This window comes from Rhinolophus ferrumequinum, chromosome 7, assembly GCF_004115265.2.
Source record: "Rhinolophus ferrumequinum isolate MPI-CBG mRhiFer1 chromosome 7, mRhiFer1_v1.p, whole genome shotgun sequence".
Classification (NCBI taxonomy): Eukaryota; Metazoa; Chordata; class Mammalia; order Chiroptera; family Rhinolophidae; genus Rhinolophus; species Rhinolophus ferrumequinum.
Window position 1 is genome coordinate 69,001,214 of NC_046290.1, and position 144,179 is coordinate 69,145,392.

The following is a 144,179-nucleotide window of genomic DNA, read 5'->3' on the forward strand; positions in this document are numbered from 1 at the left end:
AAATGATTATTTACTGAATATATATGTATCTTAATGTTTAGCGTATTAAAACACCAGTATTAACACTGATCTGTGTTTTCTCTACCAGGTATTCTTTAGAAGCAAATAGGCAAAGAAAATAATGAGAAAGAGAATCCAATGCATAGTTCCTATTCCATAATCAGGGCAAGAAAAAGGACATGGAAACACCTGGGGCAGAGGTTTGAAGGTGAGAAAAAAAACACCTAAGGGACAAATGGTATAGGAGAAGACAAAGTAGAGAGTATAAGCAAAGAGAGTAATGTGGAACAGCCAAAAGTATATACAGAGAGTGCCAAGAAATGTATACATATTTTGAGAAAGGAAAAAACTATATTAAAATTGTAATACAATGAATGATGCTAGCATTCATTTGATTAGTGCCATCTTTTGAGCAAATGTCATACAAACATTGCTACTGTAGTTCAGTTCAACTTCGAAAAGTAACACATAGATGACATCTCTTAAAATGTATATACAGTTTTTTGGTACCCCCGGTATGTATCAGAGCAAGTCAATTATGTTAAAAGTCAATCAAGCCAGTTGGTCAGTACATTTTAAAACAAGTAATGTGAAACCTGTGAATTTAAAAATTTTACTTTGTGCCAAATAAGTGTCATAAAAATCCATAAGGCTACAGTATAGAGAAAATGAATCTGTAACATTCAGGTTGACCTGAAGCATGTGTGTCAGAAATTTAAAATATTCTTCTGTGTGTCTGTGTTTTCTGTTAAATGAGTGTCTAGCGAAGAGAGTGTGGGAACATGACCCACCTACAGAGGCTTTGATCTGTGAACATAGATGTCAGCATTTACAGGGACAGATACTCCTTTCTGGTTAAAAGTCAGCTTTTGTCTGGAAAGTTTCCCTCTAGCGATATATAGACCAAAGCAAAAATATTAATAAGATTGGTGTGGGCATGAAGGCATGGCCTCTGTAACTGATTATTGGTCTAACTGTCCTAGGGTTTTACAAATGCAGGTATAATGTATAAATGAAGCCACATAAGGGGAACGTCAGGGTGGCAGGGAATGCATACATGTTGGATCACTTTCTCTTTGGATTTGCGTTTCTGTGCTTTTCCTCTCTCTGCCAGGACTGTTCCCATCAAATCTCAGTGCTTCAAATGAAAGTAGACAGGTTCACATTTGTAAATTATCCTGGAGGCCTCTCCTTATCCACTTTCCTCTTCCTTTAACTGGCCATTTACTTTCAGTAATTTATGTTGGATAGAGAAATGGGCGAGTTTGGATGAGAAAAGACATACTAAAGAAAGGGAAGGAGCTAACAGGTTCTAGTGAGAAAATTACCCTTGGTGCCTCAGTGCTTCCTGCTGAATACATCAGCTGTAAATGGGGTTTGCACTGCTGACCTTGAGTCCTTTCTTTGCTGTAAAAGTTGAGCAGATATTCTGCTGAATAGAGCAGAACTAGAGCTCCTCGTGGCCAGTAGTAACGGAGCTGAATAAATCATGCCTGCAGAACCTGACCTGATTTTTTTTTTTTCCAGTCAAATTTTGTGATCCCCTAATGGAAAGGTTTTGGAATAGAAGGGTATATATGATTTCCTGAAAACAATTAGAGGCCCTGTAATACAGGCACATCTAATAATAAATATGAATTCTTTGGCAAAATCAAATGCAAGATTTTATTGATAAGCTGATGGTTGCACGGGAACTCTAGACCATACTGACTTTAATAAAACATTAAGTGATTTAATTAAATCATTAATTCAACTCTTAGTTCCATTTTTCAAAAGGCAGTCAATGTAAAAATAAAATGGTTTCTTTTTTTAGCTATTTCTCTTTGCTCTATAATTCATTAAGATGGGTCTATAGATTGACTTATTTCTATGCTGCCGTAAAGCACTTGCTGCCATTTCAAGAACATAGCACTTTAAGCAGGATACAAGGAGGTATTGATCTTAAGGTGACATCTTCCTTCACTTTCCATAAAAGGTTTCTTTTTATTATTATTATTTTTAGAAAAATCTATAAAATATGTATGAATGCAGAGGTTTAAGTCACAACATTATTATAATACTACAAAAATAATTGTTAGCTGTTTCTCTGATCTATGGGGAAAACTTATGAAGGTATGTGAGCAATTTTAAATGCATGTAATGGTAGTCATCGTCTATTTTCTTTTTAAATTAATTTTTATTTTATGAAAGTAATACATGGAAATAATTTTTAAAATCAGTACTTTCAGAAGACTTATAAAGGAAATTAATAATCTTCTGTCTAACTCTCCCTATACTGTAGGCCCACTCCCCAAGGCAGCCACTTCTTTGAGTATATTTATATATATATATAAATATATAAATATTATTCTGTTTTAGCCTGGATCCTCTAAAAAGACATTAACTTGAAGATTAATGTTTTGATACTTTATTTGGGCAGTATAAACCCAGGTAGGTGAAGGTAAGGAAAAAGGGAAGTGAGGCAAAGAAAGCTACAAAGCAGGGCCATATTACACGGCACATCACATCTGCACAGAGAAGCAGATGTGCGGCCTGTGGAGTGGGAACCTTGGCCGGGTGAGGAGAGCATCCGTGTAGGGTGTGGCCCGGCCTGAGGTCTCTCTGAGTCTGAGCAGGATGAGAAGGTCATTCTCCAGGGGTGCTTTCCCCCAAAGCATGTTGGAGTCTAACAGGGTGAAGAGGGTTTCAGGGTCTGAGCTGGGTGAAGAAGGTTTCTACATGGGCTAGATATTGGATTAATTTCCTGTTGCTGCTGTAACAAATTACCAAACACTTGGTGGCTTAAAACAATAAAAATTAATTTTCTCACCATTCTGGAGGAACTGTGTATGTGCATGTGTGTGTCAGGCCTCAGGAAGGAATACAAGAAAGGCATTGGAATAGATGTAGAGAAAGCTAATCCTCACTGTGCCACAACAAGAAGCTCACTGCTGGCATTGGTTTATGTGGATGTGTGCCTTATGTCTGATAATTAAGATGATCATTTTAACATGTCGCAAATATAAGGAATTATAACTGAAATAGCTTACATTTTTTGGTACTAAGTCTCCTAAATCTAGACACTCACATCAGTAGCCGCATTTCAAGTGGTCGATAGCCCCATGTGGCTCAGAGGCTACCTGTTGGACTGTGACGCTATAATTAGAGAGAGAACCGCTTACTTTGGTTTGGAATGTGATGGTCTTGAATCGTTAGGTACTCATTTTTTTGTATCACTGTATCTCAGAGACCCATGGAAGGGGCATTAATCTGCTAACATCACTTCTTTCAGTGACGTGGACATGTTGCAAGAAGCTGGTTGGCACCACCATGCCTTCTGCTCTGCCCTAAGTATTTTCGGCCACTTTAACCAGGTATAGGCTGAAACATTCTAGCTAAGGTTAACTTTGGGATTGATATGGTGTAAACCAGACTCCTTAGTACCAACCACTTGAGGACCTTATTTCTTTCATAGACATCATTAGTTAGATTGGATTTTGACATGGGAACCATAACAAGGAAAGTACTTTTTCCCTATTCCTCTTTTAGTAGTGAAATAGTGAACTTTTAGATCCTTGATGCAGTGGGCCTGGAGTGGATCTTTCTTCCTAGCCAAAGCAGTAATTTGTGATCTTTTGCTCCTCCTTTATGGAGCCAAAGGGCAATGTTTTCTAGAACTCAACATTTACTACTTATCACAATTTCTAGCTGTGCTCCCCGAACTTGTAATATCTCCTGTCACTCATGTCCCATGCAAGTACAACAAGTTTGTCACTGGGGCCAGTAGAATCAATTCTACCCAAAATTCAGAGTGTTTTCTCTCTCTCACTTTTTGATGTCATTATGGAAAGCTCTTAATGCAATGGTCTTTGCAATGGCCTTTGGATTTTGAGGAAAATTAACATTTGGATACCTCGTCACATGAAGTCATACAGCCATTTCTGTAGTAGAACTTCTGCTTCTGGTGACCAAGCCATTATGCCCTTGGGAATTCATCTTTTCCTTTAGACACTTATTTCAAGAACTCATGATCTCATGACTGAGCTCTCAGCTTGCCAAGGTTCAGCCTATGGTTCTATGTCAATGAACTGACTTCAGTACTTTAGGAGAGAATCAAAAGGAACTTAATGCATTTCTCTGGAGGTCACCATATTTTCTCTTCTTTCTACCTTTTCTTCATTTTACTGGAGTTTCTTGCTATGCCATTGGGTTCTCTAAGTAAATCTCTGCCTCTCAAACTACTACTTCTATGTTATATAGGAGCTGGTGTTTCTAATTCCATTACTCTCAGGTGACCTCCAGACAACTAGATTTTTCAGTTTCTGACAGACTTCAGTTTATCTTAAAATGAGCATTACAAAGAGGGTAAAGGGGGTCAAATACATGGTGATGGAAAGAGAACTGACTCTGGGTCATGAGCATACAATGTGATATGTCAGTGATGTATTATGGAAATGTACACTTGAAACCTATGTAATTTTACTAGCCATTGTCACCCCGATAAATTTAATTTAAAAAAAAAGAGCCCACTCTTTTTATTAAGGAGGATGGAAATTTCTAGTGAATTGGTTACCTTGAGCCTTTCTACTCCTATTCCAACATATTCAACTGTAAATTGCCAGGCAGTTCTTTCTGGATCATGTTAGTGATCATTTGATAAGGTTTACCTTTTGGATAACTGGAGTCTCCTTACTCTTTCCTGTCAGGGCTGGGTATTCATTTCTTTCTTTCTTTCTCTCTCTCTCTCTTTATCATAGTTTTTCTTTATGATCTCAGCAAGCCACCAGTTTATACCGTGTTTCCCCAAACATAAGACCTAGCCGGACCATCAGCTCTAGTGAATCTTTCGGATCAAAAATTAATATAAGACCCAGTCTTATACAATATCATATTTTACAAGACTGGACTTTATAATATAATATAATATGATATGATATGATATGATATAATATAATATAACATAATATAATATAATGTAATACCGGGTCTTGTATTAATTTTTGCTTCAAAAGACACATTAGAGCCGATGGTCCAGCTAGGTCTTATTTTTGGGGAAACATGGTAGTTGTGCTTCATTACAAAGAAAGTATTTTACCATATGACAAAAGAATGCACTGAATATCCTTTGCACATGGCACAATTGACCTATGATTTTAGGACTTGTGCTTTGAATTATTTTTATAATGTGGCAGCTAGTTTTAAGCAACAAGAAACATGGCCTTTCTTGTAAACTGTCAATTTTGGGAGTTCAGCTTGAGGCTTTGGAAGAGAACAAAGCTAACTCAATCATGAAGATATTTAAGCTATTAAAAGATCTATTAGCATTGTAAATAGCCACTGAGCCAAATATAGAGGGGGCCAAAAACCAAAAAAAAAAACCATGTATACACATTTTAAGAAAGGAAAAAACTATTAAAATTGTAATACTCAATATATACCAATAACAAAAGATGAATACAAGTCACGTTTGACTTCTGCAATTCCAAGAGATGCCATCATCAATCAAAGTGGTTACCATCAGTGTCCAAACACTTCTGACTATGGCGAACTACTGCTTGAGCAGCGTTGACCAAAGTCTCCGCTGATACACATTTTTTTGGTACCCCCGGTAGTTGCAAGGTAAAGAAAAAATGATTTAGCACACAAAACTTCGTTACCCTAAAACGATTTTATGACAGTTATTTATCAGTGGTAGAAGTTCCAGGAGTGGTAGGGAATCAGAAACCAGTTCTATTCTCACTGAAAATAATAATGAATTTATGTAACCAGGAATTTGAGCAGGGGTGCTCTGATAGGTAGTCAGTTGGTTTAGGATGCCACCCCACCCAGCAAAATGTTTGAGACTGCAATGCTACAACAGTGCTCACTTTTAACTAAGAGTTTATTATAAGTAATTCGATCATGTCTCCCTGTGCAGTTCACCTCAGTGATGGCATGAAGTTCAAGCCCCCCCAGGTATTCATTGGTATCTAGTCTCTCTAAGGGGTTCAGTAGTATTTGCCACTCTGCCCTCTTCCTTGGCCCTTTGTACCCCTAGAGTTCCTGTTCCATGATCAGCAAACTCCTTTGCGTCTGCAACCTCTTTTCTGATTGTTCATTTGTTTTCCTTGCTCTAACAGAAATCCAGCTATTCCCAAAGAGGCTTCTTCTCAAATTTGGGGTCTCAGTTTAGTGGAGAGACCTTTCCTGCCCATCCTAACATTATCAGTTTTATTCTCCCTCCGAATAATCTGGTTATTTTCTTCTTTGTGCTCATCACCTTTGGTACTTATCTAATTCATTGATTGATGGTGTTGCTGGTTTACTGCTAGACTCCTCCACTCGGAAGTCAGCTCCACAGCGAGGACAGAAGCCTTGTGTACCCGGCAGTTGTTCTCCAGGGACTGGACACATATTAAGAATGAATGAATGATCACAGAAGCTACAAGTTTAGATACATTTTAAAAATGAATTTTATCCTTTGACTAAATATGTGGATGCTATGGTCGTAATTTTTTTACCTGGCAAATGGAGCATTTATCAGTTGGGTGAAGGCCTATTGCTGCTTTTAGCAATGTTCATGATAAAAAAAAAAGAAATCCATGTAGGTCCATCAGATGGTCACATTTATTTTACTTGGTTTCTGAAGCATTTCGACTTTGCAGAAGGATAGGATGTCGCTGTGCTCTTATTCGACAGTAAAAATTTGAAAATTGAACCTCCCTAGAAATGAATACACTGGTTAGCACCTATTAACCTCTTTAGCTGAACTGATATATACACGCTTCTAAGCTGCTACTGCATTTGAAATGAGGTATTAGCAGTTCTTGAAGTAAACACACCACAGTTATGAACAGAACAAAGGAGAAAAGAGGAAACTCCAATTTTAATGATACTTCCTTTTTCAGGACTCTAGTGGAAGGGGAACCTCCTTTATTGCTATTGCATTTCAAGGAACATTTTGTTCAATTAAAACCCTGCCATGGAATAAAGAAATGTCGGTATACTTTAGGATTAGGAATTCCTAATAAAGATTTTTTTTTTTAAAGGATGGTAAATACACACACACACACACACACACACACACACACACTTTCCTCTCAAAAGGTCAGGATGATGTTCTTATGAGAAGAAGAAAAAAAAACTTGAAAATATCATTATCAGCATATTGTCGTGGAAATGTATAATTAACTAATTCACAGTAAACATAGTAATGCTGAGAAAACAAGGGCTATAGAAAATTCTATCGTTCCAATTAGTATTGGATTTCACGTGCAATTAACACTCCAGAGGAAGGTGAGAGAAGGTAGAACAAAAAGTCCATATAAATGTAGAGCAAAACTAGTGGATCGTATTACCTTATTTTGCTGCAAGGACTAGAGTAAAATTCCCCCAAACAAAATTCTAGTTTGTCTCCCAGCATAGAAAAATACAGCATGGATCATTTAAGAATAAAGTCATAATTAAAGTGACTAAAATTGAACAGATTCACTGAGCAAAACATTTTATTTATATCTACAGGTTGAGAAACTGATGAAGCATAAAGGACAAATATGTATAATCAGTTGAAAAGTTGTCTGAGAGGAAGATTTGGTATGGTTCAATGGCATTCACCCAAGAGAGTTCCTGTATGAAACTCACATTTACAACATAACACTTCATTGCTTTGCTGCTAAATCAACACAGCAGTGGAGCTCTATAAAAGGTCAAGTTCGAATCCAGTGTTATTTGAAAAATGTCCACGAACAGGGGTCTTTTGTTTTATATTTATAATTTTAATTACAGATTACTATACTTTCCTCAGAATCTCAAACTACATTGTAATTTATTGTATAACATAGAAATGTTTTTAAAATATGGGGTAGTTCATTCCACAATTGCCTTATATGCTCAAGGCATCATCTCTCAAAAACTGTTGCTTAAGTAAATTAGTTTTGAAATCTATTTTTGGGGTAGGTCTGCAGAGCACAAACCCTAAAGATGAGGAGACTAAATACCTGAAAAGCCAAATGACTTTTTTGGAGGCAATACAAGCTATTTGGTGTCATAGGCTACAAAACAGCGGTGGGCAGTTGGCTGCTTTGGCTGAGTACTGAAGTGCTCTGTCTCAGCCTAGGAATCTCATGCCTTCTGCAAGTACCCATGGAACTGAGGCAGGCTAACTCATTAAGTTGTATAGTCATTTTGTTGGGAATTCTTTGACTTCTATGTCTCCTTCACACCATTAAACTTATTTAAGTAGGATAAAATGCCAACCACTGGCTTCCCAAAGACTCCATTTTTCTGAATATCCAAACCTTCCTCCTTCTACTCCACTACAAAAAAAACAAAACAAAACACAAAACAAAACAAAACAAAAAACAACAGAGTTAGGGCTGCAATGCTCCCAGTGTCTATTTTCTTATAATGTAAACCCACCTTTTAGGTCACGAGTAATTTGTCTCTTTTGATTTGTTGGAATTGATATTGAAAGAGAGAAATTATTCCCTCACAGGGAACTGGACCTGAGAACATATGTACTTGAAGCTGTCAGCTAAAATCACGTTCCTCTGTGTGGATAAGGAAGGAGAGACTACCAATTTGAACATTATTCATAAGGTGACATGCCTCGCTTTGCCTGAGACATTGCCTGCTTATATCTCAGTGTAATTATTAATAGTGTCTTCTCTCAAAATGTCCTGATTTGGAAGTTAAATTATGTGGTCACCCTAACTACTCAATACTCTTTGATGGCAAATGATAGAAGATGGACATGACTAGCAACTGCCTGGATATCATTCTGGGTCCCGTCATCCAAGGTAAGAGACACAACTTCAAGAGACAGCATTTACCTCCTGTGGGAGCAAGTGCATTTGAACTAGGAAGGCTCCTCTATCTCATCTTTGGTAAGGAGGGAGATCCCTTTTTGAGTTACATTCTCCCATAAGTGTTGCTGTATAGGCCCTTGCTGTTATTGATAATGTGGAGAGTAGTTCACCCTAATGTGTTGACTCTAGACATGATTGCTACAAAGGCTATTCTCCCCCATCTGGCCATAGATGTTATGAGTAGGCAGGTTAGGCTGACATTGATTCTCTATATCAAATAAAGTCAACTTGCAGAGAGAAAGAAGAATGAAACAGATGGACAACAAGCAGTAGAGCAGAGAGACAGAAGATACCTTGGGTTTCTTCTCATACCCCAGTCCCCACTGAGGCTGCTCCTGAGGTGCATGCTTGCCTTTAGTTTCCATAAGATGCCACAATTTTTTCAAAATCATAATACCATTTTACTTATGTTCTCTTCAAAATCTTTCTGTAGTTTGCAGTTCTTAGAGTCGTAGTGCAACTCAGAATCTGAACTCAAAATTGGCAGATTTAATTTTCATCTGTGATCAGAGAAATAACTGGAATTCATTTATTGATGCTTTTGCTATAGGAATATCACATGCTTAACGTATGCTATCATTGTGCTAGCTTCAGGGAATACAGTAACTCAGACAGACATATTCCTACCTCCTTGAAATCATCAATCAATAATAACAGATGTGAGAGCCTTCCTATTCTGCTTCAAAAGATTGATCAAATAATCCACTAGTATATTCACAAACTTGTTTATGCATCCTGGGTATTCACAGCCTGTGAAGAGTCACTGAAATGAAAATTCTCCACTTAAGAATGGGTTACATTCTAAAAAGAAGAATTTGAAAAAATATGAAGGGATCTTTTTTAACCAAAAATATACATGTATAAATACACACACACACACACACACACACACACACACACACACGGTGCCAAAATATGTGTACACATTTTAAGAAAGGAAAAATCTGTTTTAAAATTGTAATACTCAATATATACTGATGACAAAAGATGAATACAAGTCACATTTGACTTCTGCAATTACAAAAGGTGCTCAAAGTGGTTACCATCAGTGTAATTTTAATATAGTTTTTTCCTTACTTAAAATGTGTATATTTTTTTGGCATCCCGTGTGTATGTGTGTGTGTGTGTGTGTGTGTGTGTGTGTGTGTGTGTGTATAATGTAAGGTATTGTTAGAAAGAGTGTTTACTTTTAAAAAATGCTTTGTATTTCATTAGCTTTTACATCCTGCTATGGACATGTCCTTGAAATGGGCTTTACACTTTTGTTGGGTGGACTAGAGTAGAAAACAGAATTCTACTGTGTTAGCTAAACCTCTATGGAGAAAGTATTTTTTCTCAATTTGAGGGTGAGGGAGATTGTTCGAAACCCAAGAAGAAGCTTGAGAGGTAATTTGGAAGCAAGGGATTATTGAGATCATTTTCTCCGGCTGAGTGTGTGAGGCAAATAAGGAAGTAGACAGATTGCTTCTAGTGTTCCCCTTTTATGGGAGCAAGTTACTGTGTTCTTTGATCTTTCCTAATTTAGCTTCGCTAAATGTAATTCCCAAGTACTGAACAATCCAGGAGTTTTCCCTGTAGTGTGCACATTAAATCAACAAATGCACAGAACAAGAATTGGAGTTAAACCAGCACTACTTAGTCCCTGCAGGGACCCTCGGAGAACAATTGGGGCTTAGTTTAGAGCTCTAGGAATGATGATGGAAAATATTCCAAGTATATCAAGAAGTTGGGCTAACAGACTATTTTCACAACTGTAGGCCAGTCTTTGGGGTTCTAAATAGGCAATATTATGCGGCAGATGACCCAGGAAGCCTGAAATTCTACTTGGCCTTCTCCACTAAGGCCACTTAAGATGGAAACCCTGATGGAACTCTCCTCCATCCTCTCCACCTGCAGGGAGTGAGGTGAAGGACATGAGATGTATTCCTTCTGAAGCTGTTCACAGAGATACGTGGTCCACATATAACCAGCTGACAGAACTTGTTAATGATATTGGTACCGTATTGAGAGTTCACTGGGGCTGATCACTGTTCCAGGGCTTTTCATATACTGTTCAATTAACTTTCATAAACACATGTGACAGATACCATAATAATCCCATTTATAGATGAGGAAACTAAAGCAGGGAGAGTTAAAGTAACCTGCCCTAGGTCATAGACAGGATGTGATAGAGCTAGAATTTGAACTCGGGCCCTCTGGCTGCAGACTGCATGCTTTGAACAATTTTTTCCTGCCTCTCCTTAATGGTGGTAGGCTGTGGCAGCCAGTTCTTGGCCCATAGTTGGTGCTCAGTAAACATTTACTGACTAACTGACCATTGAGCTTATGGATAGCTCTCCTCGTTTTGCCCAAAGGTGGGCAAACCCTAAAATGTGCAGGCAGATAGCGTAAATGTAGAAGACTAGCCTTGCACTTTGTCTCCCTGTTATACCTACTGGAGATAGAACCTTGTAGATCCAGGGAAATGTTCTTCCTCTTGGAAATAAAAAGTTTTTTTTTTGGCCACATATCCCTTGAAAACCATATAAAAGCTGAGAATCCTTTCCACATGAAAATGCTCACACAAAAGTTTTTGCATAATATCCAGGATTGTTTGGAACTCTAGAATGTTCCAGGACTAACAACACTTGTTTTTGAGGAGAGACTCTGAACTTTGAATGTTAATACCTTTCACTGGCAAGTGAGTTATAGGAGTGCTTAATTCCGGGAAAATTGTATTCACCTTTTGCCGAGGCGGTTGCGTTTGTTTTTCTCGTCCCGGGGAAAGCTCTGTGCCAGTGGTACCGTTGGCAGGGGTCACTTTCTGGCTGCACAGTCTGTGCATTCCATGGCGGGGCGTCAGAAAGGCGGAGTGCTCTGCTGGGGAGCGGAGGTAGGAGCTCCAGCTTTCTGACAGGGACAGTACTGCTGCTGCCCGGCTGAAAGGACTCATTATTATCATGGTAAATACTGGGAGAACAAAGGGACCCTTCTCAGCACAGAGGGCTATCTGTTATTGTTAATTGGATGTTTTTGATTATGGTATTAAGTTGGTCAAAGTAGTACAGCCTGTCGTTTGGGCATGAGTTCATTTGAGCAGCTTCTCTTAATCTGGGAACTAAGTGGCACATGCTCACAAGCCTCCTTTTTCTGAGTTGTTGTGAAGGACATGGGCAAACTGTAGCCATCTATTTGAAGAGTTCACCGTCTTTTGGGAGGGTGGAGGTGAAGAATATAGGAAAGATGACAGAAATTTTGATAGCTTTTTCACATTTAAGATTCTCTGGAAAAGGATATGATTTGAATTAACATGAAGCCCTTCCATTGTGGAATTATAAACATGGTTCCTTGTTGGAATTGATGTGTTTCAGTTCTCTGCCAAAGACTAGAAGTATTTGACAACTTTGGGGAATGGGCGGTTGCATTATCTCTGTGAAAAAAACACCACATTCTTGAGCACAGTGAGGAGCTAGGGTGAAAGGAAACAACAGTGGGTGGAGAAAAGAAGACATGGGTTCAGTTTTAGTTCTGCTATTAACAACCCATGTGATCATCACCAGGCACCTACCTCCCTGAGCCTCAGCTGTGAAGAAAAGGTGTTGAGCTGTAAGGTCCTTGTGTAATTTCTTTCAATTTTACTTTCAGGATCAAGAGCAGTAAATTCTTGATTTATTTTGTGTTTTCTCCTTGCAGTATTATAGATATTCAGGTAACAATTCAGGTAATAATAAAACCAATGCTTTTGAATTTTCTCCCCTAAATTTAGTCTAATTCTTTCCTGTTTTATTTTTATAACAATATTTGTTACTGTTTTCTTTCATCTGGGAAGTCCTGGGAGGCACTTGGGACAGTTGATTGCAGTATGACCTAACAGACAGGACCTGTTTAGCTGAATTATTTAGTCATCATTAAAGCCATTTCATTTCCATGATCTTAATTTTCCCAAATATCACCTTCCCACATCGTGGCCTGTAAGCATTTTAAGAAGCTTATAACTGAAGCACAGAGTGGAACATTTAGCAAAGAACATAAAAAAGAAAACAAAATAAATCAACTTTTATTACATTTATGCTTTCAAAAGATAGGGGTACGAGGCATACTATATTTTGATGCTAACATGTGCAGCCTAAGGGAGGAAAACTTGGGGGGAGTAGTAATGATGTTGATATAAGTTATATTATCTGAATGTCACGTTTGATTTTGGTGTTTTGGTTCAAAAACAAAATTATAATCTTATCACAAAGTTTCAATATATTAGAGAAATATTCATTTGAAAAGCTATGGGTATATAATGATAAATGCTTTTGTCTCTTCCTACAAGTAGCTGGTGATGATTTTGTGGATCCTTTCTCTTAAGATTAGGGTATCTTTTACATTCTGGTCTCCTCTAGAGGTCGATTCATGAAGTCTTGAATAGCCTGATGCAAAGGAAGCCATTTTTTGATAGACATTTTCAGAGCTGTAATCCAGCTGCAGAAATAACAATGCAGGACATGTCATTAAAAAATTGTTGGACTCTAGGGAGGAGAAGTGTTACAAAGTCTTTTTATTTTCTAATAATTTCTCTTGGTTATTTAGTTTGAAATTAATAAGTAAACAATGCTCCTTAGGTTTTGGATTGAACAAAAAGGTAAAACACCAAATGAGAGGTATGTAGTTATAGCTATGAAGTAAAACTATGTTAATGTAAATAATAGGATCAGAAGTGGGTGTTTGTAAACAGTATATAACGAAGCTATAGAGCTTTTAAAAATATTAATGATAAAAAATATTACTCTTTCTATTTAAATTTAAAGTTTTGTTGATCAAACATATAGTAATCAAATATTGCCATAGTGCAAAATATTTCTTTGTTAAATCCCAGAAACCATAGCAAACTCTCCAGTTAACTCTTTTTTCATCTCCTTTCCTTTCCTTTCATTTTCTTGGATGATTTTTTATAATATGTTTCCATATAAGATTTATTATAATGGTGGTTAATAGGTGTTATTTTTATGGGAGTTACAGAGAGTTAACCAGTATTCCCCTCAACCCCAGGATTTTTTCCATCAGGGTGTCTCAGAAACATTAGTAAGTTAATGTGTTTTGTGATACTCCGAGAGGGTAATATGATTTTTATCATTTCCTAAACTTACTTAACTATTTTTTGTGAGAGGAGTATCTTGTGAAACCAGAGTTCCCTGAACCACCTGTATGAAACTCTTGCTCTTTTGCTTTGAAATATTTCTGTAATGACTCAATATTGTTTCCTGTTATTAATATCCACTCATGAATTTGGCAGTGAGATTCAACTATCTAACCTCCTCTCTTAGAGAATCCAGCGGATTTTATCAGATAGGAGTTAACTCTATTTCATTGACCCGGACCCCCACCCGTTTTTAATATGCCAGTAGGAGCTTCACCTTCAAGGGAAGCATCTTAATCTGCTTCCCAGATTGTATAGCACAAGCCCAAGAAAGAAGATCTTGGCACAATATCTAACAATTCTATATTCATTATCCTCTCACTCTTGCTCATCCTTAGCCATGAGTGGAACATGCAAGGTTTGCATAGTGGGAGAAGGCCTAGATAGATCCCTTTATCCTTCCCCAAATGGTTACTTGCTGAAGATTCTGAAATTCTACTTTTGGAGTTTTATTTCTTTGGGTTAGAACAGTATATACAGTTCTTGCAACTGTCCCTGGAAATTTGCCATACCCTCTGTTTTAATAAATCACTGTGAATTTCTTTATTAGGTCCATTTTATCTAGAGAGTTGGTAGAAGGTGTCCGTATGAGGTGAGGGATGGTCGCCAAGCAGTGGGAGGGCACTGGCTGCCTTGAGGGCTGGAGTTAGAACACGGGAACTTGAGAGATGTAGGAGGAACTCTAGGTATCAGACAACACCTCCTCTGCCTCATGGTTTCGTCTTTGTAAACTTTACTGATATTTTTACCCCCAGAATCATTATGAAGCAAGTGCCCTTTTGTACATGCCGAGTTGGATCCTGTACCTATTGAATTAGATGGATAAGTCCTAAGTCTTTCAATGGCTTATGACAAACCCAACGACTGACCACATTTATGTGAAAGGAGATGAAACAGTAAATCTGTGAATTAATAAATTATAACATTATAGATTACAGTACTAGTAGATTTTTTTTATGTTGAAGCCTGAGTCAGCCTTGGGAAAAATTGTGAACTCCTTTTCCATTTGAAAAAGTACTCTAGAAGAGTCATCTTGTATGTATTGAAAGACAAAGATCTTGGGGAATATTAACTATGAAGACGATGCAAAGAAAGGGAGAAGTTTAATGGAAGCTGTGGAGTTAATGCTGGGAAAAAGAAATAATGGTTTGCCAAGGAGTCTCTTGTTAGGACTGATGAAGAAATATGCAGACCTTGACTTACCGTTGGTTTTCTGTTTTATTTTCTGCACAGAAATAGAAAGTCTTGAACTCTTCAGATGGAGGTTTGAGTTCAATTACTGACTGCTTGAAGCTAAGGGTCTGCTCATTCACCCTATATCCTTGCAGATATAGGCCACCTACAGAAGGTGAAAGAAAGGAAAAACAGGTGAGGAGAATAGAGAAAGAATTTAAGATGGAGAAAAGGAGTCTGAAAAGGTGTCAAGAAAAAACTTGCTTCTGAAGGAATCTCTAGTCCAGCTGTCCCATTTTACAGATGAAGAAACTGAAACTCCAAAAGAGTAAGGATTTTAAGGTCATCCATTAACGATTAATGGCAAGACTGGTACTAAGTTTGGATTTCCTAGTTTTTATTTTTGCCATCTTCTTACTACATGTTCATTATTTAGCGTTGGGTTACTGTGGGCCTAAACTAGCTTCTTTACCTGGGGAAAACATTTTGAAGTAAGTTTTTCGGTATCAAAGAGTGACACCTGCAATATCACATTAGAGGGAAATGTAATAATATTGGCTGGGAGAAGCATTCAGGCATCCTTCCTGAAGAATAGTGAAGAATGCCAGCCATTTCTACAAGCAACATAGATTCTCACCTTCCTGGTGTATATGCAAAGCACATTTAACATATGAACCCTCAGGGTGTTGTGAGGGAGCCAACTTGAATTAAAATGAGAATGAATGATTGGTTTTTTATTCCCACGTTCCTTTGAATCTATGTTAATGGTGATGTATTGCTTGGCCTGAAATTTGTTTCTATTATTTGAGGGTTGAGGGGAGGATGACAGTCTAGGATAAGGTGCTGAAAAATCAAAGCCCTTGTGTGTTTTTTATAGTGTCTTGATGTTCTGAAGTAACTGCATCTCATGCAGAGACTTCAGGTGACATCATTAATAATGATGATTAGATGTTTAAACCCCTCTCTCTTGCTAACTCCTGTTCTCAGGCCCCACCTCCACGTCAGAGCCACTTTAGTGCATTGTACTAACAACACAAAATACAACTCGGATTTTTGCTTCTCTGCACGATAACTGTTTCATGCCCATGTGTTAATAAGGAGCTGTGCAGGGAAAATTTGGTCCTTTTGAGTATGACTGACTTTTGTTTTCCTTTTGGTCACTCAGTACCAATGTTCACTCTCAGAAAGTCATGTATTTTTCTTTTTTAAACAGAATGAGTGGCTCTTGGACTTTAAAATTTTGAGTAAAAACTTGTTTATTTAGTTGCAATATTAAATTCTTTTAAATTTTTCTTTAAAAACAGTCAATTTTAGAACTAACTTCTAGGAAAGCATTAATTTTAAAATTGGTTAGATTTTTTTTCCTCCCTTAGGTAGACCCCAGTAAAATGGTGTTTACCAAATCAAAGTGTGACTTCATATATATATATATATATATATATATGAAGTCACACTGTACATATATATATACACACACACCCACACAAACTTTATTGAGTTATTATTTACACATTTAAAGTGAACAGTCAATTTAAAGTGAACAATCAATGATTTTTAGTTCATTAATGGAGTTGTATGGTTTGTTATACAACATGTGGCCTTTTGTGACTGGCTTCTTTCACTTAGCATGATGTTTTTAAGGTTTATCCATGTTGTATTGTGTGTCCATACTTTATTCCTTTTTATTGTCAAATGATATTCCATTGTATGGATATACCACATTTTATTTATCTATTTGTTAGTTGATGGACAATTGGGTTTTCTTCAATTTTTCTGTCTAGTATGAATAGTGCTGTTATGAAGATTTGTGTAGTCTTTGCATAGATATATGTTTTGGGGGTATATACTAGAAGTGGAATAAGTAATGTGCTAGGTGTTTCCTGACTGTAAGATACCTAAAGACTCATCAGAGGATTACTTTGCTGTCTTAATTTTCTGCTCCGAACTATAGTACACAGCATTTGTATGTTGCTGCACTGGTTTCTGACATCTTCTTGCTTGTGAGATTTCCTTTTCTCCTCTACACAAGCAGATATGAATACCCTCCCCTGCCTGTACTCTTTATGAGAATGGATAGAAGGTATTGTTCAAAATGTGTCTGCTACAAACAGGAAGGTTCCTGACCCCTTTTCTAATCAGTTATAGGAGAGAAATGATTGGCAGTAAAGACATCCAATTATAATCCCATTACCTCATTTGAGGAGACCTACTGGGCTGGTCTCTATCGGTTACTAGGTAGCAGCAGTAAATAGCCAGCTGGCACAATTTTGGACAGAGATTTCTCCCAAGAGCTATGCAAGCATTAGTGTTCCATTTGTTGCAATAATGTAAAATACATCTTTTTGAGAAGTGCTCACAGACCTTGATGTGATTTATTCAAGAATGATCGTTAAGAGTCACAATTTGTTACTCCCAGCTTTTGCTGGAGTGAGATAAAAGGAAAAAGAAAATCAAGTGTATTGTGAATGACAAGGGGGTTTTGGCCTATGAAGAGGCATTTGCCTAAAGGGCTTCTGGAATAGTCACACAGTACGTTTTTAATATGAGCAGGCATAGGCAAGCCAGTAATACATATTGTTAAAGTACTAGCACTTTCCTTGAGAGTAAGTGAGGAAAGGCTTCAGGGAATTGACTGGGGCTATTTCTCCAACTCCCACAATGCACAGAGAGGCTTATTTATCACGGTTGGAAATAAAATGTGGGATTAGTATCTAATGTGGTTTTTACAGGAGGTCGTCGCCATGTTGCTTCTCATGTCTTGTTCTTTCCTCTCGTTTCACTGTTACTTTTTCCCTGCCTTCTCTTTGTTGTCCTCAGGATTGTCTCAGCATCTCAGGTGACCGTTACAGGAAATAAATCATGCTCAAGAGTGAGGTTGCAAAGGAAATAGAATGTGACCATGTTTGGGTAGAGTGCAGGGGGCTTTAACACAAAGAGTAGAAGACAAAGCCAGGAGAAGGGTTTCAGAACAAAGTATAAGACCCTAGAGTGCTCTAAAGGCAACAAAAAACCATCAGAGATTTTGGAAAGATATGTGAAATGATAAGAGCTGAATACTAAACAAACCTTCCAGTTTCCCCTACTTGTCTGTTTTTTCTTTTTGTTGGTATAACTCAGCCACCTGGGTTCAAATTCTGTCTTCACCATTTACACGCCCAGAAAACTTGGGCAAATGATTTAACCTTGCTAAGCATCAGTTTCCAAATTTGTAGGTGGGATTTTAACCTATTTTATAGAATTGTTATAGTAATTAAATGAAATGGTAAGTAAAAACACTTAGAGTGACCAGCACAAAAGCTTTACTCACTAAATGATAACTCTGCTTTTGCTGATATTATTTTTAGGCCACTTCTTAGTAGCTGTTTTTGCGCCTCTCCAACTAGGACTTTGCTAAGTAGGGCCTCCTCTGAACTGTCAGGTTCAGGGAAGCTACCAAGTGACTGTTATCAACTATTTTAAGCTTTCGGTGTCAGCAGCAGTCTCTGGCCCCAGAGTTTTGGAAGCCCTTTGTTAATGTTTTGGTTGGGAGTCATCTGAGCATTTAATCCTAACCATTTCTTTTCTAGCTATGGAAACTGCCTCCAGAAAATGAGCTTCATTGATTTGGTAATTGAAATGGTTCAGACTTTTGTAATATTTTTTTAAATAAAAATCCCAGTCAATGACTGCTTTGGAGGTTTCTTTTATTTATACCTTCATTCGCATCCTGGTATCAGGTGCTTAAAGCTGTGGGCTTGGGGTTGAATAGGAACAGCCCGTCTTGTAAGTGCTTAGAGAGAGATCTGTCTCTCACTTAGTAGTTGAGTGACATTTTGAGGCATGTTGTAACACTCTCAAAAAGGAAGGGTGATTAAGTGGAAGATAATCTTTGTACTGTTGATCCCAGTGATGAGAAACAGACCGTAGTGTGACGCTTGCTTTGTACTGCCTTTGTACCCTTCCAAGAAGGTCAAAATTGTCACAAGATATCCACTTCCCGTTTGGCATGTCTGTCTAGCTTAATTAAACGTAAGCATTAATGCTAATAAAAAGAAATTAAATGGCTGAGATTGCAGAATGTTCACTATTGCTAATTATACAAGGATGTATTTATTTGGGAAAAAGTTCAAATATAAATAAAACACCAGTAATCTCTTTTGTCAAAAATTACAAGAAGGCTAAATAATCTTTCTTGTAGAAATCAGGCACAACTATTTTATTATTAAATTAAATTGTCTATGTTCTCATTTTGTATATATAGCTTTTACTATATACAAATTAATATGATATATATATGTGTGTATATATATATATACACACATATGTATATATATATATATATATATATATATATATATATATATATATATATATAGAGAGAGAGAGAGAGAGAGAGAGAGAGAGAGCTTTTTACATAGAGAGCTTTATGTAGAACTTAAGTCACTCTATGGGTGATTATCTCATTTGGTGTTCATAATAGTCCTGTGAAATAGACAGCTGTGTCCATTTTATAAACGAGGAAAGTAAGTTTTAAGAATTTAAGTAACTTGCCCAGGGAAAATTGACAGTTAATGTTCTGTTGTTACTCACTTATCTAAGATTAAGGATGCTATGAGGAAAGGATGGAGTCACTACACAAGAAAACTATTGGCATTGACTCTGAATGTCATCAATGACCACAAGAATAAAGGAGTTTATTTTTCACCTTTCCGGGCAGTAGAAGCATGGGATTCAGGGTACCAGCTCTGGAGTTTACTTGACTGTGTGCAGAGCTCAGCTTCATTCCTTACTACATGTGACCTTGTCAAGGTCCATAGACTTTGCAGACAGGTTTCTTATCTGTTACATGGGAATGATAATAATAGTACCTTTTCTCTGGAGGATAATTGAACTAATTTAGGTAAAGCTCAAAGCACAAGACTTGGTAAAGGCTCCATCAAGGTAAGATGTCATGACTGTTGTTACTGTAATTACTATTATTTCCTGGGACAATTGAGTCCATACCTGAGGCCTGGGTGGAGCGAATGCTGGTGTAGAAGTACAGGCAGCCATCCTTCAGAATGCAATAGCGCTGGACCCACACGTCGGCGCTTCCGTCCAGTTGGTGCAGAAGGCCCAGGCACTCTGGGTTCTTGATAGCCAGGGGCGGGAGGCTACTGTTGTGCAGAGTGACATGTTCCCAGACGTGGTTCTGCAGGTATGGTACAAAGGGAGCATCTGACTGGTCATCCTGAGCCAATGGTCATAGATTCCCGGAGCCGGTGACATCAGCCCCAAGGCTGTGTGACTTCAGAGAAGCCAGCACCCTAACTGGTTCTATTGCTAAGGCGATCTGAATACTTGAACAACTAACTAGCCAGAAAACCTGAATGTACCCATTGGCCATAGAGAACTTTTTCCTTTTCCTGCCTATAGACATCCTCTCTCTTTGGATTTTATTCTATTGTAAGGAAATCAAAAGAACGTCAGTGATATAGAGACAGGAAATGGAAATGGGTCCCTCAGCAAAGATGGTTCTTAATGGCGCAGTCTGTAAAGGCTGGTCCCGACTTGCTATGTCACTCATTATTGGGATTGTCCTCCCAGCCCTGTTCCTGGTAGGTGTGCTGTGACTAATAACAGCCCATGGTTCATACTTTATCTAGAGCTCCCATGTGTGCAATGGAACAAGTTAAATGCCCAGGCCAGATTGGGCCCAGGCTCAGGCTCACTGTTCTGGAAGGCCCTCGATAAATCAGGATCCTCTACCCTGAAGGACAGCCCTGGGTCCACAGGCCTGCAGGGGCAGGTTCTTCCTGGGAACTTGCCCTGAGGCAGGGGGCACAGTGCTTCATCTCTATCAGAATGCCCAGCTGGGTGCTGGCCAGTATCTCTTTATTTGGTTTCATTTTTGCTCTTTAGTTCTAACAAGACAGTGAAAAGGTGTTCAAAATGCAGAGCTGGCTGTATTCTTTACTGTGAAGTGGGGGGCCTGCTGGGAGTTTGGGTGTTCCCTTTTCACTCTGCTACAGATACTCTGAGTGCATTAGCAGAATAGATCCCTTTTAAAAATAGTGAGGCTCATTAGGATGATGCATTGAAGAGATGGATGAGTGTATTGAGCATTGTGTTCCAGGTAAAATGAAACACAAGTCCTGCTGTTTGTCATATGATGATGCCAGTGATTGTTCTGAAAGGACAGTTACAGGGCATGGGGCAGTCTATTCACGCTCAAACAATCCAAATTTTCCCAAATACACAAGAGCCAAAATATATACGGAAGAGAATTGATAGTAAATGGCTTTATCTTGTATGCCATTTAGTGAGGGAATGGACATATTTAAAGGAAATCTATAACCTCCTGAGAAATCATATTCATAGCATAAAAATCAAACAGTTGGGTATTAAAGCAATTCCCCGCCCCCACGTCATAGCAGTTGCTCAGAAAGAGGGGTATCCAATGCCTTAGGGGCTAACGTGATGAGTTAGCTGTTGATGTGAAGTTATCTATCAGAGCATAGGTCAAATCTCAGTTAAAAATTATATTGCTCAAGGCTAGGAATTGTGAAAAGGCAGGAACAGTGAAAGGTGGCCTAATAGGTCTCCGGAACAAGGGTATGGACATAAAGCCCTGCTTTCTGAGCATAAGGCACGCATTTTCTAATACACTGCTCGGCCAGCAGCACTATCCTAAGACTGTCCTGACATTTTGTACTCAGGGAATGAAAAGAAAACAGCAGCCGTGGTTTAACGTCATGGGAAACTACTGGACTGCTCCGTGTGAAACAGAAATTTCACCCCAGTTTGTGACTCCCCACGGAGCTCACTGAGAGAAATGTCAGACAAACCCCTGAAAAAAAAAAAATAGAACCACAGGAATGCAAGCTCCCCCATAGAATCGGAGTAGGAAACCTGTTGACTTAAAATCCTCTTTTCTAGCATTTAGAGCAGATCTGAGAAGTCCCAGAGTGGACTGCATGACATCTAATTTGATCCTTTCCCCGTCTGAGGAGAAAAGCAGAATGAAGGTGGAGGTAAATATCAGAAACACATTACCTGGTGGACAGGATGGGCTGCTTTGTCCATTGCTTCAAGCCACCTGAAAGAAAGTAAAATGAGAGGTTCTCTCCCTGGGGGGCTGGATAAGTGCCTTTCAGAGGGGCAGGCTGTTCTCCCTAAACCCATCTTTCAGACAGAACAGTCCTGAGGCTCAGCTATATTTCACGGCTCTAAGTTCATGGTTGAAGGGCAACACATTCTTACAAGATTGGTGTTACTAGGTGGCAAAATCCCGCTCCCACCAGGCATATTTAAAATAAATTATTATTCTCTTTTACTATAGGTTAATTAGTACCTAAGAGAAAACTCACACCTTCTATTTTACCAAGGTGTGTGAACTTATTAACCAGCAGGTTTGATAACAACTAGCGTCTTGACTGTAAGGCACTGGCTATTAAAATATGGAAAGACTGGTAAATAGCCACCAACTTGAGCCCCTCCCCAAGTGTACTTTGGACATAGGGCCATTTCTAGTGCACCATTAGGGCCTGTACTTGGTAAGTGAATTTTCTGAATCCTATCTCCTTAGCCATGCACCAGCCTGTCCACCCCACCCCATGTTGCCAATCCTTTTACATTTTCTCTTAAACCCTATAACTTCCAATCAACCATACTGCTTGCTCTTCTTCCAAAGCTTGACTTATCCCCTCTGCCCTGCTCGGTTCCATTTCTTCATTTGTACACTTATCCAACCCTGTACCACACCCTTCCTAAGCTCCTCTCTCATCCCCACATCCAGAGACCTGCTCTCCCTACCCTCAATTCCTATGCCACTGGGTCTAATCCTATAGCACTTCTTAATTTCTATTCTGCTTGAAAAATATCAGAATAAATGCCCTATCTTCTTGACTCAGAGCTTTTCTGAAGTCACGAATCGGCCCTTAATGATACTAATAGTCCATAGAGACCTCAAAACAGTGGCTTGGACATATTAGCTACCCAATAAATATTTTGTCCATGAATTAAAATACAATCAAGTTACGATCATCGTATTTCGCTGTTTGTCCTTTGAAGCAACATGCACTTGATACATAATATTCCACAAATAGAGATGGTGGATTGTTCGCCTACGAGGTTCCAGACCTAGGGCTCTCTTTAGGTAAAATTGGAGTGGAATCTGAATTCTCCTAAAGAGATAGTGCCATTGACGTTAAACACTGTTGACCCAGTACTGGTTTGTCAATCGTCTCCCTCACTTCTACTCAATGCCACCTCTTATCCTAAATTAGCAGTATTTACATGGCAGTTTTCAGTTGACTCACCGGATTGACCAGTGATCTCCATTCCCTCAGGGTGATACACAGAATAATGATACACTGAATGCTTAGAGTTTGTAGGTGACCTACTTAGAATGGCTGCACACGGCTATCCTCCAATTGGGTTGAATGCATACAAAATGTTAACTGGATTCACTCCCCACAAAGCTACATTATTATCATTTATGTTGCTCACCTTACTGTAGAGTGTTAAATTGTAACTGTACTACATTATTTTTGTACCTGGGACTATCCATCCAATTAGCTTAAAATATATATAAATTTGGTAACTTTGGGGGAAGCTAGATGTGAACCATGACCGTATTAAGCTTTTCCAGAAAATGTGGAGTTCTAAACTGAGTTCGGAGAAGATGCTTCTGTTCTTTAGAAACTCTGTTAGAAAAAACTGGGGGAATAATGAAGAACCAAACTTTTCATAACTAAGAAACAATTTATTGACTGCTGCTATGAATTTGCTGTTCCCTACCCTACTTCCAATCCCAATAATTTATAAGACTCCTGGTGAAAAAGCATTCCCCCACCCAAAGTGAAACTGGTAAGATCAAAGATTAATGAATTACCTTTTCATTTCTTGGGTTGAGGTTGCACAGAGGCAAAAAGTTCTATTTCCAGACGGAGGCACACAGTTAAACACAAATGGTTTTCCCAAAGTGCTATCAATGCCAACTTCTGCACCATCTAATTTTATTACCTCTAGAGGCGGGCATTTTCCTTCATCCTGTAATTGATAAGGAAGAGGTTCAGCCTGGGCACTGCAACTAAGCAGATAAGGGAGAAAATGAGAGAGGAGATGGGGACTAAAGCTATTTTCTTTTTAATTGATTGTTTATTCTGAAATAAAAGTAAAACCAAAATGAGTTTTTGTAGATTATGTTATCCATGATATACTCCATGAAACTCCAGATTTTCAGTTATGATATTTTCCCACATCCCATTTGAATAGCTTTTTTTAAATATGCATTTATTTTATGCCAACTTAGGGAATTATCATGAATTTTTAATGCCCGTTTTTCCTATCAGAAAAAAGAACATTAAAAGAAATTGATATTACAAAATATATGTGGTTGGTAGTGACATGTGCTCTAGTTAGTGTCGAGAATTAACAGGTAGTTCATGCTAATTGTGTGTCAAAACCTCTTCTAAATACTTTATATGTATTAACTGATTTATCGTCACAAATGCTCATGAGGTAGTTAATTTTATCACCATTTTACAGATGAGGAAACTGCAGCATAGAGAGACTAAAGAACACTTTTCGTAGTTTTAAATACCATGATATATATGCAAGATTAAATCATTTCACAGATATTTAATTTGTATACATTTTACAGTTATATCTCAAAATATCCTGCCCTTTATTCATGTCTTTTCTAGAAACAGTTATACTGAAGCATAATTTACATACCATAAAGTCACTCGTGTACATGTTCAATTTAGTGATTTTTAATACATTTACAGAGTTGTGAAACCATCGCTACAATGTAGTTTTAGAACTTTTCCATCAACCTCCAAATTTTCTTTGAGCCAATTTGCATTCAGTTGCTATCCTTGCCCCTCCAATCATAGGCAATCACATGTCTGTTTTCTATCCCTATAAATTTGACATTTTCTGGACGTTTTATATGAGTAGAATCATATATACTATGTGGTCTTTTGTGACTAGCTTCTTGTACTTAGCATAATGTCTTCAAGTTTCATTCACATTGTAGCTCTTATTAGTATTTCGTTCCTTTTTATTGCTGAGTTATAGTCTATTATGTGGCTAGGCCTCATTTAGTTCATCCATTCACAAGGTGATGGAAATTTTTCTTTCCACTTTTGATCTGTTTTGAATAATGCTGCTATGAACATTTGTGCACAGGTCTTTGTGCAGACATGTGTTCTCATTCTCTTTGGTAGATTACTAAGAGTGAAATTGCTGGACCATATGGTACCTTTATCTTTAATTTTATAAGAAACTGCCAAACTGTTTTCTGTAGTGACTATACCATTTTACATCCCCACCAGCAAGTGTATGAGTGTCCCAGATTTTCCATACCTTCAACAATACTCTGTATTGCTTGTCTTTTTGATAATAGCCAACCCACTGGGTGTGTAGTGGTATCTCCTAGTGGTTTTAATTTGCATATTTCCAATGACTGATGATGTGGAACCCCATCTAGTGCAGAGGTTCTTAACCGATTTTAGAAAATGACTTCCTTTGAGATGCTGATGAAAGCTATGGACCCTCAGCCCCAAAATACATAAATGTGTGTATGTGCATATATACACATATATGTGTATGTGTGCATATAAACACATATGCAAAAAATTTCTTGCAACTCATGGGTTAATGGATACAAAGATATTCATCTAAAGGTAGTACTATCTCATAGTTGTATGGCTTTTTAGTTTATGAAACATTTTCATGGACTCTGTCTTTTTTATTCTTCACAACTCTTCTACAAATTAGGAAGCTAATGCTATCCCCATTTATTAGAGGAAGAAACTGAGTTTCAATGAGAAGCCTCAAGGTTTCATAGAGATACGTAAGCCCTGGTCTTCTGGCTCTGTCTTCCACACTACTTCTCTCACATGTCTGCCTTCTTGGGCTACTGCAATTTGGGTGATTGCTGACTCTCAGAGTCAGCACTTGGAGGCTGTAGTATTCAACATTTTAGAAGACAGATTATTTCCTGAAGCCATCAGCTTTCCTGGAGTAGACAGAGATCTGAAATTTTGATCTGTTTTCGTAAATAGTAGAAAGGTAGCACTTCATCTAATAATTGTGTATGGCCAATACTATGACATCAGAAACCAGAAGAATGTATTTTCATTTGCTTTAATAGTAATGAAGACTTTTTATGCCTATAAATGGTGGCTAATTACTTATATCATTTTCCCAGGATCCTCTTAAACTACACAACAAAACATAATGGGGAAACGTAAATAAAGCCTGGAGATTTTATTCTCTTCTCATTTGCTGACAGCAAAGACTGGGTGTGCTTTGCGTTGGACTCATTATATAGATAAGATGATATAATACATTGGTCTGTGAGAATCAGACCTATTATGTCACTCTGGAATTACCATGTTCTCCCACGTCCTTTGCTGTTGATGAATAAAAGGAGTACACTCAGATGGCATAGCATATGAAACACAACCAAGAATAGTGCCTGAAGTCACGTATGAGGCCCTTTCCCCTCTGCTCAGCTTGCAGTTATGTGAGAAGAATGAATGGTTGGTGAATGGACTAGATGAAACAAAGAAGGCTACTGTCTCTTATATGGTCTCTCATGCCAGATTCCATTCTCACTAATCTCAGCTGCAGCCTTCGCCCATGATTCTGAATCTGCTGTGACCCTGAAAGCAGCTGCAATAAAAACCATGAACACAGAGCCTGTGCAGGATGTGTGGGTGTTCCTGCAGCTGTACTTACTCACCTTACTCTTTTCTCTCCTTTCTCCAGCCCAAGCACCTTTCAGCCCCACTTTTGTGGAGATACAGGGGATAGAAAAGCTTCTCCGTTCCTAAGGCTGCTTGGACTGTGGTTCCAAATTCCCCAATCAGATGTTTTCAAGAGATAAGGAACAACTGGAATCCTTTTTCTATCTTAGGGCCATGCCCTTGGGGTTTTCAACTCTTCCCTTCAGCAAAACTCAATCCTTCAGTTTGGCAATAATTCTTAAGTGAGTTCTGTTTGATCCCTTCCCTCTGGCTCTGCCAAGAGTCTCACTTATGTGGGTACTGGAAACAATGACGATTTAAGACTCTGGTTTCTCCACTACTTTATAGTCTCCTTTCCAAGGCATGAAAAGGATCTAGCTCCATTTCTGTATACCTGAGCCAAATCAGACATCCAGCTGCTTCCTATGTGCAGGATTGATTAAAATAGCAGGGATGCTGAAGGGATTTACCAAGGAATTGCTCAGTGTTGTCCAGAAGCTATCGACTGAAAATAAAGGCACTTGGGCTGTGTATGCCAGATGGCCTCCCATAATATTGACATTGCCTATCGTGGAAATAAGATTTCTCCAGGAGCAATCTCAAAGGTCAGATTGCTCAGCAAAAGGAAATCGTAAGCAATAATAATGACAAAAACCCAACCCAGAATGAATCTACTTCTAAATTAAATTATTTCTATAAAGAAAAATACAGACAAGGACATTTGTGTCAGTCTGCAACTTGGGCTCTCTGGTAAAAACAAATTACCTACAGATGTTTTTGAGTTACTTGCTTTGGTCAAATTTTTGGTTTGAACATGCTAGAACTTTTTTTTATTGTTGTTACGAGGCCTCTTTGTCTAAGAAAAGAGAAAAGTTTGGGACACTATATCAACATGTTTCATTTTATCTGAAGGCATAGTCATGAAAATCCACAAACTAAAAAGGCATCTTTAGCCATGAAAAATAGCTAATTCTCAGTGGGGAAACCAGAGCCAAGATAAATTTAGAGGGAAAGAAAGCATGTCCTAAAGCAACACACCACATGAAAGGGAGCATGAAATATACATCTAGAATGCTATATTTAAAGCTAGCAGGTTGAAGCACGATTGAAGGATGGGTGTCTCTTGGAGCCTTATTAACGATGCTGAGAGCCCTTTATCTCCAGGCAGCAGTTTGGAGGCACCCCTCCCTCACTGGTGATGGACAACCATCACTCCTTGATAGCTGTGAGACGGCCTCTTTCCATGCCCTGATAGGATCAGAAAAGCAGCGAAGCCTGCAAAGGCAAGAAGGAGGGAAAGATACAACAATGCCTTCTTACTGTAGTGACTTTGCTACCTTTGCCCTGTGATTAAATTAAATCTTGACTCTGGGAACTGCGAGCCCTTTACTCATGATTATTATATACATTATTTCCTTCACCAGGTTTGGAAAATTTTCATGCTTCCTCCAAACAGGTTCTCAATCTTTTGTTTTCTCTCTCCTTCTGTTACTGCTATGATGTGAATGTTGTTACACTTGATGCTGTCCCAGAGGTCTCTTAAACTATCTTCATTTTTTTAAATTTTTTATTCTTTTTTCTGTTTGGTGTTCTGATTGGGTATGTCCTCCTACCATGTCTTCCAAATCACTAATTCGATCCTCTGCTTCATCTAGTCTGCTGCTGATTCCTTCTGGTGTATTGTTCATTTCAGTTATTGTATTCTTCTCTTCTGATTGGTTCTTTCTTATGGCTTCTATGTCCGTTTTTATGCTTGCTATCTCCCTGTTGAAGTTCTCACTGAGTTCCTTAAGCATCCTTATGCCCATTGTTTTGAATTCTGTCCCTGGTAGGTTGCTTGACTCCATTTCGTTCAGTTTTTTTCTGGATGTTACATTTATTTTTTTTAACTTTCCCATGCATTGTTTATTGAAAATAAAAACAGAAGTTTATAAAAACCATATTTTCCTATTAATCATAATTTTAATTAACTTTTGCTTTTTAAATTATAGTTGACATTCAATATTATTTTAAATTAGCTTGAGGTGTTCAGCATAGTGGTTAGACATTTGTATCCCCCTGATTAATCTAGCACCCCTCCTGCGCTACTCATGGTTATTGTAATATTATTGACTATATTCCCTATGCTGTACTTTACAGATGGGATTAACATTTAAATCAGTTGACTTTCAGTAAATCAGATCACCCTCCATAATGTGGGTGGGCCTTGCTCAATACGTTGAAGGCCATAAGAGAAAAAGACTGAAATCTTCCAAAGGAAGAAGAATTCTGCCTCCAAACTGCCTTCAGCTTCAGCTTCGGCTCCAGCTTCAACATCAACTCTTCCCTGGGTCTCCAGCCTGATGAACTGTCCTGTAGAATTCAGACTTGCCAGTCCTCAAAATTGTGTGAGACAATTCTTACAATCTCTCTCTCTCTCTCTCTCTCTCTCTCTTCTTCCATTCATATTCTAGCCATCCTTCAAGGTCCAACTCAAATTCCTCTTCCTTCTTGAAGTCTTTTTTCCTCTTGTAGCCATCACCATTCTCTCTCTTCCTACAAAGCATGTCTGTGCTATATTAACTGAGTGCTGAATTATATAGTGCCTCATGTGGTTCTTTGTGTGTGTGTGTGTGCTAACATTTATTGAGATTGAGTTCTTATTATGCACCAGCCAGTGTGCTATGCACTTTTTATCATCTAATGTGAGAAACATTCCATCAAATACTCTATAGGCCTGTGTGCTCCCCTAAGAGTCACCATATAATTAATTGTTTTCTTATTTTTCTGAGGAACCAAATGAGATTAGCAAACTGGGACTATGGTCTATTGTTAAGTAAGATATCATAAGATCAGGGAAGCACTTTTTCAGAAGATAAATGACAGGTATATAAATGAGGGAGAGGACATGTAATATGTGCCAAATTCCTGTAAGAAATCTCTTTCTGCATCTGAAAATTAGAGATGCCTGATAATTTAATATTTCTAGTAAATAAGAAAGAGAAATATTTCCATTGAACCTGCTTCCAGTAAGATAACCCATCCTGTGATCCATAGTGAAACTTCAGAGCGGTAACAGAGATGGTCAGAAAAACCTTCCTCTCCTTCAGTAGTTGCTTGGTCTTGTACACAGAGTTTACTGAGAGTTTCTAGCAAACACCCTTCTGTCTAAACTCAAGAAATTTGAATGGCTCAGACTTTTGAAAAAAGGAAAAGGAATCTCATCAGCATACTGCTAAATATAGTGTAGGTGATTTCTGAATGCCGTTTAGCCTTGTTTTGAGTGAAGATTAAAACCGCAGCAGACACGTCCTGACTCTTCATGTCCCAAAAGGTTTGTCTTAATACTCCTTGTTGATTTGGGCAAGGTTATAAAATGATCTCACTGTGAGGATTACATTATCTGCATTTTACAAATGAGGAAATGAGGGCAAGTTAGGTTAAGTAATTTAACCGAGGAAATGCAGCTAATAGGTGGTAAGGCCAGGATGTGAACCAAGGCTTACTTAGCCACAACAGGAGACTGTCTCCATGAAATGAGAGTCATTTCATAAAGGCCAGAAATACTACATTTCATGCTTCCATTCACCTTGGGAGGTCAGGGCTGGCATTATCCGCAGCTTGCAGTTTAGGATTAAGGCTTAGAAAACCTCACTGAATTGCTCAGGTCTACCCAAGTAGCAAGTTAGCAGGGTTGAGGCCTGGATCCCCGTCTGTGAGATCTAAAGATGGTGCCGGCAATCTCTTGTGAGATGTACTATTTCATGTGGGTGTTATGGACCAAGTTAGATACACGCTCCGTCGGAGCAGACATTGTGTTTTTCCCCAGATAGTATCTAAGACAGTCCTGGATCCAGAGGAAGTGCTCAATTAATGAACAATGATCAAGGTAGACAACTGTGAAAGAGCCTGCAGTCCTCGTATTAAGCACCAGTTTCTCCTGGAATAAGGTTCTGGTGTTTTGCTGTGTTTCTTTACCGCCATAACAGAACCTCTCCAGAGACAAGTCTCCCTAGTTCTGTTTTCAGAAAAACTTCCCTCTCCTGGGAATTGTATGAGAGGGCCACTTCTCTGGTGGTTCTGGCCTTCTTTTGTTCCGTGAGGCCCCGCCAAAATGTAAGACTGGCTCTGGAGGACATGCTGATGAAGGTGACAATGGCCTGAGCTAACAGGAAGCCTGACTTAGACGGCAGTAAGACGGTGCTCGATGCTCTAAACTCTGGTGCGCTGGCCTTCCTCTGCTGCCTAGGGGGTCTCTCGCTCACTAGCTGTGACCTGGGAATGAAGAACACTATGGGCTCCTTACCTCGATTCAGAATATGACCATGCAGAGTGCTTCTACCACTGTATGCCTTTATTTCAGAGATCTCATTCATTACTAGTCCTTCCCCCATGGTGAGGGCAACGAAAAATAACATAACGGAAGAGCTATTCTAATCACTGGCTTGACCAAAGCATTGGGTGATGTGTGGGCTTAATTTGTTACTCTGTTCCATATTTACACAGAAGCTGAAGAGCGGACTGGGTATGCATTTTCCTTTCAGTGGAAAAACACTTAGAAACTCAATGCTAAATTGTATTTTCCCATATTTTAACACTATGAGCTCTACTTTTATTCTACTAATACAGATTTTTTTTAAAAAAAAAAAACACTCCAGCTTTGTATCCTAGAGATATTATTCTTTGGGATTGGAGAGCGTGATTTGCTGGAAGTATTATTGAACATAACAGCAATAAGAATGATTACCTTTAATTTTCTGCCTGTTTTATTCCAAGAATTGTGTTAGCTGCTTCATATATGTTAGTTTATTTAATTCCAACAACACCCCTTTAGGATCTGTACAGACCCTTTTATGAGAATTTGAATTAAGCAAATTTAGAATCGTATTATGTAAACATCAGGCACAAAATCAGAAATACTCCTAAATTAATTTAAATAACAAGAACTTCAAAACACACAGACCAAGAGAACTCTGTTCACTCTGTTGCTACAAGGTAGCACTCCTTTAGGTGGTAACTAGAAGTACCTGCCATTCTCTGTCAAGATGAGTCTTGAATTCCATCAGTTGTAGGTAAAGCATTCCTTGCGTAAACTGCAGATGTCTTGTGTTGTCATCCTAGAGGGTACAAGGCAATGCAGTGCATTCCTTGTCCATAGAGCGCGATCAGTAAATGATCGTTTAGTGGACCTGAACAGGCTGTATGGTCATAAGTAAGCATGTGAGGCCTCACCTTTGCAATGGGAGCCTCACCACTCTGCTTTCATCCCTTCCTCGCTCAGGGGCAAGGTTTGTATTTCCAGCTGAGGCTGCAAGGTCACTTGTGATGCCCAGCTGAGTATCACTAAGTGGCTTTAATTTCATCCTCTTAATCGTGCCCTTGGATTCCTTCCTTCCTTTCTTCCCTCTTTCCCTCCTTCTTTCCTTCAGCAAAATAGCACATGTGTGATGGCTTGTCATACATAACCTTTTATTTTCAAATAATTGTAGAATCATAGGAAGTTGAAAAAAAAATAATATAGACGGGTCCTATGTGTTCCTCACTCAGTTCCGCCTGTCGTGGCATCTTATAAAACTAGAGGAGCGCATGTGGTTTTGAAGGGCAGTACCTCTTGAGCTTAAGTTCCAAGGAAAAGAATCCATGTTGAGATGCAGTTACCTTCTCGTCAGGCCTCAAACTGGGGCAGGATTTATGGGTGTGCCACCAGTGCCATCGTAGAAAACCCCCACAAGCAGAAGGATGCAATTACCATCTTGAAATTCTTAATGACTTTATCTTTGAGGTACAGTTAGTCCGTGAAATAGGTGGAACAATGGTGCATGTGCCGGGGGCTTGGAGCCTTGGCTTATGTGTGGTTCCAGTCCTCTATCTCTGTGGGACAGGGTGTTGGCCTCCTGCTCCCCTGCCACCGCCCAGCAACCACTGCTTCTTTCTTCTGCTGCGGGGTGCTGGGTGTGAGTGCCAGAGGGTTCGGTGGGTGGGAAGGTACCTGGTGCCTGTGAGGGTCTACACTTGCTTCACAAGCAATCCTCGTGCCTGGGAGGGAGTTACTTGGTATTAAATAACAGACACAAAACACCATGATAAGTCCAGACAAAGATGGCTGAAGAAAGGAAAAAGCTTTTAAACTGCATTTTGAACAAAGGGCCCGACATTTTCATTTTGCACTGAGCCCTACAAATTACGCTGTCAGCACTACTTAAAACTATTTTATAGCCCAGCCTCTTACAAAGAAATCTAGGCATGAAGATGAATATTTATCAGGAAACAGGAAGCTTTGACAGAAGCACAAAGGACTATCTGTTTGTCAAAGGCAAAACTAGTTCCCACTAAGGCCGGAGAAATCTTTCTAAAGCACATTCTTATCAAGTCAGAGACTGCACTAAAGCCTGCAGTACACCCTGCTCATAGAATAGATCCAAAGCCACAGTGGGCCCTGGGCTCTCCAAAAATCACCTACCCTCATCTTGTCCCTGAATTTCAGGTTTTGCCAGACGTTGTTTCAGATCCATGCTTGCTACATGCAGTTCATGCTTTCCCAGTCCCGTGCCTTTACTTACACCATTGCATTTGTAGAATGCCGTTGTACCCATTCTTTGAGGCTGAACTATCACTTCTCTCCTAGAGCTCCCGGCCTGTGCTCACCTCCTAGCCTTTGTACTTGTTTCCTCCACCCGTATCATTCTTTCTCTAGGTCTTGGATAGCTAGACCCATCTCATCATTCAGAGAGAAGGTCTCCTGGAGAGGTCTACCTGAATACCTGCTCTAAGCAAACCTCCATCCCATCCCATTCCTCTACTATTAATTGTATTGAGCACGTTTTAAATTAACTTTGTACGTTTAAATATGTAGCCGTGTGGTGATCCCCTCTCCCCGTGCGAGTGGGGACCTCATTTGCCTTCTTCGCTTCTGTATCCTCAGGCCTTAACTGTGTCTATCATATATGTGTTGAATAAAGAAAGGGCCTTTTCTCTCCTCCAAACACTGGAACATATTAAATGTTGTATCTTGCTTACATGTTTTCTCTCTTCTTCTAAGCTATTAGTTTCTGGAGGGTGGGGAGTGATTCATCCTTACCTCTCGCAATGCCAAGGAGACACCTAGGCTTCCATAAGTCTTCATTGAATGCAGATATAAAAATAAATGGTGCAGAGGCAAAGCATTACTTTTCTCTTTTAGAACAACTGGACACAGCACTAAGCCAGAGAGATCAAAACTAATTGCCGGAACAAGAAGCACATGCCACTTCGGCATTCATCACGCCTGTACCAAGGACGGACTTAGAAAAGGGTGTAATCAACTAATGGCACACAGTATCCAGAGTGACCTCTGCGTTCATCACAATGTCGTTCTCTTCAGGCAGTTGGTTGCCTTTGTGGCCTGTGAGATGAAAAGCTTCCCAAAATAGAGACCAGGGATGAGGTCTAGTTCTGAGGGGAGGGGTCAGAGCTAGAGGGCACCTTCTCTGTGAGCATCGGCATCTGGGTTACTCTTTTAGCAAAGCACTTTGATTTTCATTATCGATTAATAATGAAGATATACACCCACAAGTCATTTTGGGAACCTAGGGGATGTGAAGAAGGTAAAGTGAAGGTATTAATCTAGAGAGTGACAGGTTTGGGTCAGAAATGGGACCATTAAATCAAAATGGTGTACATAAAAAAAATAGAGGACTGCCCTGTTCTGGTTACCCAGGGCAAGCACACGAGGCCGGCTGACCAACTCAGCTGGGTTGAGATGAGGCTTCTTAAGCCCCAGGAAAAGAGTCTGGAGCTGCAAAGACCACCAGGCACTGGAGGACAGAGCCATTATGCACAAGGTCAGGGCATTTGGAGGCCAGGCAGAGAGACAGGATATGCAATGTTCTGAAACGCATTCTCACAGCTCCCTCTTCCCTTATCCCACAGAAGAGCTCCTCACTGGCAGATTCTGAGCCTCACGCATCAGCATGGCACACCCACTGCTAATGCTGAAAAGAAGAAGGGCTCCTCTCCCCTCTCAACTGTGCAAAACCCTGGGATGGGGAATCTCTGTGTCGTAATGATAAGCGGTTTCATTCCTGGGGAGAGTTAGGAGTTCAGAAAGGGTGGCACATACAGACCAACAGAACAACTGTGCATTAGTTATGCTGTTGCTCCTGAAACCTGTTTTCTGGGGTCAGATACCTCCTCAGGAAGCCGAGATTAACTGTGGTTGCTGATAGAAAAATGTGTGAGCATGTGGGGTGGTGCAGCTGAATGGGGAGGTGATTTTAGGGAGGTCTTGCAGGAAGGTCCTGGAGGGTTTCCTGGAGTAAAGGTTTATTTTAGTCTTCTCCCTGGGAAGGAAGCCTATTGTGTGACAGGGCAGCTTTGCTGGTCTCCTATGGGATTGTTCCCCATCCCTAGATCTTCAGTCTTCAAGCTGGCTTGTTCTAACGCCTTATTGTTATCAGCCAGGTGGGGCTCTGGCCTGCCAGCATCGTGGAGGACTGGAGAAAGGTGCTCAGAGAGGTCTGACAAGTGATACTGGGGTGAAAACACTATTACTCTCCTTCTCTTTTCCACTATGGAGAAAATCATTTTTCTTACTTCTTGTAAAGAGGAAATTCTGTGGAGCCTGAAATTAGACCACAAGCACATTTTTCCCCATCGGAGGCATGCACTTTTGTGCCTGCTGCTATCTCTGACCTTGCTTTTCCATTCTTTGTGATAGCACAGAACCAAAGAGTTTGCCTTTACAGTTGCTTAATTTGGGCTCTGAGATTGTTTCTCCCCCCACCACTCCCCCCCCCCCCCCCCGCATTGGCTGGATGTTTCCAATTGATGAGTAAATTATTTATTTGTCAAATCAGTCACCTAGCAAAGCAGCACTCACTTTCTAAGACTGATGACCCTAGTGTGCCAAGTAGTACCCAGGAGTTCCTGCTTCTGCCAAAACAAACGATGGTTCAGGAGCGAAGGGAATTTGGCAAGTTGTAGCAGTCCTACCTCCAAAATATATCTCCAGTTTTCTGCTTATCACAGGCCTGTGCAGCCCGTATTCCACTCGGACAGACCGACTTCGTCTGGATTGCAGTAATAGCATCTCAACTGGCCTCCCAATTCCACTTTGATGACCCTCCAAGCCATTCACCACTCAGAAGCCATAGGCACTGTATTAGTTTCCTATTGCTGCGGTAGCAAATTGTCACAAGCTTAGTGGCTTAACACCAAATAAATTTATTCTCTTATAGTTCTGGAAGTCAGACGTCTGAAATCATGTTCTCTGGGCCCAAAATCAGGGTGTTGGCAGGGCTGCATTTGTTCTAGAGGCTCTGAGGGAGGATCTGTTCCTTGCTTTCCCCAGCTTTAGAGACTGCTTGCATTCCTAGGCGCGCAGCCCTGTATCACTGCAACCTCTCATCCTTTGTCACATCTCCTTTTCTGAGTCTGACTCTCTGGCTCCCTTTTATACGGATCCTTGTGATGACATTGGATAATCCTGGATAATCTCCACCTCTCAAGATTCTTAATCATATCCACGTGTCCCTTTTGCCATGTAAGGTAATATATACACAGGTTTCAGCGATTCAGATGTGGACACCTTTTCAGAGGGTGGGTGACATTATTCTGTCCACCTGGGCATCATGCCACTCCACTGGTTAAGAGCCATCTGTGATTTCCCATTGCGTGTAAAATAAAATCCATACTCTATCACATGGCTTGCAAGACCCTGCCCACTTCTCCAGCCATTTCTCAAATCACTCTTTCCCTGGCTCTCTGCTTTGGTCATACCAGCTTGTGCCTGTTCCTCTTAAAACCTCAGTCCCTTTCTTTTGAGGATGTTTATTTATTTATTTTTTAAAATTTACTGGGGTGACAATTGTTAGTAAAATTACATAGATTTCAGGTGTACAATTCTGTATTACATCATCTATAAATCCCATTGTGCGTTCACCACCCAGAGTCAGTTCTCCTTCCATCACCATATATTTGATCCCCCTTACCCTCATCTCCCACCCCTCACCCCCCATACACTCTGGTAATCACTAAACTATTGTCTGTGTCTATCAGTTTTTGTTTCTCATTTGTTTGTCTTGTTCTTTTGTTGTGTTTGGTTTATATAGCACATATCAGTGAAATTATATGGTTCTCTGCTTTTTCTGTCGGACTTACTTCGCTTAGCATTATACTCTCAAGATCCATCCATGTTGTCACAAATGTTTCTATATCATCTTTTCTTACCACCGAATAGTATTCCACTGTGTATATATACCACAACTTCTTTATCCATTCATCTATCAAAGGACATTTTGGTTGTTTCCATGTCTTGGCCACCGTAAACAAAGCTGCAATGAACATTGTAGCACACGTGTCTTTATGTATAAATGTTTTCAGAATTTTTGGGTAGATGCCCAGGAGAGGGATTGCTGGGTCATATGGTAATTCTATTCGTAATTTTTTGAGGAACCTCCACACTGCCTTCCATAGCGGCTGCACCAGTCTGCATTCCCACCAACAGTGTATGAGGGATCCTTTTTCTCCACAGCCTCTCCAACACTTGTTACTATTTGTCTTGTTGATGATAGCCATTCTGACTGGGGTGAGGTGTTATCTCATTGTGGTTTTTATTTGCACTTCTCTGATGATTAGTGATGTAGAGCATTTTTTCATATGTCTATTTGCCATTTGTATGTCCTCTTTGGAGAAATGTCTCTTCAGGTCCTCTGCCCATTTTTCAATTGAGTTGTTTGTTTTTTTGTTATTGAGTTTCATGAGTTCCTAGTATATTTTGGATATTAGCCCCTTATCGAAGGCACTGTTTGCAAAAATCTTCTCCCATTCAGTTGGTTGCCTCTTTATTTTGTCAATGGTTTCTTTTGCTGTGCAGAAGCTTTTCAGTTTGATATAGTCCCATTTGTTTATTTTAGCTTTTACTTCTCTTGCCTTTGGAGTCAAATTCATAAAATGTTCCTTGAACCCAAGGTCCATAAGTTTAGTACCTATGTTTTCTTCTATGTAGTTTATTGTTTCAGGTCTTATGCTTAAGTCTTTGATCCCTTTTGAATTAATTTTGGTACATGGTGACAGCAATCCAGTTTCATTCTTTTGCACGTGGCTTTCCAATTCTCCCAGCACCATTTATTGAAGAGGCTGTCTTTCCTCCATTGTATGTTTTTAGCTTCTTAGTCAAAAATTATCTGTCCATATTTATGTGGTTTTATTTCTGAGTTCTCAATTCTATTCCATTGGTCTACATGTCTGTTTTTCTGCCAATACCATGCTGTTTTGATTATTGTAGCCCTGTAGTACAAGGTAAAGTCAGGGAGTGTGATGCCTCCAGTATCGTTCTTTTTTTTTAAGATTGCTTTGGCTATTTGGGGTCTTTTGTGATTCCAAACAAATCTGATGATTTTTTGTTCTATTTCTTTAAAAAATGCCATTGGGCTTTTGATGAGGATTGCATTAAATCTGTATATTGCTTTGGGTAATATGGCCATTTTGAGGATCTTAATGGCTGTTGCTCTTTCTCACTGGATTGTTCTTGTCCCAGCTCTTCACATGACTGTTCTCTTACTTTGGGTCTTTGGTCAAATGTCACATCCCCTTGAGATCTTTCCTGAGAAATCTTGTTTGAAGGAGACCTCACCCTCGTCACTTATATCCAAGCACTTCATAGCACACATCATATTCTGTTACAATATTGTTTATGTATTATTTTCTCTCTCACTAACATGTAAGCTCAGTGGAAGCAGGAACCATTTTGTTTTGTTTATCAACAGTATCCTCAATGCCGACCATGACACCTGGCAAATATTTGGCATCCATTCATTGAAAAAGACAGCATGAGGATCTTAGGGAGAAGGTTAGCATAAAGCATTGCTCTCCCCTTTATATGTTCTTGCCTTTTCCATTCCAATTTGGTTTACAAACATCACAACTGTCTAGGACTGGCAGCTGTATAGCAGAAGTGTTTCCAGATATGGAATCCACTATTCATTGTAAGGAAGGAATCTAACATTCATTGTGTGGCTGTTGGAAATCGAACTAGGACCTTTGATTACTTAATCCTCAAATGCACCCTGTGTCTCAAACATTCTGGGTTCCTCTTAGTAGAAGAAGGAACTGAGGCTCCTGTTAAGTAACTTGCCTTAACTTACAAAGCTAGTGTGTGTAGTAGAGTGGAATCTGACTACAGCTTTCAGACTCCAAAGCCAGTACCATTATTGTTGTACATACCTGCATATGACAGATAGTGTAGCCAGTAGGAAAGAACTTGGGCTGTGGACCTAGACTTAAATTGTGACCATGCCACTTAGTAATCATGTGACCTTAAATAAGTGCCTTACTCTTGGTGAAATTGAACTTCCATATCTCTTATCAGTGTTATGAAGAGTAAATGAAATAAGATATGCCACATATCTAGCACAATGCCTGGTAGTAAAATGAATGCTTAACACATGATAAGTCTAAAATGTTAATAGAAACCTGCTACTCAGGAAAAGAGGCACTTTTACTTCCCTCTAATTTAAAAGAAGCTTGAGTGAGAAAACTTGAAAGAAGTGCCTCTGGTCAATAATATGCCATATTTTCATCATTACTTCTTCCTGTCACTAGTATTTTCAAGCTCAAATACACTGAAACGGGTTTTCCCATCAGTAATGACTATGTTGTAACTCACTCAAAATCTGCAGGAAAGAGTCAAAATTTATCATTGCTGAAATGCTGGTCTTTGGGGCAGCAGCTCATTTGGGACATTGGAAGCTAAAAAGTGAGACATCTTCAAAGTGGGTGAGAGAAAAGGTCCTGAAACCCAGTGGCTTTACTTCCTCTTAAGATTGTCTCCCTAGTGGAATACTTCCAGAAAGCTTTTCCTATCCCACTGGGAGGGTTACTGAAGCAGGTAGCTTAAACTCCCCCACTAACAATTTCTTTCCAGCTAACACTTCATGCTGCCATGTTTAAAAGATAAATCTGTAAAAATTTTTAATATGAGTATACCATACCCTCGCTCAAAGTCTCCAATGAGTCCCTATAGCTTTTAGAATAAAGCCCAAACACATTTCACTGTTTAATAAGTCTCTCTGTCATCTGATTTTCATCTACCTTTTAAAGCTCCATTTCTTGCCGCCATTCCCCATTCCATTCTTACTGCCTCAATAATACCTTCCACTTCATGGAGAAGGTGCTGTTAGTCACTCTTTATTCTCACACTGGGAGTTAACTGCAAGGACGTAGCCATGTTTATATTCACAAGAACATTATGAATGAAATTTATCCCTGCTTCATTGACAGATCAGAAAAGAGTTCTTGATGTGGTTTAGATCTCACTAGCCCAAGGTTTGGATTGACCAAAATCTATGTGTAGTAAATATCTTTACAGGCAGTTTGGAAGATACAGAGAATGCTAACAAAACCATAGAGCTGTATTAAAGTGTTTACTTAGTGACCGATTACCAAATACTCAGAGCTAGTTCAGTCATTTCTTTCAGTAAGAATCAGCAATGATGTCTCACCTTTCCTGTGTAAAAGATGTCCTCACAGATATGCGTACATCCCAGGTATTCATGATTCTTTCATTTCAATTTGACTAACATTTGTCAAGCATTTATGACATGTAGTCACTGTCTTAAAGACAAGCGCATATAGGAGTTATGAAAGTGGAATAAATTACTTATGACCTGGAGATACTGAGGTTTTATAGGGAGGCCATACTTTGGCATCTGGAGATAATGGAGGGCAAGAGAGCCAAGTAGAAAAAACCGTGTGAGGCATGGCCCAGGAGTTGGAGGGAATGGGTGTCGTGAGGTAGCATTGAGAAATGTTTTATCGGTAAATCTGGAAGTTGGATTCATGTTATGGAGACTCTAAATGTCAGGCTGAGGAGTCTGATTTTGTTCTGTGGATAGTAAAGAAGTACTGAAACTTTTAAACAAACTGACACAATTCTCCATTACTTATAACAAAATATAAAGAAGAGTTAGCAGCATTTTTAAGGTACAACAAGTATTTACCATCTGTGTTCCTGAAAGAACACATTTCCTAATTTCTTTTTGAGAAAGTACTGTAAGCTTGTGAACAAAAAGAGTTGTGTTCCTAAACAAATATGAGAATAAGAGGGTTGTGTTATCTGAAAGGTTACATTTTGCTCTTTTATGTTCCACAGAGTTTACAAGAATGTCAACAGAATGATTGTGCATGGTGAAGATTAATAATTCAGATGGAAAGTTTACAAGAACCTGAACAAAGGAAAAACTGTTTAAAAAATGTAATTACATTCTACCCAAAAAATGGCATTATGGTAGATTCATCAACTGATTTTGAAATTAGAGTTTAGGATTAAATTTAGGAAAATCATATTTCATAGGGTTGTAGAGGCACTCTGACTCTGAGTCTACATTGAGTTCTAGCTCAGCCAAATAGTAGCTGAGTGAGCTGGGGGAATATGCTTTCCTTTCTAAGCCTCAGTTTTCTCATCTGTAAATGGGCATAGTAGTGTTAACCACCTCAGTGGTTTGTTGAAATTAAAAGTTTAAGTGCTTAACAGAGTCTTATTTTGTTCATAATAAAACTCTTAATAAATATTTGTCATTTTTACTACAATACTTTTCTCCCATATTTAGATAAAACTTGACAATGAAAAAAGAATCACCTTTCATATTTTGCTTCTGTTTCATTAATTTAAGTTTTATAAAGAACGCATGGTTCTTATTATTCATGGATTCAGTATTTGTGGATGCACCTACTTACTAAAATTTATTTGTAACCCCCAAATCAATACTCTTAGCACTTTCATGGTCATTCATGAGCATGTGTAAAGTTGCAAAAAATTTGAGTTGCCTAACGCCCATGTTCCCAGCTGAGGCCAAACAAAGCAGTGCTCTGTCTTCTTATTTTAGCTCTTATTCTGTAAACAAGTGCCCTTTCGTGGTCAATTTAGTGCCGTGTTCTTTGTATTTTTATTTTTATTTTATTTTTTTTTTTGGTTGGTGATTTCACTTTTTAAAATGGCCTCCAAATATAGTTTTGACTTGCTGGCTAGTGTTCTAAATGCAGAGAGAATGTGATATGCCTTATGGGGAAGATATCTGTGTTAGATAAGCTTTGTGCAGGCATGAGTTACAGTGCTGTAGGCTGTGAGTTCAATGTTCGTGAATTAACAATATATATTAAATAAGGTGTATTTAAACAGAAACACATATAAAACAAGGTTATGTATTGATTGGTTGATGAAAATGTTGTGATCCGAAGTTGTAGGCCCAGTGTTTCTCTTAGGAGAAATGGTTCAGTATTCACTAATTCAGTGTTTGCCGTGACTTTACAGAATGTAACTACTGAGAATAATGAGAATCAACTGTACTTTTGAAATTTGTCCTTGTAGCAATGAATAGGTGATTTGTTAATTTAATCAATAAACACACACTATAAGAATATGTACCTTTGCAAATATGAAAATATTGCTTAATATTTCTTGCAACTTGTTATTTCTTGGAAATTTTATATGGCTCAATCATGCTAATTTTGTTTGCTTATGCTTTTATAACCCCCCTTTGTTATAGTCTGCTAATTTTATACTTCAATTGCGTGAAAGATCAATTAAAATGAAATGTCAAAAGCTAGCATTTTCATTGTTTTATTCCTCAGATGCTTGTTTAGGCTATATATAAGTCTTAGTAATTCTCAGTTAAATTTTTGTTTGTATTTAACTTCCGTTGGTTGGGTTTTTAAAGTAATAATCACAAGATTCTGATAATGGTGGTATCAATAGAAATCAAATGCATCTTTTAGCTGTAGGGTGAATGTCATTCTTAGGGAACCAGGAATGGCTGTGTCTAGGTTCTTCTAGAGAAAACTCAGACACAGAAGCCCAAGGTTATGTGTTCATAGATCAGCAGGAAAGTGTGGCTCAAACACCATGTTGGAATATAGATTTCCTTTCATCTCAGGCAGTTTAATATTTTAGAAAAGTTCTGAAATAAAGTTTTTTAGATTTTTTTTGGTTTGTTTTAACAATGTTCCTTAAAAAGAAATTCTTTATTTTAAGTTGTCCAGAGTTATTTTCTAAGCTTCATGTCCTTATACTTTTAATTTGTTCTTGGAAAACTTAAAGAACTTGTGGACACCATACTTTATATAATAGCCCACTGTGTTCATAAAGACAACTGAATGTCTTTATGTTAATAATAAACTTGGCCATTTAAACCACTGACCTTTGTCAATTAGAAAAATAAAACAGCACATTATCCAAATCAACTAAGACCTTGGTATCTATGGTATGTGTACACCTGAGAGACTGAGATGCAAGAAGATTAAAACTTCTATTTTTAGAACTTTATCTACAAATATAATAATAAATTAAGCTTTATGAATATTAAATATATAACTTCTCCCAGGCACCATTAGGTAGCCTGTATTTCAAGCAGTCACAAATTAGGAACCTGGACTCAAGACTCCATCTCCCAAGGGCAGAGTGTGAGTTCCACACTCGAAAGCATTGACTGCAGACCCATAACCTTGTGTTCACTTTCAGCATATTGCAATATTTGTGGGTAAGCAGATTAAGAAAGTATGTTACCTTATATTTTAAAAAATCTTCAGAATACTTTCTAATGATATGGGGCAATGATCATGAAATTCTTTTGCACAACACAGAGGTTTGCTGGTTATGTTATAGGAATATGTTAGATTTAAGATTTTGTTTTAATTAAAGTTTATTGGGGTGACAATTGTTAGTAAAGTTACATGGATTTCAGGTGTACAATTCTGTATTACATCATCTATAAATCCCATTGTATGTTCACTACCCAGAGTCAGTTCTCCTTCCATCACCATATATTTGATCCCCTTTACTCTCATCTACCAACCCTCTCCCCTCTTACCTTCTGGTAGATTAATCGTAAGTTTTTTTGTTTTGTTTTGTTTTAATTTGGTTGTGTTTTGTAAGCCCTCATGAGCCAGGTTTTCTGACCTTTTATTGCAATGGCAAGTAGCTGTTAGAAGTGTGTTACCTCGCATATTTGAAAAAAATAAGCAGATTTGATTTGCCCCTTCAAGGTAAAGGTCACGTTTTAATAATGGATGAGAAAGGAACCACTTTTGAAAGAAACTCATGTTATGAAGAAAGCAGTTGGGGAATGCTTCACTTATTAATGATTTAGTTGCCACAAAGAGTGGGTTTCACCTGTAAAACTATTATCTCCACATTTAATGAACTTGGAATTTAAAAAACTTCTAAATAAGATGTTTTGAATCCATTTGTTACAAACAGTAAAACGCAACACTGCCCAGTTAGTTTGCATGGCTGAATGACTGACATCAGGGAAGATGGAAATTTACTAGCCAAATTTAAAGAAAAAGCTTTTGCATAATTGGTGGATGGGACTGAAAAAATGAGTACCATGATTCAGGAAGTACAGCCAATAAGGGACTTCTTCTGTTTGAATTTCTGCTATCTCTGTAAAGTGTGCATTTAAGTTATGACAGCCACTAAACTATGTATAAAAATAAACTTAATTCTGAGCTCGGCCTTTGGATTTCTGTCTCACAGAGTGTTAAACCAAGATTAAAATAAATAAGATGCATCAAATAAGTTGATCTCAACAATATTGTTAAGATGAGAGGGAATATAAAGTGTCTTTTGAATCTGTAATAAGTTTTAATGTTTATTTATTTTTCATGTCATCCTTTCAAATTTACAGTTCTTCTGTAAATTTAATAATATCAATATATCTTATCAGAGCAGCATATAATGTAATTTATAAATTAAGTCCTTTATACCAGGGATGCGTGCTAAAATTTTTCTGAAAGCTTTATATAACAGGTCCAGGGATCACTGTTCTGGATTACTCATTCTAAGAGCAGAAAATTAAAATAAATTGAAGAGATTGAATATGCTTTTCAATTCTTTTAAAAAAATTTTTTTCCCCAAGGAAGAGTGTTTAAGAAAAAACTGCCATCTATTGTTTGTATTTTAAAAAGAAAAGCCACTTTAACACCTGAAAACTAGGAAGGATGTAATTGCAGAAGAAAGGATAAATCGTTAAACTGAAAATAATTTACTTATAAACAGCTTATTACATTGCCCTTTAGAATATATTTTGCTATGGAGTCTTTGAATACCACCATGAAGCAGTACTGGTCTGTATACTCTAATTCTCAAAATCTGTTTTCCAAATGGAATGTGTCACATCTTTGTACTTTTTTTTTTTTTTAATTTGTTAGTATTGTATGAATTTTTACCTTTCCCATGACAGCTATCCTTCTTCATGTCTCCCTGGACACAGCACTCAGATAAAGTACCCCTGGTGCTATCCTTACGGAAACAATGACTTCACAGTGGCCAGAAAGGGAGCATTTTTGCATTTTCCATTTCAGTTTTGGCCCACTCTAACCCCTTGACATTTTTGGTCTCACACAAATACACATTTGGCTCCTCTTCCCTCAGTATATATTGTCCCACCCACCAACTACTTCTTCAAATTATGAAAGTCATTTGAATTCTAAGCCTACCTTTTGTGATACTAGACATCCTTGAATTTGTGGCTCCAATCTTAATGATCAAATTTCATGTTCCTATTTTCTTCATTATTATTGAAAATGTGAAGGTGCAGATTTTTAGAAACAACACCTGAAATATCATTATTTACTTCCACTAACAGAAGAGACTATTGATGAACATTCTCTGTTCATCTCTGTACAATTTTCTAGCTAATTATGTTTTTCATTTCTCATTCAATGTGTATGTTAAAAGAAAAAAAGACCTAACAAAACAAAACCACACTGAAATCTCCACAAAGTTTTACAGTATATAGTATTTTCTCTCTATCTCCAATGCTATCTCTTAGTCATAGGAAATGAGGTAAGTTGGAAGGAACTTTCATGAAAATAAAATCTGTTAAAACTATTGTAGTTTCATCACAATGTCAACAAAGACAATATTTACTGTGCTTTCATTTTCCATGTGTGGCTTAAGCCTCTGCCCTTTGAGAAGTTACGTAACAGAGGTTATCAATTTATGCACATGTGCCAAGATTCTCAACACACAGGATCCTTCAGTGGGAGCAGTCAGGGTCAACTGTGGATGAAATTCATGTTTGGTGCACTCCGTCCCCTAAAAATACCCTCTTTCCATTCCTTAGTCAACAATTTCCTTCCTGCCCTCTCTCCCCACATCACTGGATGGTCAACAGGCCTGTCATGGTCCTCATGCAACATTAATTTCCCCGCAGGAAATTCCTCTCTCACCTCCTGCTCCCACTTATAAGGAAGTGACTCAGTAGAGGGGTGGCGGTCACCTTGAAAAGGCATTGGCTTCTAGTATGCAGCAACAACAAACTGACCAGATCCAGGAAGGGTACAGCATTCTATTTAGCATAGAAAGAATTCTCCAAGAAACCAAAAAAACGACAAATGGAGATTGAGATTCTTCTTGGCTACAGAAGAATTGGCATTCTGAAGGTGTATCAAAGGAGGTTCATAAACTAGAAAAAGAATTAAAAAGGGGTGGGGAAGAGGTGAAATCAGTAATAGCGTGGCAAGTGAGGGGACATGTTTCTTTTCCAGGTCTACAGGTCGACAGAGAGGCAAGGGTGCCTTCAGAAGGAGGGAGAGATGGAATATGTTCTCTCGAGGATATAGAGCTAGATCTTGGAGATGATCAGGAAATTGTGTCAGGCCATGATCTCAAGATGACCCAGGTCTCTACAAGGCTTCTTGATGTTTAGCAGTTTGGAGAAAGTTGTGTATCATTTTTTTTTTTGGAATAACATCTTTAAATGCATAAATCAAAATATATAGGGTTATAAAGGAAACCAACTATACTGAAACACCATTATCAAAATATTAAAGAAAACTTTGTGATATGGTAGCATCTGCTTCTTTAAGAGCACATTAAACAGTAGGATCTGGTAACGGCATTCATTGCTACCTTAGTTTTGAAATAGTGATGAATATAAACCAAATTTTAATATATGAATAATAATTATAACACCAAATACCTATAATTACTGTTATTAAAAAGTTTACAGTACAGCTACTTTTATGGTGGTCTGCTCCCTATTTTACAATTGAAGAAAATTTTAAGTTTCAGTTAGAGGTTAATGAAAATAAAGATGTAACTTTTTTCCCCATCCAAGTTCAAGGACTTTTTAATATTATACCCTCAAGGTCTTTGGACTGCAGGTTAAGAACTTCCATTTCTAGGGGCTGAAGAGATTGGTCCAGGAACTGTGAAGAAGGGCATCTACAGTGGGATAGAGGACGTAAGATTGGTAAAACGCAGTGTAGGAGAGCAAGGAAAAGTTTAGAATTGCAAATGGATAACTAAGATACTGCTGAGATAGATTTTTCTCTCCTTGATTCTCAGTGCATCACCCGAATTCAGCCTCTTATCTCTTGCCTGAACTAGCACTAGATTTCCTGACTTACCCTACAATCCAACCTCCTAGCACCACCCCACAGTCAAAGAATAGCTTAATTTATATTTCAGTTATACTTCTGGGGTCGAAAAATACTCAGTGGTTCTTCACTGCCACCCAAATAGGGTAGAGTCTCCATTAGTCTTCTCCATATACCCCATGATGCAATCAAATTGCTCTGCTTATGGTTCCTTGGTTGCGTCCCAACACATTCCTGTCCAACCTTTCCTCAGGCTGTTGCTTCCATCTAGAATTTTCTTTCCCACATTATATGTGCAGGAATTCTGCCTATGCTAAAAGTTTAAGTTCAACCATCACTCATTAAGAGAGTAGGAACTTTGTTTTATTCATCTTGGTTTTTAGACTAATAGTTAGCTGTGTCCCTTGCACACAAAAGATAGTCAACAAGAGCATTTTATGTTAATGAACAGGAAAGCTAAACATGGGCTATTGAGGAAGTGCCAAGATTATAAAATTTTGAATTTAGGATAGGATTCAAGGTAGTTAGATTCAGCAGCAAGTCTAAAAGAGTGGGAGAAAGAATTCTAATATTTGAGTAGAAGAAATAGAAAGTCAATCAGTAATGAATTGGAGGATTTTCCTCACCCCATGTAATGAAAAGGAGGAGAGAGTAGTGATATTAAAAGATAAGACCCTGCATATTGGTTGAGAACTATGGCAATGAATATCAGCACCAGGGTGGGAAGTCTAGAGAATATCCTTTACAGTAAGGCAACTTTTTCTTAAGGTTCCTTCTTACATAGTTTTGACCCAGGCTTTCCATTTCTTAAATGTTGCTTACCGCTAACCTGTATGAGATTCTGGATGGAAATTCTCATGCTAACCAACTCCAGCTCTCCAGTTCCCATAGCACCCATTACGGAACAAGGCAATCTCATGGCTGATGATATCAGATCTGATGAATTCTCTGTTCCCTATAAATTATTCAAAAGCAATTTCAACTTACCAGAAATGAATTTCCCTTGCTATGGAAAAGGCAAATTCTGGTCATTTTCACCTTAAAGTAACCTATGATACTCAAGACTAAACAGATGGATACAAAATATTTCTCAAGAAATTTGTCCTTTGAAGGCTAAACTGACCTAAATTCATATCTTTTAACCAGATTCAAATGCAATTTGATATCTGTTAGATGAAAGAGCTGGGGGAGAATTAATATTAAACTGACCTTGAGTTCTCTCAATTTCTGACGAAAAGTTTCAAGTTGCAAATGTTCTTTCTGTGCTTTCAGAACACATTTTTCATAGCTAGAGCAGGTACTCCATTTGCAAGCATTTTATTTTAAAATTTCTTGGGTAGAATTTTACGCAGCTCATTCAGCATTATAATTCTTTACAATATGATAAACACATCTGACCCCCACCACACAAAATGGCAGTGAGTACAAAGAGATTTGGGGGCAATAGCCTAGTTTGCCTTGCCATCATGTTTGGCCCAAGGAAACAGGAAATGGCAGCCCTTGCCACTGTGCCATATTTAGGACAAGGATGTCTCAGTTTAAATGGAAACATTATCTTAGTTCTGAGGAAAAAGGGCAGATCTGCAAGCAAATACCCTCCATGTAAATGATGATGACAAACATACCCCAAAGGGAAAAATGCAAATGGCCTAAGTACTTCATGAATAATTTGTCTTACTTGTCTATTCTCACACTTGGACCTGGAGAATTCCTTGTGAAGAACAAAATACACAAACTTTAATTGACTGATTCTCCTATCACGGATTTAGCAGATGTTTTACCGAAATAAGGAGATAAGGCTATTGCAGAGAAAAATAATGTATTATGGAGACATAAAATAATTTCCACCTGAATGAAGCCTCTGACATTTTGGTTAAAGCATCTGAAGAGTGTGAACAGTGGTTGAACAGTCTGAGCAAAGGTTGTTAGGCTTCCGAAAAAAGGCCCTGTTGGTATAACTGCTGCTGCTGTTACTATCGTTAGGCATTACAGCCTACTCGGAAAATCTGTGGAAGAAAGAAGTCATATGCTTTCTCTTCAAATTTTTGATGATAAAAAAGATGAGCGAAATCAAGCATTAAATGTATCAGGCTATATCAGGCAACCAAATAATCCTGCTGTTTTTTGGTTTGTTTATTGGAGTTGGGTCACTGGGTTAGTTAAAAAAAAAAAAAAAAAAAACAACCCAAAAAACCTCAATACCTAATTATAGATGGAAAGTAGATGGGTAAGAAGTCCAAATTTTCTCTTGCTTCTTTGGCCATAGTTTTCTAAATTAAATACAAAGATACCAGTGGACATGCGGGACATACACATTTTCTTCACCATTCCACAAGCATTTGCTGCATTCTCATTGTCTGCTGCAGGAGTTGAAATCACCTCCTCCCAGCCCCCAATCCCACTAACAGAATTTTCTCCTCATTGTGTCCCTGAGAACAGGATAATTTAGGGAGAGCACATTACTGCCCACAAAGTTACACCATCCGTAGAAAAAATAATACTTTACCCTTAAAAAAAAGCCTGACATCCTTTGTTTATTTAATCCCAGAAAGCAAAGTGCTTTTTTATGTGTTATAGATAAAAGAATCAGAAATTACCTATGTCTTTTAAAATTTTTTTTTATATAGGAAACTATTAAAGATCTCTTTAAGACTCCCTAATGTATTGCAGGTTTTTGTCATGCATTCATCTTTCCTTTTCCTCTCAGAAGTGTTTCAGCCCATTCCAATTTTGAAGAACTGACTGAGCTAAGAGAAGTTAGAAGGCCGTACTATTTGAGAGCTGAAGCACTGGTAAAATGTAAATCCTACAGAGCAACAGTTATCAACTTTACTTCATATAACATTCCTGGTGTGTGTGTGTGTTTGTGTGTGTGTGTGTGTGTGTACTTATTAAAAACCATATTCCTGAGCCCCACCCCATAAATTCAGATTTGATAAGTGCCTGGGTGATCCCAATATGTGGCTCTCACACCACATTTTGAAAAACACTGAGCTGGAGATCAGCAGGCAATTTGAAGCGCTATTTTGAAATATGCACAGTTTGTATTTGGAACGTTTGGTTTGTCCCTTTATGCAGAGTCTTTTCTGTTTTCCTGTGCTGCCCACACCCTCCGGGCACTCCCCCATGAGCTAGTGCCACACTGTTGGACTCAACTGCTCACCACCTTCACACTAAGAAATGGAGACACAGCTGCTGTGTTCTAGGATCATCCCTTTCCCTTCCCTCATTTGAACTTTACTTCCTTCTGTATCTTTCTTTACTAAAAGTTTTTTATTAAAATATAGCTAACATACAACATTACATTAGTTTCAGATGTATACTGTGGTTATTCAACATGTATATACCTAATGCAGTGATCACCAAGGTAAGTCCAGCAACCACCTGACACCGTACCACGCTATCACAATATTATTGACTGTACTCCCTATGCTGTACATTGTATTCCATGACTTATTTGTTTTATACTTGGAAAATACCAACCTCTTCTTCCCCTGCACCTTTTCCCCCCTTTTCACATTTTTCAATTACAGTTGACATTCAGTATTATTTTATATTAATTTCAGGTGTACAGCATAGTGGTTAGACATTTGTATAATTTAAGAAGTGATCGCCCTGACCAGTCTAGTACCCACCTGGCACTATGCATAGTTATTACCATATTATTCACTATATTCCTTATGCTTTACACCCCCATGATTATTTTGTAACTATCAACTTGTACTTTTTACTTCCTTCAACTTTTCCACCCTGCCCACCAAACTCTCCCATCTATCTCCCCAACAAATCTAGCACCCATCAGACACTGTACATAGTTATTACAATATTATTGACTATTTTCCTTATGAAATACCCTACATCCCCATGACTACCTTGTAACAACCAATTTGTACTTCTTAATCCATTCCCCTTTTTCACTCATCCCCAATAATCTTCGCATCTGCCAACCATCAAAATGTTCATGTATCTATGAGTTTGTTTCTGTTTTGTTTTTTTATTTTGTTCTTTAGATTCCATATACAAGCAACATGACATTGCATCTGTCTTTCTCTGTCTGACACTCCACCAGCACAATTCCCTCCCGGTCCATCCATGCCACTGCAGATGACAAAAACCCATTGCCTTCTATGACCAAGCAATGTTTCCTTATATATATGTACCATATCCTCTTTATCCATTCTTCCATCAGTAGACACCCAGGCTGCCTCCATATCTTGGCCATTGTAAACAATGCTGCAATGAACATATGGATGCACGTGTTCCCTCGAAGTAGCATTTGGGTTTCTTCAGATAAATACCTTGAAGTGGTAATACTGGGTTCTTTTTTGTATCTTGTTATAGACTTTGTTTTAAAGTCTATTTTGTGAGGTATAAGTATTGCTAACTCAACTTTTTGTTGTTGTTGTTGTTTTCCTTTTCATTTTCATGAAATATCTTTTTCCATCCCTTTACTTTCAGTGTCTGTTTTTCAACCTGAAATGAGTCTCTTCTAGCAGCATAAATAAGGGTCTTGTTTTCTTATCTATTCAGCCCCCTATGTCTTGAGTAGAGCATTTAATCCATTTACATTGAAAGTAATTGTTGATAGATGTGTAGCTATTGCCATTTTGTCATGATTTTAATTTTTTTTCATTTCCCATCTTAAAGAAGTCCCTATAACATTCCTTGTAATACTGGTTTGGTGATGATGAACTACTTTAGCTTTTTCTTGTTTGGTAAACTCTTTATCTGTCCTTCAATTCTAAATGATAGCTTTGCTGGGCAGAGTAATCTTGGTGGTAGGTACTTGCTTTTCACCACATTGAATATTTTATATCTATCCCTTCTGGTCTGCAGAGTTTCTGTTGAGAAATCAGCTGGCAGTCTTATGGGAGCTCCCATATAAGTTACTAGTTGCCTTTCTCTTACTGCTTTTAGGATTCTGTCTTTAACTTTTGCCATTCTAATTATAATGTGTCTTGCTGTGGCCTGTTTGGGTTCATCTTTTTGGGACTCTGCACTTCCTGGACTTGTATGTCTACTTCCTTCACCAGGTTAGGAAAGTTTTCAGTCATTATTTCTTCAAATAGGTTCTCAATCTCTCATTTTCTCTTTTGTCCTTATGGGTATGAATGTTGTTACTCTTGATGGTGTCCCAGTTTTTTTTTTTTGATTCATTTTTTTTTTTTTGATTCTTTTTTCTTTTTGTTGTTCTGATTTGGTGTTTTCTGCTACCTTGTCTTCCAAATTGCTGATTTGATCCTCTGCTTCATTTAGTCTGCTGGTGATTCCTTCTAGTGCATTCTTCATTTCAGATATTGTATTCTTCACTTCTAACTGTTTCTTTTTTATGGTTTCTATGTTCTTTTTTATGCTTGCTATCTCTTTGTTGAAGTTCTCACTAAGTTCCTTGAGCATCCTTATAACCATTGTTTTGACCTCTGTCTCTGATAGGTTGTTTGCCTCCATTTTGTTTAGTTCTTTTTCTGGATTTTTCTCCTGTTCTTTATTTGGATTGGATTTCTTTGTTTCCTTTTTGGCTGCTTCCCTGTGTTTTTTTCTATGTATCAGGTAGGGCTGCTATGTGTCCCAGTCTTTGCCGGGTGGCCTTATATAGTAGGAGTCACGTGGGTCCAGTGGCATAGTCTCCCTGGTCACGTGATCTGGGTACTCCAGGAGTGTCCCTTGTGTAGGCTGTATGTACCCTCCTGTTATAGTTGAGCCTTGATTGCTATTGGCATGTCAGTGGGTGGAATTGACCCTTAGGCTGACTGGTTGTGGGGTTTGGCCACATCCACAGCTTATGGGTGCTGTGCAGGAGGCTTACCCCACTGAGTAGGATTTGCCCCAGTGGGCTCTGGTGCTTGTTGAGACCACCCTATGTTTATGCCACTTGTGGAGCTAGTTGGGCAGTGTTCTGCTGCGGTCTGATGACAACCTCCAAATATATTGGTTCAGGGTCTTCTCGGGAGGAGCTCAGGTGCAGGCCCAGGTCAACCACTGGCTGTGACTGGCCGTGGGCTACCTCGTAGGAGCTACAAAGTGATCCACAGTTGTTTGCTGCCTGTGCTAAACCTTGAGGCACGTGGGAGAGGCCACACTGTAAACCGAGGACGGCTGCCACCAGTACCAGGCCTAGGGTAGCTCCACAAAAAGCCAGGACACCTGGAGGCCTGCTGCCACCTGCTGTCTCCCTTAAGGTTCAGCCACTGATAAAGCTTAGTGCAGTAGGCTAGTTTGGTGAGGCAGGCTCTTAAGGAGTCACTAGAGTGGGAAGCGTTGTGGTCACCAGGTTAACATAGATTCTAGTTTCGTGCCAGTGCTGAGCCTGTTGCTACTCAGCAAAAGCCTCAGAGCACATCAAGGCCAGTTGCTGCCTGCCAGCGGCTGTGGACTCAGATAGTTTTCCAAGAAAGAGTGCAATGTGGGAGGGGCTGGCTGCACTAGTAGAGAAAGTGCCTCCAGTTGTGCGTGAATTAGGTGGGATGGGGTTCCAGCTGAGTCAGTGGGGCAGACTAGGGGAGTTCGCCAGGCCAATCCGATTCAGATTTGGCCTGTGGGGGCGGGCTCAACACAGAAAAGATGGCGCCTGCCTGCTGGCTGCAATGGAAATGGACTCCTCACCAGGAAAATGCTGACTGTTCTCCAGTCTTCCCCCGAAGCTACACTCCTCGTCTGCATCTGTATATCTCTGAGTCCCCCTACCCCAAGTCACCTTATCTCTGCTGGAACCCAAGGTGAGTGCCTGCAAGCGAGTGAGTCTGTGAGCGGGTCGTTTAAGAGGATGTCTGGGTTTCCTGCGGCTTTCTGTCCCACCCAAATGGCCGGAACTTCCACTGTTTCACATCCAGATGTGTTGTGGGGGCTCCTCTTCCCAGCAGCAGTACTCTTGGCTGGGGAAGCCAGTGTGGGGCTGGGGTCCTTTTCTCCTCTGAGGGGAACTTCTGCAGCTGAGAGATCCCTCCCAGTTCTCAACTGCCACATGGAGGTTTGGGGTTAGCCAGTTCTGCATCTCCACCTCTCCTACCAATCTCAATGTGTCTTCCTCTTCATATCCTTAGTTATAAAACTTCTGTTCAGCCAGACTTCAGATGATTTTTCCAGGTTGATTGTTCTATAATTTAGTTGTAATTTCAATCTGTTCATGGAGGGATGAAGGCACAGAGTTTATCTACTTTGCCATCTTGGATCTCCCCACTTAAGTATCTTTCTTTATACCAGGTAGTAAGTAGCAGTTAAGAAGCAACCTGATGAACTGCATAATGCTTTATTAAGACTATAATAATTGCAAATAGCTTAACACTCCTTCTCAGTTTGTGTTAGATGTTTCCTGTGCCAAAATCATTCTCCCAGATTTTTGTTTTACCTTAAATATTATCTTCTCAGGCAAGCTTCCTTGACCATTCCTTGAAAATAGCCTCCCAACACCCACCCCTCCCTCGGCCATTCTCAAACCCAAACATTTATCAGTATATGAAACTTTCTTGTTTCTTTCCTGTCTCTTCCCACAGTAAAGTGTAACTCCATGGCTTTGTCTACTATTTTTACAGATCCATTCCTGGCATATAGTAAATTTTCATTAAGTATTTTGCCAATACTTGAATGGACATGAATTCCTCCCAGAAACATCTTTTAACAGTGGACATGGCACCATGGCCTTGCCTTTATCCCTGGGCAATCCAGATACTGACTGGGGCAGTCCAGGAAGAAAGCCATTTTGGGAAACTGGCTTCCTTCTAGTTTACATCTTGAACTTGGCAGGGGAAGTTTATATCTTGTTTTAGGGGAAGAAGCAGAAGGTGGTAGGAGAAAGCCAAAAAGGCAGAGAGGTGCATTTCTTCCCATTCTAAAATGTCCTTTTTAATTGAGACTTTTTAATACAGGACAAATAGTTCCAACAGGTTATCATCCTAAGAAATGAGGTCCTCTCATGGGCAGACAACTTCCCTTTGTACCTTTACACCCTCCTAACCCAGGACTAGCTGCTTAGTGCCATAACAGGGCTATTTTAGGGGACGTTACCCCAAGTTGGAAGTTCAAAGCAATTATAAATAGGAGGATTTCAGGCAAACATCAGCCACCTGGTTTAAGTGCTAGATCTTATGTTGTAAATTATGTAATTATTAATCCACATTTCTGTGTTTTGGAAAAAGAGGAAGTTTAATTTTTTTTCTCACTCTATTCTGGAATTAACAAGAATTTTGTGATTCAAACTACATACTGTCCATGTTAGGCTCTGAAAAATGATCTGTGAGTAAGCTACTCCACCTACTGGGTATCTCTTAAATTACAAAGCAAGGTTCCAATGCGGTATTGAAACTTAGAGATGAATTTATTGGAGATGTTATTGGAAACCGGTAGATTCCCTATTCTACTGACCACATGCACATATTGACTTGCTCCATGCTTTCTGAGTGCCACAAGCATTCTTCCATTGATGGGGTATTTATTTGCTCCATTCCTGTAAACTCAGCAAATGATGCTCACAAATCTTTCTTAATAGTTTTACTGTTTGTGCCTCTTGAGTCTCATTGTTTTTTCACTAGGGGCTGATACAGTTAGGATCTGGGACAAGTGAGATGGGCAGCAAGAGAAGGCTCATCTCTGGCCGGTACCTGCAGGGTGAGGTCAAGCTTTGAGATGTGAGCCTGGGAAATGGGTCAGGGACTGCACTTTTCAGGGGCTGGAAGTTTGCAGGTAGGCACAAGACTGGGGACAAAAGCACTGGGATGAAACCTTGCTGTAGTGAAGAGAAAGAACGTGGTCTTTTTTTGCCAAGCAGATCTGAGTTTGAATCTGTACTCAATTGTCAGCTATCTGAACATAGACAAGTTACTTAGAATGGGGTAAAATGGGTCCAAGAGCTGGAACCTCGTATTTGAAACTTTATGCCAGACCCTGTAATTACTGGTTCACATATGTTACTTAGTTTAATACATATAAGAACCTTACCAGGTAGGCATTATCATGTCCCATTAAATGTTGGTGGCTCATTGTCTTTCTCATCCTATACTCTCTTCCTGAATAATCTAGGCATGATTGTAATTTCAACAACCGCATGTATAACAAAAGCAGACTCCTGATTCCTGGTAGTGGGTTAGGAAAGAAAGTGGAGGAAGACAGAGTTAGAGAACTCTTTCTAAGAGTTCGCTTTAGAAAGGGAAAAGAGAGAGTAAGTTAGTCCCCAAAAAATGTGCATTCAAGGGAGTTTCCTCTCCTCCCTCAGGATGGTAGAGACAAATATGCCTTTAGATGGGAGAAAGGTGAGATCAAAGATAAGTCCAGACAAGGCCAGTCATAGCAAGGTAGGCCCACTTTCCCAGTAAGAGGCTTATATCCAGCACGCAATTACTTCAGAGCAGCATATGACTCCATTGACGACTCCCACCTTTTTGAAACACAGTCTGGGCTCTAGGAACATAAGACTCCCTTTATTTTCCCTTTGCCTTGTTGGCTGTTTCTGTTCAGCCTCTTAATGCTGGATCTTCCTCTTTACACCAGATTTCTGACTGGCTCTGTCCTCTTCCCAATGACTCTGACCTAAACTCTCTTTTTTTGTAATCTACATGGTGACCTCAGGCAAATAGTGCCATCTCTATATGCAAATGGTTGATACAGCTGAACCTCTTGCAAGATCACTTTCCAGATTTTCAGCATTCTATGTCCTCCACATGGTCACCTGCATGTTCTATAGGCATGGAACCATTTTGGTCACAAGCAGGACTATAAGGTGTCATCAGAAATCAACTATATTGTTCCTTATGCCGCCCATTCAAACCCATTCTGTGGGCCTGGTGTTTCTTTGCTTCTTCGATCAATTCTAGGACACATCCCAAGAATTACCCATTTTCTGGCAACTCTTAGTTTACTAAAAGACATAGTATAAAATTATAGTAGTCTTCTCACACACCCTTATTTTCAGTTTCTCTTCCCACGGTTTTAGTTACCCATGGTCAACCACGATCCAAAAATATTAAATGAAAAATTCCAGAAATAAACAATTCATAAATTTTAAATTGCAGGCCATTCTGAGTAGCATGATAACATCTTGTGCCTTCCCACTTCGTCTCACCTGAGACATGAATCATCCTTGTGTCCAGTGTCTGTACCCGTTGGTCACTTAGTAGCCATCAAGGTTATCAGATCCATTGTTGGTATCATAGTGCTTCTGTTCAAGTAATTCTTATTTTACTTAATAATGGCCCCAAAGCACAATAGCAGTGATGGATGGCCACTTTATATGCCAAAGAGAAGCCATAATGTGTTCACTTTAAGTGAAAAGGTGAAGAAGTTTCTCGACTTAATGAAAGAAAAATAGCGTATGCTGAGGTTACTGAGAGCTACGGTAAGAATGAATCTTCTGTCCACAAAATTGTGAAGAAGAAAAAAGAAATTCATGCTAGTTTTTCTGTTGCACCTCAAACTGCAAAAGTTAGAGCCACAGTGTATAATAAGTGCATAGTTAATAAGGAATAGGCATTCCATTTGTGGGTGGAAGCTATGCACAAAAAATGCATTCCAATTGACGGCAATATGTTGCGCCAGAAAGCACTGAGCCGAGGAATCCCCTGAAACAGTGACATCAAGCCATTTACTGTAAGGGATGGTTACACAGATTCAGGATGGATTTACACTAAAAAATATAAAAATCGCTGCAGAGGCTGTGTCTGCTGATGAAGAAGCTGCTGCCACAGTCACAACAAAATTGAAGAATCTGATTAGGGTTTGGTACTATCATTGGTTTCAGGCATGCATTGGGGGTCTTGGAAGGAATCTCCAAAGATATGAGGGAATGATTTTATTCTAAGATTGGAGGCTGTAGAGCTAGACTGAACTTCAAAACCCACACTCTATTCTACTTCACCCGGTCTCCACTTAGTTTTAGAGCTTTACAACTTTTAAAAGTGAATTGTTAGCATCTTGGCAATTTTGGAAAGAAATATCATTCACTTTCCTTTCATAAAAGGAAATCAAAGATTAACAAGCCTCATTTACAAAAGAGATTTAAGATGCCTGACTGAAATACTTTTATTTCATGCTCCAAATTTTACTCTTTATTGAAAACGAAGTCTCACACTATTGTGTGCCATTTACTCCCTTGAACTCCTCCTCCAACATAGCAAGTAAATACGCTGTGACGCTCAGGACTCCTGAATAGAGACAAGTATTTAAAGCACAACACTGCTTTTTTCTTTGAGCATCTGTAAAGCCCAGTGTGTGAAGTATCTCCCAGCATTCCCTTCTCCCCCCCACACACCCACACTTGAGTTCTTGCATACATAGATTCACAGAACAAAACAAAAACTGGCTTGTTCTGCTATAATGTACAGAGAATGCTTCCTTTTGTTTTTAACCTGGTTGAATATTCAGTCTTATCCTTCATAAAGTTCAATTTCTCTGTTGGTACCTATGGGCTAGATATACCAACATTTAGGAGCAGACGGCTTATAAGGTAAATGTGTCCATCAGGTATTCCTTTTTCTGTATCTTCAAATTTCTTCTCTCTGCTTGACTCTACCCTCAGCAGCCTTCACACTTAAACTGGTATCTCACACTTTAAAAGCTATAACAAAAACACTTTCCTCATCCCTCCATCCTTTTCTGCTGTCATTGAACTTGTCCCTTGGTAATGGCAGATTAGTTAATTAGTACCAATTCTATCATTGGTAAAAAGCTGAAATATATATATATATATATATATATATATATATATATACACACACACACATATATATACACATACATATATATTATATATACACATATATGTTATATATAATACATATTATATATATATATATATATATCTTTGAATAAATCAGAGAGCTTGTAAGACAGTGAAGAACAATGGGGCTAAAATCAATAGATGAGCCAATATTGGGGTCACTTCCAGTTGATGAGGCTGAGAAGTCAAGCAAAGCTTTCAACAGACTCATGAAATTCAGATCGCATCAATCAGGCTCTGAGTTACAACTCTGAAGCATAACCCTGGGAATTAGGTAAATGGCAAGAAGAGCAACCCTCACAAGGACTGAAGGTTGCCTTCAGCACTGATTAGATTAAGATGCCCCAGGATTACTGCCCTTATCCTTTTAACAAAAACAAAATTTCAGAAACAGCAGACCTATAAGGGATCCTGCTTGACCTAAAGGGGATATTAGCATGTTCAAAAATAAAAGACAAGTCTAAACTTTCCAGCATGAATAGGAAATTATATTAAGAAAAAATGAAATGGAAACTAGAACTGAAAATATAAGTATTGAAATCAAGGACTTTTTGGAGTCATTTTGCTATCAAACTAGGCAGTTGGAAGTAGGTCAGAAGAATGTATATAGAATAAAGCACAAAGGGACAAGAAAAGTGTTCTTTAGACTTTCACTGTTTCTATTGAGAAGTTAACAGTCTTATTATTACAATGAAAGCCAAAATAAAATGGAAAGACATATTCAACGTTTTGAAAGAAAACTAACCAATCTATGATTGAATTCTATATCCTGTAATGAATTCTTAAAGTATTAAGGAGAGATAATGATATTTGTCAATGATAACTGAAAAGTTCATCATGAGCAGATCTCCAACTAAATAGCCTTCTTCTGGAAGAAGGAAAATGTTGTCAGGTTAAACACTGGAAGATGCAGGAAGAGATGAATACCAATAGGAAAGGCAGACCTGTGGGTAAGTATAAAACACCATTGATTGTGTAAAAGAATGCTATAATATCTCACAGGATTTGCAATCTGTGTAGAATTAAAATATATGAAAACAGAAACGTATTACTTAAGACATAGCTAAATTAGATGTTGTAATGTCCATAAAATAGTATAAGTACTAATTTATATTCAACTCTAATAAATCTAAATGTATGTTGTAATATTTTTGATATTCACTAAAAGGATAGTAAAAGAATGAACAATTAGCAATATAAATGGAGTCATAAAACTGATCAATTGAAAGTAGGCAAGAAAGGTGAGGAAAAGAGAGTAGAGAAACAAATTGAAAGCAAAACTAGAAATAGTAGATGTAAATCTAAATATATCAGTAATTAGTTAAATTAATTGTAACTGGACTAAATGCTCTTCAGTTATCACTCTATTTCTCTAGTCTCTTTCATAGGCAAGCTTTTCAAAAGACTGGTCTACAAATGCTGTTTACATTTTTCTAATTCACATGAACGAATGGTTTCTTTCTCAGCTCTCTCTATGTAACTCAGACCTCTCCTGCCAAAGTTTTTAGTGATTTGCATAATGCCAAACCCAATGGATGCCTCCCAACACTCATTATATAGTATGGCCTTTCAGCAACACTGGGAAACACTGATCACTTTCCTTCTTTAAGCTTTATTTATTTTGTTTTGGTCTTGGTTCCATGACACACATTTTCCTGGGTTTTATTTTTACCTTTCCTGGGTTTTATTTTTACCTCTCTGGACACCTCTCTCAATCACTCTTCCTATCCCCTCCTTCTCTGTCCACCCTGGGGGTTGAAGTTGAGGGCTCTCTTTCATCTCACTTTATATATTCTCCCTTAGCAATCTCACCAATTTCTGTATCTATGCTACAACATAGATAGTATGTACAATACTATAAATGCTATATGTACACACGTATATGCTATATGTATGTATACATATATCTCACAGCAGTTCAATGTGAATTAGTGATATCACCTTACTCAATACCTTTGTGACCTGCTCCTTCTTCAGTAAATGATACCTTATTCAACCAGTTACTTTTGCCAGAAACTTCAAAGTCCTCCTTAATTGCCCCTATCTCTAACACATTTAGTCCATTGCGAAATCCTGTTGGTTTTAGCTTCTAAATTCGTCTGGAGACCTGCCCACTTAGCTTCATTATTCCCACACTAGTCAAAACCACACCACTATCTCCTATTCCCTAGACTTGCACTAGCTTCCTAACTGGTTTTTCCATTCCACTCTTGTCCCCTCCAATTTATTCTTCACATTACAGTCAAAGTGATCTTTTTTTTAAACACTTAATACTTATTTTTTTAAATTACTTTCAGGTGTACAAAACAATATAATAGTTAGACATTTATATCCCTCACAAAGTGATAATGCCCCTCCCCCAATCTGCTACCCCTCTGACATCGTACATATGTTACAATCCCATTGACTCTATTTCCTATGCTGTACTCCACATCCCGTGACTATATATATTAAATTATAGTTGACACTCAATATTATTCAGCTTCAGCTTCAGGAGTACAGTGCAGTGGTCAGGGATCTACACCGTCCATGAAATGGTCTCCCCAATAAGACAAGTGTCCGTCGGATACCCTACAAAATCTTTGCAACACTGTTGATTATATTCCCCAAACTGTCTTTCATATCCCCATAGCAATACTGTGGCTACCAATTTGTGCTTTCTAATCCCCTCACCATCTTCCTCATCCCCACCACTCTCCCCAGAATGACCTTTTGAAAATTCCTTTGCCTAAGACATTTTGGTGCCTTTCTATTATAGTTAGAACATCCAAAAATCTCTGTCCTTGACTCCGGGTCTGAGTTGCCCGCCTTCTACCTACCTCTTTAGCCTGAGCTCCTGCCTTCCCTCCCCTCCCCCTTGCGCTTTACCTTAGCTACACTGGGCTTTCTCTGAGTTCCTTACACTGTGCAAGCTTTTTTCCAGCTCAGGGACTTCACACATGTTGTTTCTTCTGCGTGGAGAATGCTCATCCCAACTTTCTGTATGGCTAACTTTTATTCAACCCCCAGGCTTCAGCTAAAATACATCCTCAAGAAGGAATTCGTAACACACTCCTCCTTCTTCTAATTTATACTAGATCCTCCATTTTACTCTCGTGCCAATTGTTAACTTATTTCTTTTCAGCTCCGAATTCACCCCTCAATATATGCTCTGCAGTAATGGATGGAATTCCTTTACAGTCAGCATGGTGTTAAGCTTTCTTAGTAGAGAGTGGTAGAGGAACATTTCAGGAGGAAGGGGGCTCCTGCTCTTTCCAGCTGCTCACGAAGGGTCTGCAGTGTGGGTATGTGGACATCTGGGGGTCCTCTGTCCCAGTTATGTACCCAGAACACCCTGTCCCTGGAGACCCTGCAGTTCCAGTGTGGCATGGGGATCACCTTCCTGTGACCCTGTCCATATGGACAGCTATATTCCAGGTCTTCTGCCAGCCCTGGCGCCCTGATCCCTCTCCTCACTTCCCTTCTCCCCTAGGTTTGTCTCCTGCACTCCTACCTCACACCACTACTCTCTAGACAGGGCCTTTCTGAAAGGGCAGCTCATGTTCCAGGGCTCCTGCCACACTGGCTTCCCCATTCCTTTTCCATACCCAGGAACCAGGCACCAGCTAGCAGCTTTGATTCCCTTGCCCCAGCTGTGCCTTTTGGGGGGTTGCTTCCTGTTTGCCCTGTGACTTCAGACTAGCTCTGGCCCAGCAAACCAGTGAGCTGCTCTGCCATCCAGTGGTTTCAACTCCATTTCCCAAAGAGATGTGAATCCCCAACCTGAGAGGCCAGTCTCCTTTAAGTTTGTCCTTCCTTGGGTACTCTCCTTTGGTACCATATAGTTTTCTCAGAGCCTATAGTTATTCTTTTGTCATTGTTTAATAATTCTTTATGTTAAATTTCACTTGTTTAAATCACTGATTCTATCTCTTGGATCCAACTGCTACAATTTTATTCTCCCACCCCATAATTTTCCTTATAGTACCAATCACAATTGCCTATTTATTTATGAATCTATTTCTTAGTATCAGTCTCTTCTATGGAACTATACCCACAAACAGAGCAGGTAATATGTCTGTTTTTTTGTGTTGCCAGTGTTGCCACTTAGCATAATGCCTGGCTCATAAAAAGCACTCGATACATATTTGTTGCTTGAATGAATACTGTCTGACTGAATTCACTTTCTGCTAATTCATTCTGTTATGGTCTTCTTAGGCCCCATTAATTCTTCTAAGTCATTGCTATCTGTTCCAAAGATCGTAATGTATTCTGGCATTTGTAGCACCACAAGGGATCTGATTTTAGCTCTTTATGAACAAAATAAAGTTGTATTTTTATATTTTACCATCTCCACATTAAAACATATTGTAGCAGTGATGGGCACAACTAGTTACTCAGGATGGTTTGTTTCGTAGTTGTGTCCTAACTTACTGTAAGAGTCACATTTCTTTTCCAAAGAGGACTAGAAGTAGTTTAAAAAAATAGATTTTAGGGCGGCCGGTTGGCTCAGCTGGTTAGAGCGCAGTGCTCGAAACACCAAGGTTGCCGGTACGATTCCCACATGGGCCAGTGAGGTGTGCCCTCCACAACTAGAGTGAAAACAACAGCTTAACGTGGAGCTGATGAGTCCTGGAAAAACACACTGTTCCCCAATATTCCCCAATAAAAATTTTTTAAAAAAGGCAAAAACTGCAATTACTTTAAAAAAATAGATTTTAATTCCAACCACTATGCCACCACACAATTAATTTTTCATATTGATTCTACCCCAAGATTCATATGCTCAAATCCCTGCAGGGCTTAGTGGGTGATTTAAAGGACTGGGCTCAGTGTAAGGAAATGAGGAGTAGTTGTGATTATGGCAAGTTGAATAGCACATGCGTCACCCGAATGCCTTTAATTAAAAAAATTATAAAAGCACTGCAGAAGCCAAACATAACACGTGCAGGCAGCACCAGTCCCATGACTGCCTCCTGGCAAACCCACACCTAAAACACCGACTCCAGAATCTGTTCTGAATTTCAAGAACTAGGAATCTTAAAATATGCGGTGCTCAACGTCGGGTGGCTTGACGCATTTATTTTGCTGAAGAAGGGCATTAAAGAGAAGCTTGCATCTACTATGGTCACCTTTTCATAAGAGGAAACAAAACTTGTCAACAAAAGGTAGAAAGGACCCCATCTGAGGGTCAAGAACCATCGATCCCACAAAAGAAAAATTGGCAACCCTGTGTTATTGCTTTTATTTTGTCTTCTGATTTATAGACGGGAATAAACTTTGTGGTGGAACTTGCCCAGGTTACCAATCAGTTCTATCCTAAGTACCTTGAAAGCTTAAAAAGTGCTTTTTAGGACACAGTTTTAGGACTCCACTCAGGAGGTAAGGGGGAAGAGATAGCTTGCGTGTATTCTTTGCAAAACTCCTCAGGGGCTTCTGAAGCATACCCAGGTTGGGAACTTCTGGTCTGTTCCACTTGAACACTCAGAATACAGAGAAAAAAGCTGGGCCATAATTTCTCATCCTGATGACAGAGAATCCTATTTTCCTGCACTGGAGGGAGACAAAGGTTTATCAAAGTAGCTGCATGGCTCACACTGCCACGAGAGGCAGACACCGCCTAGTCTGTGTCACAAATAAGTGATCACAATCTTGGAATAGAGAGTCTTCACAATGATTCGATATGCACAATTATTCCTCATTTGAAAAAATGTATTGATGTCTTTCATGATATATTCTTTTCCTTGTTCCAGAAAGGAACTAAAGTCATTTAAAAAAACTACATAAAACACACAGAAAAGAAGCTTGAAATTAAGAAACGGCGGCAAGGTAAAACCAAGGCAAAAATGATAAGACTATGTCATGAATTAGGTAAACACCCCACGCTCCTGTTTAACACTTACTATGGGTGGGTCACACCTGTGGTTTGGAGGGAGGCCAGCAGGGTGGGGGACAGCAGGAAGCAGTGGGCCCTCTGTTGACCTGGACAGTTCACACGTTCCCAAGAGTGGGAGTCCCTATTTGCTCCCACTAACTGTTAAGGAATTTCTCAAGAGAAGTTGAAAACTGAGATGTCTATGTGCAATCTGAATTTTACGTTCACATCAGATTAAAATAATTCAGCAGTGTATTGTACAGGAAACATTTCCTCTGACAAGACAGTGTCGTCTGAACTGCACATCAGAATCACCTGAAGTGCTTGCCCCAGATCACAGGTTCAGGCCCCATCCCAGACGTGCTGAACGAGAAACGTCCGGGAGAAGGACTGGGTCTGCGTATATTGAGAACATTACCCAGAATATTCCAACCTTCACTTAGAAACCACTGCGCTAATGAAATCTGGGAAATGAAATGAGGTGTTCCAGGCAGCTTCTAGGGAGATGGGCTTCAGAAGCTTTGCTGATGTGAGTTGCTGTAACCTAGGGAACAGTGCCCAGGCATGGCCATCCAGTGAGACGCTAGCTATGCTTTGCCTTAGCCCCCCGTGATTTCTCTAGGGCATGGAAGCATGAAGTTTGGTTCTCATTTTCTTGGCTTTGATAAGGAAGTTTTCACAGAGGATCTGAAAATAGGAATAAACGAGATAGAAACTTATGCCAGCCTTGATTTATGCAGCGGCAGAGGAAATAAATTACAATTCTCTGAACCTCTGAAGAAGGAAAACTTCTTTAAAAGTCACAGAAGAGAACGTTGTTTCCAGAATCCTGCTACTTTCCGAGGCAATACTTTGGTAATGGACTGACCGCACTTCCCAGGGTGTCTTGCTCTTTACCACTGCAACCCTTACCCCTCCCATCAATTTACCTTCTTATGTCTGTAATAGTGGAGCCAGCCGTCATGCTTTAGTACAAACCACCTCTTCCTCCAACCCTTCACGAACCCGGAGTGAGTCCTCTTATGCAGGTAGCCACGGCAGGTGGGCCACGGGGTGTTGGGACAACGGCTGATGTCAGATCCCACCACCAGCGTCAAGATGTCTGGGCCTAGAGGGATGAATTTTGGATAGCTCAGTGGCTGAATCTTACAGTCAGCGGGAATGATGGTTGCTTTCCAGAAAAAATGGATGGAGAAAAGGTTACAGTTTTCACAAATGGAATAAATGAAATAGAATCCTACAACTGGAACGAATCAGGGTTCTTTAGTACTTGAACCCCTCATGTCGATGAGGAAAATAAAAGCTGGGGATGTAAAGAGACTTTTTGGGGAACCCTAGTTCTTAAGAAGTTGAATGAGATGTGGGACCCAGGCTTCCTAGTTCTATTGCAGAACTCTGTTCCACCACACAGCCTTATTGGGTCTGATCATGAATGACTCAAGTCTGTTGCTTCTCACTGTCTATAAAAACGTCAGACAAAATCTATAATACTTTTTTGGTCTTTCTAAGAAGGAAGATAGGTGATACTTGAGTTTTCTATCTCACTTTTGTTCAGGATACTTAGCTATCTTCCTGCGTTAGCTAAAGAGAGATCTAAACCACTGCTAATATATCTATCGTCGATGTTAACGCTCGTCAAAATCAATTGCAAACCTTTGAACTTGGAAGTAGACAGAAAATCTAAGGGAGTTAAGGCACAAGTGTTTTTTCTCCCTTTTCTTGCCTATCCAACTTAGAGCTGAGGGGTGGCCCCTTAGTTTCCAGGTGCCTGTCCTCTCTTTCTTAGAGTGCCTCTCTTGGGGCCTGGACCTCAGTGGTACCCCCTTTCCTATAGGCTCGGTATGGTACATAACTTGGGGGAAATTGTCCCTGTCCCTTATCATATGAGGTCACTGTGTACCAATTGTACTTTGATCCTGCCAGCATGGACACAGACTTTCATCATACACCTATCTCTTGATGCCTCCAGAAAATTCTCTGAATGTCATTCAGACAGACAGCAACCCTGACATGCTTCGAACACTGCAAATGGGGTATGACTTCATTTACAATTCCTCTGAGAGGCAGGCCACATCCCTGAAGGGGCACATTTGGCCTTGGCAGCGCTGACTTCATCATGATGTCTGACATTGAGATTACCGATCTGTTTAGAGCTGTCTATGGAAATGGGGGTCAGTGAGGAGACTCCTCTTATATAAATGACAAGCTCCAACCCAGGGGATCATTCCTGGCTGAGCCACATGGCCCTGAAAATAAAGATTTGTCCCAGAAAGGCTGACACAGTCTTAACTTTAGCAGCATGCAAAGCACCTTGGTAATTAAATAACTCTGTGTGTCAAGATAATTCTTCATTGCCATGTAAATACATTTTAATTTATTGAACTGCCCTTAAGCTCCTGTCAAAAACACATCCATAAAAATTAGAAGAAATGCTCCAGATTGACCAGCAACCCACAAATGTCTTTGTCTTTGGACTTCAGTCCCCAAAGAACTGCGCTCCTGGACTAATATGCATAGTTGACACATCTGCCAATTTATTTATGTACTGCTGCAGCGGGCTGCTCCTTGAGGTCATTTTCCTTTTGCTTACACAGCCTGCACATGAGTTTCTCTGATACCGATCAGGCTAAGCTTGAGTTTCAGCAGGCCATAAACATGACTTGGTTCACCAACACATTCTCTCTGGGGCAGGGTACAGATGGTTCTACCGCAGCAGAGTGTCGTCATATGAAAGGCAAGTTTTTCACATTCAGAATTAGGCCATGATCCTGATGCATGCGGAGTCGCTGAGTTCCCAACAGCTGTGGGGGGATGGTGGTTTTATCCTCTTTGCAGGTTCTTTCAGGGGCCAAGGGGACCTGGGCCTTCACAGAGACTTTAGAGTTTTGATGTTATCTCCAAATTAAATTATTTATAGTCATTGTAGTGAGTGTGTGTGTAAAGAAGTAAATGTAGAAACAATGAAAACCTCCTGGTTTTGTTATTTATCTATTAATTTCCTGGGATCCTAAAAATATGGAAATGTCCTAATTCAGTGCTTCTCAGACTCAATGTAGGTGCAAATCCTCTGGTGGGTTTGTTATAAAGCATATCCTCATTCTGAAATTGTGAGATGAGGCCTGAGATTCTGTCTTGGTTATAAGCTCTCAGGCGATGTCAGACCACACTTTGAATGGCAAGTCCCCAGGTGTCTCTCAGTTGCTGAGAGGCTTAGTTCATGAGCACAGCCTTTGTTACCAACCACTAGGCTTCTTCCTTTCCTTGACTGTGATATTTCGTTTCATTTCCAGCCTCAGTATTTTGCAACCACAAAATTATTAGCTTTTCCATCCCTTACCTTTTTTTTTCTGTTATTAGTTTCAGGTGTACAACACAACGTAAATGATTAGACATTTATAGTCCTCACAAAGAGATAGCCCCAACAAGTCTACTACCCGTCTGACCTGACACCATACATAACTATTACAATACCATTGACTATATTCCCTCCGCTGTATTTATATCCCATGGAAAAAAAAAAAAGAAATACACACACACATATTATATATATATTTAAATTATAGTTGACATTCAATATTATTTTATATTAGTTTCAGGTGTACAGCAAAGTGGTTAGGGATTTATATAATTTATGAAGTGAACCCCCAGTAAGTCTAGTACCCATCTGACACCATACATAGTTTCTACAACAATATTGACTATATTCCCCATACGGTATTTCACACCCCTGTGACTATTTTGTAGCTGCCAATTTGTACTTCCTAATTCACCCTTTACCTTTCTCATCCATTCCCCCGAACCACCCTCCCATCTAGCAACCATCGGTTTGTTCTCTGTATCTATGAGTCTATTTCTGTTTTGTTTGTTCATTTACTCTGTTCTTTATATTCCACATATAAGTGAGATCATATGGTATTTGTCTTTCTCAGTCTGACTTATTTCACTTAGCATAGTATCCTCTAGGTGCATCCATGTTGTTACAAATGGTAATATTTCACTCTTTTAATGGCTGAGTAATAGTCCATTGTATAAATGTACCACAATTTCTTTATCTAATCGTCTATTGATGGGAATTTCAGTTCTTCCCATATCTTGGCTATTGTGAATAGCACTGCAGAAAACATAGGGGTGCATATATTTTTTTGGAATTAGTGGTTTAGATTTCTTTGGATAAATACTCAGGAATGGAATTGCTGGGTCATAAGATAGATCTCTTTTTAATTTTTTGAGGAACCTCCATACTGTTTTCCATAGTGGCTGCACCAACTTGCAATCCCATCAACAGTGCACAAGCGTTCCCTTTTCTCCACATCCCGCCAACATTTGTTTGTTGATCTATTGATGGTAGTCATTCTGACAGGAGTGAGGTGGTATCTCATTGTGGTTTTTATTTGCATTTCTTTGATGATTAGTGACATTGACCATATTTTCATATGTGTATTGGCCATCTGTATGTCCTCTTTGGAGAAATGTCTATTCAGGTCCTCTGCCCATTTTGTTAATTGGATTGTTTGTTTTTCTGGTATTTAGTTGTATGAGCTTTTAATAAATTTTGGATAGTAAACTCTTATCAGATGTACCATTGGAAAATATCTTCTCCCATGCAATAGGATGTCTTTTTGTTTTGTTGATAGTTTCCTTTGCTGTGTAAAAACTTTGTTTTTGATGTAGTCCAATTTGTTTATTTATTTATTTTTTTATTTCCCTTGCCCCAGGAGATGTATCAGTAAAAATATTACTAAGGGTAATGTCTGAGGGTTTTCTTCCTATATTTTTTTCTAGGAGTTTTATGGTTTCAGGTCTTACATTTAAATATTTAATCCATTTTGAGTTTATTCTGTATGGAGTAAGAAGGTGGTCCAGTTTCATTTCTTTGCATGTATCTGTTCAGTTTTCCCAGCACCATTTATTGAATACACTGTCTTTACCCCAATGTAAATTCTTGCTTCCTTTGTCGTAGATTAAATGACCATATAGGCATGAATTTATATCTGGCTCTCTATTCCTTTCCATTCTACGTGTCTGTTTTTATGCCAATACCATGCTATTTTGATTACTATAGCCTTGTAATATAATCCAATATCAGGTAGCATGATACCTCCAGCTTTCTTCTTCTTTCGCAGGATTGCCATGGCTATTTGGGGTGTTTTATTGTTCCATATAAATTTTAGGGTTATTTGTTCTAGTTCTGTGAAAAATGCCGTTGGTATTTTGATAAGGAACATTGAATATATGTATTGCTTTGGATAGTATGGACATTTTAACTATATTAATGTTTTCTATCCATGAGCATGCTATATGTTTCCATTTATTTGTATCTTTAATTTGTCTCTTCAATGTCTTATAATTTTCTGAGTACAGGTCTTTTACTTCCTTGGTTAAATTTATTCCTAAATATTTTTGTTTTGATGCCATTGTAAATGGGGTTATTTTCTTAATTTTTCTTTCTGATAGTTTGTTATAGGTCTGGTTAAAGTCTTATAAATTTTGTCTGGTTAAAGGTTTATAAATTTTGTTTATTTTTTTTTGAAAAAAAACAGCTCTTGGTTTCATTGATCTTTTGTAAGTTTTAAGTCTCTATTTTGTTTATTTCCACTCTGATCTTCATTATTTTCTTCCTTGTACTCATTTTGGGCTTTGCTGGCTGTTCTTTTTCCAGTTCCCTTAAGTGTAAAGACAGCATGTATATTTGAAATTTTTGCTGTTTCTTTCAGCCTTGCCTGTGACCTACCTGTGGCTACCTGGTAGGAGCTACTAAGCTATATGTGGTTGGCTGATGCCTGTGCTGGAAGTGGAGGTGTGTGGGTGGCCTCGTGATGAACTGAAGCTGGCTGCCCCAGTATTGGGCCTGGGGCAGCTTAGCAAATAGCCCAGTGCCCCCCAGGCCTGTTGCCACCTGCTGGCTGCCTATAAGTCAGCCATTGAAAGAGCCTCCTTAGGTGTGCCAGCTGGGCTGCTTGACGTGGTATTGAGAATGCCTTCGGCAGCATTAGGTGAGTGGGGTGGGGTCCTAGGGAGTTAGGAGGCATGGCCAGTTGTTTTCATAAAGTTAATGAAGATTCAGTTCTTGAGCCAGTGCTTGGTCTGTGACCACTTTGCAAAACTCCCTGAGGACACCGCAGCCAGCCTCCCCTCGCCTCCACCTCCTAGATCCCTGTGAGCTGCCCAAGAGAGGTTGCGGTGCAAGTTGAGGCTCACTGCTCCCCACCAAAAGTTCCCCAGGCAGCCAAGGGCCATCCATTTTATAAAAGGCTTCAGTTGCTTAAGGGCAGGGGCCGGCCACTCAGTAGCCAAGAGTACCCTGGGTGCTGCAGTGCTAGCTATGCGGGGCGGGGACCCGGGATGTCACGAATGGGGTGTGCACATGAGGATTTCACCAGACCAACGCAGTCTCAGATTCGGCCCTCTGGGGGAGGGTTCAACATAGAAAAGATGGCGCCTTCCTGTAGGCCACACATGAGGGGCCTACATGAGGTAAGCTCCACACTGAGGCAATGGCTGCTGTCCTTTTATCCCTCACCCTGAAGTCACACAACTCAGTCTTTCCCTGTATGTCTCTGATACCTCTCGAGTTGCCACGTTTTCACAGGAGACCAGGTGAGTGTTTGTTTGCAAATGAGTCTGTGTGTGGGCCCTTTAAGAGGGCACCTGGGTTTCCAGCCGCCTTTCATCTCACTGGGTCAGGCAGACAGAGTTCTTGCTGGTTTCACTGCCCGATATTGTGGGAACTCCTCTTCCTGGCACCAGACCCATAAGCTGGGGAGCCCAGTGAAGGGTTGGGACCCCTTCCTTTTCCTGGAGGGCCTCTGCCACTGAGTGTCCCTCCCATTGTTCAACCACTATCTGTGGTTTTGGGGGTCAACCTGTTTTATGTCTCTGTCCCTCCTACCAGTAATGATGGTGGCCTCTTCTTTATATCCATCGTAATAGGGGTTCTGTTCAGCTAGGCTTCAGATGATTCTTGAAGTTGACTGTCTATAATTTATTTGTAGTTTTGGTGTGATCCTGGGATGTAGTAGACACAGCATTTACCTAACTTGCCATCTTGGACCTGTCTCTCCACCTCTTCTTTCTCTAAGCGTCTTCCCACTGTGGAGAAAGGACTCACATACCGTTGCCTACCTCTACTGCTCATCCCAGAAATCTTGCTTGCTTTGGGGGGTGGGTGGGAGGAAAAATGTGGGACAACGAATGGTTTGAGGTGAAAGAGTCAAGATAACCGTTTGTTTTATGAGATGAAAGAGTTTGAAAATCTTGTTAACAAATACAGTTCTTTGGTGATGATGCACTTGAAGAGAAAAGCTCTCATGTGGTTTGAGAGCTTTTCTTTTCAAGGACATCATGCAGATTGGTGCAGCCACTATGGAAGGCAGAGTGGAGGTTTCTCAAAAAATTAAGGATAGAATTACCATACGACCCAGCAATCCCTCTCCTGGGTATCTACCCAAAAAATCTGAAAACATTTATTCATAAAGACATATGTGCTCCAATGTTCACTACAGCTTTATTTACGGTGGCCAAGACATGGAAACAACCATATCTTCGATAGATGATTAGATAAAGAAGATGTGGTATATATACACAATGGAATGCTATTCTGCCATAAGAAAAGATGAAAAAAATGCCATTTGTGATAACATGGATGGATCTTGAGATTATTATGCTAAGCAAAATGTCAGACAGAAAAAGTCGAGAACCATATGATTTCACTGATATGTGGGATATAAAACTGAAAACAACAAAAGAACAAGACAAACAAATGAAGAAACAGAAACTCATAGACACAGACAATAGTTTAGTGGTTACCAGAGGGTAAGGGGGAAGGGGACGGTAGATGAGGGTAAAGGGGATCAAATATAAGATGATGGAAGGAGAACTGACTCTGGGTGGTGAACACACAATGTGATATATATAGATGATATATTACAAAATTGTACACCTGAAATCTACGTAACTTTACTAACAATTGCCACCCCAATAAACTTTAATTAAAAAAACAAAACAAAAGAAAAGCTCTCTAGCGAAGTCTTATTCCCCAGCACTATTGCCTAGAGTTTTGGAAGTAAGGAGTTGTGGGTGAGGTTATTTACAGCTACAGGAGAGAGAAAAATGATTTCTTTTTCTAATTCACACTTTCTGCTTGGATCACTGTCTTCTTATTATGCCACCAATCTTAAACTGTGTCAGAGTCGCACCTCTGCTGTCAGACAAACTCCACCACCCTCACAGGCACAGAAGAGAAACGTGCAAGACATGCACTGTCCCTCAGGCCTGCTTGGTGGGCTGGCACTGGGTTCAGCTGTGGAGGTCCCAGACTCCAGAAGCACTTCTGTCTTGTTTTTAGTAAAGCCTGCTCTTAGGGAAACAAAGGAGCCATCACAGACTCAAAGGACTTCCAGGCTGATTAAGCTTCATTGTTTTTCTTTCCTCTCCTTTTCAGCATTTTTCCTTGATGATTAAATCTTCTATTTGAGTCTGCAAGTAACTAGCTCTATAAAAGCCAAACTAGAATGAATGGGGGGCTTAAGTAAATAAAGATTCATGGAGCTATTGTCATTCCCAGTGTGATACTGAATATTTTCTTAAATCTGTTTTGGGTTTTCTATCAGCAAAATTAAGGTAATTTGTATGTGTGTATTCGAATAGTAGTACTTTTGAATAGAATTATTATTTGATTATTTTTATTTTGCATTATAATAGTCTGTATTGTATGTTACTATATTATTCTATTATTATGAAATAGAATTATTATTTCAATAAAATTATTGAAAACTTGACCTTGTAATGTATGGTGGATCCTCTTTCTAATGCTAGTTTAGGGAGATATAACATCTGCAATGGAAGCTAACAAAATAGACTTCTAATCTTGTGGCTGTAAACTTTTGGCTATGCCTCCAAAATGCTGGGCTGTGTACTATGCTATGTTGGCTTTGAAACAATGCCCAGGGAGATTTGATTAAAATTACAAATGTACAGGCCACCACCAGAGAAATTCTGTATTTAAAAGAGTTTCTCTGGTGAGTCTGACATACAGTTAGGTTTAAGATTTAATGTTTTGAAAAAAGTGATTTGATGTTTAAAAATTTAAATCAGCAAAGTAGCAACCAGTAATATAATAGGATTTTGCCAAAGTTTTAAAATACGTGGTAATGAAACTGAGCAGAAATACATAGTGGTCAAAAAGATATCAATTAGTTTTAAGAAGTTTATGCAAACAGATACAAGAGGCAAGGGGAATCATTTAGATTTTTAAACAAGCTCTTAATAGATACTTCATAAATGTATATTTCAAGACCTCTACACAAAAGATGGATTTAACAAAAGACTCTATCAGTTGTTTCATGATTATTGCTTTCTTCAAATAAGTTGGTGACTTTCTCTCCCAAAGAGAACCCCCCAAAATTTGTTTCAAATTCTATACATTCTAGAAATACCCTGACCAATTTATAGGCTTGTTACCTTAGGCAGAAAGAACAGGGCTGCAGGGAAAGAGGGGCAGAGGAAAGGAAGGAGGAGGTGAGGGGAGAAAATAGAAGGAGATGAGGTCATCCTTGGGAAAAGGAGCAGCTATCAGACTGGTCAGAACTGGGTTCAGTGGGCAAGAGCAGACCTAGGACATCATCTTGCCCCTCAGGTGACTTTAAGCTAATTATAATGGATTATAATATTACTAGCATGGCAGCCAAGAAAAATCTCCACTCCCTATGTCACCCTGACAGTACTGACACGGGCCAAAGGAGGAAAAAATCCCTCCTTCCAACAGGGAAGAGTGGTCAGCAAGGACCCACCTGGGAATGCCTATAACACCACCCCTAAATCTTGAATGTTTCGCATCCTCATTTTAAAGGTGATAAAATCCTCAGTCTTCTTTGTTCTTTGGGGCAGTTGCTTTTCTTCTGGGCCTGCTCACTCTCATGCCATTTTGAGAGTGTATTATTTCTTTTAAAAATAAATCCACTGCTTCTTTGGCTTTGTTTGTGTAACTTATTCAGTACACCCTTGAATTCTTTTTTACCAAGAACCTGTTCTTTGGTAACAGGCTTGCTAACAAAATTGACCGTGTTAAGCGCTACATAAAATTAATTTATTCCTATTATTTTTCCCTTTTCTCCTTCCTCCTTTTTAGATTCATGGTCGTGCATATTCTTTCCACAGACCCACGGCATCTCAGTAATCCTCTTTGTTTTCGCCCTCCTTACCCATTACAGCCAATGGATTTTAGAGCATAGACAGAGCTAAAATCGGATATGGGTGGGTTCCCATTCAGGAGGCATCTTTCTGTTGCTCTTGAACTCTGGTGCAGACTGCGGAGTTCATCATAACCCACACAATTTCCTTTGCAATGCAGCTCCCTTTTGTTTTGCTTTGTTTTACTTTATCTCCCTCTGTTCCTGATTTTCCTCACATATTCTGCTCCCCACAACAGGCACTCACTGAACATGTTTGGTATAGGACTGTGGGCATACTCATTTGTGTATGTCACTTTGTTTTACATAGATGATGTTATGCTAAGATCTCATTCTAGTTCTGTCTTATTTTATTTTATTTTTTTAACTCAAAACCATTTTTAAAAGGATCTATCCACAGTGCTGGCTAAATGCACATCTCCTGTATTGTTTCAAAGTGCGGCACAGAAGTTCAAGTACGTGTTCATTATTGGTCACCCAGACTTGCCAAACACTCTCGACCACACAGAACACTGCAGTGAATGTCCTTGTATTTGTCCTCTCAGCAGTTTCTTTGGACTCATAAACCCAGAAGAGCAATTTGCTAGGACAAAGGATTTCTAGGTAATTCACTAGATGTTGCCAGCTTGCTCTCTGAAATGCCTAGAGCCCAACAAGAGTGCATGAGGAGTCTCATCTTTTCATATCCTTACCAAAACTGGCTATAATTTGATTTCTAATTGCCACCCCCCAACCTGGTGGATGTAAAGTGTCATCTTGTTCATTTGCATTTTTCTGATCACTAACAAAGTTATTCTCCTACAATTTCTTTTATTGACATTATGTTTTTAATTTAAAAATTGTGTCTTTAATATACCTGAAGTCCAACTTTGTACATAGTATAAAGTATAAGGCATTGTGTAAGTAGGTATAAATCCATCAAACTTAAGAGTTCTCTATCAAAATGCTGCACTAAAAAATTTGTCCTTTCTCCGTTGTTTTTTGTCACTACATTTATCGTATATCAAGTTTTTATAAATATTTAGTGTGTTTCTGAGCTTTCTAATCCATTCCATCCCACTGGTCTCTTCCTGTGACAGTACCACTTTTTATTTATTATTATTATGGTTGTGTAATATATCTTAATATCTGTTATGAAAAGTTCCTTTGCCATTGCTTGTCCTATTCATAAATGATATAGCTATTGGTAGACATTTAGTCTTCTACATATATTTGAGGATAAATTTGATAAGCTATTCAAGTATTTTAATAAAATTTTATTAAAAATGTATTGAATTTTTAGAGAAATTTTGGGAGAATTAAGATCTTTACAAAGATTTTCCACCCATATACTAGGTATCTCGCAACACAATTTAGATTGCTACCTGAATCTCTCTCTCCTGGGCTGTAGCACCTTTTGCTCAGATTAATGCTTTATATTCTTAAAAAGAAGATACTATACAAGGTCTGACAATTAAGTTCGTGAACTCATCCTAGAAAAAGTGCTACATACCTCATTGCTGAATATCACTATGGTCACCTTCGAAGTACTCCCCTTGGGAAGCTATGCACTGATGCCAGTGCCTAGTCCACCCTTCAAAGCAATTTTTCTCCTTCTGGAATGGCCATCAGAGCTGTCATTGTATTACCCTTGATGTCCTGAATGTCATCAAAATGTCTTTCTTTCATTATTTCCTTTATCTTTGGGTAAAGAAAGAAGTCATTGGGGGCCAGATCAGGTGAGTAGGGAAGGTGTTCCAACACAGTTATTTGTTTACTGGCTAAAAAGCTCACTCACAGACAGTGCAGTGTGAGCTGGTGCATTGTCGTGATGCAAGAGCCATGAATTGTTGGTGAAAAGTTCAGGTTGTCTAACTTTCCACACAGCCTTTTCAGCACTCCAAATAGTCAACTTAGTTAACTGTTTGTCCTGTTGGTACAAATTCATAATGAATAATCCCTCTGATATTGAAAAAGGTTAGCAGCATTGTTGCAACAAGTTCACTAATTTAATTGTCAGACCTCATATATCTCCAGTTATTTAGGTCTTCTTTTATGTATTTTGGACAATCATAAATATTTTAAAATAAAGTCCTTGTGTGTTTTTTGTTAGATTATTTTCCATCTTGTAGTTTTGTTGCTGCTGTTAATCATACGAGTATATTAGTTTCCATTTATTTTATTTTTGGTTATTACTGGTGTAGGGGAACATTACTGATTTTTATAAGGAAATCTTAGTTTGGTCAATCTTTATTTTATTAATTCTAAGCATTAGCCTACTGATTTTGTTATAATTATATAATCTGCAAATAATAATGGTTTTGTTTCTTTCCTTCTAGACTATATACCTTTATTTCTCTTTCTTGTGTTATTGAATAAGTCAGGACTTTTACCATTATGATAAACAGAGGTCACGAAAATTGGCATTATTCTTCTCAATGTCAAAAGAAATGTGTCCAAAGTTTCTCTATTAAATGTTTTGTTGTTGCTGTGTATATACTTTAATATAGTTTTCTCTTTTCATAGTTATACTTTTGTAACAGTTTTTATTAAGTTATGAAAAGAAACTTCTATCCTACTATTTAGGGAATTTAAATATATATATATTTAATAATTTAAATATATATATTTAATAATAAATATATACATATTTATTAAACTCTTACATGATTTTTTGTTCTATTGAGATAGTCATGTGATTTTTTTCCTTTAGTCTATTAATGTGATTAATTCTGTTAAAATATTTGCTTATGATAAGCCATGCTTATTTAGGGATATATCATTTTAGATTATGATGTATTTTGTGTAATTTTAGTAAAGAACTTGATTCAGGTAACTGTTATTTGTTCTTAGGATTTGTACACCTACATATTCATAAATAAAACCGACATATTATTTTATTTTTCATCCTCTATCTAGCTGGTTCTGGCATCAAGGTTATAGTAGCCTCATAAAATGAACTGAGAAGCATTCATTCTTTCTTATTTTCTGGAAAAACTCTATAGAATAGGGATTATTTGTTCTTTGCATGTAGGATAAATTTCATCTATAAAAGTGACTAGTGTCCTGGGCTTTTGAATAGGAGATAGAGTGGTGATAGAAATAGGAGAGCAGTGAAGTGGTCTTTTTGTTTACTCTATGAGTATACATATCTTTATTATAGTATTACAGATTTTGTATTTATTCTTGCACTAATTTTGGCACTTTAAATGCTTTTCAAAAATGTTCTTCTTTACCCAATTTTCAAGTTTATTGTTTTATAGTTGTTTGAAGTAGTGTTTTATTATTTTTAAAACTATTTTTTCCATTTTTATTATTTTCTTATTTATTCTTTATTTTGTTTATTTGCATATTTTTTTCTTTCTATCATTTCTCAGTTAGTCTTAGAAATGCTCCAGCTGGACTGATCCAGCTGGACTGAAGGGCCACCCTGATGTTTCCCACTGACTGTTCATAACAGGTGCTACTGTTTGTCTGGCTTTCAGTGGTGATGGAGCGGGGAATGGCCACCCAGGGCCAGATGGGGGAGAAAAACTCTAAGAAGCGGTCCCTTAAACATTCCCTTATATGAGGTGCTCAGCCCTTTTCTGCTATTGGTTGTAGATCCCACCCCTCTGAGCATACATGACAGCGCTGTTTCCTCAAAAGTCTCTTACTGTCTTTACTTGAGAGCCTCAGGTATACAATTCACCTCTCTGCTTCTGAGGCTTTTCCACTGTTGGGTTTGAGAAGGATTGGCAAAGGCACAGCGAGGTTTCCTGAGAGGCAGGTTCTTCTTGGGGAAGACAGGCCGAGGCAGCAAACAAGGGGATTTAGCACCTCGATTGTAACAGCAGATGAATCCATTCTACAAATAGCTTCCAGAAACAGCACAGGTGAGGGTGTTGAATTTAGCTCTTCTCTCCGTACCAATGTTAGTTCATCATCTTTTCAAAATCCCAAATCCCTCCATTCAAGTTTTAGAGATGTTTTCTGCCTTTCATTAACTGATATAGTGAGGGTGAATGGTTCAGGATTATAAAGAACATTAAATTCTTGGGGAAAAATAAAAGAAGTCCTAAGAGTGGAAAAATTACTAAGATCAGGTTTTATTTAACTCAAAAAAAAAAAAAAAGCAAAAATAATCACTTGTGAGAAAGAATCTAGGAACAGCGAAATCTAGAAGTAAAATAAAATTCCCTTATTGCATGGGATTTTACTAATTCGTTAGTGTAATCATTACAATATGATCTCGATTTCTCATCTGTACTGCACATAGGGTAACTATTCGTGTAGGACTTATAAGTATTGCTACATATGTTAACTGACAGTGTCCTTGGATTCCTGGTGTATCTAGTATATGACAAGTCCTACAGAGTAGCCAAATACTAAGCTAAATCCTACCTCAAAACTGTCCAGAATAGCTTCTCACAGGACAACATTTGTTAGTGATTTTCTTGTCCTGTCTCTTTCTGGTGGTAACCCCCAAGCATAACGGCGTCCTGACAAAGGGCAAGTGATACTTACTGCTCAGCAAGCTATACGCATGGCATGTGTGGGCTATCTCAAATGTACACATTTTCATATCTCACTGCTTATAATATACTTCGGGGGTACAGAGGTGTGCAAACAGCTTTCAGGAAGCCAGGAATAGGACACCTCACCAAATAATTCCAAGATGGAACACAGCATTTGCCAGCTGTATATTTTTAGGTCTGTGGAGAGATAAGGATGTGTAACATGGTATCAAAGGCAGTAACTTGTTTTGCAGAGAGGGTGATGGTATTAAGCTTTCTGCAAAATGTAATGCAAGTGGACACAAGAGTATGGGGCGTGTGTTACTGTTCTCTTGGTGGTTCCATCCAGGTCAGAATTGCTTTAAAGGCAGGCTTCCAGTGGCCTTAGGAGAATACGTAGAAGCTTTAGATTTGTGCTTTCTTCATTTCTCTCTTTTTTAAAAACGTTAAAACCCTGAGTTTCTTAACTCTGAAAACTAAAGAAAAGAAAAAAGGAAGAAATAAAGAGAGACAGGAAGAAAGAGGCAAGAAAGGGAGGAAGGGAGAGAAGGGAGGAAGGAAGTGAAATATGAATTTTTGTAAAGAGAATATCATCACACTGCTAGTTTTTGTGACAAGCAGTTTAAGGAAATATTTTGGTAACAAATAGAGCACATTTTGCTTACTGCCATTATCTGGTTTCACCTTTGTGGCTGGCCACTGATACAGAAGGAACATGGGGCAGAAGTGTGATTTAATTCCAATGAAAGATCGTGTTGATAACAAGGCATTAAAGGGAGCTTTGGGAGAGAAGTGCAGTTAGACCCATTCTGCAGTTGCCTCTTGCCCCTGTTCGATCTCCCTGGTAAACTGCAGCTTTCTGTGTGTTTAGATTAACTCTAGACTCCGTAGCTCACTCACCTACCTTTCCTTGCGAGGTGCACAGCTTCGGCATGCTCGGCACTGGTGACCTCGGTGCCATTGACGGCCAGCACTACATCTCCAATCTGGAGCCCGGCTTCCTCAGCGGCGCCGTCTGTAAGCAGTCAGACAACACGGGTCTCATTGAGGTGGGGTCCTAAATTGAGTGCCCTGCTGTTTGTCCTCTTTTTAAAAGGCTCTTTCTCTAAAGGGCCTTTCTTTCCAACTTTAGACAATTGACTATGTCATTAATAAGAAGGAAAATGCTGTCCTCGCAGCCTCCCTTTCATTTCCAGGACCAGGTTTCTTTCCACATTCAGCCAGGCATCTGTGTGGCCTCTTTGCAATATAATAGCAGCTGCTCAGAAACTCAATCTATTCATCCACCAGCAGGTTGAACTGCTAGTTCTCATTCCTTCATTGCTGTTAGGTCTCTTTGTAACCCTGTGAAAATCACTTAACCTCAACATCTTCATCTGTAAAAAGGGGGCTGGGGCACAGCTTCTCTGCAGGATGATTGAGGGAACAAGTAATTGAAATACTTATGAAGTTGTGGCAAAAACAGATCTTCGAGTAGTCAGAGAAAAACAAAAAAGAAAAAAAAGAAAGAAAGAAAGAAGGAGCTGCTTTTTTTTCATAGTATAGGTTCCTTTCTGAGGCACCTCAGAAAGGAAACCAAAAATAGCCTAAGATTTAGGATTTCGAAGGTAGGAAGAACCTCTTCTAAGCTATGTATTTTATCCCCTGGTTTTCTGATATCTGGTAGCACTTATTGTAACATACCGTATATTCTCTAGGGGTGAAGAAGGACACAATAAGCCATTTTAAGGTTAATTTCTTTTTAATAAGGTCTCCCATATATTTGACCAAGCTTCTTTCTGCAGCACTTTCAATCTATTTTTTCTGTTTCACTTCAGTTTGAATCCATTTCCTTTTTCTTAGATCTCAGTGCTGGGTGCATGTGTACTGTTCATGGATGTGCAGACTATTATGTCATTATCTAGAATGTCATAAACCTACTCAAAGAAGTTTAATCTTAAAGCATGACTCAATTGGTGAGGTAACACAACTTTGAATATTTTTAGTAATAACCACAATTTTGTCTAAGTCTGTTTATGAAGGTAGAGAACGTCTTCTCTGCTTGGATAAGTAATGGCCAATCAAAGTAGGAAAGTAACTGAAGAATAATATTTGATATTTCCATGCATTTACATAATATCATCCTTGTAATGAATTAAAGTCTCATGGTGTGATTGCTCATTTGAATGAATTCTTCAATAGTCTTAAAGGACGCAGAGGACTTGCTTATGTCAATGTCTTCTGAATTGAACTCCAAAATGACAGTAGTGGTCCAGAGATGAATTTCTATCAATTTTTATATTCCCTATGCTATCAAATATTAAGTCTTATATATAGTTGTCTCCCATTAAATATATATTGACAGAATGAATGAACCAAAAATTATACTTTCAAGAGGTTTAAAAATCCACTGGGAATGGAAAGGCTTGCACAATCAAAAAGAAAAGTAACTTTGCAATGCAGTGAGTGGAAAGTGTAAAATAAATAAATATTGTGAAACCTCAGAAAAGGGAATACTTACTCCCATTTGAAGTGATTAAGAAATGCTTTCCAGAGGAAGTGGAATTTGGTATGACCTTGATGAATAAATAGATTCTCCACAGTGGGGAGTAATGAGAAGAGCTGGGTGGCAAAAGCTGCTGGGTAGTCACAAAACAAATTCCTGGATTTCTGAGTTGCTTGGCTTCAGGGTGAGGGCTGGAGGGGCGGCTTTCTTCTGGATGGAGGAGCTGGCAGAAGCCATTGTTTTTTTGTTGAGCCTTCCCCTTCCTCCAGGCAGACAAAGACAGACACCATATCTGAGTCTCCATCAAACTGGCTATCACACTTCACCTGCCTCACTTTAGTGATTTTCTGACACTACGCCCCACTTTCAGGTACACCCAAGCCACTTCCAGTTACTTTTCTGTATAAAAGGCCTGCCTTAGGTCATGCTATGGACTTTCCTAAAATCTCTCAAAGGTTTACAAAACTCAAACAACCAGTATCTGGCTTTGGAGTGTCCTGTACCTCTGGCTGAGCAGCCCTAAGGCCAGCACTAGCAACAGCTGGCCTTGGCTCATGGCTTGGCCTCTCAAGGCACCTCCATGAACAGCGCTGGTGGTGGCCATCTCTGGATTGCTTTGTGGCTCATGCCAGATGGCCCTAGGCATGGCACAGGCTGCAGCTGAACTTAGCCTGCAGCAGGTCCCCTTCCAGGAGTCCCTGGGAATGACAGGCCCAGTGGCCAGCATCACCCAGCCACCTCCAAGAAAGTTTATAGACTCCATGATGCTGGCCTTCCCTGAGCTTCTCAGGTTTAATATGCGGCCCCTTTATCATCCACAACTACAAACTTCCTCTAGAAAAACACACAAACACACATTTTGCATATAATTTTAGAAGATTCACGGATGCTCAGAAAGATTGAATTTTGAGAAAAACTGGGATTTAACCCTGAGAAGTAAGAGGGGTTTATCTAACGTGGGCTACCTAGCCAGTGGGGAAGAAGGTTTCCCATGTGTACTTCGTTTAAAATCTACATATACTGCATTTGACAGCCACTTTATAATATAATAAAGCTTATTATAGTTTAGTCTCCAACTAAAACTCTGAGATCTCTTGAAACTAGAAGGCAAATACAGCATTTTAGTCATATTTAAGCCTCTGCAACATTAACAGAATATTTTCACACCCAAAGGGCAGACTAGGAAGGCACCAGAGCCCCACTAAAGTGGACCCTGCTCTGTAGGGTCAGCCCTTGCACCATAGCTCCTCCTCTATCAAAACCAATCCTCACAACTAATCAGCCTGAGTGTCAATACCTCCTATTGATGTGCAAACAGCAATCAAGTTTCAACTACAACAGGAGGGCACATACAACCCATACAATGGACACACCTGGAACACCTGATGCTGGTGACCAGAGATACTGCACCACTGGGTCCACAGGACACCTACTACATAAGGCCACTCTACTAAGACCAGGAGGAATAGCAGATTACATAGAAACAAACACAGAGAGGCAGTCAAAATGGGGAGACAAAGAAACATTTCACAAATAAAAGAATGGGACAAAGCTCCAGAAAAATAACTAAACAAAATGGAGACAAGCAATCTACCAGATGCAGAGTTCCAAACACTGATTATAAGGATGCTTAGAAACAGTCAGAAAAAAAGACTATAGTAACTGATATGAAAACTACATCAGAGGGAATCAATAGCAGATTAGGTAAAGCAGAGGATCGAATCAATGATTTAGAAGATAAAGTAACAGAAAGCACCCAATTAGAACAGCAAAACAGAAAAAAAAAATCCAAAAAATGAGGACAGTTTAAGAGACTTCTGGGACAACATCAAGCATACCAACATTTGCATCATAGGGATACCAGAAGGAGATGAGAGAGAGCAAGGTATTGAAAACCTGTTTGAAGAAAAAATGACTGAAAACACCCTAGCCTGGTGAAGGAAATAGATATATGAGCCCAGAAAGCACAGAGTCCCAAAACCCAAGACGCATCATAATTAAAATGACAAAGGTTAAAGACAGAGAGAGAATCTTAAAAATAGCAAGAGAAAAGCAGTTAGTTACCCACAAGGGAGCTCCTATAAGACTATCAGCTTGTTTCTCAACAGAAACTTTGCAGGCCAGAAGGAATTGGCAGGAAATGTTAAAAGTGATGGAAAGCAAGGACCTACAACCAACATTACTCCACCAAGCAAAGCTACCATTTACAATCAAAGGACAGATAAAGAACTTCTGAGACAAGAAAAAACTAAAGGAATTCCTCACTACCAAAGGAATGCTAGAGGGACATCTTTAAGACATGTATATAATAAAATGGCAATAGCTACATATCTATCAACAATTACTTTAAATGTAAGTGGGTTAAATGCTCCAGTCAAAAGATAGGGTGGCTGAATGGATAAGAAAACAAGACCCTTATATATGCTGCCTACAAGAGACTCGCTTCAGGTCAAACACACACACAGAGACTGAAAGTAAAGGGATGGGGAAAAGATATTTCATGAAAATGAAAAATGGAAAAACAAAAACAAACAAACAAACAAACAAACAAAACCCTGAGATAGCAATACTCATACCAGAAGAAATAGATTTTAAAACAAAGGCTATAAGAAGTGATAAAGAAGGGCCCAGTAATCTCACTTCTGGGTAATTATCCAAAGACACCCAAAACGCTACTTCGAGGGGATGTGAGCATCCATATGTTCATTGCAGCATTATTTACAATGGCCAAGATATGGAGGCAGCCTGGGTGTCTGTCGATAGAAGAATGGATAAAGAGGAGGAGGTCCATATATACAAAGGAATATTGCTTGGCCATGGAAGGGAATGGGTTGTTGCCATCTGTGGCAGCGTGGATTGACCTGGAGGGTATTGTGCTGAATGAAGTATGTCAGACAGCAAAAGACAAATGTGGTGTGAGTTCACTTATATATGGAACCTAAAGAACAAAACAAACAAATGAAACAGAAACAATCTCATAGACACAGAGACTGTTTTATGGTTGCCATATGGAATAGGGGTTGGGAATGGGTGAAAAAGGGGAAGGGATTAAGAAGTACAAATTGGTCGTTACAACGTAGTCATTGGAATTTAGAATATAGCAAAAGGAATATAGCCAATAATATTGTAATAACTATGTATGTTGTCAGATGGGTAGTAGATTTATTGGGGTGATAGATGGGAGGGGGGTTGGATGGCAGGGTGAAAAAGGTGCAGGGATTAAGATGTACAAATTGGTATTTACAAAATAATCACAGAAATGTAAAGTAAAGCATAAGGAATATAGTCAATCATATGGTAATAACTATATATAGTGCCTGGTATGTTCTGGACTAGTAGGAGGACTACTTTTTAAATTATATAAATGTCTACCCACTATGTTATACACCTGAAATTAATATAAAATAACATTGAATGTCAACTGTAATTAAAAAAATTTAAAAAGGGTAGAGAAAGGTGAAGGGGAATAAGAGGTTCAAATTTCTAGATATAAAACAAATAAATCATGGAGATGTAATGTACAGCACAGGGAATATAGTCAATAATATTGTGACAGTGTGGTACAGTGGTTGCTGACTTGTAGTGATCACTTCTTTTAGGTATATAAATGTTGGATAACTATGGTGTACACCTGAAACTAATATAATAATGTATGTATTTATATTAAAAAAAATCTTTTAAAAAAAGCCTAATTCCTCTTCTATCTGAGTTCACAGTTGGACAGCTTTTCTCAGACTGTGTTGCAGTTGAATAGGCAATATGATCGAGTCCTAGCCATTAGGATGTGGATAAAAGTGATGTATGCCACTTTTAAGCCTGGTCCATAAAAGTATCCCATGGACCATCCTTCATACTCTTTTTCCATCTGTTTGCCAGATGCAGATGACACAAGACCCTAGAGGATGATATACTCTAAATCAATCAATCAATCAATCAATCAATCAATCAATCAATAAACCAACCAACCTGAATCTTAAGACATTATGTGGGTCAAACCACCACCCAATCAAGAACATACATATTGGCCTGTTAACATAAGTGACTAATGAACTTTTATTGTCTTAAGCCATTCATATATTTTTGTTACCAAAGTTAGCATAACCTCAAAAAAATCAACAAAAAGGAAAAGTTTTCCAAGCAAAGGTACACAAGTAGAATGTTTTAAGACATGTCAAATGTTAGTAACTCAGACCAACTTCAGCAGAGGTTGTGGGTAGGTAGGGTGAGCATGGAGGAGAAGATTGCAAAGTTAGCCAGTGTGTAAAAAGGTCTGCAGTGTGAAGATAAGGAATTTGTAATTGATCCTTTAACAACAGAGAGCCATTAAAAGTTTGTGAGCAGAAAATAGATACCCAGTGGTTTGTGGATGATTAATTTAGAATAGGGAGAGATTAAGTTAGCAGATCAGTAAGGATATTATCAGAATTGATATAGATTGTAATATGATTCTGGAAATAGGAACTGGAAGTGAATGAAAGGTATAAAATGCAGTCACAGGACCAAAAAATAACCCTGCTTCATTGTACCCATTTGCCTTTCCACCTCTAAAAGACTATAAGTACCTCATGGGCAAGTACAATTTCTTATTTATTTAGGTATTTCTCATGCCTAGTATAATCTCTGGCACATGGTTGGCTAAATATATACGTTTCTTTTTTATTATACTTAAATAACTGTTAGAAGAGAAATTGAAAATATTCATTGGGCTGATATAAAAATATATTTGAAACCTAGGATATGTGATAGGCCTGAGACATAGATTCAGAATTTATAAAGAAAGGGACAGGTGTTAAGGAGAGAAATGCAGAGCAGTGAGGACAAAACCTTGATGAATAATTACCTCTAGGGATAGGAGGAACAGAGGAGCCAAAGAGGAACATAAAGAAGGAGGAGATAGATCCTAGAGAGCATGGTAGCAAGAGTATCACATCAGTGAAGGCAAGAGAAGAATTTGCAGATGGAGAGAATGGTCAATAGTTCTATAATGACACCACAAAATTAACCATAATAATAGCATTTTAAATCTTAGTCTTCAAGAAGTCAAGAACAATGAAGGAAAAGTGATTAAATCTGCAGATGGTAAAGTAAATGATAAAGAATTTTAAAGATTATGATGGAAGTGGAAGACAAATAAATGTTTGAGCCAGGTGTGATCAATACATGCTAAATAATTGACTAGGTAAAATCATAAACTACTATAATCAAAGGTATACGAATCTGATAAAGGTCTTCTCTCCCAAGTAAACTTTGCCTTTAAATAATAATTTTTGACTTAAAGGATCTGTCAATATGGAAATAATTCATTTTTAATACCTTTATTGAGATTTAATTCACATACCATATATTTCACACATTTAAAATGTATAATTAAATGGTCTGTAATATATTTATGGAGTTGTGCAACCGTCACCACAATCTACCATGTTTCGCTGAAAATAAGACCTAGCCGGACAATCAGCTCTAATGCGTCTTTTGGAGCAAAAATTAATATAAGACCGGGTCTTATAATATAATATAGTATAATATAATATAGTATAATATAATACAGTATAATATAATATAGTATAGTATAATATAATATAATATAATGTAATATAATACCAGGTATAATATAATATAATATAATATAATATAATATAATATAATATAATATAATATAATATAATATAATAATATAATATCGGGTCTTATATAAGACCCAGTCTTATATAAATTTTTGCTCTAAAAGACTCATTAGAGCTGATTGTTTGGCTAGGTCTTATTTTCGGGGAAATACAGTAATTATAGAACATTTCTGTTACCCCAGAAAGATGCCAGTCACTCTCTATTTCCCCCAACCTAAGGGCTCTAGGCAACCACTAATCTATTTTCTTTCTCTATGGACTTGCCTATCGTGGACATTTTAAACAAATAAAATCATAGAATATGTGGTCTTTTGTGCCTGGCTTCATTTACTTTGCAAAATATTTTCAAAATCTATCCATGCTATAGAATGTATTATATTCCTTTTAATTGCCAAATAAATATTTTATTGTAAGAATATAGAATATTTTTATTTATCATCAGTGGATGAGAATTTATGTTGTTTGTACTTTTTGAATAAATAATGTTGCTATGAAAATTTGTATCCAAGTTTTCTTTGTGGACATATGTTTTCATTTGTCTTAGCTATATACCTAGGACTGGAACTGTGGGTCAAATGATAACTCTATGTTTAACTTTTTGATAAGTCGGCAGACTGTTTTCCAAAGTGGCTATACCATTTTACGTTCCCATCAGTACAGCATGAATGTGCAGAATTTTTCCACATTCTTATCAATATTTGTTATTTTGACTTTTTGATTATGGCCATCCTAATGAGTATGAAGTGGTATTTCATTGTGGTTTTCATTTTCATTTCCCTGATGACTACTGATGTGGACCATTCTTCACGTGCTTATTGGCTTTATGTACATTTTCTTTGGAGAAATATCTACTCAAGTCCTTTGCTCCTTTAAAATTTGTGTTACAATATTTATCTTTCTATTATTGAGTTAAGAGAGTGAAATGATTCTTTTTTGTAAAGTAATTTTTTTCTGAGGTGTAACCCTTCTTGATAGTTCATTCATTTGATTGCTTTAGCTTTAATTATAGAGGGGATTATGTTCTATTTTGCAGTGAAACTTATAAATTTTCCCTTTTATCTACTAATTATAGTAGGGATTTGAAGATTAGGTCTTCCTGGAGGAGGGAGCTACTTGTATTTATTTCAAGGTTACCCTGTAATGTACCACACAAATGGCTGCCGTAGTTGAGGCTGGTCTCAGGAGCCGATGGAAGTGCGTATCTTACATTGCATAGGAAGGACTGAGATGGTAGGAAAACAAGAGTATGATTTTTCTAAGTTTGTTTCCCCAAAAGGATACTTGACGGCATAGTTCTGTGTATAAAGTTCTGTGTATAAAGAGTTAAATGCTGAGCTACTCCATCCTTTCATGAATATTTACATATAGTGCACAATCTGAAAACCTTATAATTTAAAAAGGGGCTTGTCCTTTTCATTTTAAAAAATTGTACTATAACAGTAGCATTTTATATTCTAGAGCTTCCTGAAAGATGGGCATATCTATGATTTCCTCTATGGTTTGCCCATCCCTAAATGTATCGTTTTCTTTTCAAGTTTGCTGGGTATCAAAGTTGGAACATCTGTTTCTTTTGTTTATGCCAACAGATCGCACAAGCATTTAGGTTTTCATAGAAAATATTCATGCAAATGCCAGCTGGGTGTGGGCAATTAGTTATGTAAGTGACAAGCAGGCTCCCTCTCTGTATACTTACGGATAATCATTTCCATCCCACCTACAGGTCTCCCACTTTATCTTTTTATCTTCAGTGTGTAATTAAGCCTCTCTAGTGTATCCAGAAACAATGTTTTGTGGTGTGAATGAGATTTTCAGAAATGCTTAAAATACGTGTAATTTTAAAGTCCCTCAACCGCTCATTTAGTAGATTTGACTAGACAATGGATTTCAGAGGTTGCTCTTCAGCATTGAGGAACACATTTTAAAAAAAGAGAAGTAGACTAAGCAGCTACATGAATCCTGCCAAGGATTCTGCTGTCGAATAAAATCCTAGGTTAACTATGTATTGTACCATTTCTACTACAGTAGACATGCTTCAGCTTTTTCTATTACTAAACCTCAAGGGCTCCTAAATACAAAGTCATTTGAAATGCAAACATTATAATTCCTTTCACATTTGAATGGATGAGATACAGCTAACTATCTCAATTGAATAGTTGCAAAGGTATCAAAACGTAAAGAAATCATAACATTGTATTAAATTGCATAAAAATGTGTCAAGGTTTTGGATATTTTGCAAAAATCTGCTAACCTTATAGTCAGACCTGCTTGATATTTTTAGAAAAATGGGTAGTAGTCATTTTATTTCCCTTATGAACTCTTTTATTTCTTTGTTTAATACTAATCTTGAGAAGTCAGAGGTAGACTTCTGAAAGTAGGGAAAAGGGAAAGAGGAATGGGAAGAGAAAAAAAAGCAAGAGGAGAGAAGAAAGAGGAAAGTGGAGTGGGAAGGTGTGAAACATCCACAAATACATGCCCCATGAATAAACGTTTATTTCCTTAGAGCCAGATGTCTTTTAAAAACATAGCAAAAATATCAGAAGCCACTTTATGATAAAAGTTGACTATCTTTGTGTCTATACAGAAATAAGTAAGCTCACATTTTTTTGTTGTTGTTGTTCCTGTTAATTCGAAGGGCACTAAGGGGCCAAGTAAAGTTGACCCTGGACAAATTTTGCAATCTTTACCTTTTGCCGCCTGAGTTCTATCGCCATGTTCCTCTCTTCTGCTCTTTCCCTACATGTTTAGGGCCAACTCTTCTACCCACCAACATTTGGGTAAATTCCCTCCCTCCCCCTTCCCTTAATAAGAGAATTATTTGCTAAATAGTCATTTATATATTTGATTAACTGATTAACCTTTCTTTGAAATTCATTCACATCAAAGTAAAACTACATCCATGCATTTACATTTTAATATCTAGCTACAGAATACAAGGTCTTTTCCCTGGTTGAAAGAATTTTCAGCTTAATAACTTGGCCCTTTCCTTTTAACTATTTCGGAATCTAATTAAAAATTTTTTTTTAAAAAAAACAACAAAGCAAAATAAAAAACAGCTACTTTACTAGACTTTTAATTGGGATTACATCTATAGATCAATTTAAGGAAGAACTGACATCTTTAAATATTAAGATTTGCAAATGATACATGTTTTTCCTACCATTAATTTAGGTGTGCTTTAATTTCTTTCTATATTTTGTTATTTTGAAACTAGTATTTGTCACACCTTTATTAGAATTATTCCTACCAACTCCCCCTCCCCCCGCTCCCCAGGGCTTTCTATTCCATAGCTTATGGGGAGGTCTTAGACCTACACTGCCAGGATATACCTTCAACAGAATCTGATGTGAGAGCTATAATTGAGTGAAAGCCTTCAACGGCCACAATTTTTGATCACTGTACCTCATTCTAAGGCTACATTCTCTCCAGGAAGTCACTGCTTCTGGCCAGTGACTGAATTTGGAGAGGGGACTTAGAGCCAGGCTGTTTCTGGCCCCTGCGAGACTCTTCTAATAGACCATCTTTGCTCTGGAGCTTCCTATCAGCCTGTCACAGAATTTCTCAGAGCTACACTGCAGTTTGAGGTTTTCCTACTCAATCCCGCCTCCTCCCCTTTCTTCTTTCACAGGTGCCAGCCCTGCGTTATAATCTGAAGGCTCTTCTGCCTACTTGTGTTCTCTTTTGTCTGTCATAGGAATTTCCTCCAATCTTTTGCACGTCTATTTTTGTATTGATGTCTATTTCTCAGAGGATAAGAATTGAGAAAGAGGACTTACTTTTATTACCTTAAAGAAATTTGCATCTGTTCCTAATTTACTTATATTTTTGTGAAGTAATGAGAAAGATGAAGGATTATACTTCAATTAGAAAAGGAGGAAAGGAGGAACTGATAAAAATTTGAGTACATTTGAACATATTGAGATGGGATTTCTGATGAACAGAACCCAGATGGGAAATAGCGAAGAAGACAATCCATGCTTGCAAACCTGAGGCAGGCTCAGGCTGGGGGAGGAGAGAATCTCTAGATGGGATAACAATTCAGAAATTTTGATTATTACACTAGATTGCCCTGTAGTTCTATAATTATTAAACTGCACTGAGCTTTTAATGACAAAACAACAGTGCTTTTATTGTCTAAGAGAGACTACAAAAAATTAGGATCCATCCTAAAACTCACCCAGAGCAGTTAAGAATGGGTCTGCAAAGTAAGCTTAATGGAGAATATTGAGAACAAGTTATTTTATATAATACACTGACTGAATCCTGGTCAGCCATAAAGTGTTAGATATTTCAGACAATGTCAGTTCAACTACGTAGCTAAGAAGAGGTGATGTGATTTTTAATGTATTGAATATTTTTCTTAACAGTTGAGAATAAACGAGGTCAAATCAAGTCATGAAAACTCAAAAAGCAATTGTTTAATAAGAATAGTGGGATTTTTAAAGAACATGATTAGATGGAAGTAATATTACAAAACAAGAAGAGGCAAAACACTAACTAGGTGATGTTGATTATCACTTATTGGGTGCAGAGTGTCACTGTGTCAATATGACTTCAGGATGAGTGATTGTAGAGTTCCTCCTTGAGGTCCTCTCACATCTTTTCCATCTCTTCTCCAATATGTAGCTTGGGGAAGGTAAAGAAGTGTTACTCCACCCTCAGATCCAAGGTAGGCCCTGGTTTCCTAGTAACTCAGGGCAGTGCCATTCCCTTGCATTTGGCTTAAGTGACACAGCTCACAGCTGTCCCCAGGGGACACTGAAACATGAGGACATTTGAGGGTTCCCTCTGTCATTATGAACCTGATGTGTGATGGGAAAGCTAGAAATGCTGAGATTGTTTTGGATCCAAATGGATAGTTTGTAACACCAAAGCAATCTGGGTCAAGGGGCTGAAAGAAATCGTGCCTTTGATGAAATAACTGAGCTATGAAAACAAATCAAACACCTGTGCTATCTCAGAATCTTCAACTTTTGTAAGCCAATCTTGCTTAAACCATTTTCAGTCAGATTTCTTTGTAGTTGCAACAGAGTCCTAAATGACATAAGTCATTGGGAAAGAGCTCTGGTTCTGGAGATAGAGATTCTGAGATCTGTATCCTGGAGTTGCCATAATATAGCCAAATAACTTTTGGCAAGCCATTTAACCAATTTGAGCCTTAACATATTCATCTGTTAAATGGAAGTACTAACATCAAGTTTCAAAAGTTCTGTTGTATAGCTACGTAGGAGAACACAGATAAAATGCCCTTCTCATAATAGGTATCCATAATGTGAGTTTCTTTCCTCTCTGAGACACTACATGGATTTTATATTTAAAGCAAATGTAATTACTACTTTGATATTATAAATAAGTAAATACATTTATTTCTTTAAAAACATCAATGAGTGTGAAAAAGATACTACTTAGAACTTAGATATTCTTGTCGTGCGTAAAGGAGACTAAACCTCGACAGTATTACACAAAATCTGTGCCATTGATCACCTGGCATAACTGATAACCTGTAAGAAGTGTCCTTAGGACAGGTCCTAAAACTGTAAAACTTAGCCTCTGTGCTGCACCAGGAGTAGCTCCCATTCTGTCTAGGTACTCAGTATTTTCTTCCTCAGGCCCACGCACTGGGAATTGATCAGAAAATCCCGTTCATATATAAATTAGGCTGCTGTCTGGGCACCCTGTTTCCTACCCACTGGAGTCACCTATGAGTGAGGAAGGCTAGGCTCGGAGGCAACAATGTCATCTGCTGCAGCTGAAATTGGCCTTTACCAGAGCTGAGCAGTCATCCACATCTTTAACGATATGAGAGCGGATTCCCACAAAATCACAGAGCATACAACAGAGGAATACCTGAACGCTGACAAGCAAAGGAAAATGAAATGTGACCCTGGGTGATAATGGCACCCAAGAAGGGCAAAGCTGAAGGGTATAAGGGCGGTAGTACTCTTCCCTTCCTTTCTGCCCCATCGGGCCCCCGCCTTCAGGTACCAAGGGCTCTCCCAGGCTACTCAACCAACATTTTGGAGGCTTCTTCTCCGTAGCCTTTGGGATACTGCGGAAAGTATTGAGGATAAAATGGTGGGTAAGATACAGTGTCGGACCTTGAGGTATTCCCAGTCCAGATGGTTACTGTAACATAATTCAGAAACCCCCTAGTGGTCCCAGGCCTGTGGGTGTGGATATCTTTATCTTACATTCCTACCAACTTTAGTGTTCTAGCTCTAATTAGCATTGCTCTCAGATTATTCTCATGTTACGAATCAGGGCACAAAGGATCCAACTTTCATTAGGAATCTACTAATTCCTAATTTGTTTGTTAGGAAATAAAGAGATCTGAGAAGCTGTAGGGAGATAATTTAGGGGGAAGGGAACTCCTTCCAGAAACTATTAAATACTGATAAATTGTCAGCTGCCTACTCATAAGATCCTTCTTATTTCCAGAGCTTGCGCCTCATCCCAAGAGGTGCAGGTAGGTAGGGTTATTCTTTGGTAGGGAGACCAATGCCCTATGTGTACCGAGGAGTATTTTCCATCAAGAAAACATGGTCTTATAAAAAAATATCTGATCATGATGTGGGCACTAGTCAATCATCATCGTGAGGTTTTGACAGACTGAGATTTAGAAGTTGCTTCTGTTGCATAGGTGTGCTTTGCAGGACCATGATATCAAAGGCTATTTAGTGGTCTGGTCTGAATTAAAGCTGCTACAGTGGGAGAACTTACTAGCATCTACTTCTGTTACCACGATTGGTTTGGAGAATTGAATTCGGAAGCCCCAGGGGTAATCGCCAGTTCCTTTGAAGAGCCTCACCGTTCGTTCTCGAACTACAGAAGAAGCAAAGAAGGCATTCTTTTGAGTTAATCTTTATGTACTATAAACAAGATTATAAAAGTATCTAGTATTTATTGATTGTTTATTGCATTCCAGGCCTAATCAAAATGTTCTAAGCACTTTACAAGCATTGTCTAATTTAATCTTCTAATTAGCCTGTTATATTATTGTTTTCTTTTGGGAGACGAAGAAACCAGGCACAGAGAGGTTAAACAATTCACCGCAGTCACACGTTGAGTAAAGGGCCCTGCTAACGACTCAGAGATAGCATGACTTCCAAAAGGCAGCTGAGTCTTACAGGTCTGAGTCACTTAGGTCTGTAAATAATGCGAAATTTACTACGAAGTTATACATGGAAATAAGAAAACAGAATTGTCAGCCATACATTTAGGTCTTACAAGAATCCAGGAAAGTCAACCACAGAGCATCTCAGAAAAAAACACAGGAATAGCTGGGCCTTACATAAATTGTTTAACTGTAAGTTTGTGCTGGATTGAAGGTGGAGAAATCCAGAGATTTCACAGTAATAATTCATGGATTTTTACATTAGTCTAATGATCTTTAATTAATGTGCTTAGCTATTTCTCAGTCTGCTTTTCCATGTATCTGCATCCTTTTCCTCCTGCTTCCTTCATATGATCTTCTCTGTATATATGTTTAGATATACATGTGTATGTGTGCACGCACTTGTTTGTGTGTGTATTTCTTCCTCATAGCCTCTGCTTACCAATGAGTTTGGCTTATTCATACTTCAGCTCACTCATCAATTTCTCTGCCTCAAGACATTTTAACTTCTGTGCCCATGACCAAGGGCATTTTCCCAGTTTGATTCCTGAAAGAGAATCTCACAGGTCAAAATCTTCTCTGCTCATAACTCTTTACACTATTATACTTCAGAAGTGAGAAAAGGGCAGGATTCCAAGGCAGAAAACATGTCTCTGCAAGACTGTTTGTTGCTTTTGTGGAAAGACAATTTGCATAAAGGAAGATGTGGACATTGTAGGTACTTTGTCTTTCACAGTACATTTACATCTTGTTTTTTATTTAGAAAAAAATATATGCCTGAATCATACTAGAGGATAAAACTAAAATGAAACATCTGTAGGGCTTAAGTGATCTCAGAAGGACTCATTTTTAAATACTGACAAGGTTATTCAATGAAGAATTATAATGAAAGCCTTCAAAATATAGAGTATTCGGTTGTATTTATGGTCAAGTTCACCAAAGAGAAGTACTAAGGCAATACTGGGAGAACTCATCTGTCCCCAACAATTTGATTGGCATACTTAATTGTCAAATTTTCTCTTCTATACGTTAATAAATATCTAAAAATGATAAAGAATAAATCATAATAAAGTATAACAATAAACTTCCTGAGCTCTAGAAGTGAGTTATTAGTAATAGCCCTATTATTAGGCCTCGGGAGAAGTCAGGTAATTAATTATAAAATAAGAAGCTGATTTATTAATAAAGGCAGGGTAAGTGAACACCTTAAAAATTATAATTCAATAGAATATCCTTTCATTAAAAAAAATAGGAATACATTAGAATTTATGCATAATATATTTTGCTGCTTCTTTTCAACCCTTCTTTTGTATTTCTGTATTTCACTTCTCATTTCTCAGGTAGATTTAGATCTTCCTCCAGATTAGAATATTCCTTCTTTTCAGGGTTATCCTCTTTAGGTATGTATTCAAAGGCTGTTACAGAATGCCTGATGTAGGCAAAGTATGGATAGAACTAGAAGCAATCTAGAGGTCAAAGGAAATCTTGAGAATTTAAGATGACTGAAGGACTGTATTTTGAGTGGGAAAGAACCTTAGTCCATTTTCCACTTGAGGAATCTCTTAATTGCTGTCTCTGAAAGATGGTCTGGGTGGATGAGTCCCTAGTCTTTGGAGAGATATTCCAAATTTGTATTATATTTTGCAGAGTTTGTAAAAAGATTTGGGCAAATCTATCTATCTATCTATCTATCTATCTATCTATCTATCTATGTATATATATGTATATATGTATATGTAAATATGTGTATATATATGTATACACACATATATATATATATACACATGTACACACACACACACACACACACACATATATATATATATATATTTTAAACCAAGTTTCCTATAAGAAGTGACAAAGAGTAAAAGATTATGTGGTGTGTACAAATGTGCTTGGGTGTGACTCTCTCCTTTGTCAGCTAGGGAACAAAAATATCTGATAAACACAACAAAACCAGCATCTCTATCTTTAATGATCCATTGTAGCCTAACAGCAGAAATTGTTCATTCACAAACATTTACAGAGTATCTGCAATGTCCCCAGGTGTTTTCCTATGTACTGAGACTGTAGTGGTGAAGACAGACAAAATACTTTCTCTCATGGCGTTTACATGCTAGATGTTGGCTGCCAAAACTGGAAAACATTCAAAGGCAGGAAGGATAAAGTCTCTTCATGTGGATTCCTAAACTAACATTGGTCTTTCCAAGAAAATACACTCTTTGTCTGTTGTTGAAAACAGTATCAACATACCAAAGCTGCCAGGGAGGTACTGCTGTGTTCCAGCCATACAGCTCTGTGTTGTGCTCTATTCTATGCTCCTAGGAAGATCTCTGTCATTTGTTAATACAATTCCCTTGTGGCAGTCATTTTACCTGACTGTTTAGACTGCCACTCACTGGATCTCAGCATAATTTAAGGGACAGAACTGGGAAATTCCAAGCCACAGAAATGCCGTCTGTTTTTACAGTCTGCAAGAGGCTGGTAGCTAATCAGGGCAAAAAAGAAACTCCGAAATCCTATTTCTGACCTTTATAGAAATCATTTGTAACATCTCCACTTGTCAAAACTTCCTGCTCCCTCTAGGTTAACCTCTTGATACTGCCTTCTGCTTTTGACATATTGATTATCCAACACATACTTGTTTAATGAAGTATTTTTACTGTGTTGATTCAAATCAAATCATGTCTGTTGTTTTCTTTTCATATCACATTAGATTGTTAAGATAGATACTGCTTACAAGGCAGTGGTAGTTTTTTTCATTGTTTATTTTTTTTCAGTCAGGCAAAGTGAATGTCAACAATGTGTGTGAACACATTGTTCACACAATGAACAATCCAATAAAACTTTTAAATGGTGAGCTCAACTGTAGCACTGTCCTGTGGGAGAAGAGACAATCAAAATGTTTTGCAACATGTTCCCCTCCCATTCTGAAGACAATTTTCTCATATGTTAAGATTTATAGTGCTTTCTTCCCTTGCCACTGTCTGGCAGATAAGCTATGAGTTCTACACAGCTACTGAAAATCCACAAATAGCGTCATCTTTTCAAAGATTGGCTGGGCATATCGTCAAGTAATTTATCCCCCCAAATAACACTACCTTGGAATCATCTTGTTAGATACAAAAGTTCAAATGACGGGTAAATATTTCCATAAGATAACATCACTCAGACATTAAAAATACCCTAAAATTTTCTTGTGGCTCAAGCAATACACTTTTATAGTGATGCAAACCTTTGTTTATGTAGTTCTCCAATTTATAGAAGAGCTCTTTTAAGTGATTATGACTTGGATTTTTAAGGTGTAAAATTTAATCACAAAATACATGATGGTAGATATAAACTGGTATTGCAATATCTTCGAAATGCCATTAGACTAATAAAGATTTTTTCAGTTTTAAAATTCTTCGTCTCCAACTCACCTTTCTAATCTCTATCTTCTTATATTGATCTCTCAATATCACATAGTTAGGAACACATGCATCTTGTGTATGTAACACTTCTAGTCTTAGTAACAATAAGAAAGAACAACTAGCAGCATTTTTGAACTGAAGTTCAATCCAATAAATAGTATCATGAAACTCAACTGCAACATTTAAATATATTTTCTTTGTGTGTGTGTGTGTATACAGATATACTTCCATACATACATATACACATGTCTATATATGCCTATATGCCTGTATATATGTATGTGCATATATATGTATGGATATATGAAATTTTCATATATATATATATATAAAAATTTTTTTGGCAAAATTGAACAAATTCTCTTTCTTTTTTTAACCAAAGCAAATGATAGTGAATTAACCCAATGCTTGTTTTGTGCCAAAAATAAACATTTGTAGAAATGGTGATAATTGTGAGGGAGGAACTGTATCTTATTCATCTTATATTCTCAGCTGCCTGCCACAGTCAATAAATATTTAACAATTTAGTAATTACATTATATAATAGTAACCACTTATAATTTATATAAATATATATGAATATACATAGACTAATATAAATATATAGTCAATATTCAACCAAAATTTTCATGAAAATTAAGAAAAATAAGGGAGAAATAGTCAAGATGGATATAAATAGCCTACAAAGAATTTTCATGTACATAATTTCCTTTCATTTTGTATTAACACTGTAGGATAGGCCTAGAGATAATAACTTTAAGTAAGTGACTTTTCTAAGGTTCATAGCTGGTAAATTACTGAATAGTCACGAAATCTCAGCCTTTTTATTCATTCACTCATCAAATATGTACTGTATTGGCTTCCTATGATGAAGCAGGCACTGTCTGAGGTGCTTGGAATACATGAATAAACAAATATGCATAGACAGAGATCCTAACATTAAAAATCTTACTTTCATCATCCTATTACTTAAAGTTAAATATAGAAAATTTTGAGTTTTTTACAAGCTTAATCCTAGAGCCTCATCTATTTAATTTTTAAAAATTCTACTCTAAAATTTTCCATTTTTACATTCAGATTCTCATGCTTTTTAATAAATGGTTAAGCTTAATTCATTCATATCTATGATTTGAATATAAATAAATATTTTAAATGTGCATAATACAGACATTGTATTCCCTTATGTATTTGTACAGGAACTCATTTTTTAAATTTTTTATTAAATTTACTGGGGTGACATTGGTTAGTAAAATTATATAGGTTTCAAGCGTACAATTTTATAATATATCATCTATATAGTGCATCGTGTGGTTACCACCCAGAGTCATTACTTCTTCTCCTCATTTAAATTACAACTTCTCATTTAAATCCTCCAGTGTTGAGTTTCATATTTATAAGGAAAAATTAAGAAAGGCTCTACTCTACAGATAAAACAAATGATTATCATGTATATAACAGAAATTAATCTTGCTTGCATAAATGGGATTAAGATAAACCTAAGCACATTCTGATGCCTGCACTGAGAATATTAAGTACCTCTTTGTAGAATCTGTCATATTCATCCCAGTCATTCGCTCCGCGTATCTTTAGCAAGCTGCCCTAGTGCCTGTACCACAGCAGGCATACAGGCATAGTGTTTGTTGAATGCACGATTGTATAATTAATTTAAAACATTATTTACAACCTTAATCTTTGCTTGCTTGAGTTAAATTGTTTAGTATTCATTAAGGTCATTTATTATTAATACAGAAGTTTACAAACACTCTACACCTTAAATTTTGCAGCAAAAATTGGACTGAAATAATAATTCCACATGCTGAAATCTGTAATCTAGGTATAAGTTTTTTTTCTTTTAATCATTAAGCTATTATTGCATTATGGAAACATACATGGTTTTAGTAAACTAAAAACTAATGTCATAAAAATATCAGAAACCATTAAAATATTAATGAAATCTTTAAAAACACATGAAAATATTTATATTACTAAATAAAGGTATTTAGTAATTATTAAACAACTATGTTATTAAATGTATGAAGCAGGCTATAAAATCTTCCATATCAAACTATACACATGATAAAATCAAATGCATATTTCATATATGTTTAAAAACAGGACTAGACCTATGTATAATAAAAAGACAATGCAGAGACATTAAAACGGTTTTACTTCAGTATTGGCACAATAAATGGTAATTTCTTACTTTTTTATGCTCTCCATTACATTTTTGAAAAATGGTATATTTTACTTGTAGAATGAAAGACTCTTGATTCTTCCTACATTAATCTTTACTCCAACTTTGGAATTACTATTCTATGTTTGAAGGAGCTATTAAGACAGTTTTTTATTTTAAAAGCTTCAGGTTTTTTCACAATATTGAGAAATATATTATATATGTGTATATATGTGAGCACACGTACTTCTATCCAAATGGTACACTCAGTGTATGTTTGCCGACTTCAGAGATTTGCCTGGAGCCGGGTACTGAATCGCTAAGGCACATTCATTTTATCATAATTGTAGAGTCCTTACCAGCTACTGGTCGAGGTTTGTTACTAAGACATCTGGGACTGTTCTCAGGATTCCCATCATCCCCTCGGAAAACCCAGGCGGCTGAGTGGAAATTCTCTGTGTAGAAACCTTTTTCCTCAATACCAACTCGAAAGCTCAGATCCACAGAACGGCCACTTACTGAGGTGTCTGAGGAGCAGAAAAGGTGATACCGTGAATTATATTCTGGCGAGAAAGAAGATGCGCGTGCACTGAAAGCCAAGGCGAGTGAGCAAGCAGCTAGATGTGTTCCGGGGTGAAGTCTATACTAAGCATAGACAGAGTGTCATCCTTGCAAACATGTAGCTAAGTTCTTTAGACAGTTCTCTTGGGAAGAAATTAAAAAGTTCTAAAATATCATAAATGTAACAGGCATTGCTTGAGGGAATATGCTGTTGGAGTCAGTACACTATGGATAGCACTATATATCCTTTTGTTGAGGAAAAATATAGAAAAAATAATCATTTTTCAGATTTATGTATTAGTATTTAGGCATGAAGAGGAAGCCCCATAAGACTGAGAATTAGCTTTAGAATCCCTTTCAAAATTCTAAGATCAAGGGAAAAAAACACTATTGTTTCCCTTTGAAACTAGTGTTTCAAAGAAGGTGTAGCAAAAATGAACATACATTCCTAGAAAATTCACTATGATCTTAACATGTAGAGCATGTTAAAGCATCTAGGGAGGTACGTAAAGTATCATCTGATGGTTTCATTCATAACAGTTTAAGGTTTTCTGTGAACTGGGGAGTCCCTAGGATAGTATGAAAGGCTGTGCCGGTTGCTGAAATGAGATTGCATTTCTATATTACTTTCTGAGTGATTCTTTGTGGCCTTATTTAGGTAGTTCAAACCCGAATAAAGTCGTGCCCCAATTCTTTTAGTCTTTTAAGGGTGCAGAATTAGAAAGCATCATTTCATAACCAAAATACAATTTCAAAACCTTAAGTCCTTTACTTGCATTTCTCAACTACTATCATGAAGAGGTTGGGGTGAAGACCACAGAATGCTTCTTAAACAACAATAACAAAATTGCTCTCTTTCAATTTCTTCTCACATACTAGAGTTGCTTCCATACCCTTCTCTTAAAAATTGTAGGCAAAACCTTTTCCTTCTTCCCCTCATCCTGCCTAGCAGTGGCCAGCTGGACTTCTGCTGGAAGTCAGGTTTATACAGCATTGGGCAGAATGGTTCTTCGGCTCTCACTGATTTTCTCTGGAGAAGCATTCCTAATGGCTCTGTCCTTGGCCCTACATTTCCATCCCTGCTCTCCTAGTACTCCGCTGAAGAGTGTAAATTTTAGTTGTTCCGACACACAGCTCCCGTAACAATCATTCTTTAGCTCATGTATTTGTTTAACTTGTGTAGAAAGGGTCAAGGATGGTATGCTGACAAAGCACATAACAGCATGTTTTCTTGCAAGCAGTCAAGAACAAATACGTTTAATGCTTGTTCTTGTAGTTTTTATTTTGTATACCAAATGAAATTTCATTAGTCACCAGATACAAATCCATAGTTTAAACAGTTTCAGGTGCATTCACTCATGTATTACTCATTTATTAAGTTGAATTAATTTAAAATAATTTTTGTATCATGAGAAAGGTACAAAGTTAGGCACAATGGAGATAGATGAGTAAGCTAGGGGACTCATGATGAAAGAGAACTCAGAGGAAGGAGAGAGTGATTCTGGCTGTAGGGAAGGGTAGGATTAAAGAAAGAATATCATTAGACTGGAACTTGAGAAGTGGGCAGAATTTCTACAGGATGATGGGTTTGAAGATTGGTAAATAAACATGATATGGACAAGTGGCCTGCAGTGGGAAAGTAGGTCCTGGAAAGATAGACTATGTTGATTGAATAAATACAATTTTGGTGTGTGAAAATAAAGGGGATGACATATAGATATATTACGTAACAATAAAGTTGGAATGTAAATGATAAGTGAATTTTATGGGATATCTTGTTTATTGGAATACAATTGAGGACCATTTTAGGATACTTTAACTCGGGACGTGGAATGCCTTCTTCTATGCATCATATTTCAAAATCCCTGAAGTATTTTTGCACTCATTTCTTGAATAAGTCTGAGTGTAACATTTGACTCTAAATGGCAGGAAAAGAAAACTGAAAAAAACATTATAATAATTTATTCACCCATCTTTTTGAGCTTTAAGCCTACATCAAAGCTGCTTTATACATAGTACTTGCTAAAGTTACAGAAGCCTTAAAGGAATTTAAAGCATCTTCCTTTATTTGATTCATTTGCTATATCCTTGGCCTTAAATATTCAATTATATTTTAATATTTATGAATATAATATGCACAGATTCCTGGGCCCATAGATTTAGCTTTATTATTATTATTTTTTCCTGAGCAGCAGCTATCCTTGTTGGATGTATAGTCATCCTCCCATCACGTAAGGTCTGAGGGTGGGCCTTTAAATTATAGTGATCTTTGTCTTTAACAGCATGCACGGGACTGTTAAAACACCTCACTTATTTATAAACAGATTTGATTATGTGGATGAGCACTTTTCTATTCATTTCCCTTACCAAGACAGAGCTAATCGACATACTCTTACATAAACTGAGACATAAAACTTGTGTTAAAATCCAATGAAGCAGCAAGCCACACACCTGCTGCAGCTTTGAACTGCTAGATTTCTCAACAACTGTCCCTGTGGAACTCTGAACCAAATAGAAAACAAATTGAAATGTGATTTTGTCACCAAAGTTTGGGTTTCTAAATGAGCCTTTGATAAAACCTTAAAACAGAATGAGCTCTTAAATATCACCGTATTACTGACATTGCATTTCCACTTCTGTGCTCTTGAAAAATTTAAATATTTCCCTTTTTTTGACTTTTTGAAGAGAGCTTTATTAAAAATATTGTAAGATACAATATAATACTCGTTTCAGGTATACACAATAGTTATTCAACATTTATATACCTAAAGAAGTGATCACCATAAGTCCAGCAACCATCTGACACTGTACCGTGTTATCACACTATTACTGACTATATTTCCTGTGCTGTATATTACATTCCCATGACTTATTTGTTTTATACCTGGAAATTTGAGCCACTTATTGTCGTTCATCTTCCTCCCCCTTTTAATTTTTCAGTTACAGTTGACATTCAAAATTAATTTATATTAATTTCAGGTGTATAGCATACAGTTACACATTTATATAATTTAAGAAGTGACCTAGTCTAGTACCACCCTGGCACTATACATAGTTATTACCATATCATTGACTATATTCCTTATGTTTTACTTTATTTCTTCATGATTATTTTGTAACTACCAGTTTGTACTTCTTAATCCCGTCAATTTTTTAACTGGAACCCCCAACCGTCCTCCCATCTATCACACTGATAAGTCTACTACCCATCTGACACCATACATAGTTATTACAATATTGTTAACTATACTCCTTATGTTATACCCTACATCCCCATAACTACTGTGTAGAAACCAATTTGTACTTCTTAATTCCTTCCCCTTTTTCATCCATTCCCAACCGTCCTCCCATTTGGCAATCATGAAAATATTCTCTGTATCTATGAGTCTGTTTTTGTTTTGTTTGCTTATTTTGTTCTTTAAATTACGTATATAAGCGAAATCACATTGCATCAGTCTTTCACTGTCTGACACTCCACTCAAATCAGTACCCTCTGATTCATCCATGCCACCACAGATGGCAAGATCCCATTCCCTTCCATAGCCGAGCAATATTTCATTGTATGTATGTGCCACCTCCTCTTTATCCATTCTTCTATTGACAGACACCCAAGCTGCCACCACATCTTGGCCACTGTAAATAATGCTGCAATGAACATATGGATGCACACGTCCTCTAGAAGGAGCGTTTTTTTTTTTTTTTTTAGATAAATAGCAGGAAGTGGGATTACTGGGTCCTTCTTTGTCACTTGCTATAGCTTTTGTTTTAAAGTCTATTTTGTATGGTATAAGTATTGCTGCCACAGTGGTGTTTTTATTTATTTATTTATTTATTTTTTTGTTGTTCTTTTCATTTTCATGAAATAACTTTTTCCATCCCTTTACTTTCAGTCAGTGTCTTTCAATTTGAAGTGAGTAGGCAGTATTTGTAAGGGTTTTATTTTCTTATCGATTTAGCCACCCTATGTTTTTGATTGGAGCATGTAATCCACTTACATTGAAAGCAATTGTTGATAGATATGTAATGTGTTTCCCTGAAAATAAGACCGGGTCTCATATAAATGTTTGCTCCAAAAGACGCATTAGGGTGTATTTTCAGGGGATGTCTTATTTTTTAAATGTACAACAATCTACATTTATTCAAATACAATCATGTCATCTTCTTCTGGAACATCGTCAGAACATACTAAATGTGTCCGTCTGGCTGACGATCTTAACTGGGGCTTATTTTCGGAAAAGGTCTTATTTTCGGGGAAACATGGTAGTTATTGCCATTTCATTATTCATATTTTAATCTTTTTTTCCCCCATCTTAAAGAAGTCCATCTAACATTCCTTGTAATACTGGTTTGGTGGTGATGAACTCCTTTATCTTTTTCTTATCTGGGAAGCTCTTTATCTGTCCTTTGATTTAAATGATAGACTTGCTGGGTAGAATAGTCCTAACTGTAGGTCTTGCCTTTTCATCACTTTGAATACTTCCTGCCAATCCCTTCTGGCCTTCAGGGTTTATGTTAAGAAATTAGTTGACAGTCTTATGGGAGCTCCCTTGTAGTAACTAACTGCTTTTCTCTTGCTGCTTTTGGTATTTTCTCTTTGTCTTTAACCTTTGCCATTCTAATTATAATATGACTCGGTGTGGGCCTGTTTGGGTTCATCTTTTTCAGGGACTCTCTGTACTTCCTGGGCTTGTATGCCTATTTCCTTTGCCAGATTAGGAAAGTTTTCAGTCATTATTTCTTCCAAAGATTCTCAATCCCTTGCTTTCTCTCTTCACCTTCTGGTACCCCTATGATGTGAATGTTATTATGCTTGATGTTGTCCCAGAGGCCGCTTAAACTCTCCTCCTTTTTTTGGATTCTTTTTCCTTTTTGCTGTTCCAAATGGGTGTTTCTGCTACCTTGCTTCCAAATCCCTGACTCAATTCCCTGCTTCCTCTAGTCTGCTGCTGATTCCCTCTAGTGCATTCTTCACTTCAGTTATTGCATTCTTCACTTCTGGCTGCTTCACTTTTATGGTTTCTGTGTCCTTTTTAATGCTTGTTATCTCTTTGTTGAAGTTCTCAACTAAGTTCTTTGAGCATTCTTATAACCATTGTCTTTTACTCTTTATCTGGTAGATCACTTGCCTCCATTTTGTTTAGTTATTTTTCTGGATTCTTCTCCTGTTCTTTCATTTGGGACGTATTTCCTTGTTTTCTCATTTTGACTGCCTTTGTGTGTTTGTTTCTATGTATTAGGTAGGTTTGCTATATCTCTCAGTTTTGGTGGGTGGCTTTATGTAGTAGGTGTCCTGTGAGGCCCACAGCACAGTCTCCCTGGTCACTTGCTCCAGGTGTTTTAGCAGTGTCCCTTATGTGAGTTGTGTGTGACCTTCTGTTGTAGTTGGCATGTTAGTAGGTGGGATTGACCCTCAGGCTGATTGGCTGTGCAATTTGGCCACGTCCACAGCTTATGGGCTTCTGTGCAGGGGGCTCACCCATGGAGCAGGATTTGTACCAGCAGCTCCAGTGTCTGTTGAGATCACCCTTTGTATGTACCACTTTGGGGCTAATTGGGTGGTGCTCTGCTGTGATCTGAAGCCAAATTTCAAGTATGTTGGTTCTGGGCCCTCTTGGCAGGGGCTCTGGTGCATGCCTAAGTCAGTCACTGCCTATGACCGGCCGGCGACTACCTGGTAGGAGATATGAAGTGATCCATGGTTGTTCACTGCCTGTGCTGTACCTGGAGGCACGTGGGAGATGTCACACAGCAAACTGAGGACAGCTGCCACCAGTACCAGGTCTGGGGTAACTCTGCAAAAAGCCAGGACACTCAGAGGCCTGCTGCCACCTGCCAGCTCCTGTAAGGTTCAGCCTTTGATAAAGCCTCCCGTGTTATGCAAGTTGGGTGAAGCAGGGTCTCAATGAGTCAGCAGGGTGGAGCAGCAGAGCTCACCAGGCCAATTAGATTCATTTTGGCCTGTGGGGCAGGCTCAACACAGGAAGATGGTGCCCACTTGCCAGCTGCAGGGGAGAAGGGCCCTACACAGGGAAAATGGGGGCTGTACCTCCAGTCCTGGCCCAGAAGATACACAACTCAGTCTCTCCCCGTATGTCTCCAATGCCCCCAGAGTCACAGTCCACCCATCCACCAGAGTCAGGGTGAGTGCCTGCATGGGCCCTTCAAGAGGATTTCCTTCTGGGTTTCCTTCAGCCTTCTGTCCCACCAGGATGGTTGGAATCCCCACACTTTTTCACAGCCAGAATTTGTGGGGGCTCTTCTTCCCGGCACCAGTACTTGGGGCTGGGGAGTCTGGTGTGGGGGACTGGGTTCCCTCTCTCCTTCATGGGGAAACTCTGTGGCCAAGATATCTCTTCTGATTTTCAACCACCACATGTGGGTGTGGAGCCAACCGGTTTCATGTCTCCACCCCTCCTACCAGTCTGATGTGGCTTCTTCTTTATATACTTAATTATAAAACTTCTGTTTAGCTAGACTTCAGATGGTTCCCCAGGTTGATTGTTCTATAATTTAGTTGTAATTTTTATGTGTTCATGGGATGAGGCAAGCACAGCTTTTATCTACTCCGCTGTCTTGGATCTTGAAACCCCCCTCACCCCCCCTTTTTTTTACTTTAGAATCAAGAAGATAAAATACTTGGCTCAGTTCCAGGTGTCTTTAGACATTGTCATATATCTTTCATTCCAGCGTATTACCTGAGGATAATAAAAAAGTGTCTAATGAAGTGAGACCCTGTTTGGACTTTTCGTTAGAGAGACCAAGATTTGATTTGAATGGTCCAACCAGAGGCAGTGAGTTGTGGTGTTCAAGATCATAGACTCTTGTCGGCTGTCCGGGTTTGAGACCCACCACGAATTATAGCTGAGTGATACGAGGCAAGTCACTTATGCTCGCCAAGACTCAGATTCCTCATTTGGTAAAGTGAAGATGAAAATGCAGTACTTAACTCATAGTGTTGTTGAGAGAATTAATAAGCTAATATATTGTAAAGCCTGGCATAGTAAGTGCAATGTAATTTTTAGTTCTTATTATTAGAAATTGAAGTTCTTTTGCCTGCTTTCCTTTCTCCCTTTCTCTATCTCTCTCTCTCTGTCTTTCTCTCCCCACCTCCCCCTCCTGCTGTCATATTTCTGTGTAAGCCAGTCTTTGGAAAATAAATTTCCATAATAACTTTTATAGCTGAATGAAACAAGGAAAATGGTATCAGGTATCCTCACACAATTAGATTCGAATTCTTGCCACATCTGTTTGTGATACAGGAGCCATTTGAGATTAAAAAATCAGAACTCCATTTCGCAGGCCCTTCTGACTTCAGTTTCCAGCCTTCAGGTTATTTACCTGATATGCCTTAGTCAGCATCCGTCACAGCCTAGATGGATTGATCAACTGTGTCCACACACATAAATATGTCATTCCTAATGTCTTTTCCAGTTATTGTATAGGAAGTCAGAGATGAGTGAAATTAACAGACTGAAAAACACCAGCTATAATGATGCTCGATAAAGCTGTCAGGTTTTAAGTCATGGATTGGTAGCATATCCTGACTCTATAAATGAGATAAAATTTAAACCACACATTAAACAATGCTAGCTCCAGCAGCTCTTAGTGAAGTGCAGTCTCTACTGAAAAGTTGCTGAAGAAATATAACATGCCTTTTGAGTGTCTGTGGCTGGGATAAACTGAAAAATAAAATGACAGCCAGTTCAATTCCTTTGCTGTCTAATGTGAAATAAATTATTAGTGTAAGTTTTTATTAAAAACAGAATTTATCTAAAATCTATGTAATTTTACAAACAATTGTCACCCCAATAAGTTAAAAAAAATCTGTAAAATAAAAAACAAACAAAAAAACCCAGAATTTATCCCAAAGAAAACACAGTCATTGTTTTAATTAAAATTATTATGTTATTTTGGCCTGAAATTTGAATTGGTATAAGTTCTACAGCTATTTCCAGTAGGTATTGGTAAATGTTTAACAACTGGTTCTCCAAAATAAAAAAAAGAGTCCTGATTTATAGTGTTTGCCAGTTTCCACTGTGTTAATACTCCCAATTTCAGGTACCAACCTGATGTTACTGAACTGCAGGATTAGAAAAAAAAAAATGTGCACAGTTGGCTATTGTGAACCACCGTGGGTTGATTCCAGCACACGTACAGTTGTGTCTTTTTCTGAAGAAATGCAGAACAGACATGAATACCTAAGAGCATTAGTAGTGGAGGATTTTTCCATAAAACAGAAAATAAAATAGACTTGGATGAAAGGGTCCAGAATGCTGAAACTAGAAGAACTGGTCCTCCAGATTAGAAGGAACTGAAAACTAGAGAAAATGGCCCTTTTCTTTATGGCACATGAACCATCATCTATGGTTAATCGAACTAAACAAAGTTGCCATTCAATTTAATTTTTTAGTTTAGGTCAATCATAAGTTGTTCCAGGTAAGAGTGGAAGCTATTGCTATATGTAATACATTTGTATTACTACATATAAAATTTTGTTTCTCTTTTTCTTATTTATTACCAAATTATTCTTCCCTCCGGTTTCTCCTTCTTAGAAGCCTTTAAGATGGGTAAATTCTGACTGCTGTGGTGTTAATTAATGGTTGAACACATTGATCACTTTGGTTACTTGGGTTTAGAGGTATGTACTGCAGTTGAATTTTCTCCAGTATAAAAAAGAGAGACATTTCAACGACCCAAGAGAAAACCCAGAGAGGAGAAAACAGAACTCAAGGAATGGGTATTATAGGAGGGAAGCAGTGCTATGAAAGGGCCTCCTTAGGTGACTACAGGGCAGCACAGAGACCTGCGAAGTAGAGTGGTACCTAGAGGTCTCCAGCTGTATGATGGAGGGTTTGTGATATATGCCTTCTCCTCCATCTCTTCTTTGATGTCTTCAGGAGATTCTATCTTTCTCACTATTGCTTTTCTGCGAGTATATTCTTTGGGGGGACCTGGAATAGTAGGGCCAGTAGCAATTGTATCTGATTTACATGCAAACATTACCTATTGAAATATATTTAACATGTGACATTGTGCAAATTTAAGGTGTGCAACATGGTAATTTGATACATTTATACACTGTAATATGATTGCAATTGTGGCAATAATTAGCACCTCTATCACATTACATAATTATCCTTTCTTTTTAGTGGTTGGAATAATTAAGTTCTAGTTTCTTAGCAAGTTTGAAGATTATAATATAATACTGTCATCTACATTCACCATACTGTGCATTTTGTCTCTAGAACATACTACTTATTGCACATTTGTACCCTTAAACAACATCTATCCTGTCCCCCACCCCCCATCTCCTGCTAACCACCAGTTAACTCTCTGTTTTTACAAGTTTGACTATTTTTGATTCCACATATAATTGATATAATGCAGTACCTTTCTTTCTCTGACTTAATTATGAGAAAGCTTTGCTAGAGAATGGTGGAAGCATCAGCAAGAGTGAGAACCCAGGAGCTAGACAGTCCCCAGGTGCAAACAATCAGTTGATCAATTGGAGCACCATGGCAGAGACAGTAGGTCGGTTGTTGTCTGCACAATCCTCTCTTTGAACTGGGTCATGTAGCAGCAATGGTTGTACTTGCCTCCCGCCAAGAACAAATGAGTGTGTGAGAAAGTCAAAGACTGAGGACAGAAGAAACCCAGATGGGATGTGGAATAGCCTGTGCAGGGCTAAGTTGTTTACTGCAACATGAATCATTCTTACACTGAATACAGCAAAAACCATAGTTGTTGCTTCACTACCTGCCCCGAAAGGGTGCTCAGTGGGAGGCATCAGGTGAATAGGGAATTTGACCCAAAGAATAAGCACCCAGTCAAAAAGGACAACACATTTGAGAAAAGCCAACACTGTGAAACAAAGAAAACAAACTCAGCAAATGAGAAATGTGTATCTGAGGAAATAGTTGATAGAGCAATTAGATGAAAACTATATATACTATACTTAATGTTATCAAAGGCATAAAAAATAAAAACAGTTCAATAAAAAAGAATCACCTAGAGATCTTTGAAATTAGAGTGTGAAAATAAAAAAGTTAAAAAAAAAGTAGGCTAAAGAGAAGGAAGGATTTAGATGTGGGGTGAATTGCTGAGTTGAAAGAAGGGCTAAGGAATTCCCTGAGAAGGCAGCACAAACTGATGAGGAGATGCAAAGTGCAAAGCGAAAGTTAAGACAGATCTAACAGTTGAAATGTCTACCCAAAAGGGGCGCCATCAGGAAACAATAGAGAAGAGAAAGGAAAGCAATATTTGAAGAAACTGAATCTGAGAATTTATGAGACTTGAAGAAAGATATGAGTCATCACCATTAATAGCCTCTGGGATGCCAAACATATTTAAGATACACACACTGATAAAATACCAAGAATAAAGGGAAAACCCTAAGAGCTAACAGAAACAAACGCTGGGTTAATAACAGAAGTTGTGAGAATGAGACTAGATTCAGACTTCCCAGCACCACCAGTTACAGGAAGATAATGAACCAGTTTCCTCAATAATTTGAAGCTAGAATTCTATACCAAATGATGACAAACTATAATTCAGAATTAAGTGGGAAATGAATATATTTTCAGATATGTAAGGACTCAGTTTACTTCCCAAAGAATCTCTCTGAAAAAAAATTATTAAAGGATTACTATAGTAAGAAGGAAAAAAAATCCTTTTGGAAGTAATTGGTGCACAAAGCAATGATGAGGAAAAATTAATGAAATAGGTTAAGTATTCATTATTAAAATATATATAGTTTAAAATCTGAACAAAATTCTAGAATATATTAATACAGAAACTGATAAGGGGCGGGGGAGATAGAAATGGAAGAACATGAATATTACAACAAAATGTGAAGCAGTAGGAATATTTTATTGAAAGTCTAATATAAGAAAGGTATTCTCCAGAGAGGTAGTTCAATAGTCCATGAAAAACAGAGGGATAATAAAGCAACCCTACAGAGTAGTATATGTAAGAATATAAATTTAAGATTCCAGATACTAAGTCCTTACTGCCAAATAGGAAGAAGCAACTGGAGGAATTAGACATTGATCAAGGGACAAGAATGAAAACTATCAAGACAAATGGAACATTTAAATTATATCTTCATTGTTCACATGAGGGCAAGAGCACTGTGGTGGGAATAATACAGTACAGTGTTTAATTATTTAAATTATTTATAATTTCATCCACATATTTATATCTACATTTGATCCCTAATCTGTGCCAGCTCTAACTCATTCTGGATAAATTATACTACTGTCTTCATGAATTGTACTTGTGTCATTCCATCAGCTTGGCTGTAGGACATAACATAGGACACTTGCTATTGTCTCTATCATAATGACATCATTCTCTGCATCTTTTGGATTCCTGGGCCCAATTCCAACCTGTGTGTGTAAGGTTTCTCCACACCACCAACAAGCAACTCTGGACACCAGTTGAGTGTATTATAATTTAACTCAATTCTGACACTATATATCTGGAGATAGCATAAGATTCCACAGGTTAAGGGTTTAGTCCTATAAGAATACCCCTCCTTCTCCCCACTTCAGATGCCAATTTTAAGTCCAGGTACTTCTGACCAACTGGCTACAAACTGGAGGTTCCAATGACCCCTCCAAATGAGAATGAGAATTGCAAGTCCAGGTTGTTACCTGTTCTTCTGATTGACAGGCTAGGTTCCAACATCCACCAACTCGAGTTCAATTAATTTGCTAGAGTGGCACACAGAACTCAGAGAAACATTTTACTGATTAGATCACTGGTTTATTATAAAAGGAAATGACTGGAATAGCCAGATGGAAGAGATGCATAGGGCAAGGTATGGGAAAAGGGCATGCCCTCTCCCTGTGCACAACTCCCCCAAATCTCCACGTGTTCACCAACCTGGAAGCTCTCTGAACCCCATCCTTTTGGGGTTTTATGGAGGCTTCATTACAGAGGCACGATTGATTAAACCTCCAACATCTCTCCCCTCCTTGGAAGTGGTGGTGGTAGGGTGCTGAAAGGTCACCCTCCTAATCACATAGTTGGTTCCCTTGGCAATCATCCCCACCCTAGTTTACCCAGGGGCTTTCCAAAAGTCACAGCATTAGTATCTCATCACAGAAAATTCAATGGTTTTAGGAGCTGTGAGCCAGGAGCCAGTGGACAAAGACCAAATATATATGAGAAATATATATATACATACATATGTATATGTGTGTGTATACACACACACACACACACACACACACATACATATACATATATATATTTTTTTCCTGAATGGCCATATATATAAATATATATATATATTTCTTATAAATCACAGTATTTCAACAGCACTGTATTTCATTTTTTAAATGAAGCTTGCTCAAGTTTCAGTGTCAGTGTTTTTCCTGAACAACTGGTTCGTTTTTGTAAATAATATGCAAATGACAAATGCCTATTAATTGTGTATCTTCTGACAACTTTAGCTGTTAGAATTTTAGATTAGTGGTGGTATGCACTAAATGTTTTAATACACTCATCCCCGCCCGTTGTGTAAACCATATTTTACCTTAAATTGGATTGCCTCAGTAATGACCTACCTTGCATTCTCAGTTGCCATTGATTGTGGGACAGAGGTATAATGCTGATTGAATAGTGCCCTTTCAATAGGAAGAGAAACACTATTTCACTAAAGTATACCTCCATTTAAAGACACTTCCTCATTTCAGAAATGTTAAAAGGAGAAAATTGTTTCTTACAGTCAAGCAGGCTAATTTATCTTTTTACAGTATACATACTTTGTAAGCTGTCTCAAATTCTTTGAAGTAAGACAAAAAAATTCATTCAGTGAAGAACCCTATAGTTAGTTATTTCAGTTTCTGAAGAGAGAAGCAGCCTCAGTAGGCAGTTGTATGTTTGAAGGAGATAATTTACCACGTGGGGACTCCTAGTGCATAATAAAGAGTTGATGATTCCAAAAACATCTTTCATATAAAAGTATGTAATCACCACATTGCCATGTTCAAACAACAAGGTTTACATTCTGGGGATAAGAGGGAGGAGACCTGGTAAAGCTTCAGTAAATTGTTGCCTTTGCTTTGTTTTGGAAAAGAAAGTGACTGTCTACTCACTGGATCCTTCGGTGATGTTGCTGGCAAATGAACTTCCGCCCACTGAGCTGCATCTTCGGCCATCTCGGAATTGCTGCCTCCTTCTGTCCCACTGGTCTATTGCTTCGTCCTGGGAACCATCACTGGCCCTTGTACCTCTTGGAGCCAATTCCTGGGAGAGGCTATTTATTTCCAAATTCCAATCTAGGTTAAACCACATTAAGTATGAAAGTGAGGCAACATTTCAAGGTTGAATTTCAAATATTCCAGTCTTTAAAATAGAATCACTGTAGACTACAACTAGAATAATTTAATTTAATTCATTCATGATTCAATTTCTAAACTTGTATTTCCCTCTTTCTTCCTTCCTTCCTCCCTCCCTCCCTCAGTCCCTCTGTCCCTCTGTCTCTCTCTCTCTTTTTTTCTCTCTCTCTCTCTTTCTCTCTTTCATTCTTTTTAAACAGCCATATAATAAAAAAATAGATTTCCATTGGAAAGGGGGATCACCACACACTGCCTCAGTTGGATTCAATTCAACAGACATTCCTTGGGCACCAGCAGTAGACCTGATACTGTATTAAGTTGTTACTCGGAAGGAGCAAAGTGCAAATAAATTGGTAATTATGTCCCCTGAATTCTCAATAGGAAGACAAGATATTATTACATAAATTAGTTAAATTCAATCTATAACAATAAGTTTACTATTGAACTCAAGTCCTTTACGGTTTGACTTCCATTAATCACAAGAATAAAAATTTCACGATACTTTTCTTGCTGTATGTGTTGGTTCAAAATGAGGCAAAGAGGAAGAAAACCTGTAATTCATGAAGTTTTTGATAATCTATTTGAATAAATAACAACTTAGTAACATTAATAAATAATAAAAACTTCCAAATTTTTGCCATTTGTCCTCACAAGCTGTGATGCTGTGTATTAATTAGAAGGAGAAAATTACAAATAAACTAATTGCAATACCAGCAAACATTAAGAAAATAACTAAAAAGGTGAAATAAAAGAAATCCCAAATAGCAGAGGACATAATACCTAGGAAGATACTTGATAGGTTAGAATTGATTAAGATTTTACTTGCTTTTACTTTTTGATACTATACAAAAAGGCAAACAACATCAATTTAAAAAGAGACCAAATTTTATCCTTCATTTTTATTCTAATCCCAGGAGCAAATAAGTTTTTAAAACTTGGTCTTTGAAAATTAAAATCTAATTTGTCAGTTTCAAGTTTGTTCTCAGAACTATTTAAATAATAAATGGGATATATCCATGAATAAATTACCTTCTTTATTTTTATGTATAATTATTAATGATCCATTTGCATAACAATTTAAATTTCACTTGTCAGGGTCAAAGCCTTGGGAAGGGGGAAAAGTCATTATTCAAATCCTCTAAGTTTTCATAACTCTGCTGCTAACTCCTACTTCTTCCTTAGAAAGTAAGAGGGTGACAGAAAAACAACATTGATTCTATAATATTTACTACTATTCACTTTCTATATACTTACTAATGTCCAATGTGCTGTTTGCTGGGTCTACCACTATGAACAAGGTGAGTTTTTTGTGCTCTTGAACTTTACTGAATGGTGGAACCTTAAACTATAGGGCAGAGCGGGCCTCTGGCCATTTTCTCCAATGCTCCCTATAGTTCCACTATTTGTGGAGATTGAGAGTCCAGATTCACTCTGAAGGCATCCATGAAAAAAGGAATTTTCTAATGTCAAACAATTTACATTTAAAAGCAATTCTTTACAGAAATTGCTTGAGGAAAAAAACAAGCCATATGGGCCTAGGGAAGTGTGTGAGATGGAAACAAGGCCCTGTGATATGGAGGAATAGTTTTCGTCTAGGATCTTCTTGTATACTCAAATGAGGAGAAAGTATGTGCCCAACAGTATATTTTGACATATGATTTGAGAACCACTTGTCATGCCCACTGTGTGAAAAGCATCATTGCCATTGTCCTTCTTATTATTTATAGAATCTCAGGTTTGCAAAAAAATACAGAGGGTAATTTGGTCCAACCATACTTTATATGCCTAAAAACTTCTATAAGATTTTCTTACAAGTAGCCATTCAATCTAAGCTTGAACACTTCCCAGACTCTTTACTACCTCTTTACTAATCAGCATAATCCTTTAATACTTCAAGTCCATAAAAAGTTTTTCCATGGTAAATTGAATCTGTATCTCAGTAACTTTCCTTCACATGTAAGTCTCTCCCTCATTCAATAAATACCCAAGAGATGTTTAATGAGGCATTCGATGAATCAAGCAATTTACTGGGGGCTGGAATGAAGACACTCAAGTGTCTTGAAGGACTCTGTTAAAATAAACTCTGTCACTTTGCAGGAACAATGTGTTAATCCATTAAAAAACACACTAATATTTTATCAAGAAGGAGTGTGAAAGTAGAAATCTACCACTTTAGAGGCCAAAGGGTGTCCTGGAAAGTGAGTTTTCGGCCAAGGAGAGTTACTTGCAGATCTGCACAAAGCCCTGCTGGAAAACAACAAGGGTATCGCAGCTGGACCTTGGATCCTGGACCCTGGAATTGCTCAACTACCGAGAAAGGTTGAAATGAGCACGAGCGTTCGAAGTTCCCAATTTCACCAGAAGTCAGCTCGTTGGAAATTTTCCCAACAGTTGTGTTCTGCTACCAGAAAAGGAACAATTTCTAAATTAATCTTTCTATCCCTAGTGCCCAGTGCAGACCTTGGGACCACAAACTTTCTCAGAGGTGCAGTTCTCTATCCCTCTGTGCTTTGGTGTGGGTCTTCGGAACCACCCCTTCCTTAGGGGTACAGGGAAATAAAATATCTTACACATTACATGTTTTGGGCCATATTCCATACAAAGAGCTGCTTAGTTATAAATATTTCTATGCCATGTAAAACATCATGTAATCCTTCTCATTATCTGTTACTCTCTCAGGGTAGGCTAGTTGTGGTTTTCTCATTAAAGTTTTTTATGATAGAGAATTTCTGGGTTTTTTTTTTTTTTTTGGCAGAGATTTTAAAGGTATATTTCAGTCCATTTATAGCTGAAGACTCGAGTCCCTGTGAAACCTCTTTAACCAAGAATGTGCAGACCTGACCTGGCAGAGGAAGGCCCAGAATTTAGTTTGAAGAGGCTCAGGCTTTCCTTTTTACCACTGGCTTTTCTGTCTCCCATCACATGCCCATCCCCACCCCCTCCTGTTTGTCTCCCTCAGAGGTCATAAACTGTTTGGTCGCCACTGTCTTCCAAGTCATATAATCTAGAGATTCACATATATTAAAAATTCCTATTTCCAGCTACCTTGAAAAATCAGAAAGCCGGGCTGCACCGGCATTCTGCCTCCATCAGGACAGTGAGGACAGTGCTTGCTCTAGGTTCCCAACACTCCATTCTCACAGGCAGGCAGCCTGCTTTCCTCATTTACATTACGTGCCTGGCCTTGGAAGGCAGTCCAGACTCTGACCTGTGATGGAGTTAATTCCCAAGTATGTACACATGTGTGGGGGGAACTATGTAAATGTTATAGGCGGCACTCATATGTCAGGGATTCTTAATCCGAGGTACATGGGTAGACTGAGGAGTTGTAGGACCCCTTTGAAAATACAGACACGTTTATACCTACATCAAATTTATAATTTCCTGGTGAAACAGTACAAAGACGTCCCAGGCTCTCAAAGCAAACCGTACCCTGCAAAGATTACAACATCTTGGCCTGAGGTATCAATAGTAGGATGACCACAGTATTGAATAAAGTATAAAGGTCATCATAGCTCTAGGAGAGCCGAAGCCATGCAAAATTTATAGATTCAAATATCTTTTCATACAAATATATAAATTTCTGAGCCATTTTCCTGCTTTTTGGTTTTGGTATGTGGACAGTTTTGCACAAGGAAACCTGTTGTGACTTCCCTGGATTCATTCTTTCATTCGACAAATAATTCATTGAGCGCCTACACTACACGACAGGCAGTGTTCTGGTGCTGTGGATATAGCAATGATCAGATCAGAAAAAAATCCATGTCCTCATGACTACATTGGGAGAAGACAGAACAAATCAACCAGTAAAATATGTAACACACGCATATTAGGAAGCAAAAAGTGCTACGTATGGAAGTCAAACATGGAGAAACCATAGAGTATGCTTGGGTTGTAAAGGAGAGGGCTGGGGTTGCAGTTTTCAATTGAGTGGTCTGACAAGACCTCCCTGAGAAGATACCATGTGAGCCAAAATTTGGAGATGAAAGTGAACCACCTAGACATAGGGGGGAAGCAAGGGACCGGATGTGGGATCTTGCCTGGCAGGTTCTAGCACCTCAAGGAAGTCAGTGGGGCAGGAACGGAAGGATCAGAGAAAGAGGGGAAAAAGAGTAGGGGGAAGAGCATTTTGATGAATCACAATAACACAGGGAACCTGTAGCTGCAGTTGTTCACCAAATGGAATAATGTCACAGCATGCTAAGTGCAAGGTCAGCTTTGGGAGGATTCTGACTTGAATTATCGAATTTCCCAAGGAAATATGCCTTGCTGAGAGAGGCAGTTGAGGAAGCCGCATATCCGTGGGGGAAGGAGAACCAGCCTAGGTTGGAAGGCTATATCCAGGTGAGCATGTGTCTGCTCCGGGAGACACAAGGGCTCTGGTTGCAGGTCTGCTTCCTGCAGACCTAAATAATCATGGACTGAAGCAAATGTTGCGGTCATTGCCATTCATCCTGGCCTCTGGAGGTATGCTGGCACTAGGAAACAGTCACTGTGACTGATGGATCTTTGCTTTAGGGTGTTCCTATTAAGCAGGTGGCCATACAGATTTTGTGTTGTTTCAGGGCATTTATTCTCCTTACAGTAAATTTCACATTTCATGCCAACCTTTATGTGATATAGTGGTTTTTTTGTATTTTTATGTCAGCTTGTAAATTTTGTTAATTCTATTAAAAAGCAGGGATAGAACAACAAAGAAAAGATAACTTCTCAATGAAGTTTCATCATTCCAGATCTCAGTTAAGAATAGTACCGGCAGTATGAAGGAAGGTTTTACTTGCTCAAGATATAATTTAATATACAGTGTGGAATAATGCTAACATTAAAAATAAAATATTTTGGACTTATTGAGAAAAACAACAAGGGCCTTCTATGAAGTGACCAAAATGACACACCGGTAGTGTGGCTCCAAGATTGAAAGCAGACAGGCGGGATTATGTACTTAGAAAAGAGCTTCCATCGTAGCCCTCCTGAGGGCTGCAGAGCTTCTGGGTTCTATCAGTGGTTGGAGCACAGGGACGTGAGATCAGCTAATGCACAAGGGAGGTCAGAGGTCTGCTGGAGTTCAGAGGCCCCAAGGATGAGCCACGGCCATTTCTGGTTTTTGTCCTTTGCTTTAATTACTATTCCACATGGCCTCCTGAGACATGTATACCATGCTTCTGCAACACCACGGCAAGGTTTAAAAGCAGATTTTATCACAAACACATCTTCCCATTCTTGCAAACATGCTTAGCTTGCAAGAAGGAAAAAAAAAAGGTAGATTATTTAAGAGTGGCAAAAGGCTAATGCCTCCTACAAAATTGATTTGGCGATACACCAACCTTTTAAGGAGAAATTGATTTTTTTAAAGTTTATATTAAACTGTAACCTTGGTGATTTCGTTATGCACTTCTTATGGGTGGGGTGGGTGATAATGGAAAAAAGCAGGCTTTTACACGCTTGCCCATATTCATCTGACTCTAAAATGCTCAATATATCTTCAACAATAAAGAAAAAAATCCCCAGCAATAAAAAAAGCCCTCACATTAAGACTTTCTAAAGCTCAAACAAGTAAAATTAAAGTGAAAGATTCTTTATAGCCCACTGTACCTTTCAAAGCCTTCGGCTTCTGAGGTGAGAGCAGTATGTCTATTTGATGATAATAATTTTCCTTCAGGTCATTCTTACCTCCTTCAGAATTTGGCCTTTGGCACTCTGCTGGCTCCTGTTTAAAACTGGTTAGTCCAAGGTTTATTTCATCCTGGTTACTATATTGGTCTGCGTCATTGGTCACTGTTTTCTCAATAAGCAACAGATTATCTGTAGCACACACTGCGCAGCGGAACTCAGTAGTGTTCTGTGGAAAATCCATTTGAAAACAGACTTCCTCATGATTCTCATTTGACAGATCTTCAAAATCTCTGTGGCATGTATTCTTTACCACTGGCCTTATGAGGCACTTGCCTTTTTCAATATTTCCTGGAGAGCTGAGTGACTTTTTAAGGGTTTTCATTCCCATGGGACAATTAGAATCAACCGTGCCATCTTTATCATTTTGAATAATTAATCTTTGCTCTAACTCATCAGTGATTGAGGTCCTGACTGACACCTTTGTTTTGCTGGGGGCTGCTGTCTCTGGATGACTTGCCTGGGACCCTGTTCGACCCCGTGTCACGGAGCTGTGGCTACTACTGTGGGGTCGGCTCCCAGCAGTGAACCTGCCAGAGGATGCAAGGCTGAGAGTTGGACCCTGTGTACTCTTCTTTTCCAGGAGTTGTTGTGCATTTGTGTGGAAGTCACTATGGAAAGTGGCTTTGCTAAAGTCTCTGGCAGTCATACCAACTTGCTTTTCCTCATAGTCTGTCACAAATTCAGTACAGTGATCAAAGGAAAATGCATCTACAGGGGCTTCTTTAGGTTCTGAACGTCTGGTGGTCCGGTGGGATGGAATGAGGGGGGAAGACTTCAGAGTACTTTGACTGGAATGGAAAGATAGGGCATTTGAGTTTTCACAGCATTCTGCAGGTGGACTTTTGCTGCCTTTGCAATCAATGTTGGCTGCCTTTTCTCCTGTGAGCCCCACATTCAGAGAAGACAAAGAAGAAAAGTCAGAGTCTTTGCCATCTTGAACTGGGAAGATGCCAGTGATGGTACTTGGCAAATAATTTATTCCTCCTGGGCTTTGCTGTATAGATGAGTCCGATGTGCTTTTTTTGGGGGTATCAAAGTTGATTTCTCTCTCTCTCTCTATGTCCTTAGGACCCTCAAAAGGCATTTTGCTTAAGTCTTTATCACTGAAATTTGTGGTCTTAAGAGTATTACGTGAAGTAGGAAGAACGTTTTGGAGAAGAGCCTCAGCTTCAGAGAAATGTTTCTTTTGGGGGGTGTTCTGACTAATTTTAAAGTCCTGCTGAGAGGTGGCAGATCCTACCTCACAGTCATCTGAGACTGAGGATTGGGTGTCAGGTTTATTCTTCCTCTTGGGGGTTGAGCACAGAGGAGCCACAACTGTATCAAAATTCTCCTCCTTCCGAACAGTCAACACAATAGGAGGGGAGACATGCAAACCATCTGAACTCTGATGCTTGTTTTCAAGCTGCCGCTTTTCAGGGAGGTTAATACTGGACTGTGCAGAAGACCTGGAACATTCTGTAGTGGTGCGATTAGAGGAAACTTTTCCGTATGTGGCTGTTTTCCTCCTCCTTTTAGGATGAATTATATTAATTATTATATTGTGTTTCTTCCTCGTGTATTTAACTTTAATTCCTTTTCCTATAATGCTTACTTTCAGTGAGGAGCTCTCAGTTCTGGCAATGTCTCCTCCATATTTAGATGGCACCTCAGATTTTAATTCTTCTATCAATACATTCTTGTACCTGGAAGAGCAGCTTCTAGAAGTGTAGCATCTTTGACTATGTCTGACAGAGTAACACTGGTGACATTTTGGACATCTCATTTTTGCTGGGAACTGCATTCCTGTTTTACAGAAAAATTTATTCTTAATTGATACTTGCACATTGAAAGCCCCACATTTCACTTCTGTAATAATTTTGCCTTTTGCTGGTTTCAAGCCGTCTAGTGTGTTTGGGATATCCTGTAGTGTGATTTTTCCTGATAATGATTCTTCACAGTCATTAAACATGACCATGAGTAAGCCTTTCTTTAGTTGATGAGAAGTGGACAAATGAAGATCATCATTTTCCTTTCCCCTACTTATGTTACTGTCAGATGGAGGTTTTCTCTTCTCTTTAGGGAGGAAAGAGGAATTCTGCTTTCCGATCGTAGTTGCAGACGTATGCTCATCTCCATTTTCTTTAGATTTCCCTAATGCCCCAGTTTGATGAAACACAGCCTCTGAGGTGTCTCCTTTGATTTCCTTTTCAAGATCTTTTACATGTTTTTGGCATGCCTGATTAGCAGGCTGAGGTTCATCTACAGAGGAAGCAAAAAAAAAAAAAAAGTTTCTGTGTTCATTTGACAGAGCAGATGTTCCAAATTCTAGGATAAAATCCAATGCATATCTTTTGTAAGTATTTTGAGTAACATTTCTAGTATGTCAAGGTATTTTCCACAAAATTCATTTCTAATAAATGTCTTATTTTAAATCAATTATCGTAGAATGCAGAATATCACTTGGATTGTTTTGGGAAGTAAGAATCGAACATCGCTTTACTCTAAAACAGTCTTCCAAAATGGGTGACATAAAAATTTCAGAGCAAATTTATGCAAATGCATTTTAAGTGGCTTCTTGATAAAGAGCAATTTGCCATGATCAGGTATTTGAACTTATGGCATTATAATAATATAGGCAAAATCAAGCTCGATCTAATTTCAGATGGTACAATAAATAAAAATGTGGGTAAAGAGAATGAGAGAGACCTAAGTATGGCTTCTAGACAGCATTTTAAATAGGTCTGATACTTTCCTTTGACTGGGGTAGGGGCTTTTTATACAACAGAGAAGTGTCCTAGTGTTGCCAGATCCTCTCATTTTCCAGGAAAAAACTAGAGTCTGGATTTATTATACAGTGAAATCTCCCAGCTTCTAGTGATTGGCCCACATTTGGACAAATTCCCTGTAGATGGAGGCCAATACATTTAGGGACCAGCTTTAGTTTGAGAACAACCAACTTGCAACCTTTACTCTTCTGCTTTATACTGTTAGAATATTTTGCTATGAAAATTTTGTGAACTTCAGCATGAGCTATCAGATCATGTGTAAAAAATAGTGTACAAAATATGAAGATCTCAAATTATGTGTTAAACTACATCTGAAAGAGCGTATTTGTGAGGGAAAAGAAAGGAGAATGGGCAACCAGTAAATAATGATGTCAGGGAAATCTATGAACCAGCTGTCCACAAGGATATTTTTAATACGCTGATTACATTAAAAATTGAAAAGTAATTTCATGTAATTTAAATTACATGAAAAAAATTGAAAAAAATTAAAAATTGTTATTTATAAATTTATTTGAAATGTTCTTAATTTAAATATGATTTTATATATATTTATATGTTCATAATAGAAATATAAAAGCTTATATAAACACATATAAAGAGTAAATAAAAAGAGCAAATAAATACATTCTCTTCAGCAGGAAAAAGAAAAATATCCTACCGAACTTTGGCTAGAGGTGGCAGAGAAGTATGGGGTGCCAAAAAAGAATTGCAATTTCAGAATCAAAGAAAGAATCATAGGTTTAGGAATCATTAGTTTCCAACTTCAGGAGAGGTATAACAGACTTCTGATCTAACACATAGGTTCTGAACGTACTGAAGTTCCTTGGGGAATCTAACCATTCTCATTTCCCTCTCCTACTCTGAGGGAGTGGCTATTTTTATGGCACATACTGGGGCAGTTTCCAGTGGGCCTGGTTATAATCTGAGAGCTGTAACATGTAAGTCATGGGAGTAAAGAAGTGCAGACATATCTCTCTCTAAAGCCCGTTCAGAATACAGCTTGTACAGGATAGCAGTTTACACAGACTGATAGATGGCCTTCAAGAACTGTAGATTACAATTTATTCTTAAAAATAACACCCTCATGCCAAGAACAGTTCACTTTATATAACCCTTTTCAGTTTTATAATTTTATGGTTTATAGCCTCTTTCAATGGACTACACTTCAATTTTTCAAGCAGGAAGACAGAACTGAGATAGTTATGTAATAATGCAATAATAACAGAGTCTAAGAACAGAGGTCTTAATAACCTTTGTCTGAATAAGTATTTTTATTTAAATTATTATTATTCACAATACATATCATTAATAATTAATGCAGAAGTTTATACATAATAACAATCTGCCAAACTTCTAAATCATTTTATAACATTTATATGCATTTATCTTCCTGCTTTTATAGACATTCCTATGATAAAGAACAAAGAACACAAGTTGGGTAGTTCATTTTATACATACTTATACAACCAATGAATTGGACTTACATATTGTGGGATTCAAGATTTTCCATTTTTTATAGGCTTTTCTTCCTTTCCTCCTCATTTTGGGGAGCTGAGGGTCTTCAGCTTTCACTGTCCTTTCAAAGCATAAAATTTGAAATTATTTTCCACTCAGAATTTAGGTTTAGTAAAATTACTGATTAACTAAACTCATTTGCCAGCTTCTTTCTGGTATCCCAGGCTTCTCCTTTAAATAAATTTTATCATAATTATATTTTCCTCCCTATTTAATTCCACTGCAAATACTTAGTGCATTATTACATATCATGTGAACATTCAAATATTTTTTTCATATGTGTAGACATGTAGGATGCAAGTTATAAAATCATATTCTGTTTAATTGATTATTTTGATATTCCAATTTTTCTTAGCCTAATAGAAATATCTAATTTTTTATGAAGTTGACCTAAATTCAATATCATCAAATTTGTAGTCATGCTAAATTAAACGAAGTAGGGAGATGGTTTGCTTTCATTACATCATCGTCATATACACTAATATTTAAATATTATAATATTGAATACACACGATATAATCTGTGGATGAATCAATTCTTTGTAGAAGATCAAGTTAATTCTTTACATTTATTGTGAAATAGAGGGTTATTTTCCCTGTGGGTGATGTCTCAGCTAATAGGGAGTATTGGGGGAGATTTGGGGGCAGAAGTCAGCCTTCTCACTTCCCAGGTATCTCCACAAGTTGGCACCTGCTTATGCTTAGAGCTAAGCCTGCTTCAATTGCTTTACTTTTAGAGGATTAAACTGTCTGCAAAGATACAAATAGAAATAGCTTCCCACTGAAGTTGTTTTGAGTGTATTTGGGCAAGCTCTGCCTTTAAATTGCTCAGCAGAGAAAGAAGCTCAACTTTTATGTTTTTCACATTAACTCAAATCAAATGAGCTGTGTTGTGGCCAGTTTTGGCAAAAATTTATTTAAATTCTTCTTAACTCCTCTTTTTTTCTTAAAACCCCTTACATCATAGTATGTGTTGATTTCAAATCCTTTTTCCTCCGTAAACTCTCAAAGTCTCATAACTTTCTGAAAATTCTTTGGCCTTAGGCCACCATTCTTACAAAGACCAATTGACACTCTTTAGGCGTCTTACAATTATCATTTCTATTCTGTCCCCCATGAGGCACAATTAAGTTCCTATGGCTGACTAAACAAGCAATAATCCTTTTTTCTTAGAAGGCCAACATGGGGATTGGGTTGGGGAGATGGTTACGAACTTATAATTAATATTTTTCTTTTTTTATCCCTGTCTTACACACACAGGATTTTCCAATTTAAAAAATGCTTCAAAAGCACTTGACTAGGTTATCAATGATTTCTCTATGGCCTCGTATAGTTTGAATAGCAAAATTCAGTAAGTGGTGCTGTGTTTTAGGGGGGAGTACTCTGGACTTTGACTCAGAAGATCTGGATTGTGGTCTGGCTCTGAGGCTCACTTGGTAGGTTTTACAATCTCTGTGAGGTTGAGTTGCCTTCCTCTATAAGATGGAAATGATAAATTACACCTTACAGAAATGCCTTGAAGAAACACAAACTGAAAATATGTTATAAAAGGTTCCAGTCAAATGACATCTATCATTCTTACCTTGTGTTAGAGTACACGTGCATTTACTACAATGCATGCCCACATAATTAGAGTTGAGCAGTGCCTGACTTTGGGAGAATATCTATCCCATCAGAGCTGCAAGCAAGTGCTTAGATAGAGCTGATCAAACCATAAACTCTTTTTGAGCTAGAATAGCTAGATGTTTTCAAGATCATCTCATTCAAAGTTCTCATTTACAGGATAGAAACTGATATCCAGAGAGTCCTTGCTTACTGTATCACACTAATAGTGGCAAATTCGAGACTAGAACCCAGGCTGTTAGGAATTAGGCAAATTATCTCTTTGAGCAGAAACCCATGATATAGACGTTTCTGATCTTACCCAGCAAATTTTAATCAGTTTGCATTTTAGCTCCAAAACAGCACAATTTTGATCCATGAAATTGAATGTACTGTTGAATATGTACCTAGTATCTAGCACAGTGCCTGGCACATAATTGGCACCTAATAAATATGCATGAATAAATGAATTAGATAGGCAGCCCCACTATGTATATAATTGTTTTTAATAATGTGTCCTCTAATATTTCTAAATGTATTCTTTCCTTTTCTATTAATTTGTTGATAGTTAATAAAGTTTCTATTTTTTTTTTAACAAAGACACTGGTCATCTTTTTCCCCACTAGTTCTCTCTCGTATTCTGTACTTCCATAAGAGGCACCAAAATCAGGTGATAATAGCACCTGGAATATTGGCATGAGTCCCGTAAGCATTCTGCAAGGGACACTGTAAATTCTACTTTGGCAGCAAACATTTCTTCCTATTTGCCTGTTAAACACGGTATGGCTATAGCCACATTGTCTAAACTAATCCTGGGCAAACTGAGGGGTGGGAGAAAATTCCTTAGCATCCCACTCTCCTGTTTCTTTGCCCCTTGTGTGGGACTCCTCCTCTGAGATAATCAATCACTTTATTCTCTCTCCAGCTGCTGTCTCTTCTTTTAGAAAGGGTCTAATAAAACTTATTCATAGAGAAAGTGCTCAGGATACCAGCAAAGCAGGGGCACCAAAGATGTTTTAGAAGATTAAAGACTTGATATTTCGAAAAATTTCAAAGTGGTCACCATTGGAAAATTCAGAATATTGTTCAGAATACTGTTGGATTTCCTCACACATAGTTTAGAATTTTAATTTCATGTGAGTACACCACAATCATTTCAAAGCTTTCCTACAATGATTTAATAATATTTACATATTTCCTATCTCTAAAAGAAGTATTTTACACTTTCTCTTTTTTCAACTTCCTATCCATTCTCCTCTTCCTACTCTCCCCATGATGATCTGGATACATAACCATAGGAAATGGAAACTGACCGAAATTCTCTCCATTTTCCAATACTAACACTACTAAATTCTTTGATTTGTATCATATACTATCAAATATCTCTTAGTTTGTGGATGAAGTGTCCCTGGGACCATTTTCCTGTGATTATTCTCTTCCTGCAGAATCAATTTCCATCCTCCATTGCATTATTCTTCTTTCAGCATATAAACATTCCTTGACCCCTTCACATACTACCATATGCCTTTGTTCATTTTTACAGCAACACATCTTGAAGGAGTTGTCTATATATTCCGACTCCACTTTCTCTCCTCACATCCTTTCGTAAACCTACTCCAAGCAGTCTATTATCCTTACCATTCTACTCAGAGCACTCTTGCCCCAGTCACCAGTTACACCTTTATTGCCGAAGCCAATAGTCACTTTTCTGTAGTCAGGTTATTCACATTTTCAACAGAATTTGGCACAAATGATTACTCCGTTCTCTTGAATCTATTCCTTTCTTTCGATCCCACGGTGCCACCCTATTCTGGTCCTTGTCTTGCTCCACTGGCCATTCCTCCTTAAATGCCTTTGCTGGATCTTCCTTTCCCCAGTCTCTAATCTTTGGCATTTTGGGGGTTCTTTTCACTTATTCATCAACTTTCTCCTTAGGAAATCTTAATCATTTCTATTGTTTTAAAATCGTCTATATAGATGATTCTAAAAATTCATAATTCCACTCTTAACTTCCTCCCAAAAGTTCAGGCTTAAATATCTAAATGCCAAGTTGACATATCTCTTTGGATGTCTAATTGGAATCTCATATTCATCATGTCCCAAACTGAGCTCTTGAGGTCCTCCTTTTCTAATTCTTTACTCTTCTGAATCTTTCCAATCTCTGTCAGCAGTTTCTCCATCTATCTAGCTTAAACACCTAGATATCATCCTTGACACTCCCCTTTAACTGACTTTGCTCATCAAATACATTAGTAAATTTGCCTTACTCTGTTTCTACATCTTATTCAAAAAAACTTTTTATTAAAAATATAGCTAACATACAATATTATATTAGTTTCAGGGGTACACCATAGTTATTCAACATTTACCTAAAGAAGTGATCACCATAATAAATCCAGCAACCATCTGACACCATACGATGCTATCACAATATTAATGACTATATTTCCCATTCTGTACATTACATCCCAATGACTTGTTTTATACCTGGAAATTTGGACCTCTTATTCCCCTCCTCCATCAGGCCTGTTGCCATCTGATGGCTCCTTTAAGGTTCAGCCACTGATAAATTCTCGTGAGATACAAAAGTTGGGTGGGGCAGGGTATCAGGGAATTACTAGAGTGGGAAGAGTTGTGGTCACCAGGTTAATGTAGACTCTGGTTTGGTGCCAGTGCTGAGCCTGGAGAGACTCAGCAATAGTCTCAGAACACACTGAGGCTAATCATCACCCACTTGGGGCCCATGGACTCCAATAGTTTTCCAAGAAAGAGTGCAATTTGGGATGGGCTGGCTGTTCTCAGAGAAAGTGCCTCCGGCTGTGCTCGAGTTGAATGGGGCCAGGTTCCAGCTGAGTCAGCAGGGCAGAGCAGAGCGCACAAGGCCGATCAGATTCAGATTTGGCTTGTGGGGGTGGACTCAACATAAAAAAGATGGCACCTGCCTGCCAGCTGCACAGGAGCAAGTCTCCACACAGGGGAAATGGTGACTGTTCTCCAGTCTTCCCCGTGAAGCCACTCTTCTCCGTCTGCTCCCCATATGTCTCCGAGTCCCCCAGAGTCACCTTCCTTTCACTGGAGCCCACAGTGAGTGCCTGTAAGTGAGTCTGCGTGTAGGTCATTTAAAAGGACACCTGGGTTTCCTGCAGTATTCCATCCCACCCAAATGGTTGGAATCCCCACTGTTTTTCACAGCCAGATGTGGGGGCTCCTTTTCCTGGCAACAGTATTCCAGACTGGGAAGGCCTGTGTGGGGCTGATGTCCCTCACCCCTCTTGGGAGATACTCTAGCGGATATATCTCTCCTGATTCTCAACTGCCACAGGGAGGTTTGGGGCTTGTTTCGCATCTCCATCCTTCCTACCAGTCATGACGTGGCTTCTTTATATTTTTAGTTATAGTATTTCCGTTTGGCTAGACTTCAGGTGGTTCTCCAGGTTGATTGTTGTATAATTTAGTTGTAATTTTAATATGTTTGCAGAAGGATGCAGGCACAGTGTTTATCTACTCCTCCATCTTGGATCTCTAAATATCTTATTCTTAATATGTCCACTTATTTTCTTCTCTATTGCATATATCCTACTAAAAGCCTCCCCTTTCTCGCCCTTCCATATATACATATATGCGTATGTCTGTATGTAGTCCAGATTAAATATACATATATATTTATATATTCATAATATATTTAAATACATATTTAAATGTGTATTTAAATATATATGTTCATATATATTTTTTTAAATCGACAACTGCAATAGCTTTCTGATTTTCTCACTTCTATATTTACACTCTTTATTTACATAGCAGCCAGATTTTTAAAATATATAAATTAAATCATGTCATCCCCTGTTTAAAACTCTCTAATGGCCTCTCATTCCACTTTGAAAACATTCTGTGAACTTTTTTTTATATATATGCATAAAGTATAATTTTATCCACAAGTAAAATATATCACCACTAGACCTTGGAATATACATTATGGTATTAATTTCCACAGAGTTCCTGGATTTATATTTTTCAGAAATGTTTATTTGTTCTGTGCAAAATTGGTAATAAAATTCAGGAAAGTTACCATGATTAAAGTTATATATCAGCCAAATATTATCACATTGGAGATCTTTATATTGGATTTTATGTGTTTTTTTCTTTTCCCCCTGACTGGGCTTTGCCTCATTACTATAATTCACAGAAGAATAAGGAAAAATGTAAACAGGAAATACCAACAATATCTTTCTACTGCAGAATTACATAGTGACACAATTATTCTGAAGAAACTGTTAGATGATAAAAGTTTTTTTAAAAGGTGTTGTTAGAAAATTTTATTGGTGCTACTTTTTGGACAAATGACTTCAAAATTCTCTATTGTATTGCTGAGCTGAAGCATTTTCCTTGGAACATTCAAAGGGAATGTTCTATTACCAATAAGAACAGAAAAATTCATAAAAGGGTAGATAATAATCACTATTAAAATTCTAGAAGAATACTAAATATGAAATAAATTCAGGCTACATGTTAAAATGCCAGGGTACCATACAATCTTGTAGTCTTTTTAATATACCCATTGGCTCCAGTTTTCTGTAGAATTTCAAGGAAATTTTAGTGTATTTCTCATAGCTTCATTTTCTTGATTTTAACAAAAAGCCTATACTCTGGACTAAATGCTTAAATGAAACTTATAAAATAAATGAAAAGTTCAAGTTTAAAAATATTCAAAGAGAAAAAGTACTAAAATTTCCATTTACTTTTGAAAGCATGTTTTAAGTGTATAAACTTGTATTCTCTTGTCATTCTAGATTTTGAATAGCATGATTTTAAATTATATTCTTTTGTTCCTAAAATTTTTTTTTAAAGTATGTACAAACATAAGAAGAGTTATATTGGATGACAACTTTTTCAATAATGCCCTTATGTCACTTCAGATGTACACTAACTTCTATGGGGCTGCAAGGATAAAATTTTACAGACTTGGTTGCTGGGCAGGAATTTTTAATTCATGGTTTCCCAGTGTCTTGGAAGCCACTTTAGTTAGAATCATTTCAGTTATTGCAAATTATTCTTCACACTTTTACTTCCTTACTTTTGTTGAAAACATTGAAGACTGTTTTTATATCTATATTCATATACTTTTATATGGGTAAAGTATTAGAATCTGTTAGGTTAAAATTTTAAAATAGAAACATCCAAATCTCGTGTCCAATGAAATCTTTTCCTCTCCCAGAGCACACAAGGAGCAGGTTGTTGAAGCTCACAGGGAATATACATGTGCATCTCCAAAAGAGACTCTTGGTGATCACTGGAGCATAAATCGGTTAAGGTCTTGGGTTCAGAAGAATAAATGTAAAAGTACATTAATAACAAAATAATTATCTTTAAACATAAGCTTTGTTGGAATGCCATCACCTTGTTAGACTCATAATGGATCAAACGTAACTTAGTGGACGAGGGTAATCCTTGAAGAGCAAGAAGCACACACTATCCATGTTAAATCTCTGCAAAAATGAAATGCAGATAAAAAGGAGCATTGGGTATGGGTAGTGTGGACTTTGTTGTCATTATTACTATTATTATTAATGTTTTAAAAACTGGGTAAAAATTTGTTATTAGTAAACCAGAAGAAAATTGAGCTCAGTATTTAATAAAGTTTGATACATTAAGTAATACCAGTAAAAGAAGGGAAGGATGAACTAAAAATGAAAATCCCTTACACTTCCAAAAGTGTCTACCGTTTGCTTGACAGGATGGATAGGTATGAGGTCATCTATCCCTCATTTCTCCTTAGGGGAAACAGAGTGAGAGATGCAGTGAATTGCCCCCAAAAACACAGTGCTGAGATGCTGCTTCGTTTTCTCTCCCCACCATGGCAAGACCCTGGAAGTGAAGAATTATTGTTTTAACTGAAAGTTTTTGAAACGGTTTTGTTGCTTTACTGTGCTAAATGCAGAGGCGCTTCCAGACATGCTTCACAAACTCTCCCTTTCCTTTCTCTCTTTCTTATGATTCTGGTGAAAGGAGCTGACCTGGGAAAACCCAGTGTACTTGCCACAGAGGCAGTGTTAGCCTTTGGCACTGTGCTAAGGGCTCAAGGTTCTGAGCTGGAATTCATGTAAAATTGTAAATAACGTGTACACTTCATGGAGTTTACAGTTGAGCACAGGGATTCTCAAAGTAGCCACTGCTTAAGAATCACTGAGCAACTTGCCCAAAATGTAGATTTGGGGCTCACTTTAGAGATTCGAATTTAGAGGCGGGGGCCCAGGAATATGCAGTTTTAGTTCAACACCCCTCTCCCCTTTCACCCACATCAAGTGCCTCTGATTCAGAAAGCCCTGCTGAAGCAAATACAATTCAATAGGAGTAATGGAACTCCTTCAGAAAATCTTTAATAGCCGTAAGAGTCTAGGCTAGAGCTGGCCTGGAGAAACTCGGCAACGCATTCAGTTTCACTTCATTCCAGCTCCTATTCCTCCTCTTCCAGTTGGCACACATTACAGCTTACATTTTTTATTTTTGGTTTAAGCACAGATTCTCTTTCCTTCTGTGTCAGCAAACTTCTAGGAAGAAAACTCCTTGCGCGACCCCTTTTTATTTTTCCTCAGCCCAGTGTAAAGAGGCGCTACCTAAATTGCGTCTTAAATCAATCTTTGGTGTTAATTCCTAATATCCTTCTTTCATCTTGTGCTAAACATAACTTGTGACAAAAAAACCTAGCAAGTAATATTAGCAAGCCAGGGCCACCAGAGTAAGATGTCATGTTGTATTTTTCATTGTCTCCTGTGTTCATATTTGGCTTCTCGGATGTTCCTATATATTGTGGGTTTGACTTTGCCTGTAAGAGCTGAAATGGTTGGCAAGTACGTGGGAGATTACAGTGTAGTGACGGTGTTCACAAAGGATGTTTGGCGGGGGGAATAAGAAACCTAATCCTTGACCTTCCTATTGATGATTGGGCATCCATCGTCTCCTTAGGGCTCCAGGATTGGTAGGGCATGGTTCTTTATGAAGCACCCTCAGTGAGATATCTTCCCGGGATTGTACCAGACCCCTGGCTGCTCCTTGGTTAACCTGACGTGAGCCAAACTTCAGAGAAAATTTACTTTTGGGCCCAGCAAAGGTAGACAAAACACCCCGGTGTTTACAGCCTCAGATTATCCTAGTCTTCTGAGGATTCACTAGAGATGTGGATAAAAATGTAGGATCCACGAGGGCAAAGAGCTTGTCTATCTTATACTTTTATGTATTCCTATTTTGTTTATGTGGATGAACATAGTAATTAATGGACATTTGTTGGATGAATGAATGAATGAGAATACAAGTTGCACTATCGTTTCCCAAGGTCAGTCATTTGTGGATTACTTTCATGATTTTTACTACTCCCATAAAATAGCTGCTGTTATTTGCTTAATACTTTTTCTGATTCATTAAACTTTTTACTTTAGCTTCATGTTAGACAATAATGCATGTGAAATCCTGGGTTGTAGCTAATACACATTATAACAAAAGCAAATAACTAATAAAAAGATAATGTCTTCATCTCGCACCACCCCAAACCATTCTGCATACCAGTAGTAGTGTGAGTCTCTCACTTTAAAAGGTGCAATTACACTCTATATGTTACTATCATGACAATCATTAAACCAGAAATCCCCAAAGAGGCAAATATTTTGCTTTGCTTCATTTCCTCTTTGGCTTTCGAGTGACTATTAGAGTTTAAGTTTAGCTAATCCCATGTGCAGGATGATGCATGAATTAAATATCATCATATGAAGAGAAATCATTCTATTCAATTACAATTAGAAATCTAGCTACTCTGAGTTTGTATCAATGGCTATGTCTAAGAAATCTGTAATTGTGGTTTTCCCTTACTACTCCAGCACAGAAACTTTCAGAATCTATGTTGAAAACTCATTTCCACTCACTCAGTACATGGGATACTTGACATTATTATTCCTCTTTGGCTAGTCCTACGGTCTTCACCTAGACAAGCGGTGATGATTTCATTTCAACATATGTATTTCAAATAATAAAAAGTTTACTAAAATGATGTATTTCATTAAGATGAAGAAAGAAAAATAAAGCACATGTGTGCACTTAACTATGTCATTAGATAACTTGTGAAAGTTAGCAAAAGAGTAAGTACAAAGGGCTAATTGAATAGATCTCCAGGACTATTGTTCTGCTCAAGACTTTCCTTTTCTTTTTTTATTAGTTTCAGGAGTACAAAACAATGTAATAGACATTTATCATTTATACCCCTCACAAAGTGATAATCCCCTTCCCCCAATCTACTACCTCTCTGACATCACACACAGCCATTACATTTCCACTATCTCTATTCCTTATGCTGTACTCCACTTCTTGTGATACTGAAGTAGAGGCATACTACTTCAATAACTATATTACAGAAGAGCTATTCTCCTCTGAAAACTTAATAATTACCAACTTTTCATGGGTTTAAATGATATCCTTTTAATTTTGAAGCATTCAACCTTAAATCTCAGTTTAAAGCAGTATTTGAAGATATTGAGTCTTGATCTTCATACAGAAACCTCTGTATGTAATTCCCCCCAAAACATGAAATTCCTCTGATTCTTTCAATGAGGTAGTTTTATTCCCCAGGGGCATTCATCAATTCTGCTGATACCAGAGACTTTTTAACTGCTCAAAATAAAACCTGTGTAACATCTTCATTCCTTTCCAGCCTAGAACAAAAAACCAAAACAAAACAAAAAACCTGTACGCAACCACACTGCTAAATTCTAAAGGAAGTAAGAAAAATCTTAAGTAAATTTTAAAAATAAACACTCAAAATATCTCTTCCTACCCCCTCAGCAAAGTTGTGCTTTTCTCGTAGTACCTTAAAAAAATGGCCATAGGTTAATTGTACTTCTTCAAGTCATTCAGAAGAAATAAACGTGTTCTTTCAAATGTTTCAGTGGAAACGTTATGATCATCTGTGATTTATAAAGAGCCAACTTTTTATTTTTAGCAATATTTATGGTATTTTAAGCAATATTTAATATTGGGCAATGTTAAACCTCATTACTTTTAAAATTAATAATTCAAAATAACTTTAATTACCTTGAAATTACTTGTTACCTCTGAAAAAATAATTTGATAAGGATATTAATGTAAACAAGGACTTCAAAGAGGCTTCAATCAAAAGATTTAGAGTAGGTATCTTCTCCAATAATTTTAGCATCACTATTTTTAAATATTTTCTATGCTCACTTCACTTATTCACTAAATTTATTTAAATTTCTGTCACTTAATCCAAATGAACCTATGTGTTTGAAAGCGATAAAAAGGCATTTAAAAATGTTCTACACTTGATATTTTCAGCTCACATTCCTTTTAGATAGCTGGAACTACTGACTGTTCTGTATTTTTGCCCATTGTTATAAAAAGTGTCTAAATTGTTGCTACGCAGATGCCAGGGTGGTCGGGATGGGGAAGAAGGTAAAGGGATTAGAAAATACAAATTAGTAGTCACAATATAGCCGTGGGAATACGAAATACAGTTTGGGGGATATAATCAATAGTGTTGTAAATATTATGTGGGGTGTCTGATGGGCACTGGACTTATTTGGGAGATCATTTCATAGCCTGTGTAGATGCCTGACCACTGCACTGTCCACCTGAAGCTGAAATTGAATAATATCAAATGTCAACTATAATATACAGAGATAGTTGGAGTACAGCATAGGGAGTTGGAGTACAGTATAGGGAATAGAGTCAATGGAATTGTAATGGCTATATTCGATGTCAGAGGGGTAGAAGATTGAGGGGGGGTTATCACTTTGTGAGGGGTGTAAAGTATATTACATTGTTTTGCACACCTGAAACTAAAAAAAAAAGTGTCTAAATTGCAATCTGGCCAATGATGAGCGTTATGATTAAAATGAGAAATTATGCTTAGACTTAATCTGCCAGGTTAATTTAATCACTTTATGAATTAGGTTTATATCGGGCCAATAGTCAGTGCTAACCTTCCATCCCATCTCCCAAATTCACTGAAGTCTGGGCAGTCCCATGACATGAGTGTAACATATCAACGTATTTTGTGTAGTGAGTGTGTATCTTCACAAGTCATATCATATTCAGAACTTTTATTCTGCTCTTTGCAAAAATAATCAGAAACCAGTCTCTGAAAGAGGCTTCATAGCTGATGACAGAGTTGAGAATTTGACCCATCACAGCTAAATTCCTGGTGTGTCATTTTAAAGAACTATTTAAAAATTTGGTTATTGGATGATTTTCCCCCTGAAGAGTTAGACACCATGACTATTGTACGAGCATCTGATGATAATTTCATTACATGGTTATTACAGATTTATTTCAGAAGTTAAATGACTTCATATAATTTTTAAAGTGAAGTGTTAGCAACTGAGGCAGTATCTAAAAAAAAAAGTGGACAATATTTATTTTTCAGGTTTTTTCCCAAATAAAGAATTTTAGTATACTTATTCAACACTAGAATAAAAACCATGAATGTTTCAATTCTGGGAAAAGAAAAGGGAGATGAAAAACCATCTGATATCTAAATTTTGAGTGAGAACAAGGAAGATAGGACTAGCTCAATTATTAATGGTGACCGGAAGAAATCTTTGATTGTAAATATACATTGCCATCAAAATCTCGGAACGTATTATTTAAAGAGCAACTGACAGTAAAATTGCAAATACATCATTTTGCAAAGTTTGATTTGGGATTATTTACACAAAAAATATTAGCCAGAACATTTGCCTGTGAAATTGGTTTAAATCTCAGAGTAACTGCAATTATTGTTATAGAAAAAAATTTTAATCCTTAATGTCTTCTTTCTTGAGATCTGCTGACAATGTTATGGATGATAAAAAAAATTAAATATAAATATTCATGTAAGTAAAATTAAGGTAAAATTAATGGAGGAAAAAATCTACTAAGTAAACCAGATGAGAAAATCATTTGCTGATTTATGAAAATCAAATTTACATTTGGTCGTATTTAATGTTGCAGTGGAAACAAAGCAGAATATAGGAATTCAAAACAAGGATTACTGCTTTGAAATGAAGCTGACCCTCCCTGAATTTAGAATGAATTTCAATTATGTTTAGAAGCCTAGCTTGTCAACTGCATTTTCCTTGCTTTCCAAATGCACAATTTATTTCAAATAACCAAATTAGGATATGGCTGGTGTCTATTCAAATGTGCATATGATGTCTTTCTTAGCCTAAATAAAAGAGGCCTAAACACATTGACTATTTAGAATTTTTCCTTTTGGATGTATCCATCCTCTCTGATAACAGAGCAAGTTACAAACAGCTGTTGGATTTTCTGTGACTGTAAAGAAACACATTGTTAAATTGTCTTCTTATATAAATTCAAATAATTTTCCCCTTGCTATTATCCTTTGCTAAGCAACTAATTTAGGGCAATAAGGATTAAAAGACAACACGTCATTCAAAACAACATAAAAAATAGAAAAAGGTAAAAAGAACATATAATCAGCTCACCTGAGTAAAGCCTTCATAAATTCCTCAGCTCTGAAGGAAACATGAATTAAGTATGTATTCAAAAGGCAAGACAATGAAGTCAAGATTTGAGGACCTTGTCTTGTTCTACTTCGGATTTATCTGGGTTGTCTAAATCCAAAATCTGATTAGCATATTTAATCTTATGCAGTGTCAGGAATGAACTACCAGCCTTTAATCAGTCTATTATTATCTGTCTAAACCTTTCCTAACGGTCTGCTTATTTTCAAATGTACTTTTAGTGCACAGTGATACTCTCAGGGGTTAGGAATTTGGATAGGGGTATACATGAAATAAAGCTGTGACGTTCGTGGGGTGCAGACAAAGAGAAAGACACCCGAACAAAAATGCAAACTTAAATACTCTAGTTTGGCTCTTTATCAGCTAACCATTTCCCTTTGTGTGGTAGCTAACAAGGGCAGGGACAGTACGGTGTATGGTATGCTGCAGGCTGTAGACTTTCATTAGGAAGATTGAAATTTGAGTCCCATTTCCATATTCTGTGTTGACCTTGGGGAAGTCAATTAATTTCTTAGACTCAGTGTGCTCATCTGTAAAACTGGGATACATAATGCAGGCCCTGACTTAGAATTTTTGAAATCCTATGAAGTATATAAATGATATTGTAGTTTAGAATTTTTAAATATAACATTTCTATTTAAACTAGTAGCATATGATATTGGTCATAATTATTCAGGTGATCCTTAATGAATGTTATTAATGCATAATAAAAATTTACGTTTGTCTGTGGTTTTATGCAAGAACATAAATATAAGGGGTTAGATGAAAGGCAAGTGATTATAGTTGAACTGCAAAGGTAAATTGCTATGCTAAGGAAATTGGACTTTATCCTTTGTCCAAAAAGAAGTTTTTTTGAAGAATTTTAAGTAAGGGAGAGATTAGGTAAGATTGCCCCTAGTGAGATCTCCTTGGCTGCAGTGTGAATAATGGATTGAAAGTAAAAGTTTGAAATAGGGAGACCAATTTAGGAGGCTGAGCTGAGCTAGAAACCAGATGAGTAGCCTGAAGTACAAGAGTGGTAGGGTGGGGTTGGCGTGGGAGAGGGAAGGGAGAGGGAGAGGGAGAGGGAGAGGGAGAGAGGGAGAGAGGGAGAGAGGGAGAGAGGGAGAGAGGGAGAGAGAGGGAGAGAGGGAGAGAGGGAGAGAGGGAGAGAGAGAGAGAGAGAGAGAGAGAGAGAGAGAGAGAGGGAGAGAGAGATTTAAGAAGTATTCAGAAGAAACAGATGGTATAGGATTTAGAGATTGTTTGGCTGTGGTGTAGGGTAGGGTCGGGTGCGGGATAAAAGAGACACATTAAAGATAACAATACCCCAAATTCCACGTTGGGCACTTGCAAGACTGTTGAAACAGGGATATAGAAACAGGAACATGCTTGGGAGAAAAGATAATTTAAATTTACATATGTAGTATTTGGGAGGCTTTCAGAAGTCCAAACAAATGTCTAACAGACAGTTGGAGATAGAAACTTGGTAACCAAATAAGTAGATGAAGGTCCTGCAGAAATGTATAATAATAACAGAAGACCTATCCAGAAAAATGACCAAAATTTAAGGGATTGAAAGAGAAAATCAAGATTGGAAGTCCTTTTGTCAATGCAGCATTTTTAAGGAACTTCTGTGAGACAGCCCCCACGATTCAGTAGAGCACGATTATAATGGGAGTTGTGGAGGAGGAATATCCATTGTCTCATGTGATGGCATTGTCTGCTTAGCAAGAAAAGAGAAACAATATTCTTGAAAGTAAAGGAAAGTCAGTTAATAGTGCTACTTCCGCCAATGAGTACAATTTTATATGTGGATATTCTTTAGTGAAAACAGAATGAGGAACTTGCCTGTTAGCCCAATTAACATGTCCAAATGTTCATTTTATAGTTGAAAAATTTTTTCCCGAACAATGAAAGATCTCAGGCTTTTGATTGATTACCCATTTGTCCCACACCATCTTTATCACTCGAATAACTTCCATTTGACCATTTCTATTTTTGGCAAATAAACTGAATTATTTGAACATCTATCGTATATAATAAATTGCCCTCCCTCTTTCAAAAGCTGTTTTGAATTCTGAGTGTCCCAGGAAGACTAAGAACAAGGTATAGTATAGAAAAAAAATCATTTTCAGCATTGAGCTTATCTTCACAAACAACTCTTTTCCAGTTCTCTCCTGACTAATGAGACCTTTTGGAAGATACAGGCTGTTGGCAACATTACTATCTGTCTTCTCAAAATAGGAGTTCTCAAAATATATACCCAATCTCTCTGGCTCTCATCTGCCACCCGTGGTGTCGAGGCTCCCAAGCATTTGGCCCCCTTACTGAGCACGTCCCCCATCTGCACTGAAATCAGACTCGCCTGCCCTCCTTTTCCAATCCCTCTGCAAGCGCCTCCAGATCTAGATCTTCTACATTTGTAGACAGATACTCCAGTCTTGCACTTTCGATATATTTGGCCTAGATATTTTTCTACTAGAGAAAAATGGCCCTTATAACATAACATGCACATAAATTTCACTCAACACCCACCACTCCCACCTCGAATGCACACACATATAAAATTCAGAACCTATAACTGTTTCTCATCCCTAATAAACTTTGCATTATGAAAATTTTATTTGAAATAATTAACGAATTTATTTTATAGAACATTTCCACCTCGTATTTTGCTATATATACAACAGCAGCCCAGATCTAGGACCAGTTCTGTCTACTGTTGTCACATGAGATTTAACTGAGTTTATTTGGTTTATTAACAAACTTATACTTTCTCCTTCCATCTCATGGTCTCACCTCAGTTCCATTCTTTTCTGTCTTTACCCATATCCCCTATGTGATCTTTGAAAGAGTTACTCATTTTTCCAACTAAAGGAAATATGTAGGTTTCTAATTCTTCTAGTCTTTCAACAAACAGTAAACAAGTGAAAAACTCAAATTGCAAAAATTGGTTAATATTAGACAGGTAATAAAAATAGACATTAGACTAGATATAACTTTAAATCTGAAGATAAAAAATTATTGACATATACGTACATAAGTCTATGCGTATATACACACACAGTATACATACATATACATATATGACCCGAAACTATAAATTTAAAATGCTTTAAGTAAACAATTTAAATCTTCCAAATATGTCAACTTTTAAAAAGACTTTTGAACTTTTTGTTTAAACATCATTAATTCTAAACAGGGGATGATGACTGAAATTTGTCTTTTTCCATTTTTTCAGAAGACATTTTTCAAAACATATTAAAAAGACACATGAAACACACAAAACAGAAAATAGATAAATTTTTTAATGTATTGTTACCTTCATTTCCATTAGAATACATTCATGGCACTTGAACCTCTACCATTGCGTGGCTATTCCTTCTACTTATATGCAGCTATTCACCTCTCAGAGGTTAGCAATTTAAGAATTATTAACAATAATTTACTTAGATACTGATTTTCCCTGAGTACTGGATTAAACATCAAACATAAATTTATAACTGTACTTTGTTGACACTTTGTATTTTACCTTGCTAACTTGACATTATGGAAATCTGAATTTTTGATGTAATCTTAGGATCTGTAAGTATTAAAAGTACATATGAAGCAAAACTGAACCTTAAGTCATTATACTTTGTAATAATCAAGGCACATATTTTCCATCTACCTATGTAGGTTCATATTTTATGCATCTAAATATCCTGTGTAAGTCTTAATTTTGTCTAAAGTCCTGATATCAATAAGCCCTCCTCAATTACTAAGAAAATCATTGTTTATTAGTCAAATAAAGTTTTATCTAAGAAAACTATCTTAGTTAAATGAATTTCAGTATCTAAGCATTTAATTAACAATATTTGGTAAACTGAACTTAGTCTTATCATCCATTATTTTAGTTTATTCTGCATATACTTTTAGCAATAGTTTCTTTATCCTATTAGAGGGAGAATCCCGCATTGGGTTATACAGTGTAGACTGTTTAATTAAGTTACTTAAATGTAATTACAATTAATTGTATTAAAATGTTTAAATTGTAATTTTGTAACTTTCATTAATTAATTAATTAGCTCACCTTTAGTGAATTAAATTGATTAAATTCACCTTTTAGGATTTCCTTTTCCTTATTTATAAATGAAGGGCAGTGAACTACATATGTTATCCTTAAGGTCTCTTCTAGTTCTAACACACAATATAGTATAGAGTCAAATTAAATAAATTTATATATTTAAACACTATCTTTTAAAACAATTTCAAAACAGCTTTATAAAATATGACAGTTCTATGTGGCAAAATTGTAAACTACTACAATTTACTTTCTCTAGAATCTTACCGATTCATTTCTAAGATAGACTTATTTTATGAAGTCTTCTTAGAATGTTGAATTAAGGCCAAAACCAAGATGTTATAGTTGAGTTTAATAAATGTTATTAGTAATGATTATATAATTTTTTGCTAAAGAAGATACATTCCCTATCACAAAATGACATAAAGCCAGTTTTTTTTTTTTTTTTTTTTTTGAATACTGGGGCTGCCAAAGTAATGTATACAAGGGGGCACTGGTCAATATAGCTCAAGCAGTAGTTCGTCCTAATCAGAAGTGTCTGGACACTGATGGTAACCACATTGAGCACCTCTTGTAATTGCAGAAGTCAAACGTGACTTGTATTCATCTTTCGTTATCGGTATATATTGACTATTACAATTTTAATAGTTTTCCTTTCTTAAAATGTGTATACATTTTTTTTTGGCACCCTCTGCATGTAAATCTATCTGGGATTTATATAACATCTGACCTTTGAGGAGAATGCCTTTCAAATGTTTAATTTCAGTGAAAAAGCAGAGAATCCTGATTTAAGACGTTGAGTATAACAGATGGATTAATTAATTTTAGGTTTAAGGAAGAGGTCCCAGACACAATGGTACACTCTTACTTAAGCGATCTTTCCATGAGAGAGTCATATTCTGATAACTAGTAGAGCTGCTAAAATAGAAAATTCTTAACACTGATGAAAACAGATTAGTAGAAACATTATAACTGCATTACTGCTAGAACAATGGAACTAAGAGAGAAAAGTAAATTACAATGGGAAGATAAGCAAAAAGAAACTAATGACAGCTGAAAGAACCTTTATGGTAACGAAAAGAATAAAAGTCAAGCTCCAAATTCATTAAAATTATTTTGTCTCATTTTCCAAAAAGGATATGAAATAAAGCCAGTGTTTTTATTAAAAATGTAAATCTATCTGGGATTTATTTAATATCTGATCTTTGAGGAGAATTCCTCCCAAATATGTTTAATTTCAGTGATTGGTTTTTGGTGTCTGGTCTAGTAAGAGGGGCTGGAATTTATGTTTATTTATATTTTCAGAACATACTTCTTTATAACATGATATCTCTTATTAGAAATATGGTTTTGTGAGATAAAATTGTGGAACACAACCGAAAAACAAAAAGTTTCAAGAAGGCTGACTCAGATTTAACAAAATCTGAAGCAATGTTGTAATTTATAAAAACATGAATTCTGTGGTTAAGATGAAAAGTACACTTTGAAAATATTTAAAAAATCCTATGTGACCTATGTGATATTTTGTATTGTGACATGTTAAAGAACACTGAACATTTCTAATCTCACTTGAGGAATAAGTAGCATTAGAAATCAATTACGACTTAAAGTTTAGTTATTTGATTTAGAGACTGGGGTTCATTCCAATCCAGTGTTTGATTAATTGGTGTGCAATAGCTCGGCTTGGTGGCACAAAGAATGCCTGCTGCTTCCCTTTGGTCAGAACATCCACGACCTAAAATATACCATCACAAAATGTATTAGGGATTCAGTACATTCATACTTAAAATATTATTGCTATACTTATACCATTCAACTAAAATGTGATCACTGTTATAGTGAATAACAACGATAGAAAGTGACAACATCCATATTCAACATACAAAAGTCAGTATAATATCTTTAGTTGCTTCAATGAGTTAGAGATTCAGGTTTTAAACTATTCCAGAAAGGCATATTCCCTTATGGAAATAAGTTCATGAAAAAGCAAAGTGCATGCTCTACACTTATTTTCAAAGTGAAGTCAACCTTTGGGGCAAGTTCCATTTTATAAAATTCTAAAAAAAAATTGAATTTCTACTTTTTGAGGTTGAGCATAAAATACAATTAATTTTGCTCAGACAAAGTCAGAAAGGATTTCAGGTCTTCAGTATTATATTGTATCCATTTGTTTTCTATACAAAATACCCTGGGTCATACATAACACAGACAAGTAATTTATCTCTCATTACATTCCTTAATGATGACATTTTAAAATGTTCTTGCAGGTATATCTTTGTTATACTGTTTTGTCATCCTTGTCCTTAAGTATATTTTAAAATGAACAAGAACTTTTCACAAATTCAAAGCATTTTTACTGATATTTTTTGAGAAATAGCTATTTTAAAGTTATGAACTAAAATATAAAATGTCTAAGAATAACATTGCTGTTTCTCATCTCTGAAATGTTTACCTATTTTAAGTCATCTGACAAACCGCATTTGAAATCAGAAAATGGCACACAAGCATCATTACTAGAAGAAATCTCACAGAATGTGTTAACATAGGACACATCAATTACACTGTAATCCATGCATGATGAAAGGGCCATAGCCATTCACTCACTGTGTTAAAAACATGTATCCTTGCTGCATGCCTAAACCAATACAGTCAGAGAACAATCAATAGGAGAAGGAAATTAAATTGAACTTTACCTGTTCTCTAGTGAACCAGCGGGCGTCCTCTATTTCATTCTTGTCAACTTTAATTTCTGTAGACACTGCCACAGCTAAGCAACCAATCATTAAGGAGGAGGGCATGGGCCATGGTTGACAAGAGACATACTGAACATGGCCAACTTTGACTCCACTCTCCTCTTCTACTTCTCTCCGAACAGCATCTTCTATTGTCTCTCCTAA

The 144,179-nt window shown here is 37.8% G+C and overlaps 2 protein-coding genes and 1 long non-coding RNA gene across 5 annotated transcripts in view; all 3 read right to left on the minus strand.

Moving 5' to 3' along the window:
* Positions 1–12,957: 12,957 nt before the first annotated feature.
* On the minus strand, positions 12,958–82,687 carry LOC117024613 (uncharacterized). Its single transcript, XM_033110023.1, has 8 exons — positions 82,501–82,687; positions 80,344–80,454; positions 65,707–65,885; positions 24,017–24,174; positions 22,177–22,219; positions 20,146–20,332; positions 15,193–15,328; positions 12,958–13,274 (listed from the first exon to the last, which is right to left on the minus strand). Exons 1-8 carry the CDS (start codon positions 82,685–82,687, stop codon positions 13,175–13,177), a joined length of 1,101 nt encoding a protein of 366 aa, XP_032965914.1. The 3' UTR covers positions 12,958–13,174.
* Positions 82,688–94,318: 11,631 nt separating this feature from the next.
* On the minus strand, positions 94,319–113,960 carry LOC117024552 (uncharacterized). Its single transcript, XR_004423483.1, has 3 exons — positions 113,910–113,960; positions 100,605–100,772; positions 94,319–94,367 (listed from the first exon to the last, which is right to left on the minus strand). It is a non-coding gene; the product is annotated as an uncharacterized LOC117024552 (long non-coding RNA).
* Positions 113,961–140,488: 26,528 nt separating this feature from the next.
* Positions 140,489–144,179, minus strand: part of NUDT12 (nudix hydrolase 12) — a 14,509-nt gene continuing 10,818 nt past the window's right edge. Inside the window, exons 6-7 of one of the 3 annotated variants that reach the window (XM_033111240.1) lie at positions 143,976–144,175; positions 140,489–143,017 (exon numbers count right to left, since the gene is read on the minus strand). In XM_033111240.1, coding sequence (XP_032967131.1) covers positions 142,907–143,017; positions 143,976–144,175 — 311 coding nt within the window. In that variant the 3' untranslated portion in view covers positions 140,489–142,906. The remainder of the gene's footprint in view (positions 143,018–143,975; positions 144,176–144,179) is intronic. The other 2 variants (XM_033111239.1, XM_033111238.1) reach the window with 2 other exon arrangements.

What these genes read in the sequence shown, in the direction of transcription:
- LOC117024613 (XM_033110023.1), bottom strand. Translation starts at nt 82,687, where the DNA reads ATGGAGTCTATAAACTTTCTTGGAGGTGGCTGGGTGATGCTGGCCACT. An exon ending in TGTGCACCTCGCAAGGAAAG is followed by an intron (nt 65,886 to 80,343) that starts GTAGGTGAGTGA and finishes TCATCCCTCTAG; the next exon opens with GCCCAGACATCTTGACGCTG. An exon ending in TCAACCCAAGAAATGAAAAG is followed by an intron (nt 22,220 to 24,016) that starts GTAATTCATTAA and finishes ACTTTCTTTCAG; the next exon opens with GTGGCTTGAAGCAATGGACA.